Below are 127,109 nucleotides of genomic sequence, written 5' to 3'. Positions count from 1 at the left end.
TGCTATACTACGACATTTTTTGACTTTTTTTTGACATCTTACTATACTATGTCTTTTTATGACATTTTTTGACACCTAACTATACTATCACAATTTTTGACATCTTACTATACTATGACATTTTTTGACAACTTACTATACTATGACATTTTTTGACGTTTTTTGACACCTTACTATACTAAGACATTTTTTGACTGTTTTTTGACATCTTACTTTGCTATGACATTTTTTGACAACTTACTATACTGTGACATTTTTTGACTGTTTTTGACATCTTACTATACTATGACATTTTTTGACACCTTACTATACTATGACATTTTTTGATGCCTTGCTATACTATGACATTTTTTGACTTTTTTTTTGACATCTTACTATACTATGACATTTTTTGACGTTTTTTGACACCTTACTATACTAGGACATTTTTTGACTGTTTTTTGACATCTTACTTTGCTATGACATTTTTTGACAACTTACTATACTGTGACATTTTTTGACTGTTTTTTGACATCTTACTTTGCTATGACATTTTTTGACACCTTACTATACTATATCTTTTTTTTTTTGACATTTTTTGACACCTAACTATACTATGACATTTTTTAACTTTTTTTGACACCTTACTATACTATGGAATTTTTTGATGGTTTTTGATGCCTTGCTATACTACGACATTTTTTGACTTTTTTTTGACATCTTACTATACTATGTCTTTTTATGACATTTTTTGACACCTAACTATACTATCACAATTTTTGACATCTTACTATACTATGACATTTTTTGACGTTTTTTGACACCTTACTATACTAAGACATTTTTTGACTGTTTTTTGACATCTTACTTTGCTATGACATTTTTTGACAACTTACTATACTGTGACATTTTTTGACTGTTTTTTGACATCTTACTATACTATGACATTTTTTGACACCTTACTATACTATGACATTTTTTGACATTTTTTGATGCCTTGCTATACTATGACATTTTTTGACTTTTTTTTTTGACATCTTACTATACTATGACATTTTTTGACGTTTTTTGACACCTAACTATACTATCACAATTTTTGACACCTTACTATACTATGACATTTTTTGACATCTTACTAGGACAATTTTTGACACCTTACTATACTATGTCTTTTTTTTTTTTTTTAACATTTTTTTGACACCTTGCTATATTATGGCATTTTTTGACTGTTTTTGACATCTTACTTTGCTATGACATTTTTTGATATCTTACTATACTATGACATTTTTCGACGTTTTTTGACACCTTACTATACTAGGACATTTTTTGACTGTTTTTTGACATCTTACTTTGCTATGACATTTTTTGACATCTTACTATACTATATCTTTTTTTTTTGACATTTTTTGACACCTAACTATACTATGACATTTTTTAACTTTTTTTGACACCTAACTATACTATGACATTTTTAAACTTTTTTTGACACCTTACTATACTATGGAATTTTTTGATGGTTTTTGATGCCTTGCTATACTATGACATTTTTTGACTTTTTTTTGACATCTTACTATACTATGTCTTTTATGACATTTTTTGACACCTAACTATACTATCACAATTTTTGACATCTTACTATACTATGACATTTTTTGACATCTTACTATACTATGACATTTTTTGACGTTTTTTGACACCTTACTATACTAAGACATTTTTTGACTGTTTTTTGACATCTTACTTTGCTATGACATTTTTTGACAACTTACTATACTGTGACATTTTTTGACTGTTTTTGACATCTTACTATACTATGACATTTTTTGACATCTTACTATACTATGACATTTTTTGACATTTTTTTGATGCCTTGCTATACTATGACATTTTTTGACTTTTTTTTTGACATCTTACTATACTATGACATTTTTTGACGTTTTTTGACACCTTACTATACTAGGACATTTTTTGACTGTTTTTTGACATCTTACTTTGCTATGACATTTTTTGACAACTTACTATACTGTGACATTTTTTGACTGTTTTTTGACATCTTACTTTGCTATGACATTTTTTGACACCTTACTATACTATATCTTTTTTTTTTGACATTTTTTGACACCTAACTATACTATGACATTTTTAAACTTTTTTTTGACACCTTACTATACTATGACAATTTTTTGACTGTTTTTGATGTCTTACTATACTGACATTTTTTGACTTTTTTTGACATCTTACTATACTATGTCTTTTTATGACATTTTTTGACACCTAACTATACTATCACAATTTTTGACATCTTACTAGGACAATTTTTGACACCTTACTATACTATGTCTTTTTTTTTTTTTTTTTACATTTTTTGATGCCTTACTATACTATGACATTTTTTGACTGTTTTTGACATCTTATTTTGCTATGACATTTTTTGACTGTTTTTGACATCTTACTATACTATGTCTTTTTATGACATTTTTTGACACCTAACTATACTATCACAATTTTTGACATCTTACCATACTATGACATTTTTTGACATCTTACTATACTATGACATTTTTTGACGTTTTTTTGACACCTTACTATACTAGGACATTTTTTGACTGTTTTTTGACATCTTATTTTGCTATGGAATTTTTTTGATGGTTTTTGATGCCTTGCTATACTATGACATTTTTTGACTGTTTTTGACATCTTACTATACTATGACATTTTTTGATGGTTTTTGATGCCTTGCTATACTATGACATTTTTGACATCTTACTATACTATGTCTTTTTGACATTTTTTGACACCTAACTATACTATCACAATTTTTGACACCTTACTATACTATGTCTTTTTTTTTTTTTTTTTTTTACATTTTTTGACACCTTGCTATATTATGGCATTTTTTGACATTTTTTGACTGTTTTTGACGTCTTACTATACTATGACACTTTTCAACGTTTTTTGACACCTTACTATACTAGGACATTTTTTGACACCTAACTATACTATGACATTTTTAAACTTTTTTTGACACCTTACTATACTATGACATTTTTTGACATTTTTTGATGCCTTACTATACTATGACATTTTTTGATGGGTTTTTGATGCCTTACTATACTATGACATTTTATGACATTTTTTGACACCTAACTATACTATCACAATTTTTGACACCTTACTATACTATGACATTTTTTGACATCTTACTATACTAGGACATTTTTTGACTGTTTTTTGACATCTTACTTTGCTATGACATTTTTTGACAACTTACTATACTGTGACATTTTTTGACATTTTTTGATGCCTTACTATACTATGACATTTTTTGACTGTTTTTGACATCTTATTTTGCTATGACATTTTTTGACTGTTTTGACATCTTACTATACTATGTCTTTTTATGACATTTTTTGACACCTAACTATACTATCACAATTTTTGACATCTTACCATACTATGACATTTTTTGACATCTTACTATACTATGACATTTTTTGACGTTTTTTGACACCTTACTATACTAGGACATTTTTTGACTGTTTTTTGACATCTTATTTTGCTATGGAATTTTTTGATGGTTTTTGATGCCTTGCTATACTATGACATTTTTTGACTGTTTTTGACATCTTACTATACTATGACATTTTTTGATGGTTTTTGATGCCTTGCTATACTATGACATTTTTTGACATCTTACTATACTATGTCTTTTTGACATTTTTTGACACCTAACTATACTATCACAATTTTTGACACCTTACTATACTATGTCTTTTTTTTTTTTTTTTTACATTTTTGACACCTTGCTATATTATGGCATTTTTTGACATTTTTTGACTGTTTTTGACGTCTTACTATACTATGACACTTTTCAACGTTTTTTGACACCTTACTATACTAGGACATTTTTTGACACCTAACTATACTATGACATTTTTAAACTTTTTTTGACACCTTACTATACTATGACATTTTTTGACATTTTTTGATGCCTTACTATACTATGACATTTTTTGATGGTTTTTGATGCCTTACTATACTATGACATTTTATGACATTTTTTTGACACCTAACTATACTATCACAATTTTTGACACCTTACTATACTATGACATTTTTTGACATCTTACTATACTATGACATTTTTCGACGTTTTTTGACACCTTACTATACTAGGACATTTTTTGACTGTTTTTTGACATCATACTTTGCTATGACATTTTTTGACTGTTTTTTGACATCTTACTTTGCTATGACATTTTTTGACACCTTACTATACTATGACAATTTTTTGACTGTTTTTGATGTCTTACTATACTATGACATTTTTTGGACTTTTTCTGACATCTTACTATACTATGTCTTTTTATGACATTTTTTGACACCTAACTATACTATCACAATTTTTGACACCTTACTAGGACAATTTTTGACACCTTACTATACTATGTCTTTTTTCTTTTCTTTTTTTTTTTTTTACATTTTTTGACACCTTGCTATATTATGGCATTTTTTGACATTTTTTGACTGTTTTTGACTGTTTTTTGACGTCTTACTATACTATGACAATTTTCAATGTTTTTTGACATCTTATTTTGCTATGGAATTTTTTGACTGTTTTTTTGACATCTTACTTTGCTATGACATTTTTTGACAACTTACTATACTGTGACATTTTTTGACATTTTTTGATGCCTTACTATACTATGACATTTTTTGATGGTTTTTGACATCTTATTTTGCTATGACATTTTTTGATGGTTTTTGATGCCTTACTATACTATGACATTTTTTGACTTTTTTGACATCTGATTATACTATGACAATTTTTTGACTGTTTTTGACATCTTACTATACTATGACATTTTTTGACACCTTACTATACTATATCTTTTTTTTTTGACATTTTTTGACACCTAACTATACTATGACATTTTTAAACTTTTTTTTGACACCTTACTATACTATGACAATTTTTTGACTGTTTTTGATGTCTTACTATACTGACATTTTTTGACTTTTTTTGACATCTTACTATACTATGTCTTTTTATGACATTTTTTGACACCTAACTATACTATCACAATTTTTGACATCTTACTAGGACAATTTTTGACACCTTACTATACTATGTCTTTTTTTTTTTTTTTTACATTTTTTGACACCTTGCTATATTATGGCATTTTTTGACATTTTTTGACTGTTTTTGACGTCTTACTATACTATGACAATTTTCAACGTTTTTTGACACCTTACTATACTAGGACATTTTTTGACTGTTTTTTGACATCTTACTTTGCTATGACATTTTTTGACAACTTACTATACTGTGACATTTTTTGACATTTTTTGATGCCTTACTATACTATGACATTTTTTGACTGTTTTTGACATCTTATTTTGCTATGACATTTTTTGACTGTTTTTGACATCTTACTATACTATGTCTTTTTATGACATTTTTTGACACCTAACTATACTATCACAATTTTTGACATCTTACCATACTATGACATTTTTTGACATCTTACTATACTATGACATTTTTTGACGTTTTTTGACACCTTACTATACTAGGACATTTTTTGACTGTTTTTTGACATCTTATTTTGCTATGGAATTTTTTGATGGTTTTTGATGCCTTGCTATACTATGACATTTTTTGACTGTTTTTGACATCTTACTATACTATGACATTTTTTGATGGTTTTTGATGCCTTGCTATACTATGACATTTTTTGACATCTTACTATACTATGTCTTTTTGACATTTTTTGACACCTAACTATACTATCACAATTTTTGACACCTTACTATACTATGTCTTTTTTTTTTTTTTTTTTTTACATTTTTTGACACCTTGCTATATTATGGCATTTTTTGACATTTTTTGACTGTTTTTGACGTCTTACTATACTATGACACTTTTCAACGTTTTTTGACACCTTACTATACTAGGACATTTTTTGACACCTAACTATACTATGACATTTTTAAACTTTTTTTGACACCTTACTATACTATGACATTTTTTGACATTTTTTGATGCCTTACTATACTATGACATTTTTTGATGGTTTTTGATGCCTTACTATACTATGACATTTTATGACATTTTTTGACACCTAACTATACTATCACAATTTTTGACACCTTACTATACTATGACATTTTTTGACATCTTACTATACTAGGACATTTTTTGACTGTTTTTTGACATCTTACTTTGCTATGACATTTTTTGACAACTTACTATACTGTGACATTTTTTGACATTTTTTGACACCTTACTATACTATGACATTTTTTGACTGTTTTTGACATCTTATTTTGCTATGACATTTTTTGACTGTTTTTGACATCTTACTATACTATGTCTTTTTATGACATTTTTTGACACCTAACTATACTATCACAATTTTTGACATCTTACCATACTATGACATTTTTTGACATCTTACTATACTATGACATTTTTTGACGTTTTTTGACACCTTACTATACTAGGACATTTTTTGACTGTTTTTTGACATCTTATTTTGCTATGGAATTTTTTGATGGTTTTTGATGCCTTGCTATACTATGACATTTTTTGACTGTTTTTGACATCTTACTATACTATGACATTTTTTGATGGTTTTTGATGCCTTGCTATACTATGACATTTTTTGACATCTTACTATACTATGTCTTTTTGACATTTTTTGACACCTAACTATACTATCACAATTTTTGACACCTTACTATACTATGTCTTTTTTTTTTTTTTTTTTTACATTTTTTGACACCTTGCTATATTATGGCATTTTTTGACATTTTTTGACTGTTTTTGACGTCTTACTATACTATGACACTTTTCAACGTTTTTTGACACCTTACTATACTAGGACATTTTTTGACACCTAACTATACTATGACATTTTTTGACATTTTTTGATGCCTTACTATACTATGACATTTTTTGATGGTTTTTGATGCCTTACTATACTATGACATTTTATGACATTTTTTGACACCTAACTATACTATCACAATTTTTGACACCTTACTATACTATGACATTTTTTGACATCTTACTATACTATGACATTTTTCGACGTTTTTTGACACCTTACTATACTAGGACATTTTTTGACTGTTTTTTGACATCATACTTTGCTATGACATTTTTTGACTGTTTTTTGACATCTTACTTTGCTATGACATTTTTTGACACCTTACTATACTATGACAATTTTTTGACTGTTTTTGATGTCTTACTATACTATGACATTTTTTGACTTTTTTTGACATCTTACTATACTATGTCTTTTTATGACATTTTTTGACACCTAACTATACTATCACAATTTTTGACACCTTACTAGGACAATTTTTGACACCTTACTATACTATGTCTTTTTTCTTTTCTTTTTTTTTTTTTTACATTTTTTGACCACCTTGCTATATTATGGCATTTTTTGACATTTTTTGACTGTTTTTGACGTCTTACTATACTATGACAATTTTCAATGTTTTTTGACATCTTATTTTGCTATGGAATTTTTTGACTGTTTTTTGACATCTTACTTTGCTATGACATTTTTTGACAACTTACTATACTGTGACATTTTTTGACATTTTTTGATGCCTTACTATACTATGACATTTTTTGATGGTTTTTGACATCTTATTTTGCTATGACATTTTTTGATGGTTTTTGATGCCTTACTATACTATGACATTTTTTGACTTTTTTGACATCTGATTATACTATGACAATTTTTTGACTGTTTTTGACATCTTACTATACTATGACATTTTTTGACACCTTACTATACTATGACAATTTTTTGACTGTTTTTGATGTCTTACTATACTATGACATTTTTTGACTGTTTTAGACGTCTTACTATAGTATGACATTTTTTCACACCTTAATATATATGGCATTTTTTGATGGTTTTTGATGCCTTACTATACTATGACATTTTCTGACATTTTTTGACACGTTACTATACTATGACATTTTTTGACCGTTTTTGATGCCTTACTATACTATGACTTTTCTTGACGTCTTATTATACTATGTCTGTCTTTTTTGACATTTTTTGACACCTAACTATACTGTGACATTTAAATTTTTTTTTTTTTTTTACACATTTTTTGACACCTTACTGTACTATGGAATTTTTTGATGGTTTTTGACATCTTACTATACTATGACATTTTTTGACATCTTACTATACTATGACATTTTTTGACACCTAAGTATACTATGACATTTTTTGACTTTTTTTGACATCTTATTATACTATGTCTTTTTTTTTTTTTTTTTTTTTACATTTTTTGACACCTTACTGTACTATGGAATTTTTTTGATGATTTTTGATGCCTTACTATACTATGACATTTTTTGACTTTTTTTGACACCTTACTATACTATGGAATTTTTTGATGGTTTTTGACATCTTACTATACTATGACATTTTTTGACATCTTACTATACTATGACACTTTATGATGGTTTTTGACACCTAACTATACTATGGAATTTTTTGATGGTTTTTGATGCCTTACTATACTATGACATTTTTTGACTTTTTTTCACATCTTACTATACTATGTCTTTTTTTTTTTTTTTTTTTTACATTTTTTGACACCTTACTATATTATGGCATTTTTTGACATTTTTTGACGTCTTAATATACTAGGACATTTTTTGATGTTTTACTATACTATGCCTTTTTTTTGATGGTTTTTGATGCCCAACTATACTATGCCATTTTTTGACTGTTTTTGACACCTTACTATACTATGACATTTTTTGTTGTTTTTTCACCTTACTATAATATACATTTTTAAAATAGTTTTTGACATCTTACTGTGCTATGATTGTGTGTGCTATGACATTTTTTGACAGTTTTTGAGTGTGTACTTAGTCCTGTTTAGACTGTTCATATTATTCATAATTTTTACGTTACTATGTATTATCTTGTTATGAATCTTGTCTTGTTTATATCATGCGTTTCTCTGTTCTTACTGCTGCAACACTGAATTTCCCTGCTGTGGGACTAATAAAGCATTTTTTTTACTCTCTCTTTCAAATAAAGATCTCTGAACACTAAATATTCTGTCTGTTTGATGTTGCATGAAAGTGAATATTTTTAGTCAGAAGTCACTTGTAGCCAGAGGTTAGGGTTACGGTTACAGCTTTTAGCCACTTGTAGCCAGAGATTAGGGTTAGGTTTACTGCTACTAGCCAGAGGTTATGGTTATTTCTGTGATGTTAATTTGAAAAAAGAGATTAGGGTTGGGGTTGGGGTTAGGGTTACAGCTCTTGTAGCCACTTGTAGATACCGGTTGAGATTAGGGTTAAAGCTAAAAAGTTAAGCTTTTAGCCATTTGTAGCCAGAGGTTAGGGTTATTTCCATGACTGCAATTTGAAATAAGAGATTAAGGTTAGGGTTAGGGTTAAGAGCTCTAAACCTAATCTTAATCTCTTATTTCAAATTAGGGTTAAGAGCTGTCACTTGTAGCTAGAAATTAAGGTTGGGGTTATGTTTTTTAGCCATTTGTAGCTAGAGATTAGGGTTAGGGTTAGGGTTACAGCTTTTAGCCATTTAGGGTTAGGGTTAGGGTTAGGGTTAGGGTTATGGCTACTAGTCATAGGTTAGGGCTATTTCTGTGATGGCAATTTAAAATAAGGGTTAGGGTTAGGGTTAGGGTTAGGGTTACAGCTCTTAACCCTAACCCTAGCAGTTGAGATTAGGGTTACGGCTTTTACCACTTGTAGCTACAGATTAGGGTTAGGGTTATGGTTGTTAGCCACTTGTACCTAGAGATTAGGGTTAGGGTTAGGGTTAGGGTTACAGCTCTTAACCCTAACCCTAGCAGTTGAGATTAGGGTTACGGCTTTTGCCACTTGTAGCTACAGATTAGGGTTAGGGTTATGGTTTTTAGCCACTTGTAGCTAGAGATTAAGGTTAGGGTTATGGTTTTTAGCCACTTGTAGCTAGAGATTAAGGTTAGGGTTATGTTTTTTAGCCATTTGTAGCTAGAGATTAGGGTTAGGGTTAGGGTTTCAGCTTTTAGCCATTTAGGGTTAGGGTTAGGGTTAGGGTTACAGCTCTTACCCCTAACCCTAGCAGTTGAGATTAGGGTTACGGCTTTTGCCACTTGCAGCTACAGATTAGGGTTAGGGTTATGGTTTTTAGCCACTTGTAGCTAGAGATTAGGGTTAGGGTTAGGGTTACAGCTTTTAGCCATTTAGGGTTAGGGTTAGGGTTAGGGTTATGGCTACTAGTCATAGGTTAGGGTTATTTCTGTGATGGCAATTTGAAATAAGGGTTAGGGTTAGGGTTAGGGTTACAGCTCTTAACCCTAACCCTAGCAGTTGAGATTAGGGTTACGGCTTTTACCACTTGTAGCTACAGATTAGGGTTAGGGTTAGGGTTAGGGTTACAGCTCTTAACCCTAACCCTAGCAGTTGAGATTAGGGTTACGGCTTTTGCCACTTGTAGCTACAGATTAGGGTTAGGGTTATGGTTGTTAGCCACTTGTACCTAGAGATTAGGGTTAGGGTTAGGGTTAGGGTTACAGCTTTTAACCCTAACCCTAGCAGTTGAGATTAGGGTTACGGCTTTTGCCACTTGTAGCTACAGATTAGGGTTAGGGTTATGGTTGTTAGCCACTTGTACCTAGAGATTAGGGTTAGGGTTACAGGATTTTGGCCACTTGTACCTAGAGATTAGGGTTAGGGTTAAGGATTTTAGCCACTTTTAGGTAGAGATTAGGGTTAGGGTTTTTAGCCACTTTTAGTTAGAGGTTAGGGTTAGGGTTAGGGTTATGGTTTTTAGCCACTTTGAGCTAGAGGTTAGGGTTAGGGTTAGGGCTTTTATTCAAAGATGAGTTTATAGCCTCAATTATTCATTTTAATTGTAAGCTGCAAGTAGAGAATAGTTGGCATTTGTGCATTGCAAATATTATAATATTTACAATATTGTTTCAAAGTAAAGAAACTCAACTCAAAAGTTAAGATACAAAACTTTATTGATTCTGTTTTAAACAACATTCAACACATTTAACCACAAAGACAATGACAGATGATTGCCCACTTGGAGAAACTTTGTTTTTTCTCTCACCCCACTTTTAATGTAGTGATAGGCACATATGAGGATATGCTTATTAGAGTCCCTTACATCTCTGAACATCTTTAAAAACATTAAACTATTTTTGTTCTCCCCTTCCCTTGCAGAGACAGAACATGTTAATCACAGAAACTGTCCAAATCCTGCTTCAAATCCTGAAATTTTATTACAAAAACAACTAAAGACTAAAAAGAGAAACTTAAAAGGGTGAAAAAAGGGCAATATAGTAAGGCGTTGCAGAGACAAAAAAATGTCATAGTATAGTAAGATGTCAAAAATGGTCCAAAAATGTTATAGCATAGTATGGCATCAAAGACAGCCAAAAATGTCAAAGTATAGTAAAGCATCAAAAATGGTCAAAAAATGTCATAGTAGTATGGCGTCAAAAACTTTCAAAAAATGTCATACTACAGAATGGCGTCAAAGATAGACAAAGATGGCCGAAAAATGTCATAGTATAGTATGGCATCAAAAATGGCCAAAAAATGTCATAGTGTAGTATGGCATCAAAAACAGTCAAAAAATGTCTTACTATAGTATGGTGTCAAAGATGGCCAAAAAATGCCATAGTGTAGTATGGCATCAAAAAACTTTCAAAAAATGTCATAGCATAGTAAGATGTCCAAAATGGTCCAAAAATGCTATAGTATAGTATGGCATCAAAGACAGACAAAAATGTCAAAGTATAGTAAAGCATCAAAAATGGCCAAAAAATGTCAAAAAACATCATAGTATGGTATGGCATCAAAAACGGTCAAAAAATGTCATAGTATAGTATGGCGTCAAAAATGGCAAAAAAAAAGTCATAGTATAGTATGGCATCAAAAATGGTCAAAAAATGTCATAGTATAGTATGGTGTCAAAAACGGTCAAAAAATGTCATAGTATAGTATGGCGTCAAAAACTTTAAAAAAATGTCATAGTATAGTAAGATGTCCAAAATGGTCCAAAAATGCTATAGCATAGTATGGTGTCAAAAACAGACAAAAAATGTCATAGTATAGTAAGGCGTCAAAAATGGCCAAAAAATGTCAAAAAATGTCATAGAATAGTATGACGTCAAAAACTGTCATACTATAGTAGGGCATCAAAGAGGGCCAAAAATGGCCAAAAAATGTCATAGTATAGTATGGCATCAAAAACGGTCAAAAAAGATGTCCAAAATGGTCCAAAAATGCTATAGCATAGTATGGTGTCAAAATGGCCAAAAAATGTCATAGTGTAGTATGGCGTCAAAAACTTTCAAAAAATGTCATACTACAGAATGGCGTCAAAGATGGCCAAAAATGGCCAAAAAATGTCATAGTATAGTATGGCATCAAAAATGGTCAAAAAATGTCATAGTATAGTATGGCGTCAAAGATGGCCAAAAAGTGTCAAAACTATGATGCCATAGTATGGTATGGCATCAAAAACTTTAAAAAAATGTCATAGTATAGTATGGCATCAAAAACGGTCAAAAAATGTCATAGTATAGTATGGCGTCAAAAATGGCAAAAAAAAAAAAAACATAGTATGGTATGGCATCAAAAACTTTTAAAAAATGTCATAGTATAGTATGGTGTCAAAAACGGTCAAAAAATGTCATAGTATAGTATGGCGTCAAAAATGGCAAAAAAAAAAAAAATGTCATAGTATAGTATGGCATCAAAAATGGTCAAAAAATGTCATAGTATAGTATGGCGTCAAAGATGGCCAAAAAATGTCAAAAAACATCATAGTATGGTATGGCATCAAAAACTTTTAAAAAATGTCATAGTATAGTATGGCATCAAAAACGGTCAAAAAATGTCATAGTATAGTAAGATGTCCAAAATGGTCCAAAAATGCTATAGCATAGTATGGTGTCAAAAACAGACAAAAAATGTCATAGTATAGTATGGCGTCAAAGATGGCCAAAAAATGTCAAAAAATGTCATACTATAGTAGGGCATCAAAGATGGCCAAAAATGGCCAAAAAATTTCAAAAAACATCATAGTATGGTATGGCATCAAAAACTTTAAAAAAATGTCATAGTACAGTAAGGTGTCAAAAAATGTCATAGATGAGCAAGACATCAAAAACTGTAAAAAAAAATGTCATAGTATAGTATGGCGTCAAAAACTGTCATACTATAGTAGGACATCAAAGATGGCCAAAAATGGCCAAAAAATGTCAAAAAACATCATAGTATGGTATGGCATCAAAAACGGTCAAAAAATGTCATAGTATAGTATGGCGTCAAAAATGGCAAAAAAAAAAAGTCATAGTATAGTATGGCATCAAAAATGGTCAAAAAATGTCATAGTATAGTAAGATGTCCAAAATGGTCCAAAAATGCTATAGCATAGTATGGTGTCAAAAACAGACAAAAAATGTCATAGTATAGTAAGGCGTCAAAGATGGCCAAAAAATGTCAAAAAATGTCATAGAATAGTATGACGTCAAAAACTGTCATACTATAGTAGTATGGTATGGCATCAAAAACTTTGAAAAAATGTCATAGTATAGTATGGCATCAAAAATGGTCAAAAAATGTCACAGTATAGTATGGTGTCAAAAACGGTCAAAAAATGTCATAGTATAGTATGGCATCAAAGATGGCCAAAAAATGTCAAAAAACATCATAGTATGGTATGGCATCAAAAACTTTTAAAAAATGTCATAGTATAGTATGGTGTCAAAAACGGTCAAAAAATGTCATAGTATAGTATGGCGTCAAAAATGGCAAAAAAAAAAAAAAAATGTCATAGTATAGTATGGCATCAAAAATGGTCAAAAAATGTCATAGTATAGTATGGCGTCAAAGATGGCCAAAAAATGTCAAAAAACATCATAGTATGGTATGGCATCAAAAACTTTTAAAAAATGTCATAGTATAGTATGGCATCAAAAACGGTCAAAAAATGTCATAGTATAGTAAGATGTCCAAAATGGTCCAAAAATGCTATAGCATAGTATGGTGTCAAAAACAGACAAAAAATGTCATAGTATAGTAAGGCATGAAAAATGGTCAAAAAATGTCATAGTATAGTATGGCGTCAAAGATGGCCAAAAAATGTCAAAAAATGTCATACTATAGTAGGGCATCAAAGATGGCCAAAAATGGCCAAAAAATGTCAAAAAACATCATAGTATGGTATGGCATCAAAAACGGTCAAAAAATGTCATAGTATAGTATGGCGTCAAAAATGGCAAAAAAAAAAGTCATAGTATAGTATGGCATCAAAAATGGTCAAAAAATGTCATAGTATAGTAAGATGTCCAAAATGGTCCAAAAATGCTATAGCATAGTATGGTGTCAAAAACAGACAAAAAATGTCATAGTATAGTAAGGCGTCAAAGATGGCCAAAAAATGTCAAAAAATGTCATAGAATAGTATGACGTCAAAAACTGTCATACTATAGTAGTATGGTATGGCATCAAAAACTTTGAAAAAATGTCATAGTATAGTATGGCATCAAAAATGGTCAAAAAATGTCACAGTATAGTATGGTGTCAAAAACGGTCAAAAAATGTCATAGTATAGTATGGCATCAAAGATGGCCAAAAAATGTCAAAAAACATCATAGTATGGTATGGCATCAAAAACTTTTAAAAAATGTCATAGTATAGTATGGCGTCAAAAATGGCAAAAAAAAAAAAAATGTCATAGTATAGTATGGCATCAAAAATGGTCAAAAAATGTCATAGTATAGTATGGCGTCAAAGATGGCCAAAAAATGTCAAAAAACATCATAGTATGGTATGGCATCAAAAACTTTTAAAAAATGTCATAGTATAGTATGGCATCAAAAACGGTCAAAAAATGTCATAGTATAGTAAGATGTCCAAAATGGTCCAAAAATGCTATAGCATAGTATGGTGTCAAAAACAGACAAAAAATGTCATAGTATAGTAAGGCATGAAAAATGGTCAAAAAATGTCATAGTATAGTATGGCGTCAAAGATGGCCAAAAAATGTCAAAAAATGTCATACTATAGTAGGGCATCAAAGATGGCCAAAAATGGCCAAAAAATTTCAAAAAACATCATAGTATGGTATGGCATCAAAAACTTTAAAAAAATGTCATAGTACAGTAAGGTGTCAAAAAATGTCATAGATGAGCAAGACATCAAAAACTGTAAAAAAAAATGTCATAGTATAGTATGGCGTCAAAAACTGTCATACTATAGTAGGACATCAAAGATGGCCAAAAATGGCCAAAAAATGTCAAAAAACATCATAGTATGGTATGGCATCAAAAACGGTCAAAAAATGTCATAGTATAGTATGGCGTCAAAAATGGCAAAAAAAAAAAGTCATAGTATAGTATGGCATCAAAAATGGTCAAAAAATGTCATAGTATAGTAAGATGTCCAAAATGGTCCAAAAATGCTATAGCATAGTATGGTGTCAAAAACAGACAAAAAATGTCATAGTATAGTAAGGCGTCAAAGATGGCCAAAAAATGTCATAGAATAGTATGACGTCAAAAACTGTCATACTATAGTAGTATGGTATGGCATCAAAAACTTTGAAAAAATGTCATAGTATAGTATGGCATCAAAAATGGTCAAAAAATGTCACAGTATAGTATGGTGTCAAAAACGGTCAAAAAATGTCATAGTATAGTATGGCATCAAAGATGGCCAAAAAATGTCAAAAAACATCATAGTATGGTATGGCATCAAAAACTTTAAAAAAAATGTCATAGTATAGTATGGTGTCAAAAAAGGTCAAAAAATGTCATAGTATAGTATGACGTCAAAAACGGTCAAAAAATGTCATAGTATAGTATGACGTCAAAAACGGTCAAAAAATGTCATAGTATAGTAAGATGTCCAAAATGGTCCAAAAATGCTATAGCATAGTATGGTGTCAAAAACAGACAAAAAATGTCATAGTATAGTAAGGCATGAAAAACGGTAAAAAAAAATGTCATAGTATGGTATGGCATCAAAAATGGTCAAAAAATGTCATAGTGTAGTAAGATGTCCAAAATGGTCCAAAAATGTTATAGTATAGTATGGCGTCAAAGACAGACAAAAAATGTCATAGTATAGTAAGGCATGAAAAATGGTCAAAAAATGTCATAGAATAGTATGACGTCAAAAACTGTCATACTATAGTAGGGCATCAAAGATGGCCAAAAATGGCCAAAAAATGTCAAAAACATCATAGTATGGTATGGCATCAAAAACTTTAAAAAAATGTCATAGTATAGTATGACATCAAAAACGGTCAAAAAATGTCATAGTATAGTATGGCGTCAAAAATGGCAAAAAAAAAAAAAAATGTCATAGTATAGTATGGCATCAAAAATGGTCAAAAAATGTCATAGTATAGTATGGTGTCAAAAACGGTCAAAAAATGTCATAGTATAGTATGGCGTCAAAGATGGCCAAAAAGTGTCAAAAAACATAGTATGGTATGGCATCAAAAACTTTTAAAAAATGTCATAGTATAGTATGGTGTCAAAAACGGTCAAAAAATGTCATAGTATAGTATGGCGTCAAAAATGGCAAAAAAAAAAAAATGTCATAGTATAGTATGGCATCAAAAATGGTCAAAAAATGTCATAGTATAGTATGGCGTCAAAGATGGCCAAAAAATGTCAAAAAACATCATAGTATGGTATGGCATCAAAAACTTTTAAAAAATGTCATAGTATAGTATGGCATCAAAAACGGTCAAAAAATGTCATAGTATAGTAAGATGTCCAAAATGGTCCAAAAATGCTATAGCATAGTATGGTGTCAAAAACAGACAAAAAATGTCATAGTATAGTAAGGCATGAAAAATGGTCAAAAAATGTCATAGTATAGTATGGCGTCAAAGATGGCCAAAAAATGTCAAAAAATGTCATACTATAGTAGGGCATCAAAGATGGCCAAAAATGGCCAAAAAATTTCAAAAAACATCATAGTATGGTATGGCATCAAAAACTTTAAAAAAATGTCATAGTACAGTAAGGTGTCAAAAAATGTCATAGATGAGCAAGACATCAAAAACTGTAAAAAAAAAATGTCATAGTATAGTATGGCGTCAAAAACTGTCATACTATAGTAGGACATCAAAGATGGCCAAAAATGGCCAAAAAATGTCAAAAAACATCATAGTATGGTATGGCATCAAAAACGGTCAAAAAATGTCATAGTATAGTATGGCGTCAAAAATGGCAAAAAAAAAAAGTCATAGTATAGTATGGCATCAAAAATGGTCAAAAAATGTCATAGTATAGTAAGATGTCCAAAATGGTCCAAAAATGCTATAGCATAGTATGGTGTCAAAAACAGACAAAAAATGTCATAGTATAGTAAGGCGTCAAAGATGGCCAAAAAATGTCAAAAAATGTCATAGAATAGTATGACGTCAAAAACTGTCATACTATAGTAGTATGGTATGGCATCAAAAACTTTGAAAAAATGTCATAGTATAGTAAGGCATGAAAAATGGTCAAAAAATGTCATAGAATAGTATGACGTCAAAAACTGTCATACTATAGTAGGGCATCAAAGATGGCCAAAAATGGCCAAAAAATGTCAAAAACATCATAGTATGGTATGGCATCAAAAACTTTAAAAAAATGTCATAGTATAGTATGACATCAAAAACGGTCAAAAAATGTCATAGTATAGTATGGCGTCAAAGATGGCCAAAAAGTGTCAAAAAACATAGTATGGTATGGCATCAAAAACTTTTAAAAAATGTCATAGTATAGTATGGTGTCAAAAAAGGTCAAAAAATGTCATAGCATAGTATGACGTCAAAAACGGTCAAAAAATGTCATAGTATAGTAAGATGTCCAAAATGGTCCAAAAATGCTATAGCATAGTATGGTGTCAAAAACAGACAAAAAATGTCATAGTATAGTAAGGCATGAAAAACGGTAAAAAAAAATGTCATAGTATGGTATGGCATCAAAAATGGTCAAAAAATGTCATAGTGTAGTAAGATGTCCAAAATGGTCCAAAAATGTTATAGTATAGTATGGCGTCAAAGACAGACAAAAAATGTCATAGTATAGTAAGGCATGAAAAATGGTCAAAAAATGTCATAGAATAGTATGACGTCAAAAACTGTCATACTATAGTAGGGCATCAAAGATGGCCAAAAATGGCCAAAAAATGTCAAAAACATCATAGTATGGTATGGCATCAAAAACTTTAAAAAAATGTCATAGTATAGTATGGCATCAAAAACGGTCAAAAAATGTCATAGTATAGTATGGCGTCAAAAATGGTCAAAAAATGTCATAGTATAGTATGGTGTCAAAAACGGTCAAAAAATGTCATAGTATAGTATGGCATCAAAGATGGCCAAAAAGTGTCAAAAAACATAGTATGGTATGGCATCAAAAACTTTTAAAAAATGTCATAGTATAGTATGGTGTCAAAAAAGGTCAAAAAATGTCATAGTATAGTATGACGTCAAAAACGGTCAAAAAATGTCATAGTATAGTAAGATGTCCAAAATGGTCCAAAAATGCTATAGCATAGTATGGTGTCAAAAACAGACAAAAAATGTCATAGTATAGTAAGGCATGAAAAACGGTAAAAAAAAATGTCATAGTATGGTATGGCATCAAAAATGGTCAAAAAATGTCATAGTGTAGTAAGATGTCCAAAATGGTCCAAAAATGTTATAGTATAGTATGGCGTCAAAGACAGACAAAAAATGTCATAGTATAGTAAGGCATGAAAAATGGTCAAAAAATGTCATACTATAGTAGGGCATCAAAGATGGCCAAAAATGGCCAAAAAATGTCAAAAACATCATAGTATGGTATGGCATCAAAAACTTTAAAAAAATGTCATAGTATAGTATGGCATCAAAAACGGTCAAAAAATGTCATAGTATAGTATGGCGTCAAAAATGGTCAAAAAATGTCATAGTATAGTATGGCGTCAAAGATGGCCAAAAAATGTCAAAAAACATCATAGTGTGGTATGGCATCAAAAACTTAAAAAAAATGTCATAGTATAGTATGGCATCAAAAACTTTTAAAAAATGTCATAGTATAGTATGGTGTCAAAAAAGGTCAAAAAATGTCATAGTATAGTATGACGTCAAAAACGGTCAAAAAATGTCATAGTATAGTAAGATGTCCAAAATGGTCCAAAAATGCTATAGCATAGTATGGTGTCAAAAACAGACATAAAATGTCATAGTATAGTAAGGCATGAAAAATGGTCAAAAAATGTCATAGTATAGTATGGCGTCAAAGATGGCCAAAAAATGTCAAAAAATGTCATACTATAGTAGGGCATCAAAGATGGCCAAAAATGGCCAAAAAATTTCAAAAAACATCATAGTATGGTATGGCATCAAAAACTTTAAAAAAATGTCATAGTACAGTAAGGTGTCAAAAAATGTCATAGATGAGCAAGACATCAAAAACTGTAAAAAAAAATGTCATACTACAGTATGGTGTCAAAAATTGTCAAAAATGGTCATATGATATTATGATATATGATATTATATGCTAATGCATAACATTTAGTATTCAGTACTAAATTCATTAGATACCAAGGTTTGGACGATGTCTCTGTGATGGTGGACTACGTCTCTGTAATCATTGTCCTTATGATCATGGACAATGTCTCTGAGATCATAGACGGTGTCTCTGTGATAATTAACAATGTCTTCTGATCACAGGCAATGCTGTTGAATCGAGGAACTCCAGTCCCATCCGATTCTTGTGCAGAGCTCTATGAAGCACAGACAATGTCTCCGATCGTGAACGATGTCTCCCTCATCCTCAACAATGTCTCTCCGATTATGGACCATGAGAAACAAAGGAAAATGATCAGTTACTTTAATGATTACACTGTTCTGATATACTGAATACAGTTGATGTAAAGCTGTTTGTGAATTATCTGGAGGCCTCTGTCCTGATCTCAAAGAACTTCAATGTATGAAGACTCTGTGATCGTTGACTACGTCTCTGAGATTATGGACAAAGATTTATTGGGGACTAAGTCACCTTCAATCATGGACAATGTCTCTGATCATGGACAGTATGGCGGCATCTTTGACAAGGTCTCTGCGATCATGGACAATGTGTCTTATGGTGGGCGATGTCTCCCTCATCCTCAACAATGTCTCTGCGATCATGGACGATGTCACTGCAATTGTGGAGAATTTTGGTGACAAGTGGTGACACCTGAAGGAAATCAAAGAGAAACATACAAACAAAAATTATCAGGACACTACTAATTACAGATATATGGCCGCCCACCCTGACTCTGGTTCTGCTCGAGGTTTCTGCCTCTTAAAAGGATGTTTTTCTTGTCACTGTTGCCCACTGCTTGCTTATGATGGGATTTGTTGTTTTGTTCGTTGTCTCTCTCTGTAAAGAATATGGTCTAGACCTGCTCTATATGAAAAGTGCCTTGAGATAACTGTTGTGATTTGGCAATGTTTAAAAAAAATTGAATTTATTACTGAAACAATCATGTACAGTCATGGCCAAAAATAATGGCAACGACCCCTGCAACACTTCTCCCAGAAAACTGTTGAAATTAAAATGCTTTAGTGTTAACGTTTATTTCTTGTGTTTGCAGTGGAACAACACAAAAACAAACCAAATCTGATATAATTCCACACAAAACTCCAAAATGGACTGGACAGTTATTGACAACCTCAATTTATTATTTGGTAGCGCATCCTGAAATCAGTCACTTCCTGTAACCATGAATGAATTTATTACATCTCTCCAGTAGGCTCGGTGATAAAATGATATTGCAATAGAAACTCTCCAGACAGACATATGAGACATGGTTGATAACAACATTGATAGAACTCATTCCACCAGTGTTCTGACGGAATGGCTGGAACAGAGATGGAGACATCGGGTTAAGTTGATACACACCGCACAGAGAGCAGGAGAAAACACACCTGCTAATGTTTTGGATACTGCAGCTGTGAGCAGCAGTACATCAGGAGTGGGACCAAGATAAAAGAGAAAAAGACAGAAAAGTTAAGGAAAACCCGAGCGACAGCTTTACCAAAGAAGATGCCCCCAACGGACACAGCCCCGAAAACAAACCTGACTTAACGTTAGCTACTATTTGCTCTTTGTCTCATCTTTCTCTCTCATCTCCCTTTTGCAAATGTAAAACAGGCTACTGCAGCAGCGGCAACAACTGACCCGCAGTGGGCCACCGCTATAAACATTTTATAGATATAGAGCCACTACAGACATAAAGTTGGCGTCTTGGTCATAAATCAGTTCTCTCCGCTGTTTTTAACTCGTCATATCACCAAAAGAAAGAAGACCAAATTGCACTCCCGGAAACTCTCCTTCAACTCCTCCTGTGACTTCTTTTCCTCTTCTTTATGTGTGTTTTAAAAGCATCGTATTAGTTAACACGGCTGCGTTCGCAACAGACGGTGAGAGCTGATACTGTTGTATCATGTGTATGCAGGTCAGCTTGAATTTCTTTGGAAGATGACTGATGATGCAAACAACCTTCATTGCAATCTTTCATTCGTTTTTCTCCCCCGTCTGTGCACATTCACGGAGGTCAGCTACAGTGCCATGAGGTGTAAACTTCTTGATGACATTGCACACAGTGGGAAAAACGAGCACAACATGATGCTAAACTCAAACTGAACAAGATGAAACAACAGCAGCAGCAACCTGAAAGAGAAATAAACAAATGACCATCGACAGTACTTCTGTCCACCTTACGTCATGGTCACTTTAGCCACAGAAACATAAATACACTCTTACCCACTCCTAAAGATGACTGAAATTTCTTAAAAAAGAACAAGAGATACAATTAAATGAGAAGGCTAACGCTAATGCTAATTTTATATTTGCTAGCTTACCTCCGTGCCCCAGGTTTGCTCAGCGTCACGAAGCAACGTCTCAAACATTGGTCTTGTTGTCTTTCCGACATTGTTTATCGGTCGCTCTGCTTCCCCACTGCCGGTCACGTTCAATGACGCCATGTGTTGTGGCAATGACGTCATATGCCAGCCAACCAATCCGACAAACGCGGATTGGTCGGCTCATTGTGCTCCGCCTAGCAACTGGTTCTGATTGGTCGAATAGTTTTATTGAAGAAAATAATTTCATAGTGTCTAATGAACAAACATTATGATAGAGTTGAACCAAATTAGATAGAAAATTAAGTATAACAGAACAAAAATTAAATTAAAACAAAATGGTAAATAAAAGGGGGAAATTTAAACCAGTTAGTTAGACCTGTCACTGGTGAGACTGTTCTCTCATACCACATAGACATCTCTGGCATGTTTGGATTGAATTAATTTCAGAAATTAACATTAAGATAAAGTTTTGGGTGGAACTGGATATTTGAAGAACCTTGCTCTCAATATGGATACTTCTGATTCAAAAGGTGCATTTGACTGCATGAGACTGAGTGTGATGCATGCTGGTTTAGAAATTCTAGATGCATTCAAGATTACTCAAATGAAAAACTTAATCAATCTATCATATAAATCTTCTATGAGACAGTTTATTGTCCCAGAAAGTGGAACAGAAGAACTAATGTGAAACTGCTGTTGGAGTCAGATGTTCATGAGCCTCTTCAGGATGATTCTGACAGGTAAAACAGATTCACCACGATAAAGTAAAGTTTATTTCTATAGCACCTTTCACAGACATTAAATTTACATCAGTAGGATAAAATGTTCTATAAAAACAGTATTAAAAATAGGAATAATTCAAATCAGAGGCAGTAGTTAGAGATTATACAATAAAGACTGGTTTCCAAAGAAGACACCTAGGAAATAGCCAGTGAATTTAGTTTAACTGTTGCTGTTTACAGCCTCAGTCTTTTACATAACACTGCAGGTATAATGTCAATATGACCATCAACAGATCTTTTCCCAGGGATGAAAAACTAAACCCTAAAATAAACCCTAAAATTCTAGCTGATGAGCAGAAAGTAACACATACGTATTACTCAAAGTATATATAAAAATACTACATTGGTCTCTTGTAGGAAAACCTGTTTTGATTGCTAATGTGGAATTAATTCATTCAAAATTTATATTTAAATAGAAAACAAATGCAGCCTCCATGTCTTGTAAAGTAGTCAGTCCTCCACCAACCAGTCCACCTACAGTTCATTTGTGTGTGAATTCTTGAGTTATGGTCAAAAACGTGTTTTGTGCAGTCAGAGTGATGTTGACCATCAATTTCTAGTGAGTTAATCTTTGAGTCCAATGAATGTGTGTAACTAATTTGAAGAAACTCGCAATGTGTTACTGAGATATTGCATTCATGAGAATGGGACGAACAACCTGAAAACATAATGCCTCCGGAGGAGGAGACATTAAAATACATGTGAATGAAGAATAGCTCCTTCAGGATGAGGGTACAAGAACTGACAAAACATCAAACACAGTATCTGATTAAAAATGTAAATGTAAATGTAGGATTTTGAGAGTATGCGAACATACTGATTTTAAAAGATCATGGCACTGCAGCCTTCTAAATCACAATCATATCGAATCAAATCGTGGGGTGCCCTGAGATTCCCACCCCTATACAGTGCAGGTGACTCTGATTCATGTTTAGAGAGTTTGAAGGTTTCTACCAGATGTGTTGGTGTCAGACAGAAACAGCCTGATAAACACTGTTCCTGCTTCACGTTAAGTTCAGTTCTGTTGAAAGGCATCGATCCTCCTCACAGAGAACAGAGATCAGAGCTGAACTGGCCTCTGATCCTTTTCTTCTCATCGTGTCGATCACCGCTCGAGCTTTGTCTGCCCTGCTCGCTGTTCCAGCTAAATCCATCTCATCATCAGTTATCACCCCACGCTCCAGGAGTTTATCCAGCAGCTTACGTAGAACAGGTTCAGACACTCTGCTGATAAACTGAGTCCGAACAGACTTCAGCTTCTTTTCTGGTGGGACACTCAGAGTCCCTGCTGGGACACTCAGAATCCCTGCTAGATCAGGACCTATAAGATGAACAAGAAAAATAATTGTGTTCAATAATCACATAAACTGATAAACAACAACATTAAAACCACCTGCCTAATATTGTGTAGGCCCCCATCACCTCTTTGTCATTCTTGAATATGCATAAGAGCTTCAAATACAGGACCAGTCAAAAGTTTCGACACACCTTTTCTTTCAATGGTTTTTCTTTATTTCTATTAGTTTCTACATTTCTACACAGAACAATCTGCACATAAACCCCAGCAAGACGAAGGAGGTGGTGAAGGTGGAAGGCGTTTCCCACTGCACCAGTGAACATCCAGGGTTTGGACATTGAGATCGTGGAGTACAAATGCCTGGGTGTTTACCTCAACAATAAACTGGACTGGTCTCACAACACCGGCGCCCTGTACAAGAAGGGCCAGAGTCGTCTCCACCTGCTGAGAAGACTGAGGTCCTTCGGAGTGTGCAGGTCACTGCTAAAGACCTTTTATGACTCTGTGGTAGCCTCTGCCATCTTGAGTAGTTTACAGTAGTGTATAGAACTGTGTACCAAACACAACACAACTGATGGTCTCAAACACATTAAGAAGGCAAGAAATTCCACAAATTAACTCTTGATATGTGTGCCATTATTTATGAAATGAATGCATCAACAATATACTAAATCTGAACACATTTTCATGATCACTAGAAGATTTTGTCAGTTTTGCTTTCCACTGTCAATTAGTTACTATAGGTAATCAGTCTGTAAAGTAACAACTACAATGATCACTTGCACTTTATGCTTAAGATCTGTCATGAATGACTAAAATATTACTTTCGCCACCACATAAGCTACCTGGATATTTGCCTCTCTGAAAGGACTCTGCCAGTAACCTCTGTCTCTGTACCGGGTCTGATTCTGTCTGAGGGATTTTCTTTTTTTCTTTTGTAGCTTAGAGTTGTCTTAATTGTTGTTTTCCATGTGTTTGTATAAATTGGTGGTGCTGCCACAGTAGCAGATCCCACACACATGCCCTCACTCACTGCAGCCTACAGGTGTCTGTTCAGTGCCTACAAGTCACATGACAGTACAACAATAGAACATATGAGACCAGGGGAGGAAGACAAGCAAAGTGTTCCTGCAAAATGTGAAAGCAGTGTTTGCACAGACATGTCTACTCTTTGATGAAACGGAAGCAACGTACTGAATGTAGAGGACAGAAACTGAAACTAAGGTATCGATCATATCACGTTAGTATCGATCTGATACCTACACCAACGTTGGTATCGATAGTATCCAAATTTGGATTGATCCACTCACCCCTATCTGATTGTGAGAATGCCAAGTGTGTGCAAAGCTGTCATAAAAGCAAAAGGTGTCTATTTTTAAGAATCTAAAACTAATTCTTTTTTGTTTTCCACTTTTTTTGTTTTCTGAATAATTCTATATGTGTGCTTTCATAGTATTGACGTCTTCACTATTAATCTACAGTATAGTAACTTTTGACAGGTTCTGTATGCAAAGTCTATTCTATTCTATATATCAGGTGAAGTGCTTCTGCAGGAGGGTGAAGCCTACCTGTCAAATAGATTTTAGATTTCCAGACTTCTGTCCTCTCTTGGTCTTGGACCATCAAAGTCACTTCCTCTGGGTTTGAGGTCAGAAATACCTTAAATGTTGGAAGGTAATTTGGTCCATAATTTGGGAGAAACTCTGCATGCTGAAAAAGAAACACATTTTTTCATACCTGTTGTAAAATTTAATCTGGTACTTCATTGTGAATCCATTCCCAACTCTATCCATGATCATTTTGTAAGAGTGTGAGACGTGACTCACCTTAGGCTGTATTTCTAAGTCCTCAGGTTCACAGTGGACACTGTAACTTTGACCAATGCACAGTTTACAGGAAGGGGTGACGTCCATGTATTCAGCACCTCTTCGTTGGGCCTCAACCTTCAGCGACAGAACATTTTTATTATGATGTTTATTGCTCAAGAGTTAAGTCAATTTTATTTTATACAAAAACAGCTAATGTTGACCTATTCTGTACTTTACTGTTACCCAGTGAAGAGAAGCAAGTACAGGAGAGATTATTAAGGTTCTGTTAAAATATCTATGTATTTAACTTTGGACTCATTTAGGCCTCTGTTTACACCACCTGGTGGATGTACGTATGGAATGACACTTGTAGACAGAAGTTTATACTGTACCTAAAGAGATCCAGAAGAAAACCTAAAATCCGAGGAGCAGTCTGAAGGTTTACAGCTCAGATGTTCAGTTTCAGAGATTCCCAGAATGAAAAGGTTTAATTAGGTTTATTGTTAGAACATATGACAGACAGCTTTACCTCTGGCAGAGGGACATTGTTTGGCAGCAGAAGTACATCGAGTGTTGGAGGCCCTCTAACTGGAGGTCGAAGGAAAGGCAGAACATTGCAGTTTACTGGCATTCTCAGTAACCATTTAACTGTATCTCTGACCAGCCCAAAGGCAGAGAGGTGAGGAACCTTCACAACCACATGAGTCTCTGTGATCTCCAATGGCTCCAAGATTTCTGTTCCATCATCAGTCTTGTGGACGACAGACAGCAGGCCTTCAACCTGCAGCGCTGTGAAAGCACAGAGCTGTTAAACTTTGTTTTACTGCGAACAGGTTCATCCCTGCCTCATTCAATTTTTAACATTTGAGTTCAGAGATCAAATTAATCTAATGTCCTAAACTTATTCCTTGTCCTATAGGTCATCTGTCTGGATGTGTACATTTATTGTTATGCATAAACTCCACTACAATTTTCTGTTTTTGTTTAGCATTGTCCCAAAAGCAGTTATTTTAAGTAATAAAAAAATCTTTACCATCCTTTGTTTCACAGTGTGGGAGGTGGAGCTCACTGACAGCATCCTCAGGACACTGGATATCAAACAGAGGCCCTGCAGCCATCTTTCCAGCTGATTGGAGTTGGCTCTCATCCCATTGGACAGTCCTGTAGAAGAGCTGCGCCTCCAGAGCCACAACAAACACCAATCTAGTTGAAGTACACTGGAACCCACCTGGACCAGGACACCTGAACCTGCAGGACACAGACGATGGGATGACGCCACCTCATGATTCCAGAGAGACCAGAGAACAAAGGAGACAAACTGTGGGAAAACAACAGAAACAACTGGAGTTCCTAATTAGAATTGAAATCAAGTCTGAGTCAAAACTGTAGCACACACAGTGCATGTTACATCTGTACTGTTGCTGCATCGGCTGTTCAAGTGAACACACATAAATGTTTGAGAATACAGTGAGGCAGAAATGCTTTTTGTGCTGTGTCCTAATGTGCATGTAGTCAAGGTTATTAGGCCTAAATATTGGTTTGGACATCTCCGTGTTTCCTCACAGGTGGTAGAGATATGTCATACTGTCAGACTTAGATTAAGGGTTTTCACCTCCACGGTTTTCAGCCATGGTACTTTGCTGATGAAAATGATAGATGGTTCTTTCTGAGACTGGGAGTGACTTGCTGACCCTGTCTGAGCTTTAGGATCTTAGGGTCTTGTTCACCAGCAGCCACAAGTTTTAGAGCACTGTCAAAAAGAAGTGGACGTATTCTGGACACTTTAGAAAGGGAGGGCACACTGAGGCAGAAAACACTGGTGAGATTAAACATCCTATCAGGTCTGGGAAAAACAAATATTTTAACAAAAGCTTTGTGATCCGGATCAGCTCCCCGTTCACCTGAACAGTCCAGTAAAATGCCTGCATCACTGCTAACATCGCACCAATCCACTATTTTCTGACAGAGACAACCATGGCCTCAGACTTGGAGGTGCGGACTCTCATTCCAGCTGTTTCACACTTGGCAGCAAATGGTCCCAGTGTGCGCCTGAGACCATGGCCTGATGAAGCCAAAGAAACCACATCCTCTGTAAAGAGACTTCCTGCTGAGAATATGAACACATCTCTAACTCAAGTTATACGAGGACTGGATGGCTCGTTGTACAACCCCAGTACCCCATACCCCTGCAGTGCCCTTCTCAAGGCTCCCCTGAGGACACTGTGTAAACCTTCTTCAAGTCCACAAATCACATGTAGACCACATGGGCAAACCCCCACCATACCTTGGGTAACCTTGCAAGAGTACAGAGATGGTATGTTGTTCCAGAACCAGGTCGGAATCCACATTACTCCTCCGGGATCTGAAGTTCAACAGTCAGTCAGAGCCTTGTTTCCAGTACCCTGGCATAAGCTTTCCCAGGGAGGCTTAGCAGTGTGATACCCTGATAATTGATGTATTTTTCAAACATGAGAACCACTACCCTGCTCTGCCAGTCCCCAACCTCCACACTACATTAAAGAGCTGCATTAGCCAAAACAGCCCAACAATGTCCACAACCTTCAGCATCTCAGGGCAAGTCACATCCACACCAGGCACCTTGCTGCTGATGAACTTCTTAATTACCTCAGAGACCTCTGTCAGAGATAAGAAGGAGCCCATATACTGTATGCAAATATAATGTCCAAACCATCAAGAGAAGCAACAGATATTACAGTTGACTGACAGCTGATCCAGTCGTCATCACAAACAACTGATGTTGGTGGTTTGAAGGAAAGGACATCTCATTTCTCCATAAGAACAGTGTCTTATATTCCTCATACTGTCAGGCTGGGGCCATGAGACCACCGCAGAGAGCACATCAGGAGACTGCAGTAGCTGAAAAGAGGAAAGCTGCGGGAGAAGAAAGAGCTACTTTGCCTAAAAGCAGTGCTCAGTGATTTTATTGTAAGATTACCTGTATGAGACTTGTGTAGATTCAATTTGCTGGTCAGGTGTGAAGTTTGATGGAGGCTGGGATTCAGAAAGAAAAAACATTATTATTATTTTACTAGAAATAGCCAACTTGTGTTCAGTGACGCAAACAAATACTTGTACACAGTCCAGACTTATCTTGCCTTTACTTGTATTTATGTCTTTCTATCTTTTCAATCACTTATGCTGCTGCAACGATGTAAATTTCCCCATTGTGGGACTAATAAAGGATTATCTTATCTTATCTTATCTTAACTGAGGAAATGAAGTCCAAGTGGACTGATAGTGTGACACAAGTATAGGGTGTCATTGTAATTATTATTATGACATGACATAAAAGAAGAAAAAATGCAAGACTAACATCTCAAAAGGCATCAAAAAACTGAATTGAACTAAAAAATATTAATAATTTATGCACGTATAGATGTCTTAAAAAAGGTACTGGCAAACATCTGCTCAAGAGCATCTGAAGAGGATGTTTCTAGCTCCAAATGTGTGAAGGTAGTTGGTGCCACACAACATGAAGTAAACGGTCCTGATAATAGTTAGAAAATATGTTTGCTGAGGTCACAAACTGATTTAGCAGTATGAAGAGTTCCACAATCAAGTGGATATTTTTCAAAGTTACAGACTGCTAAGAACTAAAATCCCTTTGTTGTGTTTCCCTGTAAAGAGTTTCCTTGCTGAGCGTGGGAAGAGGGAGAAGAGGGAAGAAGAGAGATTTTCATACTAAGAGCACTTTAGAGGAAATACTACTGCAGTCATTTGACACAGCAGCCATGTTGTCAGAATGGAGAACTGCCCAAACTAAAGACACAAGGCCAAAATGTCTGACAACAGATGTTTTAGTTTTCTGATCCACTGTATGCATTTCTCTTTCTCCATCTGTAGAAAGTGGCTGAGAAGTCCTCAGCCACAGCAGATATTTGTTCAATTGTTTGTTTTCCATTACCTGCTGTGTCTTGAGCCCTTAAATCTGCCTGGAATATCAGGACACAGTGGTTCTCTCACCTCCATCAGCTTTGCATCATCTTCATATGCATCCAACTTCTTTGCATTGTCCTCAGATACAACCAGCTTCTTTGTGTCATCCACAGATGCACCCAACTCTGTGTCTGCGGTGTTTGGGTCCAGTCTGATGTCAGGATCACCTGGTGGGAAGAAAATGCACAACAGACATGAGAAATCAGCATTTACTGTTACTCTCCTCATCAGATGTGACTCAGACATGAAAGCAGACATTGTGAGCAGAGTCCAACAGCAGCAGCTAAAAGCCTCCTGTCATCACTTTCCTCGCAGATGCTTGGTTTTCTGGTGATTGTGTATAAATCTGTGTGAATGTGTCCAAATATCTGATACTGAATCAACTCATTCTATAATATGGATATGCTAGCTGCCTTTATTGAGCAAAATTCACTAGCTGCACCCACGTGTTGTTTTTGTATATACACCCTGATACACAGCAGCTGTACTGTAGTACGTCACATCTGTGAGAAAAATTCTGAGCTTTTCCTCCATGCAGTAGTTCATTTGTTTTCAGTATCAGTAACTAGAATCAGTTTCAATGACACAAGGATGCAGTCTGGCTTATTTAATGCTTATGGATCACAGACCTGCAGCGATACTTTAGCTTTAACTCTGTTTTCCTGTGAAAACAACACACATTGAAAAACCACAACCACTCTCATCAAAATGACCCGTCAGTAGTTTTCTTATGTTCAACTTGATGAGGATGTATTCTCTTTCAGCACCAACTGCATTCACTGATAATATTTAGAAATTCTTTTGACTAAAATTCCTGTATTGCTTTTTTTTGTTTAAAAACTAATTTATATCCATCCATCCATTTTCTTCAGCTTATCTAAGGTTGGGTCATAGTGGCAACAGGCTGAGCAGGAATTTGCAAACATCTGTTTCCCCAGCAAAGTCTTTCTGCTCCTCCTGTGGGATCCCAAAGCATACCCAGGCCAGGCCAGATAAGATATGTAATCCCTTCAGCAATTTCTGGGCATACCTTGGGTGTCCTCCCAGTTAGATATGGCATGAAAACCTCTAAAGGAAGGTGCCCAAGAGGCATCCTAATCTGATGCCCAAACCACCTCATGTTGGTACTTTCGATGCAAAGGAGCAGCAGCTTTACTCCAAGCCCCTCACCCTATCTCTAAGGCTGAGCCCAGACACCCTGTGGATTCTTTTGGTCGCTACCCAAAGTAAGTGAGGGTTGCAACACAGATCAACTTGTATAATTGAAAGCTTCACCTTCCAGCTCAGCTCCCTCTTCACCACAACAGACAAGCACAACACATGCCACGCCAATCTGTCTGTCAATTTCCTGCTCCATTGTACCCTTACTTGCAAAGAAGACCCAGAGATACTTATAGTCAAGATCAAGTGAATAACCACTCTTATTGTAAGACTAAGCTTTATCCTGCACGCGTTTGTACTGCAGTGTTGCAGTACATTGAAATAATTCAGATAATGTAGCTCAACTTGCATATACAGGTGATGATATGGCTCATTCTGCTGTAAGCTGAAACAATATGTACATAAATTCTGTCCATCAAATCAGGACCTGTTCAAACTTCAAGGATCCAGATTCAGTACTCACATGTTTTGACTCTGGAAGCTTTAAACACCCTTCCTCTGACTCTGTAGGGACAAACACAACCACAACAGTCACAAAAAGAGTAAAAAATAATCAGGTTTTGTTTGAGTCAGGTTTATTAAACATAATAGTGATGATCCCAAATCAGTCTCCCCAAATAGAAACTGACCCTGTATCAATAAGCTTGTTTGGTGGGTTAGTCAGTGAATTTTGGAATCAACTAGAGCTTCAGAGTCTCACTTTAAAGCAGGTTACTGAGAAATCACCATGATATTAGTACTCCAAGAACTGACCTCAGAGTCTCCAGTCTACAGTCTGGACTCTCCAGAAACCCACACAGCTCCTTCACTCCTGAATCCTGCAGGTTTTTGTTGTCACTCAAGTCCAGTTCTCTCAGATGGGAGGGGTTGGACTTCAGAGCTGATGCCAGAGAAGAACAGCTGATCTCTGACAAACCACAGTTCTCCAACCTGAATAAAGAATAAAAGATGTGAGTTTAGGAGACAAAGTTCCTGCTTGAAACCATTCAATGTTTCATCATCTGTTCAGAGCTGAAGAAGGTTTAGAATGAACAAGTTTAGAAACTGGAAACTCCAAACACCTGAACCAACAGGATGCAGGTTAAAAACAGTCAGAGACACAAAGGGAAAAACAGCTCTCATTAATATTAATGACAACATGCTGCTGCTTCAATAAAGACGTAATGATTTCAGCTCTTAAACTCTGCAGCTCCACCACAGGCTCCATCTACAAACTCAGGCTGTGCAGACACATTTATCTGAGATTCAAAAAGTCGACACATTTATCTAAATATATATCAAATTAACTGGTTTATGGAACAACAGAGACAAAAAAACCTGCTGAACTGAGTTCAGATATTTAACCTGGTAAAACTTCTTTACAGTGTTGAAACAAACAGAAACAGAACTTGTTATTCTGAATATTTCAGTCAGTACAAACATTACAGAGCCTTATAAAGGTGTTGGAACCATCAGTTATTGATTATAGATTTGTTACTGTCTGGCAGATTTAAAGGGTTTTTGGTATTTTAAAAACTCATGAGGTGAAATGACCATTAAGATCCTCAGTGTGGAACAGTATAATATGAGCCTGATGTCTGCAGTTTTCTGTGAACATAGCTTTAACATCATATTCATCTCAGCACAGAAATAAAATATGGAGTCTGACCCCAGAGTCTCCAGTCTACAGTCTGGACTCTGCAGAAAACCACACAGCTCCTTCACTCCTGAATCCTGCAGGCTGTTTTCACCCAGGTCCAGATCTCTCAGATGGGAGGGGTTGGACTTCAGAGCTGGGACCAGAGAAGAACAGCTGATCTCTGACACATTGCAGCCCCACAGTCTGAATTAAGAATAAAAGATGTAGATCAAATCATTGATAATCAATCAGATCTGTCCTAATCAATGATGTTTTCTCTAAAATGAGTAGAGTGACTTTGTCCTTCTGTTATTGTGGATCATCATAATGTCAGCCTTCTACAGACATCATCCAAATGTCAGCTCAACATTCAGACACCTGTTCATGTCAACATTGATTCATAACATACTGCTGACCTCAGTCAGTCTCTAACTACAGTACATGTATTAAACTGAACACAGACTATTTTAATAGTTAACCCTAACCCAAATTACAGGTGATTTAATGGAACACTTGGAAAACTGCTCAGCAGAAATGTCACATACAGACAAGTTTTAAAAAATAATGCTTTAAAATACAAGATCTGCAGTTAAAAGAGTGAAACATGTCAAACCACCTCTCAGAGAATCACCACCTTCATGTAGTGGAGGGGTTTGTGTGTTCCAGTGATCCTGGAAGCTGTGTTGTCGGGGACAAACGCTCCTGGCAGAGTCTCCCAAGGCAAAGTGGTCCCAGTGGAGGGACCAGACTAAGAGCAATTCACAAAACCCTAATGAGATGGCTGTTGGACAGATGGAGCTGGTGCGCGAGATGGAGCAGTACAAACTAGATATAATTGGGCTCACCTATACGCACATCGTGGGCTCTGGAACCAAACTTCTGGAGAGGGGCTGGGCTCTTTCCTTTTCCAAAGTTACTCAGAGAGAGAGGCGCCAGGCGGGTGTGGGGATACTCACAACCCCCCCGACTAAGCGCTGCTGTGTTGGAGTTTTGTTTGGGGAACAGAAGGGTCACCTCTATGTGAGTGCAGTTCAACAAGGGGAGGACTTTGGCTGTTGTGTGTGCACATGCATCCCAGGGGAGGTCTGGGATGTGGAGTCCAAATGGACTTTGTTAAAGGCCTCCATTGTGGAGGTGGCAGCTAGGAGCTGCGGGCAGAACGTCATCGGGGCCTGTCTTGGGGCAACCAGCTTCTGCAGAAGCTGTGTTCAGCCGGGGAGGAGAACTGCTGACCCAGACTGGGGATATTGTCAGGCAGCAGAAAGAACACTTTGAGGAACTCTTACACCTGGTCAACATGTGGGTGAAGACTTGGGGGAGGCCCTATGGATGTCAAATCAACAGTAAGTGCCTTTAAACTTAAATTAAACTGGGTGAAAAAAATACAACATTTTCTCACTTGTGTTCAACATCAAAACACATGAACACAATTTTATCAAACAGACATTAGTCCTGACAATTCACTGAAATCAACTGAAAAATCAAAAGGAAGAGTTTTTTCTTTATGTCTTTGTACAAATATTAGTTGCGAGGATCTTCTGTCTGTTGTGATAAAAATTGGCTTTGACCATCGACCACTGGACATTTTCTACAGTGTATTTAGAAAACATTAGTCCTCTGACTGTGAGAAATACGAGTGTGTAAGTTGTGAAGGTTTGATTGAAGAGAACAGTCATTATTGATGACAACTGACTGACATGAACTGAACCTGAAGGAATAATTCTCAGTGTGAGATCAGAACAACTGACAATATGGAACAACCACTATTTAAAATGTCATTAATGAATTTATTCTAAATGAATGGATTCAAGTTCTGTGTGAAGATAAATGAGTTTCAGTTGTGGTTTAAAGATATAAGATCTCCAACAGTAACAGACAGTGAACTGACCTCAGAGTCTCCAGTCTACAGTCTGGACTCTGCAGAAAACCACACAGCTCCTTCACTCCTGAATCCTTCAGGTCATTGTCACTCAGGTCCAGTTCTCTCAGATGGGAGGGGTTGGACTTCAGAGCTGAGACCAGAGAAGAACAGCTGATCTCTGACAACCTGCAGTTCTTCAACCTGAATAAAGAATAAAAGATGTGAGTTTAGGAGACAAAGTTCCTGCTTGAAACCATTCAGTGTTTTATCATCTGTTCAGAGCTGAAGAAGGTTTAGAATGAACAAGTTTAGAAACTGGAAACTCCAAACACCTGAACTTGAATCAGCTATTAATTATAGATTTGTTATTGTCTGACAGATTCAAAGTGTTTTTGATGTTATTTTAAAAACTAATTACGAGTTTTAGGTTAGAACACAACTTTCACATCAGATTCATCTCAGCATAGAAATAAAATATGGAGTCTGACCTCAGAGTCTCCAGTCTACAGTCTGGACTCTGCAGAAAACCACAGAGCTTCTTCACTCCTGAATCCTTCAGCTGGTTTTCACTCAGCTGCAGTTCTCTCAGATGGGAGGGGTTGGACGTCAGAGCTGAGACCAGAGAAGAACAGCTGATCTCTGACAAACTGCGGTTGCTCAATCTGGATAAATAATAAAACATGTAGATAACATCAATGATAATCAGATATGTCCTAATCAATGATCCTTTTGTCTAAAATGAGTAGAGTAGAACCGCCTTTAGCAGCAGTAACTTGAATTGTTTCCTGTATGACTTTATAAGTCTCTGACATCATTGTGGAGGAATTTTGGCCCTTTCTTACAATGTTGCCTCAGTTAATTGAGGTTTGCAGGCATTTGTTTATGCATAGCTCTCTTAAGGTCCCGTCACAGCATTTCAATCAGGTTGAGGTCTGGACTTTGATTGGACCATTGCAACACCAAGATTCTTTTCTTTTTCAGCCATTCTATTGTAGATTTGCTAGTGTATATGGGATCATTGTCTTGTTACATGACCCAATTCTCATCTATCCATTGTTCCAGAGGTCTTGTTGTTTGTTCAGACACAACTTTGCAAACCTAAGCTGTGCTGCCATGTTCTTTTTAGAGAGAAGAGGCTTTCTCCTGGTAACCCTTCCAAATAAGCAGTTACTTTTTTAAAATTGTACTGTCACCTTTAACATTTAATACGCTAACTGAGGCCTGTAAGGTCTGAGATGTATCTCCAGGTTTTTCCAATTTCTATGAGCATTGCATGGTCTGACCTTGGGGTGAATTTGCTGAAACGTCCACTCCTGGGAAGATTGGCAACTGTTTTGAATATTTTCCACTTGTGAAAAATCTTTCTCACTGTAGAATGATGGACTTTAAATTGTATGAAAATGGCCTTTAAGCCTTCCCAGATTGGTGGGCAGCAACAATTGCTTCTCTAAGACTGTTGCTGATGTCTTTCCTCCTTGGCATTGTGTTAACAAACACCTCAATGCTCCAGACCAGCAACCTGCCAAAACTTATGCTTTTATAGAGGTGGTCACTTGCTGATGATCAGTTAATTGAGGGCATGTGATTAGCAGCACCTGGCTACTGTTTCTGAATCTTGGAGGTTGTATTTACCAGATTTTCAGAGCTGTTAAGCACCAGATGATTTTTTATTATGTCCTCCTACGTACAACCATAGATTTTAAAGAGGGTGTACTTTCTTTTTCACATGACTGTATTTAGAAAACAGTAGTCCTCTGACTGTGAGAAATACGAGTGTGTGAGTTGTGAAGGTTTGATTGAAGTGAACAGTCATTATTGATGACAACTGACTGAAATGAACTGAACCTAAAGGAATAATTCTCAGTGTGAGATCAGAACAACTGACAATATGGAACAACCACTATTTAAAATGTCATTCATTCTAAATGAATGGATTCAAGTTCTGTGTGAAGATAAATGAGGTTCAGTTGTGGATTAAAGATATAAGATCTCCAACAGTAACAGACAGTGAACTGACCTCAGAGTCTCCAGTCTACAGTCTGGACTCTGCAGAAAACCACACAGCTTCTTCACTCCTGAATCCTGATGCCTATTGAGACCCAGGTCCAGGTCTCTCAGATGGGAGGGGTTGGACTTCAGAGCTGAGACCAGAGAAGAACAGCTGATCCCTGACAATTCGCAGAAACTCAACCTGAATAAAGAATAAAAGATGTAGATCAAATCATGATAATCAATCAGATCTGTCCTAATCAATGATGTTTAGTCTAAAATGAGTAGAATGACTTTGTCCCTCTGTAGATCATCATATTGTCAGCACAACATTCATACATCTGTTCATGTCAACACTGATTCATAACATGCTGCTGACCTCAGTCAGTCTGGTGCCCCCACACATGCTAATATTTTGTTGGACTTCCTTTAGCTTTGATTACAGTGCACAATTGCCTTGGCATTGTTTCAACAAACTAATGCAATATCACAACATTTATTTCTGTCCAGAGCTCCATTACTTTTTTGCCAAGATCCTATATTGATGATTGGAGAGTCAGACCACTGTGTACTGTCTTTTTGGCTGCACATCCCAAAGATTCTCGGTGGGGTTAAGTCTGGACACTGCAGTGGCCAATTCACGAGTGAAAATGATGCGTCATGCTCCCTAAACCACTCTTTAAAAGTTTGAGCCCCATGAATCCTGGCATTGTCATCTTGGAATATGCCTGTACCATCAGGGACCAAAAAAATCCATTGATGGAAAAACCTGGTCGTTCAATATATTCAGGTCAGCTGACCTCATTTTTTGGGCACATAATGTTGTTGAATCTGGACCTGACCAACTTAAACAACCCCAAATCATAATACCTGGACTCATCAGACCACATGACCCTTTTCCATTGCTCTAATAATTTTTTCTGATTAGTGTCACTGACAAGTGGTTTTCTTGAGGCTACACAGCTGTTTAGTCCCAATGCCTTGAGTTCTCTTCACATTGTACATGTGGAAATGCTCTCATTTTCACAACTGAACCTAGCCATGAGTTCTGCTGTTGATTTTTTATGATTTGATTTCACCAAACCTGAAGTGATTTCCGATCACAATCATTCAAAAAATTTGGGCAGGAGGAACAATTACGGACACTGAAACTATTTAATGTGCAGATGAACATGTCTGAGGGGCAGTGCTGCGCTGTCACTCTGCCCTCTGTTTTTAAGTATCTAAGTCCAGTTAGTTTGTGGTTTGGTCATTTTAAGACCAGATCTGGTTGTCGAGTTTACAGCATGTTGCTCTGTTGCTCCTGCAGTACTCTGTGTGAACTGTGAGGCAGCTAAAAAAAGTATGACTCGTCCACTGACTCTCTGGTGTAAAAATAATTCCAGTGTTTGCGGTTTGCAAATCATGAATTCGTTGTGATTTCAGTTCAATTTTGATAAATTGTTTTTTCCAGAAATCTCAGATTTGATGGTGTCATTGATGAAGAATTTAGATTTTCATCAAATTTCTTACTTTAACAAACTTGTATCAACTGTTCGAAATGACAAACACTGTGACTGGTCTCACCTTCTTCTTTTTGTAGTAATTATAACAGAGTCTTTTCTCTTTACAAGCAGATTTTATAAATCCTCACACAGAAATCACAAATATGTATGAACTGATGGAAAAATGAAACTTTGAAGACTTGATTTGAGGTCCAGCTCCAGACAGTGAACTGACCTCAGAGTCTCCAATCTACAGTTTGGACTCTCCAATCCAGTGGACAGTATCTTCACCCCTGAATCTTTCATGTAGTCGTTGTTACTCAGGTCCAGTTCTCTCAGATGGGAGGGGTTGGAGCTCAGAGCTGAGGCCACAACTTCACAGTCAGCCTCTGAGAGTCGACAGCGAATAAGTCTGTGATTAGAGAAAATATAAAATGTGTTAGAATAAAATTAGATTTAAATTGTAATAAAAATAAACTCAGTACATATGATGAAAAACTCAGCAACATGATCAACATCTGCTCTTCACATCTGTGGTTCAGCTCATGTCATCTTATTGTGTTTGACATGAAACAATAATTCTCATCACTCTCTCTCAGACCTAGGTCTGGGTACCAAACTTTGGTTCTTTTATGGCATCGGCTGAAATGCTTCGACACTACCCGGTATCGAACGATGCTTTGTTTTTCAGTGCCAAATTGTGGTACCAAGGAGTTAATCACGTGATTCAGATCTGATAATGCTACCGGTGATTGGCTGTAACGTTACAGTAGAGGCATGCAGGAAAAATACTTACATGGTTACGCCCACAGACGCGGTTCACATGTATGTGTGTTGTGAACTGCACTCTGTGTGTGTGTGTGTGTAGAAGCAGTTAAAAAATGCGACTGAGGTCAAGTGTGGCTCCATTTTAACAAGACTGATGCCAATAGTGCGCGATGCATTATTTGCAAAAAGGACATCGTTGCTAAGGCAACACGAACAATTTGATGAAGCATTTGAACGTGCATAGAATCAGTTTAAGAGCAGAAAGTTGCTCTGTGTTCAACTGCACAAAGATTTAAAGGTCCTTAGTCTGCAGCAGTGAGCATCACACACTGACTTGTCACTTGTTCTTTTGCACTGAAAATTATTTGTTGCATATTTTGTTATGTTAGAAAACTGCTTTGAGTGGAAAAATACCAAAGCTGAAAAATGAAACTCAAGATTTGTACCATGATATGTAATGTCATTTTCTTTGTTGGAACTGATTTGATAAAATTGCTACTGAGGTATCCCTATCGATACCAGTATCAAAAGTTTTTGAGCGATACCCAGCCCTAAACAGACCTGCAGACTTTTAATGTGAATCTTTGTTTTGCAGATGAAGGGAGGGAAAATTACATCACCTTTATGCTTCCATCATGTGATTGATCCCCAGAGTCAGAGTGAAGCCATCTTGTTTAGTAGAACATTTTTCTGGCCCATTACTGGGCTAGTCAAGACAACCTCTGCTCTTATTGGCCAGACTTCCTGACTCCCATAGTTTTGGTTTAATATTTGCAACATTTGTTAATAAAATCACTGACAGACCACACGGTAACAGACCTCAGAACAGAAATGACAATGAATCAGAGAATGAGCACAGCTAATGATGGAACAACAACAGAAACAGGACATAAGCTACAAAGCTGCATTGGCGGCTGGACAAAGTTAACATCAAATAGCTCAAAAAGACACAGACCTGCCTACAGACATGAGTCCATAGCCGAATCAGCCACAGAGCAAGCAGCAGAGAGATGGATGGATGCAAATTTTGTGGCCAAAATCAGAACAGCAGGTAATTGAAAAACAAATGAGTGAATGAAAGGTGGCAACTGAGAAAACTGTGATGTAAAGCCACAGAGGAAGAAAGAAAGGGTCTTGAGGCACTATAGTTGGTTCAGCTTACTTTCACTAAAGAACATAAACCATTTAAATGGTATTGTGAAAGTGTGCAGTAAGATTGCAGGGACAAATCATGATCTTCTCATGGCTCTGAACAAGGCCCAGAAAATTCTGGCTGATTTGAGCCATGCTCTGTTTAGTGAGTTTGTTCTGCTTCCGTCTGGCTGCAGGTACAATCTGTCAAAAATGAATGGATTTAAGAACCCCTTTGTTCCTGCTGTAATCATTTTTTAAAATAGCTCACTGTGATTTTATACTAATACTAATACTATTTCTATTTATTTATTGTTAGAACCTATTTTACTGTTTTGTGCTGTGTGATGTATTGTTTTACAGAGGTTTAATGACTGTGATTTATTCTGAAGCCTGCACAACAATTTGCCCCTTGGGGATGATAAAGATAATAACTAACTGACAAAAGCATGCACAAAACACCTACTAGACAAACTCCAAGGAAACATCAAATGGGCACAGATGGAGATAAAACCCAGCAAGTCCTGCAACATTTCCAGTGTGAAAGGGTGGCTGATAGAGGACAGGTTCTGCATCAACAAACCAATACCAGTCATCTTGGAGAAACCCATTAAAAGTGTTGGACAGTAGTACAGTGCAGAACTCAAAGATACAGCACAGGTGGAACAACTCCAGCAGGATACAATCAACAGCCTTAAGCAAATCAATAATACTGCTCTCCCAGGGAAGTTGAAGCTCTAGTGTTTTTAGTATGGGCTGCTAACTAGACTGATGAGGCCAATTACCTTCTATGAGATCAGTCTATCCCAGGCCATTAGACTGGAGTGGCCGGTAAATGCACAGGTGACGAGGTGGCTTGGACTACAGAGATGTATTAGCAGCATAGGACTTAATAGGAATGGAGTCCTATCACTGCCCATTTCTAGACTAGTGAAGAAATACAAATGTGCAAAGACAAGACTGTAGATAACACAGAGTCTGAGGACCCAATCATAAGAGGTGTTGCTCCAACCTTGATCACAGGGAGAAAGTGCACCCCCACTGCCATAGTACAGGATGCAAAAGTGGCCCTCCGACACAAGGACATTGTAGGTCATGTACAGCAAGCTAGAGCAGGCTTTGGCCTTCCTTTCCTTCCTTGGTGTGCCAGAGCCATATACCAAGACAAGCAAGGCTGCTGGACAACTTGGGATGCTGTTAAGAGGAGGAAATTCACATGGATGGAGTTGTGGAGCATGGAGCTCAACAGGCTGAGCTTTATAATCAGAGCCACATATGCAGCCTTGCCCTCCCCTACAAATTTAAACATCTGGTTAGGAGAGGACCCAACCTGTCCTCTGTGCTCAAGCACATCTTGGTTGTTTGTAAGACCAGCCTAACAGAAGGAAGATACACCTGGCATCACAGCCAAGTACTGAATATGCCACAATATGCCTTTCAATGTACTAAAGGCTCAACTGCCACTCTTTGTCCAGGAAGGAGACAAACAAATGGCCAGTCCCTCACCCACTTTGAGCCCACTGAATGCAGCCAGGGACCGGGAAATTTGTGTTTACCTAGTCCTGTGGCTAATTTTCCCATTAGAAATTGCAGGAACCAACCTGTGTCCAGATCTGGTCCTCTAGTCTACTTCCTGTCGGCATGCCTTCACAATACAGTTGACTGTCCCTTGGGATAATGCGGTAAGAAACGACAATATGCCAACTTTGCAGCGGAGTCATCTTCAGGTCTGACAATGTTAACTCAAGTGACATCAACTGAGGACATTTATCAGACTTCACACAGCTCCTCTGGAGACACTAAAGGCTTTATTCTACTGTTTTATCATATGCTGTTATACTCCCCAACACCTGGAAACAAACTTAGATGTAAGTTCAGAGGACTTTCACTTTAATTGGTTTGATCAGGTTTGCATGAGCCAAGAAACCACAAAGATCGAACATTAACAACTAAATGTAGCATCTAACAATTATTACAAATAAACAAAAAAACTGTTATTAACTTCACAGCAACAATCACAACCATCTGAAAAATCCACCTTTCTGACGCTCACAGCAACAACACCTCAAGAAAAGAACACTACTGACCTGTGACATTTGTGATGTAAACTATGAATAATGAGAATAATTTAATACTGTGTGGATCTGAATTTGTCTGAACTACTGATCTAATCTACTGATTGATGATGTTAATGATCATGTCAGGACTCACCGAGCCTTTCTACAGTTCCTCACAGCTGGGATCAGTCTCCGTCGTCCCTCCCCTGATGTATTATACTCCGACAGGTCCAACTCATCCAGAACCTCCTCTGACATCTGCAGCATGTAGGCCAGAGCTGAGCACTGGATCTCAGAGAGTCTCTGCTCTGATCTGTTCTCTGACTTCAGGAACTCTTGGATCTCCTGATGGACTGAGTGGTCGTTCATCTCCATCAGACAGTGGAAGATGTTGATACTTCTATCAGGAGATGTATAATACATGTTCATTTCCTTCAAGTTGTTAATGGCTCTCTGGATGACTTCTGGACTGTTCTCTGTCTGACCCAGCAGGCCTCCTAAGACTCTCTGGTTGGACTCCAGAGAGAGGCCATGAAGGAAGCGAACAAACAGGTCCAGGTGGCCATTTTTACTTTCAAGGGATTTATACATGACTGCACTCAAGAAGTCATCCAGGTTTGAATCAACATGTTCTTCACCCAGGAACTTCTTCAGTACCTGTGTGTTCCTGTTGGTGAAACAGTGGAACATGTAGACTGCAGCCAGAAACTCCTGAACGCTTAGATGAACAAAGCAGTAGACTGTTTTCTGGAAGATTACACTCTCTCTTTTGAAGATCTCTGTACAAACTCCTGAGTACACCAAGGCCTCTGTCACATCAAGACCACACTGCTCCAGGTCTTCTTGGTAGAACATGATGTTTCCTTTCTCCAGATGTTCAAACGCCAGCCTCCCCAGCTTCAGAAGAACTTCCCTGTCAGCCTCCGTCAGCTCCTGTGGACTCGTCTCATGTCCCTCATGGTACTTGTTCTTCTTCCTCTTTGTCTGAACCAGCAGGAAGTGTGAGTACAGGTCAGTCATGGTCTTGGGCAGCTCTCCTCTCTGCTCTGTAGTCAACATGTGCTCCAGAACTGTAGCAGTGATCCAGCAGAAGACTGGGATTTGACACATGATGTGGAGGCTCCTGGAGGTCTTGATGTGTGAGATGGTTCTGTTGGACAGCTCTTCATCACTGGATCTCCTCCTGAAGTACTCCTCCTTCTGTGGGTCAGTGAAGCCTCGTACTTCTGTTACCCTGTCAACACATGAAGGAGGGATCTGATTAGCCGCTGCAGGTCTGGAAGTTATCCAGACCAGAGCCGAGGGAAGCAGATTCCCCTGGATGAGGTTTGTCAGCAGCTCGTTGACTGATGACTTCTGTGTGACGTCAGACACAACCTTCCTGTTGTTGAAATCCAGTGAAAGTCTGCTTTCATCCAGGCCGTCAAAGATGAATAGAACTTTACAGACAGCCAGCTTCTCTGCTGTGACCTTCTGTAATGTTGGATGGAAAACATGGAGCAGCGTGAGAAGACTGTACTGCTCATCTCTGATCAGGTTTAGCTCCCTGAACGAAAGCAGAACCAGCAGACTGACATCTTGGTTTTCCAAGCCCTCTGCCCAGTCCAGAGTGAACTTCTGCACTGAGAAGGTTTTTCCAACACCAGCGACGCCGTTGGTCAGAACCACTCTGATGTGTCTCTGTTGGTCAGGTAAGGCTTTAAAGATGTCCTGGCACCTGATTGGAGTGTCATGGAGGGTCTCCATCTTGGAAGCTGTCTCCAGCTGCCTCACCTCATGTTGGGTATTAACCTCTTCACTCTGTCCCTCTGTGATGTAGAGCTCAGTGTAGATCCTGTTGAGGAGGGTTCTACTTCCTGTTCCATCAGTTCCTTCAGTCACACGTTCACATCTCCTCCTCAGACTGATCTTATGTTCATCTAAAACCTCCTGCAGACCACTATCTGCTGAAAGACAACAAACACTGTCAGACTAAAGAAACACAATCTGAGAATATACAGAGTATTTTAATAAGCTGTGTTGTAGGCCAAGTTGTAGGTCCTGATGCAGGGTACCCTTGGTTCAAAGCAGAGATATACATTGGTTTTAACAAATGATTCTGAAAACAACAAGTCCTGTTTTCAGAAACAATGACATCAGCAGACAGATGTTCAGTCTTACCTTGTATAGTGCTGGTCTGACTGGCTGTCTGCAGTCCAGGTCTTGTTCTGGATCTTTGTCCACACTGGGGGCAGGAGGAGTCTCCTGATGAACCAGACTGGTCCCAATATGAGGTGATGCACCGTCTGCAGAACCAATGTCCACAGCTGGTAGAGACTGGATCCTTCAGGACGTCCTGACACAAAGAACAGCAGGACAGCTGCTCCTCCACAGAAACATCACTCTTCTCTCTGTGAAGACATTTCTTCATAACTAAACCATCACAGTCACAGGTTGTCGTTTGTGTTTTGATTACCTGGCAACCTCAGAGCTATAATCCAGTGTGATCAGACCTGACAACAGATGATTTCAGCAGGTCTACCTGTACGGTGACTAAATGTTTACTTGACTGTGTCTGTGACTTCTATATTGCCAGCAACTGTTACTTGCCACAGGTGAGTTCAAATACAAATTAAAGGAACATCACATGCTTGAAATCCAATTACTTACAATTTTGAAAAAGTACCAATAATTTTGGTCAATCCACTTTTGGAGTTTTGTATGGAACTCTATCAAATTTGCCCTTTTTTCTCCACTGAAAACAAAAGAAATAAAAATTTGAATACCAAAGCATTTTAACTGCAACATTTGCTGGGAGAAGTGGTGCCTTATCTGAAAGAAGTGCAGGGGTGCCAATATTTTTAGCGATGATTGGAAGACAAAAACCACAGCCTGCTGCAGGCATCATCTGACCATAACATGACTTCACTGACAGAGACAGTGCAGTGTTTCCCCTAGGATCATAACAATGACATCCTGTGATGGCTCTTAATTATGGTATAATAAAGGTAAAAGGATTTAGAATCAGAACAAGTGGAGAGTTTTTCTCTTTATTGAACATTATGATAATAAACACTGGTGGACATTAAAGGGACATTTTGCTGATTTTCAAGATGAGGGAGAAAGAACAACTCAGCCAGCTCATCTTAAACCAGAACATATACACCACAGTGAGCTCTGCTCCACTGGGCTGCTGCTCACCAAGGACATGATTGTCATTATGGAAGGTTTAAAGGGGAGATGTGTGAGAATCAGCCAACTGTAAAATTCATACTCCAAACAAATAGGGGGCAGCATATTGACAGCAAGTTGGGGTGTCCACGTCTATCATAAGAGAAGGAAATTCACTCTGTGGTCTTTCCTCCCCCTTTCCTTGTACTGTAGTTGGACTGGCCATCAAGCCTACCTGGACAAATCTTGGTGAGTCACCTCATCAACACCAACTTTGTGTTCCTGTCATTCAGGGTGCACATGAGAGCGTGCTGCGACACAGGCTTATAGCCTACTGACAGTTATTACTTCTTCATCCTCTCATGTTGGACTGAGGGCAATGGACACTACAGTGACTCACTATCACCTCTTGTGGTACAATATGGTATTACCAGACAGAACTACTTCTGACTTCACAACCAATAAGACTCATTTCAGCCACTGAAGTTCATTTGAAAGTTAAAACTGTTTAGATCTGACAATGGATTATACTGTGAGATTCAGATTCAGTACATAGACTGGATAAATTGCCATCAAACCCCCACCCTACTCATATCCAGTTGGTTCTGAATGCAGTAGAAACAGCATCTTACTCTGAGTCTGAGGGTCCAGGTTCATCACTGAAGACTAGAAGTCTGTCTTTGGACCAGTCACTCTTCATAGACAGACGGCTGGAGACTGACCTGTCCGCCTCTTCCTCCAAATCACTCATCTTCACTAGTTTGAGAGGTAAAGCTGTTAAACTGAACACACAGACAATAACCATCATCAGGGTCAAGTTTAGAAACTTCAGAATTATTTCTCTTTTTTTGCAAGATTTTTTTTCACTTAATACAAGATGTGTTTGTGTTTCTGCTAATAAGAATCACATTTTAGGTTTTTGTGTCAATGACTCTCAGACTCTTTTTTTCAGACCTTTGTTTTCCACCTCTGCTGCCAAACCTTCATAACGTCTGTCAGAAAATGTAGTCTGACTGGTCTGACTGGTCTGATGGTTCAGACCAAGTCAGTTCCAGAGAAATGTCTAGTGTCAGTTTGTTGTCATGTGTCTTTGTATCAGCTGATGATAATAACTACAGTTTATGACAAAGTATAAAGAGATGGAAGAATCCTTATTGGATTCTGGCTGAACATTTCTATACAGAGTTGATCAACAGTATTACTGCTTATATCATGAAGTGACCGTAAACAGGAAGCGCAGTGTTTCCTGGATCAGAGTCTGAGTCGCCTGTGTTCACTGAGCTTCTCCGTCTCTGTTCGCTCTTCCCGCCTCTCCACGCGCTCACAGCTCGGTCACTTTAACATGAAATGTGTCGGAAGTAACATGCAAACAACTCACCAGCTTCTTCTGACCGCAGAAACTTTCACATCTTCACCAACTCCACCAACACTTCCCTCCTGTTCCTGCTCCGTGTCTTTTTAAAAGTCGTGTCTGCCGACGCTCCGCCCACCTCTCACGGGAGCGCGCACAGGTGAAAGTGAAACTAGCAGACACTGTAATGAGCCAAGTCCTGTTTAGAAACATGTCATGTTCTTTGTGGGCTTCAAAGTGATTATAGTTGAGTAAAAGTGAAAAAGGGGCGACGGTCGGAGCAGAGCTGTGAAGCTGAACCACTCAGAGGATTCTACCTGTGAAAAGGAAAACACCAACCAAAACCACTTCACATAAAAACTCCACAAACCACATCAGCATCAAAAGTGTGAGTGACTCCCAGCACAGACCACAGCTGTGACTGGAGACCACCACCAGCTGCAGTACCACTAACAGACACAAGGAACCCCTTTACTGAAACCAGACCTCAGATGTTCAACACTAAAAACTATGAGAAGATAAATGAGAGTAAAATCAGACTGAACTGACCTGCAGTCAGTGCTCTGCCTGGAAACAAACAGAGCACTGCTGCAAGGTGAACATGGATCATTTACAGCTCTAACTTCATATCTTACACACCTCTGCAGCAGCTGACACTTTCCTCTTTTCTCACGATCAGGTCAGTATAAATGAAGGTCTTTAGGTTTTCTCCTCAGCAGCTGGATGATGCTGGTCGTGGTTTTGTTTTGGACAGAGATGGAGGAAGCAGACAGAAGAATATTTCTCCCTGCAGCCGTTCTCTGTGTCGATGTCGTCGTATGTTGAGATTATTTAATGCTGAGCAGATTCAAACCTGTAGTGACTGGAATCTAATGTTCTGTGATGTTTTCTCAGTTTGTGTTTAACTGGAAACAGGAAACTGAGCAACACAGATGATCTGAGACAAAAACACTGTCATTTATTGACTTGACTTGAAAATTCCAGTAGCAAACATATTCAATAACTGTACAAGAAATATATACATTATGCTGAATTTATCATGTGAACCAGTACAGTACAGGAAACCCTGATTCATGTTTAAAGGTTTAAGGTTTTCACCAAACGTTCTTAAACAATGGAGAAACAGTTTAACAGTAAAACTATAAGAATAACAGATGTGTTGGTGTCAGACAGAAACAGCCTGATAAACACTGTTCCTGGCTTCACGTTAAGTTCAGTTCTGTTGAAAGGCATCGATCCTCCTCACAGAGAGCAGAGATCAGAGCTGAACTGGCCTCTGATCCTTTTCTTCTCACCGTGTCGATCACCGCTCGAGCTTTGTCTGCCCTGCTCGCTGTTCCAGCTAAATCCATCTCATCATCAGTTATCACCCCACGTTCCAGGAGTTTATCCAGCAGCTTACGTAGAACAGGTTCAGACACTCTGCTGATAAACTGAGTCCGAACAAAACTCAGCATCTTTTCTGCTGGGACACTCAGAGTCCCTGTTGGGGTGGTCGGTCTCCCTGCTGGACCAGGACCTATAAGACAAGTTATTGTGTTCAATAACTATATACACTTATAAAACACAACATTAAAACCACCTGCCTAATATTGTGTAGGACCCCCTCATGCCACCAAAACAGCTCTGACCCATCAAGGCATAGACACAAGACCTCTGCAGGGTGGCCTGTGGTGTCTTGCACCGGGACAGTGGGATCTGGGGAGTTTGGAGACCAGGTTGACACCTTGGACTCTTTGTCATGTTTTGTCGAGACATTTCTGAGCAGTTCTTGTGTTGTGGTGGGAGCACTGTACTACTGGGTGAGGCCCCTGCCACTGGGGAGTTTTGTTGCCATGGGGGGTTGTGGTTGGTCTACAACAATGTTTAGGTGGGTGATACGTGTCAGCAGAACATTAGACTGTAACCAGATGGTCAATGTTATTCACCTCTCCTGTCAGTGGTTTTATGTTGTGGCTGTTAGGCAGTTTGATCAGTGTGAGGCTGTCAAACTGTGCAATGAATGTCCAGTGAATTGTATCACTACAATGTAAATGGATTTGAATGAACATGCATGCCTTTTTCCTGTTAAACTTTATTCAAAAATAGCACGTACAAATGTTGCGCTGGTCAGTGTATTCTGGGTCACTTCAGGTCATATTCTGGTTTAGTTGGTTTACAGATATTGGTTGTAACAGCATCACACTTTGAGAACTTGGTCCTAAATTTCTGACCACCAAAGGTGATATGAAGGCCCCAGAATATGCACATTCTCCTATGGTAAAATCAGACATTAGATGGAGTGCTGCTGCTAGAGGGTAAAGCCTTTACCTGTCAGATGAATATTACGTTTCCAGACTTCTGTCTTCTCCTGGTCTTGGACCATCAAAGTCACTTTCTTTGGGTTTGACGTCAGGAAAACCTCAAAGGTTGGAAAGTAATTTGGTCCATAATGTGAGCGGAACTTTGCACGCTGAAAACCATAGGAAACATGTCATTTTAAAAATCTTAACTGGCACTACACATTGTGAATCCATTATTGACTGTATTCATGATCATTTTGTTAATAACCCTCAGAAGTGTGTGAGACTTGACTCACCTCGGGCTGTATTTCTAAGTCCTCAGGTTCACAGTGGACACTGTAACTTGCACCAATGTAAAGTTCACAATCAGAAGAGACACTGATGTGTTCAGCACTTCTTCGTTGGGCCTCAACCTTCAGCAACAGAACATGTTTATTCTGCTGTTAAAACTCAGTTAAGAGTCAAGTCAGTTTTATTATTTGAGCACATTTAAAAACAAATGTTGACCACAGTTTTAAAGATATCAATGAAGATAAAATCTTGAAAACTATTCTGTGCTTTACTGTTAACTAGTGAAGAGAGGCAAGTACAGGGGAGATTATGAAAATGATCTGTTAGAATATCTATGTATCTAGGCCTGTTTACTCCACCTGGTGGTCACCTGGTGGTATGATGAGTGACACTAGCTGACGGAAATGCATACTAACAGAGATCCAGAAGAAAACCTAAAATCCGAGGAGCAGTCTGAAGGTTTACAGTTCAGATGTTCAGTTTCAGAGATTCACAGAATGAAAAGGTTTAATAAAAGTTTAGGTTTATTGTTAGAATGTATGACAGACAGCTTTACCTCCGGCAGAGGGACGTTGTTTGGCAGCAGAAACACATCAAGTGTTGGAGGCCCTCTAACTGGAGGTCGGAGGAACAGCAGAACATCACAGTTTATTGGCTGTTTGATTCCCAGGAACCATTTAACAATATCCAAGACCAGGCCAAAGGCAGAGAGGTGAGGAACCTTCACAACCACATGAGTCTCTGTGATCTCCAGCGGCTCCAAGATTTCTGTTCCATCATCAGTCTTGTGGACGACAGACAGCAGGCCTTCAACCTGCAGCACTGTGAAAGCACAGAGCTGTTAAACTTTGTTTTACTGCGAACAGGTTCATCCCTGCCTCATTAATTTCTTAACATTTGAGTTCAGAGATCAAATTAATCTAGTGTCATTAACTCTGAAGCATCACAAGAAATCTTCCTGTCCCATATGTCATCTGTCTGGATGTGTACATTTAGTTTTATGCACTAGAGTTTTCTGGTTTTGTTTTGCTAAACATAGTTATTTCTACAAACTTTACTACACATTCATACAGATCTTTTCAGTTTTACTAATTCATTTTTTTAACACTGAAGACAGTAAAGTCTTTACCATCCTTTGTTCCACAGTGTGGGAGGTGGAGCTCACAGACAGCATCATCAGGACACTGGATATCAAACAGAGGTCCTGCAGCCATCTTTCCAGCTGATTGGAGTTGGCTCTCATCCCATTGGACAGTCCTGTAGAGCAGCTCCGCCTCCTGATCCACAACAAACACCAGTCCAGTGGAAGTACACTGGAACCCACCTGGACCAGGACACCTGAACCTGTAGGACACAGACAGCTGAATGTCCACAACGAACCTATTGAACCCTGAGATTAAAAAAAATTAATTTGAATTTTTTAAAAAGTGCTGATCCCAGATTTACCTCCAACTCATGAGTCCAGAGAGCAAGTCTGCCTAAAAACTGTAGCACACATACCAAAGCACAGCACAGACTAAGTCACTGCATGTTATGTCTGTACTGTTGGTGCACTGACCATACTAAAACATTAGTGGATAAAGAGATGCGGAGATGATTTTTGTGCTCAGTCTAAAACAGCATTTCGTAAAGATTATTAGATCTAAATATTGGTTGGGGTATCTCAGTTTTTGCTCACAGGCAGTAGAGATATGTCATACTGTCAGACTAAGGTTGAGGGTTTTCACCCCCAAGGTTTCAGCCATGGTAAAAAAAATGCCCACAACGCTGCTAACATCGCACCAATCCACCTGTCAGTCATACTCTCTATTTTTTTTCCACTTCATAATCAAGACCCCAAGGTACTTGAACTCCTTCACTTGAGGCAGCAACACACCCCTAATCCAAAGGCAGTAATCCTCTATTTGCCTCAGACTCAGACGTTCTTATTCTCATTCCAGCTGCTTCACACTTGGGTGCAAATTGTTCCAGTGCATGCCTGAGGACTGCAGTCTGATGAAGCCAAAGGAACTGCATCCTTTGTTAATAGAGAGGCAACTCTGACAGGATCTGTGACAAGGGACAACCCTGATGGAGGCCAACAGCCACTGGAAACGTGTTTGACTTCTTGCGAAGAACACCAACACAACTACTTTGCCTAAAAGCAGTGTTCAGTGGTTTTATTATCAGATTACCTGTATGAGACTCGTGTAGATTTGGTTTGCAGTTCAGGTGTGAAGCTTGATGGATCCTGGGATTCAGAAAGAAACAAAAGGAAACAATATTTATTTTACTAGAAATAACCAATGTATGCAGCCGGCAGTATAGTGGTTAGCACTGTTGCCTCAGCAAAAAGGGTCTGGCTTTGTTTTTCTGTGTGGAGTTTGTATATGCTCCCTGCGCCTGCATGGGTTCTCTCCGGGTACTCCGGATTCCTCCCACGGTCCAAAGACAAGCAGGTTAGGTTAAATAGTGACTCTAAATTGCTCATAGGTGTAAATGTGAGTGGGAATGGTTGTTCTTACACAGTCCAGACTTAACTGAAGCACAGTGTACAGCTCAGAGAAGAAATGTAGTCTTAGTGGACTGATTGTGTAACACAAGAATAAGGTGTCATTGTCGTTGTCTGCTGAGGTCACAAACTAGCTCAACACTAGAAAGAAATCCACAAATCAAGTGAATATTTTTCAAAGCTACAGACTGTTAAGAACCAAATTCCCTTATTGTGTTTCCCTGTGAAGAGTTTCCTTGCTGAGCTGGGGTGGAGAAGGAACCACAAAGAAGAATTTTCCCATTAAGAACACTGGAACTTTGGAAGAACTACTACTGCAGTAACTTTACAATAACCTCACCACAGTTTGTGGTATTTTGACTGCACTCATGTTGTTGGACTGCAGATACAAGATGAAAATTTCGGACCTGCCAGAAATATAACCGTTCATCCAAAATCAGATTGTTGATCGTTCAGGTGACTGATCAGACATTGTGACCTCACTGTAATAGAAATTTGTCCAGATTCTAAAATTACTTGAGATGACACAATAGATGTTTTAGTTTTCTGATCCAAAGAGGCTCTATATGCATCTCTATCTCCACCTGTACAAGGTGGTTGAGATGTCCCCAGCTACAGCAGATATTTGTTGAATTCTTCCAATATTTGTTTTCCATTGCCTGCTGTGTGTTGAGCCCTTAAATCTGTCTGGAATATCAGGACACAAGGGTTCTTCTCTCACCATCATCAGCTTTGTGTTGTCCACTGACACATCTAGCATCCTTTCTTTGTCCTCAGACACATCCGGCTTCTTTGTGTCGTCTTCAGACACATCCAGCTGCTTTGTGCCTGCTCTGTTGGGGTCCGGTTTGACACCACAGGGACCTGATGGGAGGAGAAGACACACAGCAGATGTTACTGTTAAACTTGCAATCAAATCTGAGTCAGAGATCAAGTCAGTTATGATTTGTTCTGATAATATTTATTACCATTTGAGAAATTCTTTCTGTGTTGGTGGCAGCTGTCAGACAAATACAAGGAAACCAGTAAAGACACCACTGCCTTTATTCAGTGAAATTCACCAACTGCAGCCATATGTTTTCTATATATGCTCTGATATACCACAGCTGTATTGTAGAAAGTCACATCTGGAGAGAATGAGAAGTTTTTTCTCAATGGCATCAATTGCATTGTGAACGAGTTCTTTACCCCTTCAGAAGCATTTATGTTAAAATTTTAAGAAAAACAAATATATTGTGATATATCCTGTTACAGGAGACACTGTTTCAGTACTCACTTTTTTTAACTGTGGAAGCTTGAATCACCTTGCCGCTGACTCTGTAGGGATAAACACAACCACAGTAGTCACAAAGTGAGTGTGAAAATGATCAGTTAACCCAAGTTAAAATCCCAGATCAGTCTCAGCCAGCTGAATATAAACTGATACTATATCTGGGATCTAGAGTTTCAGTCTCCTTTTAAGCAGGGTATCATGGTATCACCACGGAAACCAGCCCTGGATCAGGGTTAGGCTACAAAATCTGCCATCTGCAATCTGCCAATCCAGCCATCAACATCAACAAGGGCCACTACCACTTCAAGAGGATGGCCTTTGTGAGAGCTGGTGAAAAGCCACACCCACAGTCAGGACCAAAGGCTGGCCTCCTCCCCACTGCCAGTGACTGGCGCTTGAAAGTAGAACTTGGCAAGCAGCGTAAGTTCCCAGATAGCACCATCACTGTCTGCAGCCAGACATAATTGTTGTGTCAGAATGCACCAAGCAACTGATCGTGCTGAAACTTTATCCTGGGAAGAATGTGTGGTTGAGCCCAACAAGAGGAAGTGTGCCGAGTACCTGGAGATGTTGTAGACATGCCAAAGACAGGGCTGGGGGACCCAGTGCGAACTTGTGGAGGTGGGTTGCAGAGGCTTTGTAGGGAATTCACCCTATGAGGCTTTTACAATGCTCGGAATCACAGGGCAGGCAAAGAGGAGAGCCATCAAGAACACAATAAAGCTGCAAAGAAAGCCACAAGATGGCTTTGGATCAAGAGGGTGGATCCATGGACAAATGCTACTGGATCTGGTCAACTCCGGTTGGGTCACCTGGGAGAGGGAGTCTGATGCTGAAAGTCCCAAAACACCTGATGACCCCAGGTTACATCACGGATGATGCATCCCAGCGCATCCATGCGGTGTATCTTTCATCAATTGGCTGACTCTTCTCTCTCTGTCCAATCCTTAAGCTTGTCACCATTCTCCTCACACAACTTCACTGAGGAAAGCAGCCACTGAGAAGGTCACAGCTTTACAGGAAACACTGGATCTTTGCTCTGATACTAACTGTGTTTAGGACAATACTGATGGAAGCAGCATGGACTGACTCCAAATACTGACCTCAGAGTCTCCAGTCTACAGTCTGGACTCTCCACAAGACCACACAGCTCCTTCACTCCTGAATCCTTCAGCTTGTTGTCACTCAGGTCCAGATCTCTCAGATGGGAGGGGTTGGACTTCAGAGCTGAGACCAGAGAAGAACAGCTGATCTCTGACAACCTGCACCATCTCAATCTGAATAAAGAATAGAACATGTAGATGAAATAATTTTTTTTCTTCAGTTTCTTTGTACAAAGATTAGTTGTGAGGATTTTCTACAGTGTATTTAGAAAACATTAGTCCTCCCGACTGTGAGAAATACGAGTGTGTGAGTTGTGAAGGTTTGACTGAAGTGAACAGACATTATTCATGACAACTGGCTGAAATGAACTGAACCTGAAGAAATAATTCTCAATGTGAGATCAGAACAACTGACAATATGGAACAACCACTATTTAAATTGCCATTCATTCTAAATGAATGGATTCAAGTTCTGTGTGAAGATAAATGAGTTTCAGTTGTGGATTAAAGATATAAGATCTCCAACAGTAACAGACAGTGAACTGACCTCACAGTCTCCAGTCTACAGTCTGGACTCTGCAGAAAACCACACAACTCCTTCACTCCTGAATCCTTCAGGTTGTTGTTACTCAGCTCCAGATCTCTCAGATGGGAGGGGTTGGACTTCAGAGCTGAGACCAGAGAAGAACAGCTGATCTCTGACAAACTGCAGCACCACAACCTGAATAAAGAATAAAAGATGTAGATCAAATAATTGATAATCAATCAGATCTGTCCTAATCAATGATGTTTTCTCTAAAATGAGTAGAGTGACTTTGTCCTTCTGTTATTGTGGATCATCATAATGTCAGCCTTCTACAGCCATCATCCAAATGTCAGCTCAACATTCAGACACCTGTTCATGTCAACACTGATTCAGAACCTGCTGCTGACCTCAGTCAGTCTCTAACTACAGGATCAATATCACATCAGACACGTTGGACTAAAACCTTCCTACAATACTTTGATTGATGAGTGAAATGAAGCCTTGTTGTTTAGAAAAACATTTTTATTGTCCACTGTTTTAAAACTGGATCCAGTCCTGATCCAGTAACAAAGGTCTTGGTCCTGGTCTCTATCCTGCAGATCAGCTCAGGAAATCCAAAACTAAACACAGATTAAACTGAAATCAAACTATTTTAATCCCAAATTACAGATGGTTTAATGCAATACTTTGGAAACTGCTCAGAAAAGTGACATAGAGACAAGTTAATAATAATAATAATAATAATGATTAATGGATTTATTCTAAATGAATGGATTCAAGTTCTGTGAGGTTCAGTTGTGGATTAAAGATAGAAGATCTCCAACAGTAACAGACAGTGAACTGACCTCAGAGTCTCCAGTCTACAGTCTGGACTCTGCAGAAAACCACACAGCTCCTTCACTCCTGAATCTTCCAGGTTGTTTCCTCTCAGGTCCAGATCTCTCAGATGGGAGGGGTTGGACTTCAGAGCTGAGGCCAGAGAAGAACAGCTGATCTCTGACAACCTACAGCCCCACAACCTGAATAAAGAATAAAAGATGTGAGTTTAGGAGACAAAGTTCCTGCTTGAAACCATTCAATGTTTCATCATCTGTTCAGAGCTGAAGAAGGTTTAGAATGAACAAGTTTAGAAACTGGAAACTCCAAACACCTGAACCAACAGGATGCAGGTTAAAAACAGTCAGAGACACAAAGGGAAAAACAGCTCTCATTAATATTAATGACAACATGCTGCTGCTTCAATAAAGACGTAGTGACTTCAGCTCTTAAACTCTGCAGCTCCACCACAGGCTCCATCTATACAAACTCAGGCTGTGCAGACACATTTATCTGAGATTCAACTAAAGATCCTCAAGTTTTCAAAGAGAACAAACATGTCAGACTGAACTGTGGAGAAAAGTCAACAAATGATTCAAACATTTACAACATCTTCACTTCCAGCAGTAGTGATGACATTTAACAATCATGGTGAATCTGGTCTGAATTTCTCAGTTTCTCTTTAGTCACATCACTTTATGTCATGTTGGGACAAGAAAATACTTGTTATTTGTTAATATTTGTTAATGTCAGAGTGGAAAAAAGTTTAATGTGATTTAAATAATGAAGACTGACATTGAAAACTGACTTTACCATTAAGATCCTCAGTGTGGATCAGTATAATATGAGCCTGATGTCTGCAGGTTAGAGTCAACACAACTTTCACATCAGATTCATCTCAGAACAGAAATAAAATATGGGGTCTGACCTCAGAGTCTCCAGTCTACAGTCTGGACTCTGCAGAAAACCACACAGCTCCTTCACTCCTGAATCCTTCAGGTGGTTGTTGCCCAGGTCCAGTTCTCTCAGATGGGAGGGGTTGGACTTCAGAGCTGAGGTCAGAGAAGAACAGCTGATCTCTGACAAACTGCAGTACCTCAACCTGAATAAAGAATAAAAGATGTAGATCAAATCATTGATAATCAATCAGATCTGTCCTGATCAATGATGTTTAGTCTAAAATGAGTAGAGTGACTTTGTCCTTCTGTTATTGTGGATCATCATAATGTCAGCCTTCTACAGCCATCATCCAAATGTCAGCTCAACATTCAGACACCTGTTCATGTCAACACTGATTCAGAACCTGCTGCTGTTCTCAATATATTTAGTAGTTTAAAAGTCATTTCTACACAGGCTGTGGATTTTGTCCTCCATCTCATAACACTAGAGTCAGGTAAACTCTTTTCATGTGCAGATGGACATGTGTGTATTGTATTAAGATAGACTTTAAAAATGTGAACTCATCTGTTAAGACAAAGATGTTTTTGCAGACTATCAATCTGTCTGTCTGTGGCTTCAAATGATTCAGCAATGCTGACATTAAAAGTGTTGCCAATAATAACTTGTCACTTATCAGTGCACAGTTAAGTGTGTTAAAGCTGGCGAGCGTTCACATTGCTACCATCAGCAGCATCCTGCTCAACCCACCAAGCTAAAGCCCAGTGATCAACCTACTCCAACAGCTCCAGTCAGTGAACTGACCCCAGAGTCTCCAGTTGACAGTTTGGACTCTCCAGTCCAGTGGACAGTATCTTCACTCCTGAATCCTGCAGGTTGTAGTTGTCGCTCAGGTCCAGATTTCTCAGATGGGAGGGGTTGGACTTAAGAGCTGAGGCCACGACTTCACAGTGAGTCTCTGAGAGTCCACAGTTAATAAATCTGTGATTAGAGAAAATATAAAATGTGTTAGAATAACATCAGATTGATGATGATGACACAACATGATCAACATCTGCTCTTCACATCTGTGGATCAGCTCATCTCATCTTATTGTGTTTGACACAAAACAATAATTCTCATCACTCTCTCTCAGACCTGCAGACTTTTAATGGGAATCTTTGTTTTGCAGATGAAGGGAGGGAAAATGACGCCACCTTTATGTTTCCATCATGTGATTTGATCCCAGAGTCAGAATGAAGCCATCTGAATTAGAAAAACATTTAGATTGTCCACTGTTTTTAAACTGACTCCAGAACATTTCTGATGAGTTCAGCTCAGAGAACAATTCAATGGAATCTCTGTTTGCTGCTTTTCACATCATGTCATCAGAAGAACAGGACATTGACCTTTGGTGTGAATAAGAAAACTGAATTCTACCATTCTGCTCTGATAGATTCAGACCTCTGTTGCTGGCTGAAGGTGAATTCCCTGATCCTACTCTCCTCTACAACAACAAGACAGAAAACGGCAGAGAGTCTCTGTCTCATTTAACACAATATATGGAAAGACTTTAAACTAATATCATTCAATCTAAAACAGGGAAAAGACATGATGTCACTCTTCAAAATTAAAAGTTTTATGAGCATAAAGCTCATCTCTACTTGTGGTCTGGTGTGACCAGTACTTTACGGAGGCTGATGTTAATGTCTGCAGACTTTAGCGAAATAATGCTGCTACATCATGTTTCAGCAATAGCCATTATTCTGTAAGTGTTTGTTGTTACCACAGTGGCTGCTGTTCAGCTAAACTTACACACTTACTTCAATGTTGAGAATGAAACAATGTTAAGTAGCATCTTTAATGTGAATGAGAGGTTTTTGTCTCTATTGATTTAAAAGGAGGTGAGGTGTCTCCTAACATCCTCCATGCTCATTATGATTGAGTCATCTTTGGAAGATGATACAGAAACACCTTGTAGAACCTCCTCGTTGTAACTTTACTGCTTACAGCTCTTCACTGTAAAATTCTGCTTGTCACTAAAAACCACAGCCTCTTCAGTCCTTAATAGTCCTCAAAACCTCAAGAAAAATAACACTAATGACCTGTAATGTTTGTGATGTAAACTAAGAAAAATGAAAATAATTTAATACTGTGTGGATCTGAATTCGACTGAACTACTGATCTGATGATGTTAATGATCATGTCAGGACTCACCGAGCCTTTCTACAGTTCCTCACAGCTGGGATCAGTCTCCATCGTCCCTCCCATGATGTGTTATACTCTTCCAGGTCCAACTCATCCAGAACCTCCTCTGACATCTGCAGCATGTAGGCCAGAGCTGAGCACTGGATCTCAGAGAGTTTCTGCTCTGATCTGTTCTCTGACTTCAGGAACTCTTGGATCTCCTGATGAACTGAGTGGTCGTTCATCTCCATCAGACAGTGGAAGATGTTGATGCTTCTGTCAGGAGAGATTTTGTACATGTTCATCTCCTTCAGGTTGGTGATGGCTCTCTGGATGATTTCTGAACTGTTCTCTGTCTGACCCAGCAGGCCTCCTAAGAGTCTCTGGTTGGACTCCAGAGAGAGGCCATGAAGGAAGCGAACAAACAGGTCCAGGTGGCCATTTTCACTTTGAAGGGATTTCTCCATGACTCCCCACAGGAAGTCCTCCAGTACCTGTGTCTTCCTGTTGGTGAAACAGTGGAACATGTAGACTGCAGCCAGAAACTCCTGAACGCTCAGATGAACAAAGCAGTAGACTGTTTTCTGGAAGATCACACTCTCTCTTTTGAAGATCTCTGTACAAACTCCTGAGTACACCAAGGCCTCTGTCACATCAAGACCACACTGCTCCAGGTCTTCTTGGTAGAACATGGTGTTTCCTTTCTCCAGTTGTTCAAACGCCAGCCTCCCCAGCTTCAGAAGAACTTCCCTGTCAGCCTCCGTCAGCTCCTGTGGACTCGTCTCATGTCCCTCATGGTACTTGTTCTTCTTCCTCTTTGTCTGAACCATCAGGAAGTGTGAGTACAGGTCAGTCAGGGTCTTGGGCAGCTCTCCTCTCTGCTCTGTAGTCAACATGTGCTCCAGAACTGTAGCAGTGATCCAGCAGAAGACTGGGACTCCACACATGATGTGGAGGCTCCTGGAGGTCTTGATGTGTGAGATGGTTCTGTTGGACAGCTCTTCATCACTGGATCTCCTCCTGAAGTACTCCTCCTTCTGTGGGTCAGTGAAGCCTCGTACTTCTGTTACCCTGTCAACACATGAAGGAGGGATCTGATTGGCCGCTGCAGGTCTGGAAGTTATCCAGACCAGAGCTGAGGGAAGCAGATTCCCCTGGATGAGGTTTGTCAGCAGCTCGTTGACTGATGACTTCTGTGTGACGTCAGACACAACCTTCCTGTTGTTGAAATCCAGTGAAAGTCTGCTTTCATCCAGGCCGTCAAAGATGAACAGAACTTTACAGACAGCCAGCTTCTCTGCTGTGACCTTCTGTAATGTTGGATGGAAAACATGGAGCAGCGTGAGAAGACTGTACTGCTCATCTCTGATCAGGTTCAGCTCCCTGAACGAAAGCAGAACCAGCAGACTGACATCTTGGTTTTCCAAGCCCTCTGCCCAGTCCAGAGTGAACTTCTGCACTGAGAAGGTTTTTCCAACACCAGCGACACCGTTGGTCAGAACCACTCTGATGTGTCTCTGTTGGTCAGGTAAGGCTTTAAAGATGTCCTGGCACCTGATTGGAGTGTCATGGAGGGTCTTCTTCTTGGAAGCTGTCTCCAGCTGCCTCACCTCATGTTGGGTATTAACCTCTTCACTCTGTCCCTCTGTGATGTAGAGCTCAGTGTAGATCCTGTTGAGGAGGGTTCTACTTCCTGTTCCATCAGTTCCTTCAGTCACACGTTCACATCTCCTCCTCAGACTGATCTTATGTTCATCTAAAACCTCCTGCAGACCACTATCTGCTGAAAGACAACAAACACTGTCAGACTAAAGACAATCTGACAATCTGATTCTTTTCATCAGCTCCAGAAAAACAAGCAGAGAAAAGCTTTTTCATGTTGTGCTCTTTAGAATCATCTTAAATGTCAGAGCTGTGTGATAGAACAAATGACTCTGTAGAAAACAACAAGTCCTGTTTTCAGAACTGATGACATCAGCAGACACATGTTCAGTCTTACTTTGTACAGTGCTGGTCTGACTGGCTGTCTGCAGTCCAGGTCCTGGTCTGGATCTTTGTCCACACTGGGGACAGGAGGAGTCTCCTGATGAACCAGACTGGTCCCAGTATGAGGTGATGCACCGTCTGCAGAACCAGTGTCCACAGCTGGTAGAGACTGGATCCTTCAGGACGTCCTGACACAAAGAACAGCAGGACAGCTGCTCCTCCACAGAAACATCACTCTCCTTCCTCTTTCTGTGGACATGAACACATTACTTTTTAAATAAAAACAAAAACATTTTAACAACACAGCTAGATAATCAGGTAGCAAGCCACTTCTGTTTGTCGATCCCCTCACTAGAACAGCAACTGATCATAGCTTGGCAAAGTGTAACCAGATATGTCAGGCTAATGAAGCTTTAAAGTTCTCCATATGATTAAGGTGTGCACATGGGGCTGTAGTTACTTTAAAACGTTTAGATAGGTGTATGAACATGTCTGTTTTATCACCTTTGCTCTGAGCCAAATATTTTGAGTTTGAATAAAAGGCTGTCCAACAAAAGAGCCTTAACACATACACCACAGTGAGCTCTGCTCTACTGAGGACTGCTCACCCAGGGCAGCTGTCCACTTGGGTCACAAGAAACAGAGAAATGCACTCATTCATCAACAGTCGTCTTACTCTGTGTCTGCATCTTCTTCCTCCAAATCACTCATCTTTTCTAATGTGAGGAGTTAACCTGTGAAACTGGAGACAAACACACAAAAACCATTATCAGGGAACCATTATTAGAAACTTCTGACTGAAAGAGAAACAAAACCTTTAGTGTCAGCTTGTTGTCATGTGTCTTTGTATCAGCTGATGATAATAACTACAGTTTATGACAAAGTATAAAGAGATGGAAGAATCCTTATTGGATTCAGCTGCAGCACAAAGAGCTGCAACATGTCAGGAATATTTCCACTGAGGCAGCAGCTCATGACTGTGATTTGGCTGCTTTTCATTATTTCTACCACTGTGTGTCGCTGTAGTGAACACTGTGTTAACCCTTGTGCCTTCTTCAAATGTACACGCTCAAAAAACTGCTATTAAATCATCATCATATTTTTTCTGCTTTTTTTCCAGAAATCTTTCAAACAACTTCAAACGTGCTCAAAACTATCAAACTTTCAATCATTTTCAGGATTTTAATTCTTTAAATGCCAGTTTAATTGTGTGAAATACTTCTTTATTTATTACAAAAAAAAACAAAAGAAAAAAAATTCCACATAATGAACAGTATGGAGATTGGGCTTTGGTGGTGATTACAGTCTTGGATATTTCAAAAATTAGCAACAAAATGTATAAATTTGATTGCATTAGTATTTTAAGAATTTATTTTGTTGGGGCCCCTGATGGTCACATGGCTCATTAATATGAATGGCAAAATGGTTGAATCTGGTGGAATACAGTAAAAATGTCAAACAACACTACTTTTCTTCAAAATGAAATCCTGTGACTGGAAAAGAGGAAGCGCAGTGTTTCCTGGATCAGAGTCTGAGTCGCCTGTGTTCACTGAGCTTCTCCGTCTCTGTTCGCTCTTCCCGCCTCTCCACGCGCTCACAGCTCGATCACTTTAACATGAAATGTGTCGGAAGTAACATGGAAACAACTCACCAGCTTCTTCTTACCGCAGAAACTTTCATATCTTCGCCAACTCCACCAACACTTCCTTCCTGTTCCTGCTCCGTGTCTACCTAAACAACAGGAGGCGTGGTGCCGACGCTCCGCCCACTTCTCACGGGAGCGCGCACAGGTGAACGCGGAAACTAGCAGACACTGTAATGATCCAAGTCCTGTTTAGAAACATGTCATGTTCTTTGTGGGCTTCAAAGTGATTATAGTTGAGTAAAAGTGAAAAAGGGGCGACGGTCGGAGCAGAGCTGTGAAGCTGAACCACTCAGAGGATTCTACCTGTGAAAAGGAAAACACCAACCAAAACCACTTCACATAAAAACTCCACAAACCACATCAGCATCAAAAGTGTGAGTGACTCCCAGCACAGACCACAGCTGTGACTGGAGACCACCACCAGCTGCAGTACCACTAACAGACACAAGGAACCCCTTTACTGAAACCAGACCTCAGATGTTCAACACTAAAAACTATGAGAAGATAAATGAGAGTAAAATCAGACTGAACTGACCTGCAGTCAGTGCTCTGCCTGGAAACAAACAGAGCACTGCTGCAAGGTGAACATGGATCATTTACAGCTCTAACTTCATATCTTACACACCTCTGCAGCAGCTGACACTTTCCTCTTTTCTGTTTCTCATCCTACAAAAAAGTTCTGACAGACACACTTATTAAAAAGTACAACACCTCATGATGTATACATCCTGTTTAGACCTATCTACCAGGTTGGACTAGTCACCTGTCTGAGGAGGAGGGGGTGGAGTCTGTCCAGTTGGCCTTAAAAACCACAGCTCACCTGCTGAGAAGTGGTGATCTCAATCTGACCCTGATATACCCCACAATCAGAGACAAATCAGGACCCCATGTTTTCAGAAGTGGAGGTGTGGAGTGAAAAACACACAAGACAAAATTCCTTTTCAAAAGAAGTTGTATTCAACACGTCTGTAAATATTGTTTAGTTAACAGAGCTTTCAGTAGAGACTCATGACAATCCAGTCTGAGACAAAACGTTTCACCAAACAAACTGTGCAGCAATGCTAACATGTTGTATTAGAAACTAACTGAGGCTGCAGTGACCATCACAGGAGTTTGTGAAGTGGCAGAGCTGCCAGCTGTAACTGATCTCAGATTTGAGTCCTCTTCGTCCGAAGTTAGAGCGAGCAGCCCCTGGCAGCCAAACATAGCAGGGTGTAGGGTGACTGATTTCCCAAAAACCTAATAGAAAGTGATGTCACAATATAAGAGTAGGTGGCAGTAATTCACTACCATGTTTACTGATTTTTCATTAGAATCACATTGTGATGAGTAGGGCTGAGTATCATCTGCAATTCATTTTACAGGACTGTAACTTCTTAACTGTCTTTGAACTAAGCATGAAAATGTATGTTTTACTTTTAGAAACAATAGTTTAAAAAAGAGAAAAGAGAAAGAGAAATTTAATTGGGTACTAATCAGACGCAACAGTTAAATTAATCACTTGCATAAATCCTAGAAAGTAACTTTTGGTTAGTGCCAAATATTTCAGAAGCTTGAACCATTAAAAGTGAATCAATTGATTGTCAGAACAGTTGCTGATTAATTTTAAATGTGATTGATTTGGAAGTAAACACAGTGATTTGTAAAGTAACAGTTGTCAGATACATGTAGGGGAGTAGAAGCACAAAGTATCACGAAAAGAAAATACTCAAGTAAAGTACAAGATAAAGTATAGTACTGGAGTAAATGTAATCAGTTACATTTAGAGTTGAAAAGTTGGAAACTTTCCACAGGAATTAACAGGAACAAACTGGAGATTTGCAGAGCTCCAGGTTAGCCTATAACAGGGAACTTAAATGTAGTTGAAGTAAAAGCTTTTGCAGCATAATGTTGGTTAAAACAACCAGATTGAATTGAACTGGTCACTACTGCATCACTGCACAGATCATTTCTAGAATCCTGCTCATTACAGCCACACTACTGCATCTGAGCCCACAGACGACATCCAATCAGTCTGGATCAGATTACTGGGAAAAATATATTTAATCTGTGCTATAAAAGTTTAACCAGCAACAAAACATCATCTGTTTATACAGTAGCTAGCTAGCTGCTAAATCAGAGATGCTAAATGTAAGCTAGCTGGCACCATTTAATTGACAGTTTAAGATGCTAGCTATCATGGTGCTAGCTAGCTCCATTGTATGAATTACCCCAAACTTCAAGTTGATGCCCATAAATTCCTCAGTTCCCACCAATTTCCATGGAAAGTGTCCAACTAGGAATATTTCCAAAATTCCCCTAGTTACATTCCACCTCCGATTAGTATTTAGTACTGACGTGGTTCCTTTCACTTACAACTACAACATTTCGTCTGAAGGTTTGATACCCAGAATGATGTGCGACTGATTCATGAAATTTTGATGGTTGTCGTCTAACTCCATCTCTCTGTGTTATCGTTTAATCACCACTGGTCTTTGTTAGCATTTACCACAAATGTATTCAAGAATAATTCTGGTGTTTTTGAACCTGGACCTAATGTTCCCATGTTTCTGGGTGTAAATGACTGACAGGGACACCACTATGAACAGCTGCTGTAACGTAACCCAATGGACAATCGTCCACGTCAAAGTCCGTCCACTAAAGTTCTTGTTTTTACCACTGACAGACTCAGATTGTTATTGTAAGAGTCTGACAGCATGATGATAGGATTCCTACAGAGACAGAGCTTTTTATTAAAGAGGAAGATCCTTTTAGTTTAACCAGAAACATCTCTTTATATCTCTACCAGACTCCACTGACAAAAACAGAGATTTAACCAGGAGCTGCTGGAATACCACTGCCTCCATCTGTTAGTGTGTCTGTGTTACTGTGTGACTTTCAGTGGTGGAAGAAGTAATCAGATACTTTACTGAAGTAAAAGTCAATCATTTACACCCAAAAATATGGGAATATAAGGTTCTGAAATGGACGATTTAACACATTTTTCACTTTTATCAAATTTTACTTTCCATTGTTATGAGTCCAGCCCACTTTGTTACAGTAAGTACACAGTTCTCTAATGTTTCGGCAAGACTAAACACGTCTTCATCTTATTCTCGAGATTTATAAAGAACATTTTACAGTGTGAAATAGTTCTCTCACATAGATTTAAAAGCATCACGTCTCTGATTTATTTCTGTCCGTAAACCTTGATGAATATTTGCCTCCTCTTTGTCTGAAGCAAGCTGAAGGCAAAGCTTCTTAAGGTGCAGTCCGCTGTTTTCCTCCACCTCTGCAGTAGAAATCAGCAAAGAGAGTATTGCACAAACATTGTGTAAAGCAGGAAAAGTCCTGAGCAGCTGCTGGTCACTTGAACTCATCATTAATCAGGTCTCAGCAGCGGTCAGAGCAGTGCAGGCAGGTCCTTCTCTCCAGCCTGGACGCCGGCTGGAGCGATGAGGGAATACAGATTTATCAGTTGAAGACTTGAAAACCCTCTCGACTCCTCCAGAGTCCAGGACAGAGTGAAACTACTTTTTTCCTTCCCCTTTTCTTTCAGCTTTTCCAAAAAGATTGAGAACCTGGAACCAGGAACCTGCCGTCCTCTCCTGCAGTTCAGGAAGACAAACACCAGATGGCGACGTTTCCTCACAATCAGCTCGAGCTGCTGCCCTGCTGCCCAGTGGATGCTGGGACACAGAGGACACACACAAATGTACAAATAAGAAATTAGTCACACAACAGAAACCCATAGAAACTCTGTCCCACTCACACCGTCCTGCTGCCACAAATGTGGATTAATCCACCGCTGAAAACAGTCCCCAACAAATGCACTAGTTCCTCCTTTTTGATAAAAAACCACAGTGAGCAGCTGTTTTGGGAAATTACTGAGCCTGTTTTTAAAGGTTTTTAAAGTTGAACCAAAACCATTAATTGATCAACAGAAAATGAACAACAAGCACTATTTTTTATAACTGATTAATCACTCATCTTTTTCAACCAAAAGTACCAAAACAATCCCTCATTCCAACTTATTAATTTTAAGGACTTGCTGTTTTCAAGTCATCACTGTTAAAATGGCGACCACTGAGGTCCTTCCTCATCTTGGAGAAGACGTAGCAGTCTGACGGGCCAGGTCAGGTGAATTGGGCGGGTGATGGACGAGTTCAAATTTGGTGGAAGACTGATATGAAGGTCGATGTTGTTCCATTTTTTCAGACAGAGCTGACTTTACATTTTCAGTGACTCGAAAACATAAATGCAAGGACGCTAAAGTGATGTAAGCAGGTGGTTGGTATAGCAACATCAAAATTGCGTTTAGTTTCCCCTGTCGCAGATAAACTCAATGAAGCCTGGACTTGACTGGTCCATTTGTCCATGTTTGGTTCCCTTGTTTCATGAGTATAAAGCTGTTGTTTGGCTAGATGCTACATTGGCTCGCGATCGACTAATCACAGCACACTTAACTTACATCACTCAAAGTCCCTAGACTATTTACTCTGAAGCAGGAGCTAAAACAACGTTCAAAGAGCTACAATCAATTCCAGTTCTTGCAGTGTGGACACAATAAAAAACAGGGACGTGTTTCTCCAACTGTTCAAAGAACCATGAAAAAGTTCCAGCATGTTTTTTTTACCTGTCAAGTCTCTGAAGCGTCTCTTGGCCTCGGCTCTCTCCTCAGCATCAAAATACCAAACTGTGATGGCGTACCTGAAACACAAGCAACAAATAAATAACAAAGCTCTGGGTTTGACTTTGAAAGGTTTATTTCTGTCGATCAATCAATAATCCCTGATAGAAAGCATGAAAATGACAGATGATGTTTTTTAACTTATTAAACCCAAAAATAAATATACCATTGAAGAGGTCAATTGTTCTTGGTTTCAGCAGGTCAGTGAACCAAACAAATCTCCTGTCAGTTGTCCGGATCAGTAAATGATCAATTAACTCATTGGTTGATTGATTGGTTTGTTTGGTTGGTTACCTGGTAGAGTAGGAGGGCTGCACCTCATGTGGGTTCCTGCGGTCGGACCAGAAGAAGAGCAGCCGGTCAAAAAGCGGTTTGATGTCGGCCACATAGGATTTCCCCTCCGGAAAGATCCTGAGGACGCCGCCGTGCTCCTGATACACAACAACAACAAATGAGACACAAGTCAACAAATCATTTTTGTGTCTTTGCTCCTTCTTGAGACTTAACTGATTCCATCGACCTTTGGACGCCGCAGTACCTGAATATACCTGCAGGCATCAGTGTTTTTCATCATATTATATTTATAACTTTATTCATGCTTCTGATGATGTTGCTGCAATTAACAACTCACACATGAACGCCTCATGGCTGGATCAGGAAACCCTGAGTTGATTTACGGAGGTGATAACCACCGTCATGTGACCGCTTAATGAGACTGTGGTTGTTCGGTTTAGTGAAGCCAGACAATCTGATCACTTCTTCTGATATTAATCAAAATCAAAATGTGTCAAACTTTTTATCCATATCATCAAAATGTGTTTTACAAAGACAGAAAAATGTTTTTTCTTGTTAGACAGGAAGTTTCTAAATCTGAATTATAATCGCATTCCTCAATTTCTGGATCAGTAAAAACTAAGTAACTGTAGGTCAGAGGTCACAGCAACCTCACAGTGTGAATAGAAGTTCAGTAATGGGCAGGGAGGTCCATGAACGCACCTTGGCATTCCAGTTCTTGTTGAGGTAGTAGATACAGGTGATGCAGCGTCCGTCGCCGTTCGGGTTGTCCACATGTTTGACGTAACCTGCTCCGTTTCCTGGGTAACACGCCACCATGGCCTGAAAACACACACAGCGTAGAATTAATTAGACCAACAATAACACACTTTCTTTCCATGCTGTGTATTTATTCACCTTCAAAGTTCAGCGCTACAGGACTGAAACAAAACTAAAGCTGATCCAAACACTTCAAAGTGTCAAGTGTGAAATAATTATTGTATTTGCATCACCACAAAAATCCCCAATAACCCACGAAATAAACAGTAATCCAACATGATTCACCGTGCATCAACTGGAATACATTTATTTTATTCAACATTCGTTTTTTTGTTGTTCAATGAAAAAAAAAATGATCAAAGTTCTTCTCACAAATAAATCAAAGTCAAAAATGTCATTTTTTAAATTGGCATTTGTTTACAGCGTGTCTGCTTCTGACAAAATGTTTATTATTATGTTTGTATAATACAGTTTGTATTAATGACCCCAAAAAAGTTAATTCCTATTAATTTCCAGATATTCCTGTTAAACCCACAGGTTTCTTACCTCTCCTGTGCAGGAGAGGTTTGTGTATTTTTTTATCCTCTTTGTTTTATTACTTGTGTGCTAATAAATTAAATTAAATTTCCCATGGAGAGTTTCTGAATCAGAATCAGACTTTATTGCCAAGTAAGTTTACACATACAAGGAATATGTCTTGTTTTGGTGTGTTGGTGCTAAAAATAAGAGAGATTAAAAAAAAACAAAAAAACGTATAAAGTAGGAGTAAAATCAAAAAGCAAGTACTATATTTACAAGGAATAGAAATAGAAGTGTAGATTCTGGAAGTTAATTATTCCAGACGAGGACTTTTAATTGTAGTGACAGTGACACCACGCTAACAAGCTCTCCTGCTCCCATTAACTCTCTAAAGACGTCATCACTGATAAAGACCGAGCAGCAGAGACAGCTGAAGAGAGGAGGAGACAGGAAAGAAGAAAAGAAAGACGAAAAATAAAAGACAATGGAGGAAAAAAAACAAAAACAATTGAGATAAAAAAATGATGTGGCTTGTCTGAGAGCGATTACTTATTAAAATGTTATTAGTACGTATCAAACTGCTGAACATCAGTTATGTTGACAGACGAGATTACATAAACTTCCTGTGTGTGAGCGTGTGTGTGAGAGTGTGTGTGTGTGTGTGTGTGTGTGTCTGTGAGTGTGTGTGTGGGTATTTGCTAATATTTCTTGTTACAGCAGGGGTGTGTGTGTGTGTGTGTGTGTTGTGGTTGTGAGCCTACGGCTTCAGTTGCACGTATACAAATTGCATGCAGTACATGCGTGTTCATGTTTGCATGCCTCTGTGTGTGTGTGTGTGTGTGTGTGTGTGTGTGTGGTGTACGTGCAGCTGGTCAGTGTTTGGAGGAAACTGGATCAGCCACATTTGTAGTTGCAGCAGTGATAAGAGCAGCTGAAGTCTTAATGACTCTGCAGAGGATCGACGGTGTAAAGACTGTTTTAAGACTCGCGGTGTCGCCCTGATGTCAATCAGACCAGGCTTGGAGGGGGGGGGGGGTCCCTTGCGACCTTTTGACCCGGACAGGAAGCGTCTGATAAACTGACAGACATGAGACTCTGTGTCAAAGTCAACAAAAGCTCAAACTGTGGATTTCCTTCCAGGAAAAACAAAGAGCAGCTGATCCTCGGTGCAGGGTTACTACAGGTCGTTTCACTGCTACGCCTTCATATTATTTCTTATTGTTGTCACTGACCTTCATCAGCCAACGTGACACACACAGCTGGAAGACGATCAAACTGGTGTAACATCATCTTTACTACAGGCACAGCCTGAGAGTTCTCCTGACTTTAAACAGGGAATCATTCGAGTGAAACCTGTGAAATAAAACCTGAGTTTTGTTTCAGTAGTAAAGTGGTGAGAGCCATTGAACCAAGCACTTTTATTGTGACATACGTGCAGACGCCAGCGATGTCAGCATCACCTGCAGCCACATCACCGCCAACATCCTCTTTGTCTTTGGGAGCTCTTATTGTGAAACACCTCAGAGCGTGCGAGGCACTGTAAGCCTCTGCACGCTCCACACGACCTCACATCCTGTTCACACCGCGCCACCTCACACAGGAAGGTCACGGCGTAGATTAACCCTCATCAAACACACAGGTCCCTGAACGCAACATCAACAACAACAGTGCACCTTTGGAGACGGCGCTGACGTCAGCGTTTACCACCTGACGTCTGTGTTTATACATGCCTCACATGCAACGCCCCCCCCCACTGCTCTTAATGTGAAAGGGGAGGGGTGGGGTGTGTGGGAGTCGAGCCCCCATCAGCGTGCGTGCGAGCGACTCCAGAGCCGCCGATGACGACAAACCCCCAGCGCTGATAAAGAGCCAACGACCTGCTCTGAACGCCACAGGAGGCCTGAGCCGAGGGGGAGGCTGGGAAACCACACGAGTCTGTTTACACGCTGCCACTGAGGCACGTACACACACACACACACACACACACACACACACACACACACACACACACACACACACACACACACACACACCATCATCATCATCATCATACAACTGTGGAGTGAAAATATGTGGTGAAACTGAGGAGGGCGGGGCCGACAGGAAATGATCCACGGTGGAAAAAAAAAAAGAAGGATTCAAAACAAAACGCCCCCGAGAGCTGTTTTGAATTTAACTTTATCTTATCTTTCTAGTAGGGAGACACGGGGAGGGGGAGGGGATTGTGGGAGTCGGTGCAGTTGTTTGGCAGGTTTCCAGCCTGCTGATGGTTTAATGACAGAGCTACGTGAGGAGCGTGAGGCTGCAGCTCCGCCTGAACCCACAACAACAACCAGGACCAGGACCCGTCTGGTTTCATCCACCTCAGAGAACGCCCCCCCCCACAAGATAAATCTGAAAGGTCATGAGAAGATTTTTAAGGCTTTTCTTTAAACTTTAATTCAATTCAGTTTTATTTATATAGCGCCATATCACAACAACAGTCATCTCAAGGCACTTTTCATATAGAGCAGGTCTAGACTCTTTGAAATAGGTATTTACAGAGAGAGACCCAACAGACCCACCATGAGCAGCACTAGGAGACAGTGGCAGAGGAAACACTTCCTTTTAAGAGGCAGAAACCTCGAGCAGAACCGGACAAAACTTTACTTTTCTCTTTTTTTAGACTTTTACATTTTAAAACTTCAATTCAACATTTAAACAAACGGCGCAGTCTGTAGCAAAGAGCAAAGATTAGTCAGTTAACGGATTCATTTACCAACAGAAATGAAATCAGACACTGATTTAAATAATCTAATTGTTGTTTTAGTTGTTTATTTTTAGCAAAAGTGCCGAAACGTTCCTGTTTCCAGCTCCTCACACACTTTGTCAAACATGATAATGAACTGATCATCTTTGAGTTTTGGACATTTTTATCTGAATGTGTTTTACTGTTCACCTGTGAAGCACTTTAAACTACACTTCACTGTGTGAAAGCTGCCATGGGAATTAAGTTTGACTGATTGATTGATTGATTACAATATTTAACATTTCATGTGTTTTAGATTTAACAAAACAAAGCAAAGTATCATAAAACTAAGGCTGGGTGATAAGATGATAACAATAATTATCACAATATAAAATGATGAAAGAATTTTCCGTGATGGAAATACGACAAATGTTTGATTAATGTTGGACAGAATTCATTTTTCCCTGCACAGAAATGAATCACAAACTTCCATCATGTGACAGGAACAGAGGTGTTTGGTGAGATTTTATCATCGAATAGTTTTTCTTCCTCAGATGTGAAATATTTTGTGTGTTTGTCTCGTTCTGACCAAAAAGAAAAACTCAGGAGCAAGAATCAGCCTTTAAACCATTTTCTCCACAAATCAAAAAACATCGACTGATATCAACCAGTGCTGCATTAAACTGTTTGAATGTTGCTTCCACTTTATCCAAAGAACTACAACTACTTGTTTTAACAAAGTGCTTTAATGAAGTTTCTGGAAACGAGGATTTGACCTGAAACTACGGGAAGTGTTTTTACTGTTCTGCAGACGAAAACTGTGAGAAGACAAAAGCTTCTTATCCTGTTGATCTTTGTAATGTTTATTCTCCTGCATCGTCTGCAGATACCTGTGTGTGTATGTGTGTGTGTGTGTGTGTGTGTGTTCCTATTGTAACCAGGTTGACCTGTTTTCTTAAGAAGTTCCATCTGATAACACACAGACACAGGAGATAAGGGTTCGCTGTTCGCTGCTGCATGTGAGGATGGAGCAGACATGCTGGGAATGTGTGTGCATGCATATGTGTGTGTGTGAGGGAAGTAAGGATACTGTAAATCAGTGTGTGTACGTGTGCGGGCGGGTGAGAGAGCATTAGTGAGCGCTGAGGAGGAGTGAGGGAGTGAATAATTGAATAAGTGGGTGAGTGTGTACGTGAGAATGTCCACTTCTACATCTGCATGCCTTTATGAGCAGGACACTGTGTATATATGTGTGTGTGTGTGTGTGTGTGTGTGTGTCGCACACTGCTAACTACACAACTTAGTGTTAATTCAGTAACAAAAACTGTGGCGACAAATATTCAAACATTCCACAATAAAATGAGACAAAAGTGAAATAAAAAGCAAAGAAAAACTCAGCCACATCTGTGCTCATAACGTCAACATTACCACCTTAACTGATTCCAGTGATCTACAGTCGCACGTGAATGATACATGAATAATTTTAAAATGAGCAGAATGTGACTAAACCTACTTTATATTTGCATTCATAGAAAATTGTTGCAGCTAATAATGATATTTTTTTGATTAATGAATTATTTGTTTTGCCTGTTACCGTCTCCTGCGGCCTGAGGCCTTGTTTTGTGTGTAAGAACAGACTGCATTAAAATCGTCACATTAAAAGAACTCAGACAACTTGACACTGATTATTTGCAGACATAAGCTCATATTCTAAAAATCTCCCACGAGTATTTTTCCTAGGAAAGGGCGTCAGATTTTGGCGAGAGTTTCTGGTAAATACCTGGACCTACACCACGTCTGTCTGGGTGATTAGTCAACACACGGCAGCAGACAACACCCAGAGGGACCAGAACAGGTCCGGTAAATTTCCTGCTCTTCCTGGAGCGTGTTCTGGTTTCTGAAGCCTTGGCTCTGGGCCCAAACTTGGGTCACTGGACTGCTTCCAAGAGGCCTACACGTTACAGAGAACAGGAAGAACACGAAGGGACTCTCCGGTGACACCTCAGTCATTTCAGCATGTCACACAGAGCGAGCAAAAAACCAGGAAAGCTCTGAATTCAGGCAGAAAACTGAGGTTTATAAATTCCAGTTGACCCATCGCTCTTTGAGTATACTGCGTCGTTTCACTGCTGCTGACAACATGTTTTTATGTCTTATCCCTACTTAGATGCAGTGCACCATTTGGACCACCAGTCCTCCTGAATCTGGTATCACCTGAGTCCAGTTCAGTACGCAACCTCAGCACGAAAGCCAAACAAACACAACACAACAGAGAGATTTTAACCTGAGTTCCTACAAACCAGCATTGAAGTGCTGATGATTGTTGAAGGTGCAGACAACATGAAGCAAGCTGAAGAAACGTTTTTCAATGACTGACCCGTGACTGAAACCAGACCAGGTAAAGGTCCACCGAAATGGCTGGACTGCACTGAGGAACGTACCTCCTGCCGGGCTGCTGACGATGCTGTCAGCCAGTAACTCGCCATAAACCTGGTCGTAGCTCTGCAAACACCTGACACCAGAGCTGAGACTATCAGAGCAGAAGACAACAATAAATCACACTTCCTGAAGACGTGAGAGAAACCATTCGTACCAAATCATTTTCACAGAGCGACGGCTGATCGGAAAAGTCCAACAGCCGCTCTCAGGGTGCTTTCACACCTTGGTGTGAAACCAGTTTGGTACGAACCAAAACAGCAGGTGTGAAAGGTTCCTCAGACCAAGGTCCAATCTGAAGTCGCAGTTTGGGTCAAACTGAACCACAGTTCGGTTCGTTTGCGGTGTGAAAAAACTTTTTTGGATGGTTCAGACTTTTGGACTAATCACAGGAAGTTGAGGCTCGTTACCCATTAAACAATAGAAGAAGAAAAATAATTGGAAAAGAAGTAAAAATGAGCACACAGGGAGGAGGAGACAAAATGTCAACACGCCAACATCGGACGCTCGCCCGTCTATAAACCAATCGACGTTCAGTACAGGGAAACCAAAACTATGGACCTTGGTTCAGACTTTCCTGAGTCACAGCGTAAATATGAGAATGTAAACACAGTAAATCAACAAATATAAGTTAACTCCACAGGTGTTCCTATTTTTCTGGTCATCCTTTAAAGGCCTTGCAAACCTCTGGTCCACAAGTGATTTAATTATCTGGCTGATTAGAGCTCCTCTCAGGACTGTGTGACACCTGTTGGCTCTGTTACACCTGTTGGTGATGAAGGACGACGATCACCTGAGTCTCAACACGACTCGGCCAAAAACTCAACCTGAGCTGATGTTTAATCGTCACACCCAGAGACAGAAGCTTTACACATGCTCATATAAAGCTACAAAGTTATTTTCCTTGGAACAAAATGTCTACAAATAAATAATAAGTCAAGTATTCTGAGTTAAGTAGAAGTAGCACAGTGGTACGACACTGAAGAATACCCATTTCTTATGAAAAGTACAGAAGTTTTAAAGCACCTAAGGTGAAATATGTCAGCATGTTTACTATTTTGTTACATCATATAGTGATGCAGGCTCAACACAACCACATATCAACTCATCAGGAGTATTTCACAGCAGATCCAAAGAGGCTTTAATGAGATTATTTAACATTTGGCTAATTTTATGAATCCATCAATTAAGATGAGATGAGATATCCTTTATTATTCCCACAATGGAGAAATGGGGAAACTGACGCTTGATTCTGAAGAATTCACTCTGAAGTTCCTCAAAATAAAACTTCACATCCAAAATTACTTTCAAATGTGATCTGAAAGTGACTGGGAACTACAGCTGGGAGATAAATTAAAATGGAAATACTCAAGTACAGTATTCACTCAAGTAAGGGGATTACTTGAGACTGTCTGTCTGTCTGTGAGTAATACAGTTACATTCAGAGCAGATTATTCATTAAAGCTCTTCCCGGTCTCTCGGACTGAGATTTCCAGACCTGAACTTGACCCACTACCGGCCTTCTCTTACCTTGGACCTCTCCCGGATCGCCTTGTTGCCGAGCCGGCCGGCGCACACGGAGACCAGCTTATCGATCAGGTTGAGCAGGAAGCTGATCGCCTCGCAGCCGCGCTCCGACCCGCTCACCCAGGCGATCTTGTCTCCGCGGATGCTTCTCCGGTGGATGCCGGGGACGGAGCCGGCGAGCCGGCCGTCCTGCAGCGCTCCGGAGCGGTGCATCTCCTTCACCTGCTCCAGCACCGCGTCCCCGGCCAGCTCCCCGAGGAGACCGTCCACGTAGGAGAAGCCGTAGGTCAGCAGCGCCGGGACGACCCGCTGCAGAGCCAAACGCTCCACGTCCGCGTCCGATACGTGCTCGATGAAAGGCATGACGGCGGCTGCGGCAATTTTGGACCAAATTCAGACCGAGACTGGAAGTTAAAGCACTGATGTGACACGCAGGCTGAAGGTACAGTACTCTGGTACAGGTACAGTACTCGGGTACAGGTACAGTACTCGGGTACTCTGGTTGACAGCTGAACTCAGTCCCGCTGAAATTCAACAGTCAAAACAGCCTCTGGTTGATCCTGAGTCTAACTTCATGTTAACACCGAGCTCTTATTGAGGCTCGAGCACCGTCCAGTCAGCTGGTGCGCAAACATACCACTTCCGGTTACGGATTTCAAAATAAAAGCCGTAATTGACAGAAGGGAATCTTCCTGGTGTGAAAATTCACTGCACTGAAAATGTCTTTTTTATGAATATATGATTTTATTCTCTCTTTGAGGTGAGTTTCTAACATCTGCCCGTGGAAACCATCTCTGTAAAAAAAAACAAAAAAACTAAAACCGATCACCCGGTGCTTTTAATTTGGAAGTCTGAATGCTCACTTCCGGTCACATTGTGGTCGATTGACAGCGGAGGCTGAGAAAGTGTGAGACGTGCTGGATGTGATGTTCACTGTCGAATGGGGGGCGGGGGGGAATTCCTGGACCTGACTCTGGTTCAGACGAACTCTAAAACTATTATGACGTCACTTATTGCCTTTACTCAGTTTAAATGTTTTCATTTTATTTACAGAAAAATAACCCGCAGAGTTCACCTGTATTTTCCTGTTGTTTGTTTATTTCTTTATTTTTCCTTCATGAAGTTAAATGAGCTTCAAGTGACTCCTCTCTGAAACGTGCCCGCGCGCTGGGCGTGCCCGCCGCCATTGAGGACTCCACGAGCCGCATGTAGCCCTCGCGCTCGCTCGCTCCCTCCCTCCCTCCCTCCCTCTCTGTCCGCGCGGAAGTAAACAGTGAACGTGAACTGAAACACGTGCCGGGAAAAGCCTGAGAGCAGCTGATAAGATCTGACAGACCCAACAGGATAATAATAATAATAATAATAATAATAATAATAATAATAATGTGTATATTTGTAGATTTGGGGGAAACAGAAACATTATCACTGATATGAGCTGTTTGATGAAACTAATGCAGCTTCCTGCTTCTTATTTTTCTGAATCTCCTGATTTTACTCCTTCAATCTCTCAGATGAATCCGTAAGACACCGTGTCCACTCTGCTCATGAATAAACACAGAGGTCTGGAGTCTAATGTAACACAAACTGTAAGACATGTTTGACTTGTTTAGAGAAATTTAACTTTATATTCTGTAAACTTTCTGTCACAGGATGTAAAAGCTGCTGAAAGGAGTCTAAACACAGTTATGAAATAAAACATTCGTTCATGTTAAAACCTTTAAATCGTGCAAATGATGAATAACGCTTTGAGAGGTGAAACTAAAATGATCCGTACCTCGAAGGCGATAAGGGACTGTGTGTGCAGCTTTATGAAAATCTGTTTAATACAAAGGAAAGTTTTTATCTCTACGCTTCAGGAATGTTTTTGTTCCTGTTTGCAATGCATCCTGGGTAAAAATAAAGATTTTTATGTTTTAACACTTTGAAAGTGAAATTTGGGAACTATAAAAGCCAGCTGGGGTCTCTGAGACCTGATACCTGCTGGTGGGACCGGGTTTCAAAACTGACCCCTGACCCTCGACGAGGACACTGACCTTACTGTGTCTCCCTCGGATCTTGTGCTTCCCCAGCTTCCCGTCTGCGTAGGTGATCAGTCGGTCCATCCTCGACAGCAGGTAGCCGATGTTCTCGCAGCCGGACTCCTTTCCCTCCACCCAGACGATCTGGTCCCCGCGGATGCTCCTGGTGTTGTCCGGCCCCCTGCTGGCCAGCTCCCCGTCCCGCATCCTCCCGGCGTGGTGCAGCTCCTGGACCTCGTGCAGGATCCGTTCGCCGGTCTTGCTCCCGAGGAAGTTGTCAATGATGCACATGCCATAGGAGTTCATGCAGGGGACGAGGTAGTGCAGGACCAGTCTGTGGCTGCTGCGGTACCGCCGCTCTTTGGACCTAGGGTGGGCGCTCCAAGGGCGGGCACCAGGTGGGACCCCGGCCCGATCTGTCCCGGTCCTGGATCTGTCTCCGGCTTTAACTGCGTCTTCACCTCTGATCTGAAGGTGGACCCCGTCCGTGGCTCCAAAACTGTCCCTGTCTGCTGCCCGGGCCTCGCTGCCGTTCCTGGACCCCGTCCCGACTGCAGCTCCATCTGCAGCCCCGGCCTCCACCCCGATCACATCCTCGATCCAGGTCACAGCCCTGACTCGAGTCTGAGCAGCATCTCCGACTCCATCCCCGACAGGAACTCCGGTCCCAGACTCAACTTTGACTCCTGTCCCGACCTGGGGCTCAACTTCAGCCGCCAAAACCCTCTCTCCAGGTCCGGCATCAGCCCTGCTGAACCTGCAGGAGGACAGCTCGTCCACACACCCGTGGTCAACATCCTCGTTCCCATGTTGATGCATTTTATGTTGTTGTAAGTTATCATCAGAAACAACCTGGGACAAAGGCCTCATGTCTGCGTGTGTTCCCATCAGAACTCTTACTGGTCCTCCGCTCTGCAGGCTGCTTTATAGGAAGCTGAAAACCATCCAGGAAGCAGCAGCAGCACCAGAAAACGCGTAGGGTCTGTCTGTTTTCAAAATAAAAGCACCAAGTTAAAACGTCAAACTGTAATTTAAAAACAAAATTACAATTTGATGCAAGAATAAAACCTGCAGATGATTCTTCATTCAAAAACACATTCCAATACTTTGTCAACTGAGCTTTTATTTTGAAAGCTGCCACCGGACGTTCTGCTTTATATTGTACTTCTGAGGAAAGTTTAGCAGAAGCAGGAGATTAATGATATTGATTAGTTATAAATAAATCAGGTTTTGGACAGTGTCTGATGTTACTGTCAGGACCTGACTGAAACTTCCGCTTTAAAACTGACAATAAAGTCGATTTTTTATCCTGAAAAATACCAAATAAAGTCTGGAGGCAGCATTTTCCGTCCGTGCTGTCTCATCAGGTTTTTACAAAACCGTTTCTTCATCGTCAGAGTTATTTTACTCCAGTTTTCATGTCAGGAAATGTGAGAACAATCCTCATGTCAGAGTCTCAGAGTCTACCTGTGACAGTCGGAGAAATCTCGTCGCTTCCTCGAGCCCGTTAAAAATCCGCGGTCGTCGAACGAACCGTCCGGTACAGTCCGTAGATTGTCTCGCGCTCCGGAGCCGCGCGCACCAACGACTGAGCGACGGCACGTCTGAAGGAGCGACTACATCACCGCTGCGACCCGATCCTCACCGGCCCGCACACACAACACAACACGACCATAAAGAAATAAAACAGTAACCTGAACTTTACCCGAGCAAAAATACTCCATTACAGGAAACTGCCCTGCACTCAAACTGTTATTTAAGTAAAACTATCAGGAAAATTTACTGTTTCATATCATCTGATTTTTTTGGAAATAAATAAAGATAAAAGTGAAGTTGTTGTTTTCAGGGAGAGAAAATCAGCCAACCATCACCTGAAGGAAAACACCGAGGACTTACCTGTTCATGTGGGACTGGACTCCTGTAATGATGCGTTTACAGGTCTCTGTAACCTACAGAGTTCAGTTTTCATTCATCAGAGAACTGACCCACTCAACTGTAACTTTTACTCTGGGTTTATTTTTAACATCATAAATCATTATTAAAAGAGTTTCCAGTTCATTTCTGGTCTATTCATCAGCTGATGTTTCAGCTCTGCTCCTGGATTTTGTTGGATACTGAACTTTATCATTTGTTCAGATAAATGTAATGGAGTACAGGTGTAACAACAGGTAAAGATGAGGCAGGAAACAAGTTAATGATCGACTTCCTTTATAACTGAAAAATAAAACTCAGCTCATCTCGTTTGGACGACCACTGAGTATAGAGCTGACGCAATAATCAGATTAACTGATTAATCAATCGACAGATAATTGATCTGCAGTTATTCTGATTACCTGATTCCAGCTTCTTAAATGAGAATAAACTGAATATGTCCCACTCTTTACCTTTGGAGCAGCAGTTCAAAGTCAGTTTGCTGCCTTTTTCTGGAGCTTTCAACCACATCTAATGATCTTCCTCGTGTGCTGGAGTATAATAAAGTCCAGACGCTGAGGGAGGAGGTGAGAAGTGACTGAAAGCTCTGGAAAGAGTCATGCTGATATGAGTTTATTATAGTCAGGTAAGTTATTGATGAGTTCCCCTGTGTTACCTGTATGTGTGTGGATGTTATTGTAAACATTACACACCTGTTTTATGATTATTATCAGTCAGCAGCTCTGCAGCAGAGAAGCCCCCTGAGCCTGCCCGCTGCATTCAAGGACATCTGGGAGAGCAAACTGCCCTGTATCTGATTACAACATACTTAATAAGGCGAGTGTGTATCAGTCATTATGGCGGTGCAGACGAGTCACATCGTGCCCCTGTCGCCGCTCGCTCACTCCCCTGGAGCTTCATTTCTGAGGAATGTGTGCATACGTGAGGCTCCACACAGCTGCCGGCTTCCTGCTGCCAGATCAAACAGTGACGGTGTGAAAGAAGCAGTGCCAGCCCTGCCACACGGTCTGCTGTTAATCACCGGCCCACGCCCCTCGATCAATCACTACCTGCAGTGAACTGCTCTCAGTGTAAACTGTGGAGTTTCTCTCTCTCTGATAAAACACAGAGCGAGAGGTCAAAGAGCGCCACGAGAGGGAAGTTATTCTAACGAGTTCAGCTCGTTTTTGTTTCAGCAGCCTGGACGGACGCCGTAGAAATGATATAATCCACAGGAAAATGCCTGACAAGTGTTTCAGTCATCAGCTCAGGATTAAAGTCCATGTTTTAAGTCAGTCAGTCGAGAGCGGTCAAACCAACAGAGGGTGATATAACCCTGACAGAGGGCTGGGCGATATGGAAACAAATCTTATCGCCATCATTTTTGTATCAGTGGATACTGATATTTATCAGTTAAAGGTTCCTTTTTACTCCTCAGAGATGTGACGACATCATGAGGTTCATGTTGTTGTGCAGGTTTCTCGGCCTGTGTCCGTCGGGGCGTCTTCTTCTTCGGTAACTTCTGTCTGGTTCCCTCTCCTGACGTGCTGCTCCTTCACTCTGTGCTGTGAATCAACCTAACATGACATGATCACACGATTGGTTCAGCACGGCGCTATTCTCATTGGCTTTTCGTATCGAGTTCTGTCGACGCTGTTATCGACCATGTCTTATATTTCTATCGAGGAAATTAATTTAGCAAAAATGATCGTTTTATCACCCAGCCCGGCCCTGACACTCTGTCGTCCTATTTGGACGCTGCTGGACTTTCTGTTGTGGTGTTGTGGGCTGTCTGAGCTACGAAAACCACTAGAACCCCCCTGAGGCATCTCGTTGAAATCTACAAAACTTTTCACTAAAGCTTTATTTTATGAGTCCTGTACTGAGCAGCTAATTTCCTGGAAACTTTCCTCATGATTAAAACTTCACTGGTCTTTATCTGTAAATCACAGGAATATTTTTAAGGGAAACAGAGAAAGTGTTAGTTTCTACAATTATTAAATATCCACTCATCATATTTGAGCTTTTAAAAAAAAAAAAAAAAAGGTAAATTATGTGGCAGGTAAGTGAAGAAAAGCTCATAAAGAGAGTTTCCTAGAGAGACAAACAGAAGTTCTTCGTTCTTGATAAGACAGAAAATATTCCACTGTGTCACTTCCAACTGTTTGTTAATCATCATTTAATCATGATTTATCAGTTACATGAATATTTATTGATCAGAGTCATGAATCCAAATTAAGAATTTCTCTTTGTCTGTTAATGAGCTGTTTTCCACTGACCTTTCCAGGTCATTTTTAGGAAATAATGAGGAAAGTTTCCGACACCTCACAATCACCTACAACACTGACAGGTGACGTCTGTTCCTGTTTTTCTTGTCCATTTGCTTAATTCATGAACTTGAAATAACAACACTGAAGACGCGAAGCTCTGAAGCTGCTTCTGAAGCTGTTGTTGACTCTGCAGGGAAAATGAATCACACGTTGATATCTGCTGATTATCAGCTTCAATCAGACTCTTCTCTTTTACTCCCAGCCTTCAAAAACACATCAGCTGAGCTGTGAAGTAAACCTCAAATTACAACACGTACACACACTGGCAAGCAGTCATTCTTTCCTCCTCTGTCTGGCATCAGATCAGAAAGGAAACAGAGGTCTGGTTACTGGTTAACTCAGACGATGAAGCTGTTCTCACGTACGCACGACGAGCTGCTGACTGGAGTTTGAACCGACATCACTGGAGGCACAAGAGCACACAGGACGCTCAGACGTCCTCAAATAACCTCTGATTCAGACACAGTGCTGCTGAACTGCTCTGCCTGATCATCTGGATTTAAAAGTCTGTTTTCAGTAATTCTCTCAGACCTCCAAACACCTGTACAGGGATATTCAAACACACACTTTCTTCATCCAGACCACATTAGACCCGGTCTGGCTCAAAACCCAGTGTATCTAAGACTTGTCAAACCTGGACAAGATTCACACAGAGACTCTGAGGACAGTTTGAAATAGTTTCACGTTTTTAAACGTTTTAGTCCATTTTTAAAAGCAGAATTAAAAATGTGATTAAACTGACTTTTATCCACATGAACAACACGGCAGCAGCTGAAGATCACAAACCATTTACACCTGCAATAACTTTTCAGCCAATTAGGAAGAACATACATGGACATATCATCATCTGTTAAGATGATATACTGAATTTTTCAAACAGCTGCTTTTTTCCACAACCAGCAGTTACAGAGCGACATGATGATTCATGAAGACCAGTTTATCTCCTGATGAATCTAAGTCCAGTATTTCCAGAAACAACGATATGAGAGCTGAGAGAGTCAACCAGAGCAGATAAACAGAATCTCTTTACTTATACTGTAAAACAAATATCTGTTACAGCTACTTTAAATCATTAGAACATAAAAACAAAGCCATGGACATTCAGTGTGTTCATATCCCACCTGATATTTACAAAACAAACTCCATTCATATTTCACGGTGCTCAGTAATGCTCACTGATCAACTGCTAATACACATCCTGGTTTGATTCAGGTGCTGTATGGCCTTTATGCCTCTGCTTTGCATGATACCTGTCTAATAATGCATCACAATATTTATATTAACATTCATATTCCCAGTTTCACTGCTTTGCCTGTTTTTATTGTTGCATGTTTTTAATAGAACCTGACAATGATGATTATTTCGCAGCTGCCGTGTATTTTGTTGTTTTTGTTGTATGTTGCGAAGTTTCCCACTGTTAACTTTTAAAAAGAAATGGCTTGTTTGTTTGTTTAAAAAGTCCATAGGACAGGGCCTTGGGTGGTTGAGTAACCAATAAAAGCGCGACCTCAGGTGATTGGCCAACTACGCGACAGAGGAGAGAGAAGTGCGAACGGAAGCTAACTTCCTGTGCAGTCTGACCTGCTAGCTTAGCGTTATTGTAAGTTTCCCGCCAAACAAATGCTGAAGATAATATCAAACTAGGAACCCACCTGAGAACCAGGACGAGCTCCTCGGCGACATCTCAGCAGAATCCACCTCGACATCACGCGTGTTGGAAGTTTGGATCGTTTCCTGCTCTCCGGCTCCGTGTCGCTGACGTCAGACCGCTGACTTGTCTCTTGACTTGTTCCGTCCAATCACCAGCAGGAAGTGTTGCCATACCGTTTCGAACGTTGTAGTGTAATGACGCGTTCAACTTTAATCGGCGCTGGAATTTTCGACAGAGCTGGAAGGAGGAGCTCAGTCGCCCATTGGCTGATCAGTCAATCTGTCTTCTCATTGGCTGTTGACGACACTTTACTGTCGCACACAGAATGGGAGCTTTTAGTTTCACACTGAAACATTTTCTCAGACTTGTGGAGCCTTAGAGGGCAAATCTTTTGTTCACATTCACAAAGATAAAATTCTCTCGCTTTCCCACATTCACTAATGACTATGATCATTTTGCAGTTAGCATTCTGACCCTTTTTGTAAGTAATCAATCAAGTTTTCATTTATTTACTGTATTTCTTCTTCACCCACATTGTTTTTCTTTTACTGCTTTGCTGTTCCTTGATCTCTTTCAATTTAATCTCCATTAAAAAAAGAAAATTAATCATCAACTTTTGATAATCGAATAATAATTTTAGATATTTTTTAAAGCAAAAATGTCAAATATTTGCTGTTTGTAGTTTCTCAAATGGGAGAATTTAATCATTTTCTTTGCCACATATGAACAAACTGAATTTCTTAGGATTTTGAATTGTTGATCAGACAAAACAAGATAATTGAAGACAACAACACATTTCACTATTTAAAGTGGTGTTACATAATTATTAATCAATTATTCAAAAACACACACAATTGGCAGATTAATCAATAAGGAAAATGATCAGACGTTTAGCCCTGTTTGTGTCCAATCTTAGCCTGACACTCTGACAATGATTTTCATAAACAATCTGCTGATTATTTTATCTGTTAATAGGTTGATCTATGAATATAAAACCTTCTATCACAGTTTTCCAGTTCAAAGTAACATCCTCTAATGTTTTGTTCAACCAACAGTCCAAAAAGAGATTCAGTTGAAGTCTACCAGGGAATGTTTCGGTTTCTAGACTGAAAATAGTTGATTATCAAAGTACTTGCCAACTGATTTTCAATCAATCAATCAATTGACTGATGGCTTCAGCTCTGCTCTGTTCAGATCTGTTGTTTTCTGATTTGCAGGTTGGTCTGATGATCGTTGATGTTCTGTCTCCATCTAGTGGCTGAAACAGACAACAACACTCTGACCTGCTGAGAACATGTGCTTTGTTTGTCATCCTTACACTTGGTTTGATTTTTAAGAAAAGATTGAAACGTAACATTTTTAGGACTTTTAGGAAGAAGAATAAAAACCTGCACCATCTGCTTTACTGAGTCGCCCCTCCCTGCTCCAAAGACTGCGTCAGTAAAAGTATGCAACTCATTTGAAACATGTAAACAGACACTGGTGGATTATTTAATGTTATGTTATTTAGTTATTTAATGTTCAAACGGCCCGTTATACATTGAAAGGAGTTTTAGATTCTTCAGTGCTTCTTCACTGAGCTTCTCCGTCTCTAATAACACCAGGTAAAACAAACTGCTGTAGCTTAGTGAAATATCCCTTTAATGATTTCAGTTATAGAACAGTATTTAGCATCAGTAGCTCACAAAAAACCCACAAATATTTTATTCTATACGCCAACATATTTGACTACAAAACTTTACAAATATGTATACAAGATTATATACACAAAATTGAGAAAAATACACAATTTTGCAGGGAAAAATAATCACAATTTTCCAAGGGATATCAGTTAGCAGTCAGAGGACATGTAATAAAATATGATTACATTGAAAATGGAGCTTCTCAAACATCGAATGTTTCTGTGCAAAGAGGAAACTGTTAACGTCACCTGCTGTGCGTCTTACGATAAAAAAAGCAGGAATTTAAAAGGACAATTGTGTCATTTTCAACCTGTTCATCATCGTTTTCCTTCACTCTCCAACTTCAAACCCAACTGTTCATGAGCCGTGAGAAGTCGAGGTTACTCTGTGGTGAAAAAGTCTCATTTAGGGCTGAGATGGACGTTTAATTTACTAGCGCAGTTTCCTGAAGGTTTGAAGTCGTTATTCCAACTTTGTTGGACTCTTCAATCATTCTACTGACTTTAAAAAGAGAAAATATAAATAATATTAAAATGAACCACTCCTCTAGCTGTGGGACATGGGGTAAAAGTTCAGCTCATACTGGTCCCTGTATGCTTCAGAGTATTTACTACCAGACTCCTTGAATGGAGTCTGGTGATGATTCTGGTAAAAGATCCCTTTTGTTCAACCAGAATCGGCCAGTTTATCAGTACCAAACTCCATGGGGAAAAACAGTGATTTTACAATAGTGTTATTGTGTGGTAGTTTTACTTATTTCAAAGTATCTGATTACTTCTTCCACCACTGAAAGTCACACAGTAACACAGACACACTAACAGATGGAGGCAGTGGTATTCCAGCAGCTCCTGGTTAAATTCCTGTTTTTGTCAATGGAGATATAAAGTGATGTTTCTGGTTAAACTAAAATGCTGTTAGTATAAAACCTCAGTGAACACCAAATAGATTGACAACTAGTCTTTAGTTTTTGTGACAGAAAACTTCACTACAATCAATCAGATATGGTAAACTTAAAAAATTATCAGTACTAGACTCCATTGACAAAAACAGGAATTTTACTGAGCAGAACACAGGAGCTGCAGGAATACTAATGCAATGTTAGTTTGTGTTACTGTGTGACTTTCATTAGTGGGGGAAGTATTCAATTACTTTACATGAGTAAAAGTACCACACAATAACACAAACAAACAGATGGAGGCCGTGGTATTCCGGCAGCTCCTGAGTTCTGCTCGGTAAAATTCCTGTTTTTGTCACTGGAGTCTGGTGTTGATATATAGTGATGTTTCTGGTTAAACAAAGAGCAGTGTTTCATGTTTCATTACAGAGCATCTGTATGTTGACAGAGAGGGTTTTAAAAGTGCTGTAAAATGATGGTGAATGTTGAAAATGGCTGAGAGATGTTCCTTTAAAGCCCACTTTGACCAAACTATCAGGCTTCATTCAGAGACCTGGCGCCGCTCTAATCATCATATTTGGCTCAAAAAAAGTATTTTCTCCACCGGCTGCTGTGCGTTTCCTGCTCTGGAATAAAACTCTAAGACAACAGTGGTTTGATGTCTTAATGGAATAAAAAAAAAATCGCCCAGTCACTCCACCCGACCACACGTCCATACAGTATATAATTACACATTTTCAAAACTGTCAGGTGCGACTGAGTCAAGGAGATAAAAACAAAGACGCATGAGACAAATCTAAGCACGCTCCTCCACGGCTTTCCCTCCAAGACGAGCAAAGGAGAAACAGTCCCAGGGAATAACATCGTCCAGCTTGGCCTCCAGCACGATGCTCAGAGCTTTGACCTTTGATATTGAATTAGCTTTGGAAAAAGGAGGAGAGACGCTCTGCATCAGCACGGTAGGAAACAATCCCCACCTCAAACCCAGGAGAGACAGGCAGGCAGATGGACGGACAGGAAGCCAGAGACAGACAGGACCAGCAGGGGAGTGTGGGTAGTGGGTGGTGGATGGACGGAGTCATCGTGTCATTGGACGACCTCGAAGTAGTGCAGGATAGCCATGATGTGCTGAGGCATGAAGACGTAGCCGGTGTAAACAGCCATGCCAGCCACAGAGATCAGCAGGGAGTCTGAGCAGGAGGCGTTAAGGAGGAGCAGGTAAAAAACCAGGAAGTAAGTTAGCATGTTAGCATGTTAGCTCTTCCTGTTCCCTCGTTCCAGAGTCAGTGTGTTTCTGGTTAAATGTCTGAAATAAGGTCTGTGGTTTTAACACAAGCTCAAGACATTTTCAGGTTTTATTCTCCGACATAAAATGGGTCAGTAAATCCCCCACTCCTGATGTTTGAAGCTTTTACGTGTCTTAAAAAAGGCGGTTGCTAACGAGTGTCTAAATGAGACTACAGAGGTTGTCGGGGACGTTAACATGAAAACCCATCTACTCACCAGTCCACCTTTACAGCCTCGTTGTGTTTCTACTCACGCTCTTTCAAACTCTCACTAACTTTCTAAGAAGAAAGGCTTTTGTAGAAGAGCTCAGAGACAAGGACCGAGGACATGAATCTGGTGCTGGACCTGAGGATATACGACTAAAGACTGAGGACCGAGGATCGAGGTCCAAGGACTATAGACTAAAGACTGAGGACTAATAAACTAATCCTACAAGATTTAGGAACTTCATTTGCACTGACTTGTAACAGGGAGAATGGAGTCTCTGTCAAACACCTGTTGTGTCTCTGTGTAACTTTGGTTTCTCAGGTTCGATCTCCCTCTAACTGAGTGACAGTCAGCAGCTTAAACTGCTGGAATCAGGTCCAGCAAGTTCCAGAGTGATGCTGAACTGTAGATCAGTTAAAAAGTTCTTCTCTGATATCCAGGAAACTGACACACATATCAACAATTAGAAACAGAGTTTGGTTTGTTTGTTACAGCCACAGCACTTCCTGCTCCAGGAGGAGAAGAGGATCATGGGTAAAATGAACATTTATGACACTGCGTGCTATTCCCTGTGGGGCGACTTAATAACATGATGATCCCTGAGCAGCTGGAGCGCTTGTTAACATTTGATGGGACACAGCACTCGGGCTGATTCACACAAACACACCTGACCCTGAGGGAAGAGGAGATACAGGCTGAGGGTGACACTGCAGCAAGACGATACATCATGTACATAATGTGATACTGACGTCTTCCTGCAGCCATAACACCATGATACACTTTAATTATTAACTGTCCGTCCTTGCTGGATGAAGCTGCCTTTCTTTCCAGGTTTAAGTTTTCCTGACTTCACTGCTGAGTTAAACCTGAGCTTATGTTGTCTGATAATAAAGTTAAGACCGTACAGTATGATGTAACATGTATTTACTGGCATGTGTGGATCACCTGACTGTGGAAGCTGTTGTAACTGGCTGCCGCCAGCCTAGCCTCGACGCCGCCCGTGCTCTTAAAACATGCGAAATTCCGTTGACAATTGTATCGCTTTTGTGTTTTTACTTACAGACACAGCTGTGGGAGTAGCACAGCAAAATCTGACGCCTTATCTATTCCGTTACAGTAGAGTCTTTAATTCGGCTGTAATTCTTCAAACAAACATGGATGATTTTGTTTCACAAACCCGATTTTCTTTTCTCCTCCGTAACACGTTAGTGACCGATCACCCAGAACTCCGTTTAAAATTCTTCGCATTTCACACATCTTCACTTACAGATTAAAGCACGTCCATTGTAGAACAATATATTATAATTTTACTGAATCGTTAAAGGGGGTTCTTTAATTCGGCATTCATATAAAACATAAAAATGTTGTCCAGTTTTACTACACATACAATTTGTCTTCGTTGACGTTTACGACCGGTTCAAACCCTTAATTTTAACAGCAACGAGGGCCAAGCGGTACGCTGTCTGTATGCCGAATTTGCCACTAAGCCCTACAATTTAATGAAACACATTAATTATCATTCACAGCACAAATTAAATGCGTGTTTTCATTAGCAATGTTAGCGTCTTGTCGTCGGGTAAGCGCTAGGCTAGCCCCGCTACGGCACTAGCTCAAGTTAGCATATTAGCTCGCTTGTTCAGCCCAGTCTGAAGTTAGTTCTCTCAGAAAAGGATACTGAACACCGTCCGCTCCCAGGGCTCCAGCATGTACAGCGCCGTCACCAGCAGGTACTGGTAGTAAAACCAGGATAACTGCTTCCAACAGTCACCCAGAGCCATGGTCCCAACTTCTCAAACGTCAACTTATTTTCCTTTTCCTCTCTGCTATTCTTTTTTTTTCTCTTACGACGTGATTCGTGATGGAGTCATTTCCGGTAACGTCTGGCGATCAATCATGAGGTGCTTATTTGCAGCCAATCACAGCTCCGCGTTCGAACGCACAGCTCTGACGCAGGCCGGGGAGTTCCAACATCCTGATTTCAAAATAAAAGCAGAGATTTATGGATGACTGCTACAAAAAACGTTTTCAGCTGAAATAATTTGCATCTTTTTGTCTCGTTTTAAATTCTCATACAGAGATATCTGTGTTTGAAACATGTATTTTATTTAAAGGAAAGGTCTGCTGATGTTATGATGCTTATTCTCAACAAATCCCAATAAATACACTAAAGCTAGCAGATATGATCCAACCATTTATTCCTCTGAGCCATAGAACAAAAATATGAGAAACACATTAATGTTAGACTGGGCAACATGTTCCTTCATCACCATGAACACAAAACTGTCTTGTGGATGTTTTGAAGCCACCAAAAAAAAAAAAAATATATATATATATATATAGCAGCTCAGTGGACAAACACAAAGTGCAGAGGTATGTTTGAGAGAATGAAAACACTGTCTTCGTTACACAGCCTGTTCCCCACAGCACTGACAGGTTTATTTTTTACCTTTAATATCATCTTCCTCACAATTCTCAGAAAAAAGGCGGGACCCTTGTTAAAAAGGTTTGTTTATGTGATGTGTTCAGTATTTGCCTCCAACGTCCTGTATCAGTCGGGCTCCACTGTAAACGGTTCAGTATGAGAACTGATGCACGTTCAGAGTCAGATTCCAGTTTTTGTTTAGAAAGATAAACAGATGATCTGGATCCAGATTTATGACCGATAGATCGGTGCAGATTCTCCCTCTCAGTCGGACCCGTTCAGCTGAAAACCCTGTGAGGAGACAAATTAAAACCCGTCCTGCTCCGAGCGTGCTCAGTCCGTCTCAGCAGTGGCTGGCCAGGATGTTGAAGAAGTGGTACACTTCATCTTTATCGAACACGGCCACCTCCGTGGAGCACTCGGAGCACTGCACCGGGTGGTAAACCTCGTCGGCGTCCATCCCTGCCGGCGCCGGGTCAGGAGCCTCGTCGGCGGGCGTCTCTGTTTTCTGTCCCCTCCTCCTCTTCCTGTTCCTCCGCTTCTTGTCCTGCTGCGTTTTGTAGCGTAACACCTCGTTTTTCTTCACCGTGCAGTTCATGACGAACATGGCTCGATACTGCGTCCGGTACTTTTCATGCCTGAGTGAACACAACCAAGATATTTTACTGTCATTACAAATCCCAACAACTCAACACTTCATCAGTGAAGTGAAACCTGAAGCTGTTCAGAGATACTGTGACGTCAAACACCTTCACCTGATGATTCACTGTTTGATCGAGTCAGAGAATCTTTCCCGCTCTCCCAGAATCAAAGAAAACATCTTCAAATGTCTTGTTCTGTCCGACTGACAAAGATATTCAGATCACAGTGACCTTTTAGAAACTCTGACCAGAGAACAGCTGATACTTTATCTCATAAATAAAGAACCTGTTTCCGTCATTTTTCAAGCCAAAGAGCCAAACATTCACTCCTTCCAGACTCTAAAACACATTACTGGTCTTTTTCTCACGACAAAACATTTGAATGCTGTGACATGAAACAATATGTGAAACACATGCATGAAGAGACGCAGCACAGCTCAGCTCCACGTTAACATAATGTGACTTTACGGATGTTTGACAAACTTACAAATCTCCTTCCAAATCAGACTTTGATGGACTGTGAACAAAGTGGATTAAAACACACAAAGACGAACAGCCCGACCGTCAGGAGGTGATGTGAGAGAAATCATTGCTCACTCTCACGACAAACCCAGCCTCACCTCTGACAGTCCAGGCAGAGCGTCGTCATGCAGGCGGGACAGTTGAGGACGGCGTCGCTGCTCGGTAAACCCTGAGGACGACCGGGCCGCGACCGACACGCTGCTGCCGGTCGTTTCCTGCTGCCATACCTGGACAGGAAGACGACAGGTGGTCAGATCTGGTGTCTCTTCTAGATGAAGTTAAATAAAATCTGAGCGTCTTACTCTCTCCTCTTGGCGTCCACCCAGGCCTGGTCTCTGTCGTCCTCGTCTGGGTCGTACAGCAGCTCGTCGTTGGTCGGTATGGTCCGCTGTCTCTGCCTCTGACCTGTGGAGCTGCCTGCACAGGAAACAGATTTAACTGAACTGACGTGTTAACTTGCTGCTGACAGGAGGAAACTTTCATGCTGGGCTCTTACTGGGTGTGTCCTCCTCCTCTGAGTCCGAGTCGAAGTAGACGTTATCGTACATCCGAGGATTAGGAAGTCCAGGACCTCCTCCTCCTCCACCTCCTGAGGTTTCTGCTGCAGAACAAACAAACACAGCACAGTCCTGATCCTCGGAGCAGAATCACTGGGTTCATGTGCAAACTGTGGCTAACACTGCCTGCAGTATCACAGACCGACTGCAGGTGAGTGTTACCTGCTGAGGCCGGTCCCCAGGTTCCCTCCATGGTCCTCATGGTGGAGCTGAGCTCTGCCTCCATCTCCTTCTCAAACTCATCCCCGCTGGACGACTCGCTCTCCCCCGTCAGGTACTCTCTGATCAGCTTCTTCTTCTGGTCCGGAGTCCCGTTCAGCAGCACGTCCAGCTCGTCCTCCGAACTGAAACACGGCGAGAGAGAAGCTCACTTTTGGCTAATAACAAAACTCTGACTGGTTAATAAAGTTAATGTTCGTCCTCAGCGAGCTGCTGGTTCCTCTCAGGGTTTCATGAGGTGAGAGTAAAGATCCACTGAGTAAACCCTCATCCTGCTGGTCTACGTGCATGTCATAGGTGAGTTTACTGTATTTTGTAGCGGAGGCTGTAGATGCTGCTGTGTGTGGCATTGGTTCAGATCATTTTCTGTTCAAATAAACATTAATAACTGCACTTTTAAAAAAATAGTATTTTGCTGCCGTGTTTAACTCTTAAATTAGAAAATACGTTTTTTCTGTTTAGCATTAATCTAAATTTGACCGCGTGTAATTCTCCAACAAACACTTCCTCAGACTCAGTTCGCTTCTCTTCAGTCTCCTCCGGTTTGTTTACGTTAGCATTTAGCTAGCTAGCCTCGCGGTGCTGCAGCTACGCTAACTGTTTTATTAAACCGACCTGCTGGCGGCTCTCTCCTCGTCGCTCGGCTCCTCGATCTCATACGAGTCATAATCCTGTGATTTATTCAGTTTGTTCATTTTGACTCTTTGACAGAGTTAAATTACAACAACGTGAGCTGCTAACGAGTTAGCAGTTTGTAGTGACTGTTTCCACTTCCTGTTCTTCTTCTTCGTTCACTTGATTAACCGGAAGTTGGCGAACATTGAAATTACTCACTATCGCCACCTACTGACCAGGACTGTGGCTACAGCTGAGATGTACACTGTAAAATAAAACAATTCAAATAAATTAATCCGTTTACGTCCAATTGTAAATATAAATAGATAAATGAATGAATGAATAAATAATCACAGTGAGTCTTAGTGGTAAAACTGTGATTTTATTCAATATAAAAACAGTTATATTTGGTAGTAATATATTATAATATATAAACTACCTCCGAGGTATACACACACACACACACACACACACATTTACTTCTCTACTTTTGGTCTTTTTTCCTGTACCTTACCGCTGCTTTCATCTTGTAATCTTATTGTACAGTCATTATTTGATTTGTAGTAAATAATTGAACAAAAAATAATGAAGTGACTTGTCACTGGTTGATTGATGACTACAAATATCTCAGATTGTTATATACAATCTTTATTTAATCTGATAGTCTCATCGAAATCGAGATCTGACCTGAGTAACCATAATTAACCATTTGTCCAACATCTGAAATGTGATGCTGCAAACTGCTGCTGTTACACCAAACTACCTCCAGATGGAACCAACAGACCAGAGATGTCATCATGGATGTTTCCCTCACTCAGAGGTCAGGGCAGCTGAAGTTCTGTTTGAAGACTTTATCCATGAAATGATACGAAGTAAGAGGAGTAAATTATTTCATTAATTTAAATCAGTGAATTCCCATCAGAATATTAATCTGCAAGTTGACCTCTGACCTTTCAGTAGAAGAGGGGAGACAGATGAAGACATGAAGACACCTTTTCCTTCCATTTTTTGTTTTCTCTCCATCCTGTGTGTGGGGTCTATTTTCATCACTGTGAACACCAACCTTAAAGGCTGAATAAAATACATGCACAACAAAAACAAGGTCTTGAAGCCTTTTTTTAAGAAGTAATTTCTTCTCTTCATTCATCTCTTGTCCGACACTGTAGCTGCACTTAGCTTTGACTCGGTTGTTTAATCTTTTTTATTCTGTTTTACTTAATTTGATTCTGCTCTTTTAAAATTCAGTTGTTATTTATTGGTTTCTTTATATCTTGTTTTAATGCTTTTTATGTCTCATGTAAAACACTAGTAATTGCAGTTATACAAATAAACCTTTATCTTGCACCCTTCAGTTCAAAACTCATGTTCTGTATAGATCATCTGTTCCCAACCTGAGGGTCGAGACCTCCGTAGGGAACAAATGATAAATCTGTGGGGTCTTGAGATGATTAACGGGACAGGAAAAGCTTTTTAAGGACACGAAAACAATCTAAACATCAGTTTTTGGTCTTAAAGGGCCACAAGCCAAAAAGGTTGAGTCCCACCGATGTGGATCATACGACCCAGAAACTTGACCACGCAGCATTTTCCATAACACCCTGTAGCATGGTGTCTCACTGAGCATCTGAAGACGGACCTGATATCTGAGTCATGACATTCAATGAAAATGACCTGAACTGTGGCGAGGAGACGATTGGATGCTCCATCATGATAACACGTCCACTCACAGTGCACTGACAACACTTCTTCCTGTTCCCCAAAATGAAATTCAAGCTGAAGAGTCGGTGTTCTGACTATGGATGGGGATCAATAGTTAATTGATATTTTTAAGACTGCTTAATAATTCGTGTCTTTATCGATACCACTATTGATACTTAGCAAACTTCTGAACACTTTGCAGATTCAACCATTATAAACAAACAACAAGCAACCAAATGAGAAACCAGGTGAGAATGAGGATGTGACAGCTCCAAGGACTGAATTCAAAACCTTTATTGGACAGTCAGCGTAATATGGGTCTATAGGCCTGTTTGTGTGCCAGTGATCTTGATCCCCATCCCTAGCTCTGACACAGTAGAGGTGATCGGGACTTCCAGAAGGCGTGGCAGGAGCAGTGTCCACAAGGCGACTACTTGGCAGACAAATTTAAATCGGGTATGGTTTTTGTTAAAGGTGCATTCTCAGAACTGTTTGATTGCACCTCTGATGTGTTCAGCAGCCTCTTTCAAGTATCTGCTCTGTCCATCAGCAGGCACTGAAGACTTTACTGCCCTTCGTCATTGCACATCTTTGTGAAGCAGCAAAAACAAGATTTCTGAATAGTATGGACGAGGGAAGCTCTGTGCAACAGTAATTTTTTCACACTAGTCGTGTAAAAACAAGCAAAAATTTCATGTGTTGAGTTTAATTATTTTTCTGTCTGCAGCTACTGAGGTTTAGCTGCTGCACTGAGTTTTACCTTGACAGTTTGTCCTGATGCAGTAAACATACCCAGATAGAGTTTACACGTCTTTCTGGTGCAATTAAATAAATTTGTAGGAAAACAGACTTTGTGTGTTTATGCGTACGTATTCAGGTTTCTGTTCCTCTGTTCACTGTTTTTGTGTTTATGTCTTCCTCTGTTTTTGTTTGTCTGTGTGTGTGCTGTTTGTTTTGTGTCTTTTTCCCTCTAGCTTGTCCTTTAACGTGTCTTTGTGTTGTGTGACTGTGTGTCAGAGTGTGTGTTTGTGTGCAGAGCTGCTGGGTGACATTTTCCATTCCAGGTGTGACATCTCGCTCCCCTGACAGCCTCTTCTGCAGACACACACACTAAACAACTCCTCTCTGATTTTACCTGCCTCCCACACACACACACACACACACACACACCTTATCGTCCACCTCTGTCTCAGCTCTGCCGCTCGACAAGCTAATTTAGCCAATTACACACAGGTGTGATGCTAATTTCCCCGAGCTGGCAGCCAGCTCCTGGAGGAGGTAAAAATAACATAATTACACCCATCTGTCCCCCTACAGGCAGGCGGGCTCTCCCACTGGGTGTCGGCTCCACCACCGCCACCACAAAACACACACAGGAGAAAAAAACACACACACTGTTGGCTTTGATAATGGAGGAGAAGACAATGGACAATGTGTGTGTGTGTAGAGGAATCTGTGCTGTAGCCGCAGTTGCTTTTTCTCCTCTTTGTTTGAGGCTTTCAATGGATTTTCAGCGATACACAGCAATTTCCTGCAAGAAAAGAAAAACAGACTTTCGGTGTGGCGGGATAATTATGTGAAGCTGTTTTCGAAGGCGACGGGGTTGGATGTGTCACTGTTGGAGGGAGAGGAGAGGAGGAGGAGGATTCTCTCCAGAACACAAAATATATATCGTGGTCAGATCAGACTGAGGCCTCCAGACAGTGAAGGAAGCTCAGAGACTCTTTGGCAGTTTAGTAGGTTTGTAGAATAATGATGTTTAGGATGGTTCCCTGTGAGCCTCGCTTTCACTTTGGAATAGAGGTCTGCAGGGATGATGTGTTTCTGTAGTCCAGCCCTGAAGCTAACATTAGCCTGGTTCCCTAGAAAGTTAGTGATAGTTTGAAAGAGCGTGAGTAGAAACACAACGAGGCTGTAAAGGTGGACTGGTGAGTAGATGGGTTTTCATGTTAACGTCCCCGACAACCTCTGTAGTCTCATTTAGACACTCGTTAGCAACCGCCTTTTTTAAGACACGGAAAAGCTTCAAACATCAGGAGTGGGGGATTTACTGACCCATTTTATGTCGGAGAATAAAACCTGAAAATGTCTTGAGCTTGTGTTAAAACCACAGACCTTATTTCAGACATTTAACCAGAAACACACTGACTCTGGGACGAGGGAACAGGAAGTGCTAACGTGCTAACATGCTAACTGACTTCCTGGTTTTAGGACTCAGTCCTGTACTTAGTTACATTCCACTGTCACTGTTGTAACTCAGTACTGGATATTGTGGCTTCCTACAGAAGATTTACAAAAGACAAGACAAACCCCGACTCTAAAGCATCGCAGCTGATAAACCGACAGCCACCATGTTTGTTTGATGCAACAACACCTGCTTACAGTCTGCGGTCTGTAGTAAGAGACATAAACATGAGATGGAGAAGCAGCGGTGCTGATGATCCAGCCTACAGACCATCCCACCTGTCACCTCACTGCACCCCAAGCGTTTCCGGATCTAAATACACTTTGAGAGGATTTCATTATTGAGACTTCTGCTGTCATGCGGACATGTGAAACGCGTCTCAGAGGTCTTCCCACCCTGCCAAGAAAAATAAATTGGTCCTCGCACATAACCTCCTTATCTGCATTCCTGCCGTCACATAGTCCCTGTTTCCTACTGAGCGTGTGTGATGACTCTGTCCGTACAGGTGGTATATTCTACATTCTCACGTAGATGGATCTGTCAGTCTATCTGTCACACAGCGACGGGCTCCGGAGCCCCGCTGAGACCCACCACACTCCGACAAATAAAGGTCCAGAGACACCGCAGAGGGTCGGCTTCAGGAAAGAGGAAATAAGTCGACCTATAATAATAATGATAATATATATATAGCCTACACATATATGAGTGTGTATTGAGTGTGACACAGCAAATACAACAAAAAAACTCTTACCAGCTAACCTGGTGATTTATAGCAAAAAAGGGGAATAATTAAGGTATGTGAGTAAGTACACTTATTCATATCAGAGATTTTAAGTCCAAAAGAGTAAAAACAACATGCAACAGAAATGTAAAACACAAGACAAAGACATGTCAAAACAGTGTTGGATTATAAAGACAAAAATAGATTAGTTAATGAGTTACTTGTTTAAAAGGAATATATAATTAAATAGAAAATAAAACCACAAATGTTTTCAAATGTGTCATATTAATATGCAAATAATAGCTTCCCTTATTAGTCAATTAACAGTTAATTAACAAGCTGTTCTATAAATTAACAATTTATTTAGGCTCCTGAGATTAGCTGTCATCATTTACAGTTAACTCTGGTATGTTTGAACCTTAATTTTTGTGTGTAAATGATTGATAAGGTCAAACATCTTTGGAATCAGTGCAGTATTGATCAAGAACAACAGCTGCTGCAATTTACTCCAATGGACGATCATTCAATCGTCAAAGTCCATCCACTAAAGTTGTTCTTGTCACTAACAGGCTCAGACTGTTAACAACATTATGATAGGATTCCTACAGAGACAGAGCTTTTTGTTAAAGAGGAAGATCCTTTTAGTTTAACCAGAAACATCTCTATATATCTCTACCAGACTCCATTGACAAAAACAGGGATTTAACCAGGAGCTGCTGGAATACCACTGCCTCCATCTGTTAGTGTGTCTGTGTTACTGTGTGACTTTCAGTGGAGGAAGAAGTAATCAGATACTTTACTGAAGTAAAAGTACCACACAGTAACACAGACACACTAACAGATGGAGGCAGTGGTATTCCAGCAGCTCCCAGTAAAATCTCTGTTTTTCTGAATGGAGTCTGGTAGTGATATATAGTGATGTTTCTGGTTAAACAGTAGTCAATTGTGAGTCTGACAGCATTTCAGAGTGTACTTATAAATTGGTGGAGTTCTCCAAACATCCACTGATGTACACAGGTACAGGTACTCACCTTGATTCAGGTGGATTTGGTTTCTGGTGTTTCCTGCTCCTGGACCCTGCGGAGAACCCTGCTGCTCTCAGAGTGTGGGCTCCACCTGTTGGCCTGCGCCGCAAACACAGGAGACGGCCGAGCTTCATTATCTTCTGCCACCTCAGATGAGCTGCACTCGTCCATCACCCCCCACCCCCTCCTCACCCCTCCTCACCCCTCCTCACCCCTCTCTCTCTCCATCCATGTAAAAAGTGTGGAGACTTGATTATCAGCCCATGTCAGCGAGCTGTGATCTGCTGGAACCCACTGACGAGATGGAAACACACCTGTACGGCCACACACACACACACACACACACACACACACACACACACAAACACACATGAACACACACACACACTCTCCATGAAGTCAAATTAAATGACTCGGTCCCTTGTTATTTCCTCACACTTTCAATGTTCCTCTGACACTGGGGAATATACCAGTGTGTGTGTGTGTGTGTGTGTGTGTGTGTGTGTGTGTGTGTTACCTTCCCAACAGTTTGCAGCTGGATCATTTCCATCTTTTTCATCCCTCCATCTTTACCTGCAGTCTCTCTGTCTCTTCTTTAAACCTGTTTGTCCTCCTTTCACTCCTCTCCTCTCTTCCCTCCATCCTTCTCCTTTTTTCTTTTCTCTCTCTCTCTCTCCTTCCTCCTTCCTTGGGTTCTTGTCTTTTCTTCCTCCTTTTCCTGTAAGGCCTCTCTTCCCTCCATCATTTCCTCTCTCTCTTTTTTCTCAACCCCTCCACGTTTTTGCAACCCTCTCACTCTCTTCCTTTCTTTCTCCTTTGCTCTCATCCTTCTGTCTTTTCCTGCATTATCCTTTCCATCTGTGCCTCCATCTTTCTTTCTTGGATCTCTTTCCTTTCTTCCTCCCCCCATCTCACCCTTTACCCTGAACTGACAGAGTCATGGACGTCCAAGACTCATTGATGCTCATGACGTCTGATCCCAGGGAAGAGCTACTGAAGCTCAAACAGCTGAAAACCTTTAAGCTGCTGTGATAGAAGCTGAACACACAGACCATCACAGACCAGTTAGAGGGTCCTCAATGACCCCAGTCCATCACCGAGACCTCCTACAGTGGACAGAAACTGTTCAGCAACAGTTTGGGGAACATGACAAGAGTTGAAGGTGTTGACTCTTCCCCCAGATTCCCCAGATCTCAGTCCGATGGAGCATCTGTGAAAAGATCAGAAATTACAGGACTTACAGGATCTGATGTTAACTTCTTGGTGCCTGATACAAGAACCCTCAGAGGTCTGTGGAGTCCAGGTCCTGTCTCTAAGGCTGAGCCCTACCCACCATGATTTCGCTTTTTCAGTCACTACCCACAGTTCACGACCACAGGTGAAGGTTGGAACATTGATTGGTAAATCAGGAGTTTTGTCTTCCGACTCAGCTCTCACTTCACCACAATAGTCCGGTACAGTGTCCGCATCACTGCTAACGCCGCACCAATCCACCTGCCGCCCCATCCTACCCTCACTCGTGAACAAGACCCCAAGATACTTGTGCTTCTTCACTTGGGGCAACAACCGGATGGGACGAACCACTGCTTGGCCTTAGACTTGGAGATGCTGACCCTCATCCTGACCACTTCGCACTCGGCTGAAAACCATCCCAGTGCACTGGAGGTCTTGGTCTGATGAAGTGGACAGAATCACATCATCTGCAAAGAGCTGCAACACAGTCCTGAGGTTCCCAAACAGGACACACTCTTCACCTCGGCTGAGCCTTGAAACCCCGTCCATGAATATCACAAACAGGATCATAAATGAGGGGATCATAAAACCACATACAAACACATGAGGTCTCCCTCCCCCCAAATCTCCCTCTTATTCTCATTCGTCTGTAGATTCAACCTTTTGTCGTTTCATTTTTCTCTCCATTTCCTCCAAACCAGCCAATCGTTCAGCTCAGATTAGCATGTGAGAGAGATGCCGAGCAGATAAAAAAAAGACCAAGAGAGAGAGGGAGAGAGGGAGGAAGAGCGAACCAAAGAACGACCCAAAAGAAAGAGAGGAGAGAGGAGGCGACGGAGAGAGACAAAAGTCCAGCTGTGAGATGAACGCGGGATGAACGGAGGGAGAATAAAACGGATCTCATCTTTTCGTGGAGAGAAACTTCCAGAGCGCGGCCCCGGGGTTATTACCATGTAAATAACTCACACACACAAAACATCATCACACACACACACACACACACACACACACACACATTCAGTATGATGTTGCACAAACACAAACCGCACCAACACACACTCCTTTCACTGCGTTTGATTGGGTGTTTTTGAATGAAGTTGGCTCCTGCCTGGTATTTTGATGAAGTTGGTTATTTATTGGGTGATGAAATTAAAGTTAATTGCTTATTGGTATTTTAATTAAGTTTCTTTCTCTGTGGGTGTTTGAGTGATTTTTGGAGTATTTATTGGTATTTTAATGAAGTATTATTTGGCTGCAGACTCAGTGGGGGAGCAGCTGAACAGGCATACACACAGCAGGTGGCCCGAAAACACACACATGTAGAGATGTACACAAGTCAGCAGCAGACACACACGCACACAGGATTAACACACAACCAAGCCTAGATTTACAGTAAATATACATGCATATATCTAGTTCACATCCAGGGACAAACATACATACAGTACATGCAGATATCAATAACTATTCTGTGATGCTAATTTATTTCTAAAGGTGCTTTCCTGAAATAAATCTGAGGCCCGAACTTCACACACTTTTCTAATCCACTTTCCCTATAAAAGGACAGAAACCAACATGTTAAGATGGGAGCAGATTCAAGATTTTTTTTGTCTTTCCCAAGGGTCACCGTGTCAGATTAGCCAGTCAGAGCGCCAACAATACTGGTGCAGGAAATCCTGAAACCAGGAAGTAAGTTAGCATGTTAGCACTTCCTGTTCCCTCGTCCCACAGTCAGTGTGTTTCTGATTAAATGTCTGAAATAAGGTCTGTGGTTTTAACACAAGCTCAAGACATTTTCAGGTTTTATTCTCGGACATAAAATGGGTCAGTAAATCCCCCACTCCTGATGTTTGAAGCTTTTACGTGTCTTAAAAAAGGCGGTTGCTAACGAGTGTCTAAATGAGACTACAGAGGTTGTCGGGGACGTTAACATGAAAACCCATCTACTCACCAGTCCACCTTTACAGCCTCGTTGTGTTTCTACTCACGCTCTTTCAAACTCTCACTAACTTTCTAAGAAGAAAGGCTTTTGTAGAAGAGCTCAGAGCTAAATGAAATGACCAGTTGGAAGCTTAGTGGTGGAGACGTTGACGTCATGTGACCGTGGTGTAGTTGGTTTATAGCCTAACATTAGCTTCTTACTTCTGGAGATTGGATTGAGGCTTCAAACATCAAGACATTTGTCATTCATGCAGCACTTGGTGATACCAGGCTGTAATGACGCCACAAAATCCTTTTCCTCTTAACACAGAGCTACAGAGGGAATTGAACTCTCAACATTGGCGGCGTCTCGTTGCCTTGCGTTGTTGCGGTGCAGTGTTGGAGAGCAGATGATGTCTTCTGACAGTCTGTTGGGGAAACACGTCTGCAGCTGATAGTTTGTGTCACATGTTGTTCCAGCGGCGCTGATGTGTGATTTAAGGCGGCATGTTTGGATTCAACACGCTAAGCGTTGCTCCTGGCTGTTAAGGAAACGGCCTGGACTGAAATGTTATGTCTCAGTATCAGACTCAGACTGTTTGCTTGGATGAACGCTCTCCACTGTCTGTACACTGCAGAGTTTTACACAAGTGCGTACAATATCCAGCTGGGTGAGACAAAATCTTTGCTTGTCTGGAGCTCCTCAACAGACAGAGGAGATCATTGAGGAGCTACAGGCCATTAGCTGCGCTCCTGCTAACGTTAGCTCAGCTTGATCTCTTCAGTGTTCATGGTTCAGGAGGTTAGGATTACCATCTCAAACTTTACTATCATTTAAATTGTGCTTGATTTCCACTCTTTGGAAAACAGATGGTGAAAACTGTCCAGCATCAACCAAAGTTATCACACAGGTGCAGATGCAACTGTGACAACCCTGCAACTTTTTTAATTCCTCAAATTGAAGTTCAAGCTGTCGGGTCGCCATTTTGACACAGTGAGCGTAGCAGGAGCACTGGGAGCAGTGAATCGCTGCACAATAGCAACGACTGCGACGGGGGACAGCAGTCACCTTGAAATCAGGTAAGGTTTTCGCGTCATCTGTGCTGCCTCTGCCGGCTCAGTGGGACGGTAAGCTAGCAGGTAAGTCAGCAGATTTGTTGTCACTGAAGAGTCGACAAAGTTTTATCTTTGCGATCCACAGTGTAGAACCCAGAATACTTCCACACGCTGTCAGGACGGCTCTGCTCGCTATCATCCATGATTTTCACTGTAACTGTATTAGCATTAGCTTAGCTTACTGTTCAACTGGTGTGATGCACTTATAGAGACTGCAGCCTACAATTCTAACGGGTCACATCAAGCGCATCACGTCAGGAAGCAGATAAACACTCCCACTTAAGATGGATGAAGTCGTTTCCATCCTTCCTTCCGCAAATTAAAAACCGTCTGATGTTGTAAACAGTGCTGATCATTTACTGGACGCTACATCTGCCACACACACACACACACACACACACACAGCTGTTTAGGGTTACAGGTTCAATTCCCCGACAGAGCAGGAAACCAACTGTTCTTTCTTTCTGTTGACTCGAGGCCAGAGAGGAGACTTCTGGATAGTGAGACGGGACAGTATACACACACACACACACACACACACACACACAGTCTGAGTTGTGAGAACATTTTCTTGTGGCCTTGAGGTGTCAGGAGCACCCATCAAACCACCAACAACTAATTATTACCTTCCTTTCTCACCATTTGTGTGTGTGTGTGTGTGTGTGTGTGTGTGTGTGTGTGTGTGCGGCCCCCGGGGTCCGTTGGTGTACATAATGGCTTTTTGAAGAGATTGTCGGTTTGTAAAGACGTTTGATTGACACCTCCTGATGTCTCAATCCAATTAAAGAGGGAGAGAGAGAGGCCCTTTGTGTACACTGAGAGTGTGTGTGTGTGTGTGTGTGTGTGTGTGTGTGATCAGATTGTGTATCTGTGAACTCAGACACAGCTGATTAATTCATAAATTGACTGAAAATTACTTCTGATAACCAATTAATCATTTAACTCATTTACAAAGAAAAAAAAACCTTTAACTAATGATTTGATTTGTCGATCACTGAGATCGATCAGTTTTATGAGCAGCAGTGAGCTGTTTCTGATCTCAAACTCAAAATCCAAACTGATGAATTTCATAATGTATTAATTTAACACTGTGAATGGCGTCATTTATGAATTTCTACTTTATTTTACTTTATGAAAAGCTTGAAGCTCAGAGTCCTGAAAACACTGGACACGTCCTTCATTTCTTCACGTCGCAGCTTCAGACGACAGATTTATTCACTGAGTCATTTCAGTTTTTTTATTTTTTTAATGCAGAATTCTTTCACTAAAACGTCACTTAATTTATTTATTTAATTTTAAAGATAAATCTTGCTACAGATAATGGGCAGGATATTTTTTCTAAAAATGTGAAAACATTCCTCCTGCAGGACTGTGAAAATATTACTGTATTAATAATCAAACAAAGAGAGGAGTAAATAAAGAATAAAACAAAAAAACATGAGCAAATTAAATAAAAGTGGAGAAAAATAAAGTGAATATACAATAACATATAATCTAAAATTATTTAAAAAAAAACTAAAATAAAATAAGGGCTAAAACAGAACTTAATTGTCTCATTAGAGCAGGGAACAAATAACAACATTAAACACATTAAACACACCTCACAACAAATTAATATGAATAAATAAAAAAATATGAATACTACAAATATTATTAGATCATAAATGATTTTTACAATCATAAAATACATAGTCAGACCAAATTTAAATCTGCTGACTATTTCTAATTAACAGTTTTTTCCCTGTAAATTTAAAATTTATTTTATTTACTTATTTTGTCTGAAACTTAGTCAAATTAAAAATATAAAGTCTGAAAATACCAGAATCAGCTCATAAAACATTTTCACCTGTGCGCTTTTTTTAACCGTAAAACGTCGACTCCCAAAATTAAAACCTACAACTTCAATCACACAAAAAGAATCAAATACATGTATTTAAAATTAAATAATTAAACTGTGTTTATATTAAAATATGTGATGAAAGCTAAACTTTATTTCTTCTTGTTTTTGGTTCATTTAGAATCAAATTCACTTTTTTTTGTCTCTTGAAATCGGACTGTGACCCAACAACGAACGTTTTCAGGTTTTCAGAATTAACACACACACACACACACACACACACACTCAGGCCTCTCAGGGTCCTCTATTCAGTCTGAGTAACAAAGCCCAGGGCCTCAACCCAGCATGTCTGAAAAAACACTCAGAGTGTGTTTTTGTAAGTGTGAGTGTGTTTTGTTAGTGTGTGTGTGTGTGTGTGTGTTGCACTAACAAGGTCCAGGCCTCAGCATGATGACGATCTTAACGAGCTGTCTGTCACTCTTCAGCTCTCAGCTCAGACCTCTGTGTCATTAATGACTGTGTGTGTGTGTGTGTGTGTGTGTGTCAGTGGTATAAATGGAATAATGTCTCAGCAGGACAGAAAAAACATTTAGTCTCTTTTGGTGCCACAATGTCAAGGTTTCAATGGCTGCTGTCTCCTTCTGTGTGTGTGTGTGTCTGTGTGCATCATTGTGTGTGTGTGTGTGTAGCAGCTGCCAAATCCCAAAATTTCTGTATTTTACCAGCCACGGTCGATGTTGAGAATAACAGGACTCTCAAACCTCCTCCTTCCTCCCTTTTTGCACATCGATGACATCACAAGTCATCCCATGATGCACTGCACAACCTCAAGTCTCAAACGTTGTTTATTTATGATTGGTGTTTTCTAAGTGAGGTGGTTTACCTGGGGAGGAGAAGGGACCAGGATGCATTATGGGAAGAAGGCGAGCAGATGGAGGCACTCTGGTATTTTGGAACCTGTTATTCATCAAGAACAGTGCACCTGGCAATCAGTACCAGACTCCACTGACAAAAACAGGAATTTAATCGAGCAGAGCACAGGAGCTGCTGGAATACCACTGCCTCCATCTGTTTGTCCGTTTGTGTTTGACTTTCAGTTGTGGAAGAAGTAATCAGATACTTTACTTAATTAAAAGTACAACACAATAACACAAACACACTAACAGATGGAGGCAGTGGTATTCCAGCAGCTCCGGTGTTCCGCTTGCTTAAATTACTGTTTTTGCCAATGGAGTCTGGCTGAGATAAAAAGTAATATTTCTGGTTAATAAAAAGCTGTCTCTGATCGTATCTATAATTTTGTCAGATAATTATAATAACAATCTGAGTCAGTGGCACAAACAAGCACTTTAGTGGACAGACTTTGATGACTTGCAACTTGACAAGTTACAATGCCAGTGGGGTGCTAATGTTAGCTATGTGCTGCCCAAAAATAGCAAAAATAGCTAGGTAACACCAGCTTTATTCACTTAGCTGGGGAGTACAGAAAAACTAACAATCGAAACATGAAGACGTGGGCTCATAGCAAGAAACATGAATGAGGAAATACCAGCAGGCACTAATGTTAGCTAACTAACCTAGCTAATGTTAGCACCTGCTAGTAAAAGTGGATACCCCTGAAACAAGCTAAGGGAAAGTTTTTTGCAAAGTTTTTCTTGCTATAAGTCCACATCTTTATGTTTCGGTTGTTTCCGTATTGTCTATAAACATTCCTTATATCAGGGGTATTCACGCTTACCAGTGGGTGCCCACCAGTGCTAATATTAGCAAGTTAGCTGCTAATGTTAGCACCCACTAGCATCAAACTTGGTTTTTCCTTTTACATATTGTAAATTTCCCCACTGTGGAACTAATAAAGGATTATCTTATTCATTTAAAAAGATCTATTTAAAGAACATGGGACACTGCACTGCAGCATCTAGAAAACAGGAGAGACCAGGAAACAGGATTTATTCTTGTCTTTTATGAAATCAGACTTAACAAGTGGAAAAACCACCAGGAAAATCTGAAAAAACACTTCAAAAGTTTGGTGACTTTGCCCCAAAATAAGATTAAAATACTTCTTTTCCACGGGCCAAACTTCTTTTAAGACACCAACCTGTTTTAGTGCCGTGACGCCATCAGCTCTTCCCACCTGAGCACGTGAACAAACACGACAGATTATGTCTGATGTTTGAATACAGTTTGGATGCACCGCAGAAGTTCCTGAACGTCTCTCGTAACGTCTCTGCTGCGCTCAGTGAAAATAACTCTGGCAGGACAGATGGAGGGAATTCAAGCTCAAAGAAAACTAACAGGATCATCCTGTCCTGAGTTACTGATGGTCCTCCATTATGTTGACGCCTGTTTGTCGTCAGTTAACGGCTAAAACATCCTGACACGTCACTGCTGTTGCTATGGTTACATACAAGTTAATATACCTGGAGTTCTGACCTGAACTAAGCCTGAAGTGAATATACAGACGATCAAAACACAGCACTACACTGTGAGTGTGTTCCTTACAGTGTTGTTGTTGTTGTTGTTGTTGTTGTCAGCCTTTCGGTGCAAACATCAGCCTTCAGCTGCAGCTCACTGAGGCAGAAACACACACACAACACACAAGAACACACACTGCTGTGGTCACACCTCTGTGTGTGTGTGTGTGTGTGTGTGTGTGTTGCTGTTTGAACCAGTTGCTTCACACTCTGAACATCAGCGGTTCCTGTGGGAGTTTCTGAAGTTTGTGTGGAACCAACAAACACACAGACACACACTAACCCAACACTTTTAAAGCTGATAAACTGTGACAGACTCACTACAGATGGACTGAAAACAACCAGTGTTTTTTAAATTACTGATAATTACCGTTACACTAGTTACTGACTGAGAGTAACTTGTTAAGAGTACTTTTGTGTTACCAAAAATGGAAACCTCTGTGAGTGCAGAACTAAAAAATGTCCGTTGCTGTTTCGGAGCTGCAGCAGCGACGTTACTTCTCCTCAACAAACCTACCAGTGTTGTGGAGCTGCTTGTTTAGCTTATCAGCAGAACACAGGTCACATTTCACTGTGATGTTCTTCTCTTTTCACTCACAAATTTAAAATAATGTGAATATTTTCGTAACCTAATATCTCAGCTGTTGCGCTAACTGAGCTACACCTGCGCAGTGACGATGATTCGTTTTGGTTTGGTTGTAACTGTAATGGATTAACTTGATTGAAAACCTAACTGACTGATGATTACTTGACTTGTGTTATGTTACTAATTTCAACAAAGTGATCAGAGTACTGGAACCAAGTTTCAAAAGTTGCTGTTTTCAGGTGCCCAAAACGCAAAACCACAATAAAGATTTAACATTTTATACAAAAACTAGGGACTTATATTACAACCAGTCCATTTATTGAGTCGTAACGTCACGGTCGACAAAAACACTGTTTCTAGGTCCAACTTCTCTGAGTCAGTACTTTCAAGAGTCCAAAAAACCTTTTCAGTTGTTATTCTACCACTTTCTTTGTGACCAGAAAGAGGAAATGACTGCAGTTGATAAGTTACAGTTTATGAAACAAATGAAGAAAGTATGACACCATCAGGGGCTAATGTTAGCCTGCTAACCCAGCTAACGTTAGCACACGCTAATAAAAGCAGGTACCCCTGATATAAGCTCTGGGTTTACAGGGTGCTCCTTGCTATGAGTCCATATCTTAATTTATCAGTTGTCAGTCTGTGCTGCCCAGCTATGGTGAATAAAGCTGGAAATTAGCTAGCTACCTTTGCCCAGCTAAGGTGAAAACAGATTACCTTAACTAGCTATTTTTGCTATTTTTGGGCAGCACAGAAAAGAACAGACAACTGAAACAGAAAGATGTGGATCATAGCAAGAAAGACCCTGTAAAACCCAGAGCTTATATCAGAGGTACCTGTTTATACCAGCAGGTGCTAACTGGTGCTAACGTTAGTTAGCTGGCTAATGTTAGCACCTGGTGGCATCAAACTTTGTTTTTCTTCATTTATTAAAAATTGTAACTGATTAACTGAAGTCATTTCCTCTGCTCATCTCTCAAGGTCACATCTTAGTTGTCTTTTTATTGGTTGTTTCCAGCAGGAAGTCTGGTATGAATTATACATCACATGATACACAAACAGGCTGCGAGCACATACACAGTATATACGGTGGACACTCATCAGAACTGACCTGACTGATGAAGCATCAATATTCATGATGATTTAAAAAAAAAGAAGCTGAAATAGTGATTTATTAATTGTGTCATAATGAATATTTAATTCATGTTTTAATGCTAATTTACCAGCAGCAGAAAAAGAAAATGCTGCAGAGCCTGAGTGAGTTAATGTAACAGAATGAATATTATTATCTGTTATTGATTGGACCTGTTTAATTGATCCTGGACTTCATGTTTCAGTTCAACAAACAAACAACATGTTTGAGATGACGCTTTACTGAGTAGTATAATGAGTAGTTTTACTTTTGGTACATGAAGTATAATTTGATGCTGGTACTTTTTCTCAAGTAAAAATCAGGATGCAGTATTTCTACTCTGTAGTACTTTTACTTGATCTGAGTACTTCACTGTTTTACCTCAGTTTCAACCTCGCACCCCCTCTTTATTCCTCCTCTGTCTCCATCAGCTCCCTCCATCATCCCTCCTCTCTTTCCTTTCCTCACTTCTCCTTTCCTTCAACCTTCCTCCCCCTCCTCCCCCTCCTCCCCCGGCTGTGTGTTTTTTTTCCTCCTCTCAGAGTTTGCGTGCCGTTTTAGAGTGTTTTCATCGATGTCGAGACCTTGCTATCAAACATGACTGCCTCTGCTCTAATTCACCCCCAGGACACCACACACACACACACACACACACACACACACACACACACACACACACACAGGGCTTCTCGCTCTCTCACACACTTGAATGAACATCCATATCCACACACACACACACACAATCACATTCTTTCTTTACACAAACACACTCTCACTTTATACTCTCTCTCTCTCTCTCCTCTCTCTCTCTCTCCTCACCACACACCACCACACATCACATTCTTCTTACACACCCTCTCCTTACCTCCTCTCCCCTCCTCTCTCTCTCTCCTCCCCCCACCCACACACCACCCCACCACTCTCACTTTATACTCTCTCTCTCTCTCTCTCTCTCTCTCTCTCTCTCACTCACACACACACACACACATATGAATGAATGAATGAACAGCCAGGTCTACAAACGCACACACACACTTTTACTACTACACTTGTGAGGACCTTCACTCAAACACTTAACGTCATATTTACATTAAACTTAAACTCGTTCGACTGATTCTTGAGACTTGATGTGTAATCCTGATTATAACCCCGAACACAAACTTGAATCCTCGTTAAAACCATAAAGAATTCTTGGTTAAAGCTTTTAAAAAGTTAAAATATTTTACAGATATTAGTGCTAATAAAACAGTAGAAACACAACCACATCTTGACACAGTCACAGAAAATCAATAACAGTATAACAGTAGAATACAGTGGTATAACAGTAGAACAGTAAGTCCAAAGCTGAGAGTTGATTAAATGTTCTAAAATGATAACAAGACTGAAAAAAGTGTAAAGTAGTTTTGTGAAGTGATAGAAAAAAGAAAGATATGACTGTTTAACTTAATGTCCTCATTTTGTGTTTTTTCCGTTCATCCACCACATTTAATTTGGTCCAGTCATTTAAACGCATATCCAAGTGTTTCTGAGTCGGAGTAATGACGGCATAAAAGAAGAATACAGCGAGGTTCACCTCTGCTCATTTTAGAAAGGTCACCACTAGGAAACATCCTCTGTTTGTTTCTGCCTGCTAGCGTTAGCGTTAGCAATATGGCCGCCTGCTGTCAGCCTGAAACAACCATAAGAATCCCAGTTTGAACCAGAAACCCTGATCTCACCTGGGTGTATTAATAAGCAGCAGGTTTAGTTACTGACTGATCCGCTGCACACTCTCCTTCTTCACCACCAACAGCGACTCTTTTTCCTCCAGGTTTCCTCTACCTGGGAGCAGCTATCGATGGTTGCTTCTCTCAGCTGTTTAGGTGTTTAGGTGCTTTGCACCGTGAATCGAGGCTTCGTTTTTCTGCGATAATTCACATTGAGGGGCAGAAAACGAGGCTCACGTGGGGAACAAATCAAAACTACGATGGCGTCTTTATTCTACGTTTACTAGTAAAAAAGTTACGTAATGTCACTTTAAAAATAACAAACACCAACTACATTATTTGTTTGATAATTACAATTTAACAAAAACACAAAACTGATTAATAAACGCTCAAATCATCAGGATAAAATCATAAAACACGACAGCTCTGTACTGAGACTAAATAAAAACAGGCTGGTCCTCAGAAGTATACAAAACACACCCAGGACCATGCAGACATTTTCTTTACACACAAACACACACACTCTTTACTCTCACAGACACACACGTGAATGACCCGTGACCCAGCTTCAGACACACACACACACACTCTCAGTGTGTTTAGCCCTCAGTGTCACAGGCTGTGAATTTAATATTGATTCCATAAAGTAGTTTCAGTGTAACATGTCACAGCGTGTTAACGTCAGAGCAGCGAGCCGGACGGAGAGGAGAGCAGCTAGCACGCAACGCTGCGGGAGAGACAGCCGGGGGGGGAGGGGGGAGGTAAGGAGAAACACGGGAGGAAAGAAAAGAAGAAAAAGAGCAAGGATGGAGGAATGAGAGGAAAAAGGCAGGGAGGAGGGGGAGGTAGGGGAGGAAGACTGGAAGGAGGAGTGAAAGGGGTAAGAGGGAGGGAGGGGAGGAGGACAGAGTGATGGGGGAGGAAAATGAGAGAGAGAGAGAGAGAAAGGGAGAAAGGGAGTGAGAAAAGAAGAGGGAGAGAAGAAGGAGGAATGTAAGGAAAGGAGGGAGAGGGAGAGGAAACATGGGAGGAAAGGGAGAAAAAAGAAAAGAGGGAGAAGAATGGTAGGAGGAATGAAAAGGAAGAGGGATGGAGGCATGATAGGGGAGGGCTAAGAGTAAGGGGGAGGGGAGAGGGGAGAAAAGGGGGGCAGGACAGAGGGAGGAAGACTGGAAGGAGGAGTGAAAGGGAAGGTAAGAGCAATGGGGGAAGAAAAAAGGGAGAGGAGGGGAGTCTGGGAGGAGGAGAGAGAAAACAGGAGGCAGGAAAAGAGGGAGGAGGAACAGGAGGAATGAAAGGGAAAAGGCAGGGAGGAAGGAGAGAGAGAAAGAGAGAGGGAGACATGAAAAGAAAGGGAGTAAGAAAAGGAGGAGAGGGAAGAGAGAGGAAAAGAGGAGAGGGGAGGGAGGAAGGAGAGGATGGAGGAGGGACAGGGTTTGGACAGGTGAGGAGGAGGGAGGAGTTTACTCACCGGTGTCTTAACGGTGTAACCAGGTCAAAGGTCAGAGGTCACGGCCGATTCAACTGCTGAGAAAAAAACAACACAGACATGAGACGGATTAACACACCGTCACATGACTGTGTGTGTGTGTGTGTGTGTGTGTGTGTGTGTGTGTGTGTGTGTGTGTGTGTGTGTGCCCGCCCACTGAGTGACCTTTGGTCTTCACAGGAGCTGTGTTCTGCGTGTTATATAGCATATTATATATATATATATATATATAGTTTCTGGTCAGCATTTACAGTCACAAACATGGGAAAATAAAGCCAAAAGCAAAGTTATCTTTTATTTTCATTTTATTTATTTTTTTAAATGTTTTTTTAAATGTTTTACATAATTTTATTATATTTGTTTAAAAATGAATTAAATTCAGTTGATAACATCAGATTATGTTGCCTGAAAATTAAAAATCCTTCAATGCATTTCATGCAAATTTAAATATACTGCCTATCATTTTTCATCCTATCTTCTGCTATAAAGCTAACACACACACACACACACACACTAAAACACACACCATGACAACACACTGATGTAAATATTGTTTGACAGACTCGGTGACGGAGGGAGGAAGAGGAGGCTCAGTCTCTCTGCTGCAGCTTGTTGTTCAACACTGGAACAGGAAAATGTCTGAGGTGAGGCGAGTGTGTGTTTACAGTGTGTGCGACATCCTCGATGTGTGTATATCTGTGTCAAGTGTGCGTGTGCAGGATGTTACAAACGTTCAGTACAACACAAACACGAGGAGCTGCTGTGTGGAGCTGGAGGAACATCATTAATTTACTCTGGTATTTTTGAACCCGGGCCTTATTTTCTCCTGTTTTTTGGATGTAAATGATTGGTGATCAGTGCAGTATCGATCAATAACAGTGCACCCTGACAGGCTCAGATTGTTTTAAGTGTCTGACCACATGATGATAGGATTCCTACATAGACAGAGCTTTTTATCAAAGAGGAAGATCCTTTTAGTTTAACCAGAAACATTTCTATATATCACTACCAGACTCCATTGACAAAAACAGGGATTTTACTGAACAGAACACAGGAGTTATTTGTTACTGTGTGGTACTTTTACTTAATTAAAGTATCTGATTACTTCTTCCACCACTGAAAGTCACACAGTAACACAGACACACTAACAGATGGAGGCAGTGGTATTCCAGCAGCTCCTGTGTTCTGTTTGGTAAAATCCGTTTTCATCAATGGAGTCTGGTACTGATATATGGAGTACGAGTGAAAGCAGGAAACAGAATATAACATGAAGTCAAGAACATGTTTTACCCTCATTACTCTCATTTTATTCAATTAGAAAGCTAAAATAAAAAAACTAAACAAACCAAATATAAAGATCAGAAAATGAGTGAAATCATTTTTCACATATGAAAAGTTCGACAATAGAAAGAAAAAGCAAATAGTTCAACTAGAAAAGAAGAAGACGGAAATAAAAGAAGTGAAAGAGAAATAAACAGAGCTTTGGAATAATGAGACAGCAGGAGGACAGGTGCAGTTTAAGACGTTAAATTCTCTGACTTTTCCCTTTAAGAAATAAACAACATTATAAATCTGATCATCCTCTTTATCTCTGACTGATCTGTTCCACTGTCACAGAGACCTTCACTGGTAACATCCTCACTGGGAGTTTATCTCCAGTGAAAATGTATGGAAACAGTTTCTCAGTGAAAGTGTGTGTGAAGGTGTGTATGTGTGTGTTAGTATCAGGATCAGAGAACGACAACTTTCCTCTGTTCCAGTCCAGATTCACTCTGATCCTCTGGAGCTTCTTCTGCACTGAGAGATCAGTGACTGGAGCTGATGGTGACCATGCTGAGTATTCACCTCCATAGAACCTTATTCTCCATAATCCAGACCGTATGTCTCCCTTCCTCTGGACAGACTCTGCTGACACACCCAGTCCCCAGTGTTTATTGTCTCCAACCTCGACGTCCCAGCTGTGAGTCCCTGAGTTAAAACCCTCAGAGCCCAGGACAGAGCAGTAATAATCAAATCTCTCTGGATTGTCAGGAAGCTGCTGTTCCTCTCCTTCACTCACACTGGTCAGATCTTCAGACAGGATCAGTTCTGGATGAGCAGTGTTTGGGTCCAGAACCACAGGACTGTAGGAGACCATGTCCTTCATCTTGTTCCAGATGTTGAAGGTCAGGTTGCCCAGGTGTTTGGCCTGGTCTATCAGAGCTCCTGAGAGCAGCTGGTGATCCTCCAGCAGGGGGCGCTGCTGGACTCTTTCCACTGCAGCCTTGTAGTTGTTGAGGAATGAGACGTCTTCAGCTCTCAGCTCGTCCTCTGTGGCTCTGACTGTGTGTGAAAGAGCTGCTATCTCTCTGCTCAGAGCCTCCATCTTCTCCTTCATCATCTGACTCTTCTGCTCCTCTTCCTCCCTCAGTGCAGCCATCCTGGCCTCCTCTTCCTCTTCTAGAAACTGGTGAAGCTTCTTAAACTGCTCCTTAATCTGCCTCTCTGTGTGTCGGGCCTGGACCTTAATGTGTTCTGCTGTTTGATCAAACTTCACTTTAACTTCTTCTAAACTCTCTAACTTCTCCTTTAAGGGCTCCAGAGTTTCCTGAAGTTCCTTCTTGTGTTGTCGTGCAGCTTCATCGATGGGTCTGAATCTGTGGTTGATGTGTCTTTCTGAATCTCTGCAGACGACACACACTGGCTGCTGATGGTCCAGACAGAAGAGTTTGAGTTTCTCAGAGTGCAGACTGCAGAGAGCCTCTGAAGATCTCTGATCTCTCTCCTGTAAGAAGGACTCACACAGGTTCTTTAACACCAGGTTACAGGGTGGATCTACCTTTGAAGATCTTCTCTTACAAACTGGACACTCTGGTGTTGGTTTCTCTCTCCACCATCTCTTCAGACAGTCTTTACAGAAGCTGTGGCTACATGACAGAAGAACAGGATCTCTAAAGACCTTCTGACAGACCGGACAGCAGAGATCCTCCTCTAATCTGGAAGCCATTTAGTCTGAGTGAAGCTGAAAACACAGCAGACAGGAAGTACAGTCAGTCATGGCTCCCCTCCCTCCTCTACTAACTTCACTGAGATTCACTTTCACTTTGAGTGGTGGTTTTAGTCAAACTCACCTTCAGTGTGTGGAGAGTCAGCAGGTTGAAGCAGCAGTGTTGTAGTTTTCCTCTTTTCTCTCCTGTAGCTGGACTCACTCAGAGGAAGCTGTTAGTTTGGTCTGAAGGTGAATCTGATCAAATGTTTTTCAGCCTGTGTGTCTCTTTAGAGAAGAGGAACAAACTGTTTCCTGGTTTGTTTCAGGAAGTCAGATCAGGGGTGGAGCCTGAAATGTTAACTGATAACGTGCAGCAGGATGTTGCAGCTGCAGGTTGAACAGTTTCACTTTCTCTTTATTGAGCCTGTTTTAAGAGCTCTCAGAGAGCAGCTCTGAAATGTTCTCATTGATGTGGTGTAACAGGATTTTTATTCCACTGAAGCTGCTGAGACGGCGGCTGGTACTGATAGATATTGATGTTTTCTGGTCATCAGTTACACCCAGAAACATGGGAAATTAACACCAGAAAAGTCACTATATATCACTACCAGACTAAAACTTCCACTTAAAACCCGTCAGAAGACCTGCTTTGTTGGTGGTTAATCAGTCCTGGAAATGTTAATTAAAAACTGAGCATACGAACAGTCACTGGATCAGCTGTGTTCAAACCTGCTGCAGCAGTCGTTCACACAGCCGCTGATTCTCTGTCAAATTTATCACTAAGTGCCTTTTTGTCGTCGGTGAAATGATTACACCGTGAACGCAGCAACTCTTTCTCCATAATTCATATTTCACACTGTTAAATGACTCACATTTCAACACTGTTTGACACCTGAAACACTCTCGACAATGAAAAAAAAAATTTACACCTCAAACTACAGTCCCACAATGCCCCGGCGTCGTTCCTCCCTGATAATGATTAATTGTCAGGTCTTAAACTCAGCGCCGTTCATCTTTCGGGGGGGGGGGGGCTGCAGGTGCTAACAGCCGGAGCTAATTGGCGGTGCAGAGCCAATTAGACTGACGGCATTAAAGGTGATGAGGCTCATAAACCTGGCAGACCTGCAGAGACACAGTTTGGGCCGCTCATTCGCAAACACACGACAAGATGTAAAGCGATGGAGGTTCGGATCAGGTGTTCGCATCGAGTCGGAACTCTTCTTTCTGTTTATCTCATGCTTTTATAACTTCATTAACCAGGTGTGTCCAGAGTCTGCGGGTTCAGATCATCGAACCAGAAAACCGTCCAATCGCAGCCGGGGATTTCAGGGCTTCAAAATGTCTGAAAATCAGTGCTGAAAAATTCTCTCTTGAACTTGGGAGCGATGGATTCAGAGGACTTCAGGGATTTATCTCTCACACCGGCTTAAAACGTCAAGGTTGAAAGTTTAAACAGGAGTTTGGATACGACTGAAAGCTCTGGAACAACTACTAAATAGACTGGAAGTGAAAAATCCTCTGAATTACTGAAAATAAAATCACTTTCCACAGCTTTATTCAGCTACTCCTTAACATTTCAGACGTTAATATGGTTTAAGATTTGTGTTTAAGGAATGGGACGATATAATTGAAAATAACAAAATATTTGTGATGATCAATGTTTTTGCGATAATCAGGAAATATGCTAAAGTGGCTCCAAAATGCTTTTAGGTACATTTTGGTGAGAAACATATTTTTACTGCACCAGAGAGAGAACACATCCTCGACTTCATCTTGCATTCAGCTACGTGAAATGAGAAGATGGTTAAAGGAGAAACTGTAGTAAACCGCAGGCACTTCACCGTTTAGCTACCTGGCCAACGTTAGCTGGCCAGGTAGCTAAACCTGGCTATCCAGGTAATTATCCAAAACCCAATGAAAAAATCAGGCTGGTGCTAACTTCAGGGCTGGACTCCCTGCAGATCTGTATTATCAAGATGGTTTGAACATGGTGCTCTTATTGTCTGTTTGCAGAAGAAGAGAGGTGCCTTATGGTTGAAACCTCAAAAAGCAAGTAAGTGAACCTTGAGTTTAGCATGTTAGCTAACACAAAAACAGGAAATCCTTTGGTTTTTGTTGTTTTTTTGCTTCCTGCAGCTGGCAGCTTCCTTTAAGATGCCCTCATATTTGTCTTTTCCGTCTCTGTTTCTTTTCTTCTACTCTTTTCACTTTCCACAGCTCAGGTGTAACTTCTTCTCCCCTTCTCCTGACGACTTCTTCTTCTTCTCTGCTGCAACAACCGTCACACCTTTTGTCTTCTGAGCGTGCTCCGTGACACCTTGATGTCATCCCCCGACCCTCCAATCACAAACCTCACCCCCTCTCTCCCCTACCTCCTCACCCTGACCCCTCTCCCCCTCTCTGCCCCCCCCCCTCTCTCACCCTGGGCAGTTGCTAAGCGACAGAGCTCTGGTATAATTCATTTACCCGCTGCATGCAAATATGTGGACAATTAACCACTTCTGTTTGCATAATAGATTGGGGAAGGAGGAGGAGGAGGAGGAGGGGGAGGAGGGGGTGTATTTAACTCTGGGTTCATCTCATCCTGCCTGATGACACAAAGCAAACGAGGGGAGAGAGAGAGAGAGAGAGGTAAAGAGAGAGAGGGAGAGAGAGAGAGAGAGAGAGAGAGAGAGAGAGAGAGAGAGAGCATCAACCAAATAATTTCCACTCCCTCTCATCGCAATCATTGCAGCCTCAATACCTTCATTCTTTCTCTGTATTCGTTCACTCGTCATAGAGAGAAGAGAGGAGGAGCAGGGCTGCAAATTACCCTGACTGCAACACACACACACACACTAAACGCACAAAACACACATTCACACACATCCACGTGCACGCCTGCAGGAGCGTTGTAATTACTACCCTGCGCGGCGCTCAGCCTCCGCTCAGCAGCCATTGATGTGCAGATGAAGATGGCCGCCGCATGTTTTTGCGCTGAAAGAAAACCATGTTTTGGTTGGGCTCTGTCAACCGAACAGCTGGATTGCCATTTTTCACTCAAATTAGATTTCGGCTGAAGCACCGGCGCTGGGGGAAATTAAACCGCACAACAAGAAGCAGAAGGAGAGAGCAGCCACTTTCTCTCTTTCTGTCTTTTCACGCTCTCCCTAATTTGGTACAAAAGAGAGTTCAGAGCAGGGCACAGCGGCAAGTCAAGCTGCATCCATCCATCCATCTATCCATCCCTCCATCTATTCATCTGTCTGTCTATCCATCTATGTTTTTGATTCGTGGGTTATTTCAGCTTTTCTTTCTGCGTCTTTTTGTGAATTTTTTTCTGCCTGTCAAACAGTCTGCAGGAACCTTTCACAATAAAATAAAAGAAGAAGAAGAAGTAGTAGTCCCGGCTGCATTATTCCATCTTGAAAAGAGAGAAAGAAAAGATTAAGACTTTACTCCTCAGCATTCATCGGCCCTCATGCATCCAGTCCAGATTTAAGAACCAGAAGAAACGTTTGTACCCGGAAATATCAAACTTAAAATAAATAAATAAAAGCTGCTGTTGAAACAATAACTGTCTCTTGTTCATGCTGTTATTTCTACAAGGTAGGAAAGGGAAAAACACCACAACAACAGGCAGCCACATCCATCCAATCCCAAAGAAGAAACCTTAACCTCCCGAGACCCTGCGTCCTCATCACATTTTAGGTTTACTGCACCTTATACTTCCTGTTGTCTTCGTTAGCAGACACTTGTTTGTACAATCTACAAAATCACAATGCACTCAACAGAGTAAAAACAAGATGGCGACAACAATCTCTGTCAACACACTCTACAGTCGTTGACATCAAGACAAAAGTCCCAGAGGAACAAAACCTGATCAGAGTTTATGGTTCAAACCTGGATGCTTACGAATGAACAGAGTTTCAGAACGTTGAACAATCATGAGGCCTTCAGATGTGTTTTGTTTCATTTCTGCACAGCCATGTTTAGGCACTGACATAAACTGCTAATACACTGATGAGTTTATTTTGTTTTACAGTAAAATAAAACCGTTGTCTCCACATGCCGACTTCATTTGTTTCAAAAACCACTTCCTGGTAAACCACGGTTTACTTTCTATACTAATCAGGTCCTACTGATCCCAAAGAGCAGGAGAAAGTGAAGTGAATACACAGTGAGGAAAACTGAAAGATTAGAGACTGAGGTGAACAGTAGACTTATGCCACATACTAACACTCACTCTTGTCCACATACCAGTTATGGTCTAGGTGTTGTGGTCCCTTGAGCAACACGTGCACAAGCTTTTTATTTTTTTAAACAGTGTAAAACCACGCTGTCGAGAGCACGTCAAACCAGCAGGTGGCAGTCTCAGCAAGTCTCCACCACTAAGCTTCCAACTGGTCATTTCATTTAGCTCTGAGCTCTTCTACAAAAGCCTTTCTTCTTAGAAAGTTAGTGAGAGTTTGAAAGAGCGTGAGTAGAAACACAACGAGGCTGTAAAGGTGGACTGGTGAGTAGTTTTCGGATGAGTCCTGCAGCTCTCCATTACCAGTTCAGCTTGGTTCAGTCCAACATCAGAGCTGGACATTACTGCCTTTAGTTTGACAATCACATGTTAAACCATCCGAATACTTTCATCCATATAATGAACACTGATGTACGTTAGGCAGCTGATAATCTCTCTTTCCTTGGTTCTTTCCTCAGCATACGAGCGCTGAATTGAACTGTCAACATGTCAGCTTCACATGTCGGTTCAGCATGTGTCCTCCTCCGTCCATGGTGTCTACATGTGGATCTGAACACGTTAACTGTTTGGGGGGGGGGGGGGTCGACGGTGTGGCGGGAGAGGCGGCGAGCGGTCGTCACAGTGACAGTTTCTTAATAAAGTGGCGAGAGGAGAAAGGTCAGAGTTCACAGAGGGAGATAAAGAAGATCTCTGCATCATCCTAAAGAAACCTCTTATGTACAGACACTAACCACAAAGTTAAACGTTACAAATTTGAGGCTCATTTAAAATCATCTTACAAACATTATGTTAAAAATTATTTCTTACATTTTAAGACGACATTTTCAACATTTGTAACATTTACTCCAACACGTGAACACACGTATGATTTATTTGTTGACCTGACTTTACGACTAGTTGCAGAGACAACTGAACAATCAGAGCTTTGCAGGTGGAACTAATAACATGTGCGTCATCTTCTTACACAGTTTGCTTGCTGCCCTGCCAAATGCAAAAAATACAAACAATGTTTGCACGAATAAAAGCTGATGGGGGTTGATTACGGTACAAACTCCAAAAAAATAAAAAATAAAGAAATAATGTAAACGCAAATATTTCATTGCGTAATGTTCGCGTTCTATCAGCAGGACAAGGACATCTCGTCTGGTCTGGTCGTTGGTTGTTACTTTATCATCAGGATTACGCAAAAAATACAAACTGATTTACACCAAAATTGGTGAAGAGATGGGGCGTGGACCAGAAAAATATTCATTAAACATTGGTGTGGATCCTCGAGACATTTTTCAACATGGTACATGCTCTACTGAGTGTCATTCTGTTCACAGGTAATTCTTTGTTACCGGGCAGGAATTAAAGGGAATTAACAGGGATAAACTGCAAAATTGCGGGATAGCCTATGACAGGTAATTTAATGTAGCTGGAAAAAAACATCTTGCAGCATAATCTTGGTTAAAACAACCAGATGCATTCCTTCATCAAATGCGCACAGCACACTACTTCATCTGTGGTTTTAAAGTTTAACGAGCAAAAACAATTTTTAAATGTTTTTCTGTTGTTCAATGAAAGAATCATCAATCGTTTTTGTTGTTTTGAAGTTCACAAAGCAAAAGTCAAAAATGTAATTTTTAAAATTTGTAAAAGTTTGCATGTCTACTTATGACAAAACAAAATGTTTACATTTACGTTTGTATATGTTAAATTACCTCAAATTCTCCAGTTAATTCCCATCAATTCCCATAAATACCTATGGAAAGTTTCCACAAAATGTAAACATCTGCTTATGACAAAAGAAAATGTTTATGTTTCTATAAGATAAATTACCCCAAACTTTCCAGTTAATTCCAGTGAATTTCTATTAATTCCTGTTAAGTCCTATATATTGCCATTAATTCTCCTGGAAAGTTTTTTTATATTTCCAAAATTCCCCAGTTAAACTTCCCTTGGAAAGTTCCCAAAAAGTTTCTGGAAATTCACTGGAAATTTTCTGCCCCTTTCCAGCTCTGTTCAGTATAAATATAATTCTGTGTTTTAGTTGTTGTGTTGTTTTAAATTAACAACACTGCTCCTTTATTAACCGTCTTTTAATTCAGGGACAAACACAAGACAACAACGAGTCTCCTGCACAGAAACAGGCGTGTGCACATCTTTATCTTTCCCATTTTTGCCGTTTGGCTTCTGCACGAACCTGATTCTCCCACTCTGATCTTTAAAGTTTCACGTTTTCCATCTCATTAGTCTCAGGTGGACATACCAGGTTTCTCTGTGAACCCCGAAGCCTCGAGAAGGCTGCGACACAGAGGCAGGTAATTTGTCTCCTCATCTGATGAAGCTATTATTAATGTTGTCAAGCTTCACTGCACTGTGATGCACAATATATTAGTCACATTACTGAAGAGTTTCCCTCTGGTATTCACTGACCTGTCACACACTCTCTTCCCTCAGTGACAGCAGACATAATCATAGGTATGACACAGTGACGACGCCTTTAATCAGAGCTGTAAAAGAAACGGAGGCAATGTTCCCTTTTAAAAAAAAAAAAAAAAATATATATATATATATATAAATGATAGTCAGAAACCGCCCCCTCCCAGAACCGCCACTTCAATTCCCACCTGACACGACACCTTTGACCATATAGAATAAGGTACATAATCATATGGGTGGCACAGTCAGTGGCAGGTGGAAACTACACATCTGCAACAAAAGCTTTTCACTAACATTCAAGATTCAAACAGCTTTCAGACCTTTTAAATTAAAAAACTCACTTTAAGTCTTTAATAAATGCAAAGGTGTTTACTTTGCAGATCCATGTTTTTTCTGTCCCGGCGGCAGAATAATAAGTGTGCCAGAGGCTGACAGGTCTGCTAATGTTGTCAAGCTTCGGCATTAATGTGGAGACAAACACATCATCTCCCCGGTGACGTTACAGACCGACACCGACATATAGACGACAGGATTCGTATCGTCAAGTCCTGATTGGCTGCTGGTAAAGAATATTCCCTCACGGGCAGGAGCTGAAATTAATCTGCAGAACAGACGAGAGTCAAAACCACAGAGAGTGTTGACACTTTCAATCATACGGCGAGGTTTAAAATTAAACATGTCACCACTTCACCTGGAAGTAGTATTACTATATTATTATAGCCTTCACCTTATTACTACGGTACAACCTCACCTATACAGCTGACAATACTCTAGTTACTCCAGTAACTGTAGTGTGGTTCCATAAAGTAAAATAAAACTGACTTTTAGTCCCTGATATGGGTCAAGCTCCTGGGTCCTACACTTCCCATAATGCAACTCCACTAGGGTTACAAAGGGGTGGGACATTTCCAGAAACTTTCCATGGGAAGTTAAACTGTGGAATTTTGGAAATACTCTAAGTTGATGCTATTAGCATCACCACCAGTGCCATCACATGCTCCTGGCTGGAAAACACGTTCAGCGCTGATGAAGTGATAGAAGCAAAACAGCTGGAGACAGCTATTGGTGGGTGAAGGAATAAAGTTTGGTCCTAAACTTACAATGTTTCATGTAGACTGGTGGGTAAACTACTCTTAAGGCTAACGTTAGCTACATACCCTCGAATCAGGCTAAGCTCCCGCTCTATTTGTGAGCATTTGCAAAGAGGTTGCCAGGAGTTAAAAAGAAGACAAGGTTCACAAGAATCTGATGTTTACGTCTCTGCACAGGAAGTGACGAGTGGCGTTGAAGTCACATGATTCCTGTACTTCAGCCTGTTTCATCCACACACCAACTTTTACACTTCAGACAACAGGAAACATGGCTGAGGTGAAACTTTATAGATATTTCCACTTAAGAATTTTCAATCAGGTTTGTTTTAGGTGCAAATTGAAAATGTGCAGGTGGAGGGAAATGCACCATCTTACAGTGTAGGAACAAAGAGCCTGAACCTGAGCAGGTAAAACCAAAACTACTGGATATGTGTGTCTAGACGCCTCCTTTTCTTTTTGTCATTTGGGTGAAATGACCCTTTAAATCTCACTTAGGGGAGTTGTTTTCAAGAAAAGCTCAAGGAAACTGGTGAAAATGCAAATATTAAACCACATAAATATTTGTTAGCATATATTTTCAGTTTCTGTGATTTTTACTTTTTTTTCCAGCTGTTTCAGTTGCCACAGCATCAGAACGTCCACGTAAAAATCAAGTAAAATACAAATGGAACAACAGAGTTTAAACTAAGCTTTTTTAAAGACAGATCAGATCCTCATGTTTTCTGTCTTCTCTTCTTCTACCACACTGTTCGATCTTAAAATATGATTTCATGAGTTCAGTAGCTCAGAGTTAAAATGTGAACAGGTTTGACTCATTTCTGTTGCCTCTGCTTCAGTGATGTATGTTTTTGATTTTATTCGATGCTCTCACTCCGGTTAAACAGAGAACTAAATGAAATGCACTCAGTGCTGAGTGTGTTTTGTGACTGGTGTGGTGTGTTAGAGTGCAGATGCAGCAGCAGCCTGTAGATGGCAGCAGAGAACAGTGAATGAACCACAGACTGAAAACCCTGCAGGACGAACGACTGATGATCTGTTCAGTCTCTTTATGGATTCACATGTTTCTCTCATCTTTACATTTCCAATTAAATCTACCTTATTAACAAAATTGAAAAGCCTCATATAAAACATACTTAAAGTGAAATGAACAGTTCACTTTTTATATATTATTAAATCAAGACTGTTTACATTTCAACACAATAACATTTTGATTTAGTAAAATGTGAAAACATCAACACTGAAGCACTTAATTAAAATATAATATTTAAACATTAAATACATTAAAATTAAAAGCACATTTTTTAATTTTAAAATAATATTAATGCAGAAATTAAATATCCAATGCAAATATTTTAAAATGTAATGGAATACAACTTAACAAGCTAAATTGTTTTGTTCAAATATGATGATAATATTGTGCTCTGCAGCATTTGTTAAATTTGTGATAAAACTATTCATCATTATTTTTGGCACATAATTAACTCTATATAATATAGACTAAATACTATTCTTTACTATTTATATTTATATATTACTGACATGTATATGTTTAGATATATAAGAAATAAATATATATTATATTGGAACTGTTATTGTTTTAATGAGTGTAGAAATAAGAAATGATGCACCTGTGGTTGAATGTGTTTCTGTGTAAATACATGTTTTTGATTTTTAATAAACATTTATGGTGTGTATTATGCAAACGTATGCACACATATTTGTGTATTCATTTTATTCTGCAGTTGTTTCACATCAGGGTTAAGATTATTAAATTAATTACAGGTCTGTTTTTGCAGAATAAGCAGCACAGGCTTTAACATCTATTTGCTGTTGAATGAGAAACTGTGTGTTTTATTGTGTCTGGTTTGGGAGACAGACGGCAATCTGTCTGCTGAGATACAGCGACAGAGGAGGGGAAGCTGCGTGTTGTATTGTTCCTCTCTTGTTTCGTCCTCCGCCGTCGTTTATTTTGTGTGTTTACAGTCAGTCGGAGTAAACATCGCCGCTGTTTGTTCCCTTTACTTTTACAACAAACACGACGATGAAGCCTGCAGGCTGCTGCCGCCGCCGCTGCTGCTGTCACTGTGTTTGTAGTTCAGACGTCCAATTATTACACAGCACCAACCTTCATCCAATTATTACCCAACACACACACACACACTCTCTCTCTCACGCACACACACACACACACACACAGTCTATTATCATCTCTCTTTATGTGACGGCACTGAACAACAAGAATTATACACCTTAATTAACCAGCCAACATGTCAGTGTATTTATAATAACTACTGACACAGAGAGAGAGATTCAACAACTCCAACACACACACACACACACACACACACAAATACACTACACAATACACTGTAAAAACATCGAATCAAACTGTTTTGATCAACATACACTTTGAATACACTGTAAATCAGACATTCATAAGCACCGACTGTCAGGCCAACATTTCAACATTTCCATTTCTTATTTCTGTTTCAAGTCACCGTCACCTTCATTTTTTTTACCTTATGAAAGTTGAAATCGAGCAACTTTTTCAAGCTAGCTCCTGCTCCGTTAGCTTCAGTTAGACAACGTAAAAAAGCAGAAACATGATCATGAATCTCAAAATATGAGTAGTAAACCCCAGAAATGTGTTTCAGCTTTTTGGGAGGAAATGACCTCTAGTGGCCATCAGTGGCACTGCATGTGAACGGCTGTTAAAACTGTAAAATAGAAACGCTAGAAACAAAAACACACACACAACAGACACAACATGTTCTACAAACCACACTTCTAAACACGTACACACACTGCTGTTGTCACGACAACAGGGGAAGTAGACACAGTACACACTGTGAACAGAACTGAAAGTGTTTCTGTGTTCAGAGGTCAGAGAATATTAGAGCGGGTTTTGACAGTTTAGCTAACACGTTCATTCACACACACATGCACACTCACGGTCATGACTCGTAGCTTCATGTGTGCGAATAATTAAGAAAATACTACACAAGTAAATAAATGTAGCGTTGGTATAAATAAACAGAAGAAATCGCCAACATACAGAGCTCATGTGTATCTTCATCTGAACACAAACACTGACGTATGAGGGTTATTTAGGAATAACGAAGGAGATCTGGGTGCAAAGAGAATGAAAAGACGATCAGTTAGAAACAAAAAACCAAACTGCAACAAAAGTTTGACAATAACAGCACCAATCATTTAACAGAAAAAAGCAGAGTCACAACAAACCAACCAACAAGAACAACTACATCAAGACAACATCAGACACACAAATAAACAATACAATGCTCAAATAAGCTCAGAAGGTTTCAAAACAATTAGCAAAATTAGGAAAGCTAAAATTAGCAAAGTCTAATGAGTAGGGACTGGAATTTGAAGAAATTTCTTTTTTTCGAAAATTAACAATCACTGCAGAAAATAAGCTTCTACAGAAAGTGTGTTTATCCTCAATTTAATCTTTAACAATAATCCTCTTAAATAAAGCCTTTAAAGTTGAACTGACAGAAAGTAAAACGAGACCCGAGGCTTCAAGTCAAACCCAACACACTCGACAGAAAGACAACCGAGAGGCTTTTACGCACAACACAACAAAGTTATCACCAACATCACGGATGTTTGCAATGAGCTTCATTATTTCTGAGCTGCAAATGGTCCTACACCAAACTTCTCCGGGTTTCTTCATGTTTACTTTTGATTTCTATGACAGCTCGAAGGCAGCTTTGTTTTCTCTGTTAAATTTTAGCAGCGCCTCCTGCTGGTCGCTGCCATGTAATGAAAACCGTTACATTGCGTCAACACACACGACAAAATCTCGCTGATATGAACACATCGATTTAATTTCACATGACACACAAGACACACACTGTTAAATGACACAAAAATCTTAAAATGCGTAAACATGACATGAAAGATGTCTTTGGTTTGTGCCCTCCTGAAAATTCCTGCTGGCAATCAGAGGTGGGATTTCTAACTGAGCTTGTAAAAGAAAGAATATATTTACTCTGGCGGCAGTTCAACTCCACTTGAGGAAAGCTCTTACTATTACTGAAAATAGTGCTCTGGTGTTGCACATCTTACTCTTGGTGTCAGTAGTTTTAACAGGAATAAAGACGGTAATAAAAAAAGATCTGTAACAAACAGAGTGAGCAACCTAACTTTATTTACTTGTGTTATTGTAGTTACTGAGGCCAAAAAATCTGTTTTGGATCAACAGCTCAAACATTAGTTTAGTTCAGCTAATTTTAGCAACAAGCTACAGGAAAAGATATTGGAGTAAATAAAAAGACACACTATTTATTAATTGGCTCCTGTAAGAGTAAATGTTATATTACACCAACTTGATTTGTTAATGCTTTTTCAGCTCAAACAAAATTTTACTGTATCACCAAGTAAAAATCATTACAACATTTATTTTTTTAAATAATAATATTTAAACCATAACAGTGAAGCTTAAGTTAATGACAAATACTTAAATTAGTTTTTTTTTAAAAATTTAATGTGTCTTGGTTTAACTTGATGCAACTTTTACAAATCACATTTAAATACCATCAAATAATTTTATTTGTCTCAGTTGAAGAAGAATTGACATTACAGATTTAAGGCTATTACCTGCACGTGTGTGTATGTGTCACGTTAACACAGTTATCTCATTATAACATCTTTATGAATGTTTGCAGTAAGATTCTGAGAATATTCAAATTAATTGCTTGTTGTCACAGAAACCAGAGTAAAAATAGCATCAGGTAATTATTTTATGCTTTATTACGCTGATATTTTACTGACAGGTCACGTTTCATTTAAAAACAGTCGTGTTTTAATTGAAGGGGAAATTATACTTTAAATCAATAACTACATGAGTGATGCCTAATATTTAGATGGTGAGATAGATTCTGGGTTAACGCTGTGCTTGTTAACAGACTCAGTGAAATGTATTTAACCTGTGTGTTAACCTCTGGAAGAAACACTGCACTCCTGCGACGGTATAAGGAGGTGGATAATGAACGTTTTAATGGACTTATTCATATAATGTAAGTGTTTTAGGATTAAGAAAATAGGAAACAAATGTCATCCATGATTAATGATGACTCACAGGAATATGTTGTTCGGTTCTCTGAGCTTTGACCTTTTTAGCAGTAGGGTAAAGTTAGCGTTTTTGTGAGATTTCAGATTTTATCCTCCACTTCTACATTATTTTTCACTGTTTTTATTTAACTCCTATATGCCACGCTGCACACACATTCAGGGTGGGAGAATTCTTAGATGCATTGCCATGTTAATTGATAACATAATGTAAAGTAATGCAAAAGGCGGAACTCAGATGTGTAGAAGTGCAGAATCTAGACAGTCATGCACTAGGCATGGGCCAGTATGAGACTGCAACTATATGATAATCTAAAGCAAAAATATCACAGTCAGCGATCCAGACACTCTACAAGACCAAAACTAAAGTCAGTGTTACGAAAGATATTAATGCTTGGATCATCATTATGAATCATTACAAACACTTTGTTTTTAAAGTACCAAGTACTCACACAGTGAAATAAAAGAAATCCTGTACAGAAGAAAAAG

At 40.0% G+C, this 127,109-nt stretch overlaps 6 protein-coding genes and 2 long non-coding RNA genes across 20 annotated transcripts; 1 reads left to right on the top strand and 7 right to left on the bottom strand.

The window, feature by feature from the left end:
• Window positions 1-3,368: 3,368 nt before the first annotated feature.
• LOC127143614 (uncharacterized) lies at window positions 3,369-4,912 on the bottom strand. Its single transcript, XR_007815179.1, has 3 exons — window positions 4,896-4,912; window positions 4,049-4,104; window positions 3,369-3,396 (listed from the first exon to the last, which is right to left on the bottom strand). It is a non-coding gene; the product is annotated as an uncharacterized LOC127143614 (long non-coding RNA).
• A 17,749-nt stretch (window positions 4,913-22,661) lies between these two features.
• On the bottom strand, window positions 22,662-46,466 carry LOC108881139 (NACHT, LRR and PYD domains-containing protein 12-like). Of its 8 annotated transcripts, none has more exons than XM_018672968.2 (18): window positions 46,353-46,466; window positions 45,607-45,756; window positions 43,985-44,214; window positions 41,979-43,770; window positions 38,104-38,280; window positions 36,413-36,586; window positions 34,884-35,057; window positions 34,423-34,596; window positions 32,565-32,738; window positions 31,670-31,846; window positions 31,380-31,420; window positions 29,783-29,922; window positions 28,755-28,810; window positions 26,832-27,046; window positions 26,328-26,587; window positions 25,817-25,933; window positions 25,559-25,700; window positions 22,662-24,014 (listed from the first exon to the last, which is right to left on the bottom strand). In XM_018672968.2, the coding sequence occupies exons 2-18, from the start codon at window positions 45,723-45,725 to the stop codon at window positions 23,698-23,700; spliced, it is 4,479 nt and encodes a 1,492-aa protein (XP_018528484.2). In that variant the 5' UTR covers window positions 45,726-45,756; window positions 46,353-46,466; the 3' UTR covers window positions 22,662-23,697. The 8 variants fall into 8 exon arrangements, with proteins under 8 accessions (XP_018528484.2, XP_050934072.1, XP_050934073.1 ...); XM_051078115.1 differs by having other exon boundaries at window positions 41,979-43,767; XM_051078116.1 differs by lacking the exon at window positions 32,565-32,738.
• Window positions 46,467-47,293: 827 nt separating this feature from the next.
• On the bottom strand, window positions 47,294-62,592 carry LOC108881140 (protein NLRC3). 4 transcript variants are annotated; one of them, XM_051078121.1, is made up of 17 exons: window positions 61,808-62,592; window positions 60,765-60,898; window positions 60,170-60,405; window positions 58,201-59,953; window positions 56,809-56,985; window positions 56,036-56,209; window positions 55,137-55,310; window positions 54,313-54,486; window positions 53,766-53,939; window positions 52,666-52,706; window positions 52,111-52,253; window positions 51,073-51,128; window positions 50,028-50,242; window positions 49,455-49,720; window positions 48,904-49,020; window positions 48,636-48,777; window positions 47,294-47,844 (listed from the first exon to the last, which is right to left on the bottom strand). In XM_051078121.1, exons 2-17 carry the CDS (start codon window positions 60,815-60,817, stop codon window positions 47,528-47,530), a joined length of 4,212 nt encoding a protein of 1,403 aa, XP_050934078.1. In that variant the 5' UTR covers window positions 60,818-60,898; window positions 61,808-62,592; the 3' UTR covers window positions 47,294-47,527. The 4 variants fall into 4 exon arrangements, 3 of the variants coding, with proteins under 3 accessions (XP_050934078.1, XP_050934079.1, XP_050934080.1); XM_051078122.1 differs by lacking the exons at window positions 53,766-53,939; window positions 54,313-54,486 and having other exon boundaries at window positions 47,296-47,844; XM_051078123.1 differs by lacking the exons at window positions 53,766-53,939; window positions 54,313-54,486; window positions 55,137-55,310 and having other exon boundaries at window positions 47,297-47,844.
• Window positions 62,593-62,735: 143 nt separating this feature from the next.
• egln3 (egl-9 family hypoxia-inducible factor 3) lies at window positions 62,736-78,414 on the bottom strand. Of its 2 annotated transcripts, XM_018672990.2 has the most exons (6): window positions 78,219-78,414; window positions 76,767-77,737; window positions 67,467-67,586; window positions 66,765-66,901; window positions 66,417-66,490; window positions 62,736-65,469 (listed from the first exon to the last, which is right to left on the bottom strand). In XM_018672990.2, exons 2-6 carry the CDS (start codon window positions 77,637-77,639, stop codon window positions 65,435-65,437), a joined length of 1,239 nt encoding a protein of 412 aa, XP_018528506.1. In that variant the 5' UTR covers window positions 77,640-77,737; window positions 78,219-78,414; the 3' UTR covers window positions 62,736-65,434. The 2 variants fall into 2 exon arrangements, with proteins under 2 accessions (XP_018528506.1, XP_018528509.1); XM_018672993.2 differs by lacking the exons at window positions 76,767-77,737; window positions 78,219-78,414 and adding an exon at window positions 74,737-75,326.
• A 5,847-nt stretch (window positions 78,415-84,261) lies between these two features.
• sptssa (serine palmitoyltransferase, small subunit A) lies at window positions 84,262-88,585 on the bottom strand. The gene is made up of 2 exons (XM_018672998.2): window positions 88,390-88,585; window positions 84,262-86,410 (listed from the first exon to the last, which is right to left on the bottom strand). The coding sequence occupies exons 1-2, from the start codon at window positions 88,490-88,492 to the stop codon at window positions 86,307-86,309; spliced, it is 207 nt and encodes a 68-aa protein (XP_018528514.1). The 5' UTR covers window positions 88,493-88,585; the 3' UTR covers window positions 84,262-86,306.
• Window positions 88,586-88,892: 307 nt separating this feature from the next.
• Window positions 88,893-91,878, bottom strand: eapp (e2f-associated phosphoprotein). 2 transcript variants are annotated; one of them, XM_018672995.2, is made up of 6 exons: window positions 91,691-91,878; window positions 91,019-91,200; window positions 90,796-90,900; window positions 90,602-90,716; window positions 90,398-90,526; window positions 88,893-89,774 (listed from the first exon to the last, which is right to left on the bottom strand). In XM_018672995.2, the coding sequence occupies exons 1-6, from the start codon at window positions 91,768-91,770 to the stop codon at window positions 89,480-89,482; spliced, it is 906 nt and encodes a 301-aa protein (XP_018528511.1). In that variant the 5' UTR covers window positions 91,771-91,878; the 3' UTR covers window positions 88,893-89,479. The 2 variants fall into 2 exon arrangements, with proteins under 2 accessions (XP_018528511.1, XP_018528513.1); XM_018672997.2 differs by having other exon boundaries at window positions 90,796-90,897.
• LOC127143589 (uncharacterized) lies at window positions 91,207-93,508 on the top strand. Its single transcript, XR_007815151.1, has 3 exons — window positions 91,207-91,372; window positions 92,460-92,562; window positions 92,648-93,508. It is a non-coding gene; the product is annotated as an uncharacterized LOC127143589 (long non-coding RNA).
• A 17,680-nt stretch (window positions 93,509-111,188) lies between these two features.
• LOC108881168 (E3 ubiquitin-protein ligase TRIM39) lies at window positions 111,189-114,100 on the bottom strand. The gene is made up of 2 exons (XM_018672999.2): window positions 113,923-114,100; window positions 111,189-113,813 (listed from the first exon to the last, which is right to left on the bottom strand). Exon 2 carries the CDS (start codon window positions 113,796-113,798, stop codon window positions 112,398-112,400), a length of 1,401 nt encoding a protein of 466 aa, XP_018528515.1. The 5' UTR covers window positions 113,799-113,813; window positions 113,923-114,100; the 3' UTR covers window positions 111,189-112,397.
• Window positions 114,101-127,109: the final 13,009 nt, after the last annotated feature.

This window comes from Lates calcarifer, linkage group LG19, assembly GCF_001640805.2.
Source record: "Lates calcarifer isolate ASB-BC8 linkage group LG19, TLL_Latcal_v3, whole genome shotgun sequence".
NCBI lineage: Eukaryota > Metazoa > Chordata > Actinopteri > Centropomidae > Lates > Lates calcarifer.
This window is presented reverse-complemented; position numbering and strand designations above follow the sequence as displayed.

Excerpts from the sequence above, each read along its gene's own strand:
- LOC108881139 (XM_018672968.2), bottom strand. The coding sequence starts at position 45,725 with ATGAGTGATTTGGAGGAAGAGGCGGACAGGTCAGTCTCCAGCCGTCTG. Across the intron at positions 35,058-36,412 it reads TGTAGACTGGAGACTCTGAG|ATTGAGCAACCGCAGTTTGT; the intron begins GTCAGTTCACTG and ends TTATTTATCCAG. Across the intron at positions 25,701-25,816 it reads ACTTAGAAATACAGCCTAAG|CATGCAGAGTTTCTCCCAAA; the intron begins GTGAGTCACGTC and ends TTTCTTTTTCAG.
- LOC108881168 (XM_018672999.2), bottom strand. The coding sequence starts at position 113,798 with ATGGCTTCCAGATTAGAGGAGGATCTCTGCTGTCCGGTCTGTCAGAAG.
- eapp (XM_018672995.2), bottom strand. The coding sequence starts at position 91,770 with ATGAACAAACTGAATAAATCACAGGATTATGACTCGTATGAGATCGAG. Across the intron at positions 90,901-91,018 it reads CTGGGGACCGGCCTCAGCAG|CAGAAACCTCAGGAGGTGGA; the intron begins GTAACACTCACC and ends TTTGTTCTGCAG. Across the intron at positions 89,775-90,397 it reads CTCTGCCTGGACTGTCAGAG|GCATGAAAAGTACCGGACGC; the intron begins GTGAGGCTGGGT and ends GTGTTCACTCAG.
- LOC108881140 (XM_051078121.1), bottom strand. The coding sequence starts at position 60,817 with ATGAATGAGTGCATTTCTCTGTTTCTTGTGACCCAAGTGGACAGCTGC. Across the intron at positions 56,986-58,200 it reads AGGAACTGTAGAAAGGCTCG|ATTTATTAACTGTGGACTCT; the intron begins GTGAGTCCTGAC and ends CTCTAATCACAG. Across the intron at positions 53,940-54,312 it reads TGTAGACTGGAGACTGTGAG|ATTGAGATGGTGCAGGTTGT; the intron begins GTCAGTTCACTG and ends TTCTTTATTCAG.
- egln3 (XM_018672990.2), bottom strand. The coding sequence starts at position 77,639 with ATGGGAACACACGCAGACATGAGGCCTTTGTCCCAGGTTGTTTCTGAT. Across the intron at positions 67,587-76,766 it reads TCCGAGGGAGACACAGTAAG|GCCATGGTGGCGTGTTACCC; the intron begins GTCAGTGTCCTC and ends GTGTGTTTTCAG. Across the intron at positions 66,491-66,764 it reads CAGCCCTCCTACTCTACCAG|GTACGCCATCACAGTTTGGT; the intron begins GTAACCAACCAA and ends CTTGTGTTTCAG.
- sptssa (XM_018672998.2), bottom strand. The coding sequence starts at position 88,492 with ATGGCTCTGGGTGACTGTTGGAAGCAGTTATCCTGGTTTTACTACCAG. Across the intron at positions 86,411-88,389 it reads CTGGGAGCGGACGGTGTTCA|ACTCCCTGCTGATCTCTGTG; the intron begins GTATCCTTTTCT and ends CCTCCTGCTCAG.